Source organism: Panicum hallii, chromosome 2, assembly GCF_002211085.1.
Source record: "Panicum hallii strain FIL2 chromosome 2, PHallii_v3.1, whole genome shotgun sequence".
NCBI lineage: Eukaryota > Viridiplantae > Streptophyta > Magnoliopsida > Poales > Poaceae > Panicum > Panicum hallii.
In genome coordinates, this window is record NC_038043.1 from 9,000,841 (window position 1) to 9,143,226 (window position 142,386).

Genomic DNA, 142,386 nt, shown 5'->3' on the forward strand with positions numbered 1-142,386 from the left:
CCCGACCATTCAAAAATGCTCATTTTTTATGGTTTATACAAAATTATGTACTCCATCGCTAAACAATAATTGATATTTTAAGTTGTGTTCATTTCATTAAGTTTGTTGGGTACGAATATGATACAAATAGACTTTATTTTGCAGGAATACAAATAGACTTATTTTAAGTAGTTTCACATAAATATTTTTTCCATTTTTTATAAAATCTTACGTAAAAAAGCATTAGCCAAACTTGTGTGTTCTAAGACCAGGTCCATATCCAAAATGTCACTTATGAATAAGAAGTTGGGTGGTCAACTTGGGCCAGGAAATTAAAGTAGGCATCTCTCAGAGAGCATAGTTTATCCAACGTTACTGCAACTATACTTTTATATTTATTTGTTGTTTTGATGAGGAACGTACGAGAGATGCGCCTTAGTACGTTGAGCAGTAAACAAAAATATTCCCGTGAAGTGCAAGAAAGAAAACCTCGGCCCTCTGTTTCTAACTGAGTAACTAGTACTTGATTATAGCCTTGAACTCATATGATTGGTCAAGATGTTTACTCATCATGTGCATACTCAAGTCCTAAGATTTATAAGGAGAGAGGAGGAGGAGTTTCATAGAATAAGAGAAGTTTCATTTCTACGACACTTCTCTAATTTGGTTACCAAATTCTCAATTTGATAACTATGCACTAAGACTATTAGCCTCAGTTGGGGAGGGTCATAAGCCGGAGAGCTCACCTGATAACCGTTTTGATCATCGTCTCTCCCTGATATTATCCTGATGCCACTGTTGACCCGTCGAACTCTCGTACTACGGCACCTCATCTGAGATCATTAGTACGGTGGCTCATCATAGTTCGTCGCCACAAATCAGAGCTTGCATTGCACCTCCACGTGATCGGCTGGTTCGGTCAAACAGCCTGATCAAGTATCAAAAAAAAAACAGCCGTGATTGATCTGTTGCCTGCCATGTGTTTCCTGCTTCTAGGATGTGCGCCAGGCAGTTTCGTCAACCTACATCTTCTCTTCATTAAAAAAAAAGGATTAAGGATTCAGGCTTGAAGGACAAAAAAAAAATCTCGACACTGCCACCAGCAACATACCAGGCCTTTTTCCTCACTCTGATTAGCATACCAGTTGTATTCTAATCCTACATAATAACTTTGTTTTCTAATTGCCTAGTTGTCGTTTTCTTCAACTTTGCACTATTGCCGTTCCTAGCTATATGAATAGATCGAAGATGCCCTCGCTAGCTCAGTCAACAAGAACTAACACCAAGCTTGAACAGAACATACATACATGTAATATATATATGTTACTGATTGGCACTTGTGTGTGTCATTTAGAAAGATGTTCCTGTCAGGGACAAGTTCTTTGGCCGGAAGTGCCAACGCGGGAAGGAGCCCAAGGCTCGAGCTAGTAGCTAGAGATAGATTTGTTTTCAGATAATTATTTAAGAAGTAGGAGTTGGAGTCGGAATAGGAGTTTGAACCGGTTAGGATTAGGGGTGTGTTTGGATGCGGACATATATATGCCGGCGGCTTTTAAAGAGGCCGGCAGATTATTATAAGGGCAAGCAAGAATTAAGTAGACGAGCTTTTCTTAGAGCCTCCTGCGTGAGGGCGGGATCTCATCTGCTACCCTGCTAATCCTGCCATCCGATCAGCAAGTAATACAGGCATAGCAGTTCCTCAATTTAATACTCCCTAATGATTAAGCCTGACAATCTTTCAAGCTCCCTAATGATTGAGCTTGACCATTTCCAAGCTTAATTTTATAATGTTATGTATGTACTCCCTCCGTCCTGAAATATATAAGATATTGAAGAGTTTAAATTTTGTATCTAAATATAAGTCATTCTACGGTATTTTGGAAACTAATTAGTCCCGGCCAGCTATAAAATTAGAAAAATGGCAACCAAACAAAACATTAAATAGGGGTATATACGTTATTTTTTCATCTTCTTAATCTATCATGAAAATCCTAATGAAAATACTAGGAAGCTCTGTATTAAAGGATGGAGCTATGAAGAATGTTGTCTGGCTACATACTCTCTTTTCGGTAACATTCTCCGATGTACTTTGCATTAAAACCCTTGTTGTAACATCTGATACTTTTTGTGATGTTAATTAGTGCAGATATCTCAAAAAAAAAACATTCCGTGATTGTTTGAATTCACTTATAGTTAGGACAAACCTAAGACAAACTTTGCTCATGTTTCAGCCTGGATTCAAATTTAATATAGACAATAGTCTATTTAAGTCTAGAACATGATGCATAATTGATTCGGGTTCTATTTGAACTTTCAAGTGAAGTTTGAGCTTGAATCTATCTATTTCTATAAAAAAGATAAAAACCTATATCTGACTTCCTAAACCTAATCTGGGCCGAAACTCACCTAACCTGGGCCGAAACTTACCTAACCTACCCACCAGACCGAACTGGGCTTAGCCTAACCTGCCCAAAATTCCACCGGACCAAACTGGGCCGAAACCCAGTCCAGCCCAGCGCCACCGCCAGACCACCTCTCCCTCTCTCACAGTCGAAATTCTTGTGTTTCCTGTCTCCTCTGTTTTCGGGCCAGGGGAAGGTGCCACGATCTCCATGGAATAAACCTCCATTCTTCAATCAGACATGTTAAAAATTTTCAAAATGAGCTGAGCTGAACGAGTTTCACGCAAAAGTCAGAAGAATGACACAAATTCACAAATTTCATTTTGTTCCGCTAGCAAACGGACAAAAAACAATTGCAATCCAAAATATGAATTACTGGCGCTTTTAAATTGGGATGGAGAGCTGGCTCTGCAGTGGATAGAGGTTATATATTTATCTTTCAGGAGGGGATGCCTGTAGCTGAGCGTCCATTTAGAATCCAATGATATGGAGCACATGCATGCGAGGCATCAAAATCTCAAGTTTAGTGATGGGAGGAATTCTCTTATCAAATTTCCTTTCACGAGAAACCTATATTCGGCAGGAAACATAGGAACTATTCCGTATTACAGATGTACAGTAATCAGAAAAACTCTATACCTACCTATACATGTAACCTCACTCAGTGTTGACTGGGTGAACGACATTCCTCTACTTTGTGTCATTACCTAACAGGACTTTACCTTGTGCTTTCTATGGTGAAAACACCACTTTTATCATCTCTGCATCACGACCTTCTCATCAGCTGTCCATTTTTCAGGTAAAAAGGATATCCATCCCAATGGAAGCAGTGCAGCCAAACTCTGCAGCAAAATACCCAATGGCAAGGTTGAATAGTCCACAGAAGACACCCCAATTAGAGTGGACAATCCAACGCCGAATACTCCACTTAGTATTGCTGAAAACACCAGTCCAGATGTGAAGAAGGCGAACAGAGAACCTTCGCAGCCAGGTGGGCACAGACTTGACAGCAAAACAGAGAATGGCAGGACCTTGAACTGAGCAATTGCTTCAGCAAGAGCTGAGAAACAAAGCACGTGGATCTCATTTGGTATCCCTAGCATAAGGTTTATTTGTTTCACGAGGACCAAATCCGACAGAACTGCCACGGCATATAGCATCTGAACTCCAGCGATAAGGTGCCTCAAAGGGATTCTCTTAAGATATCGGTTGTAGAGGACAGTTAGAGATAGAACCATGACTTGTCCCACGACTTTTGATAGACCGATAATTGATGGATCAAGCTTCAGATACTGTGTCTGAAAGCAGAACATCGTTCCAGAAAGAATAGGCACAACAGCAAATGATGTCATGATCCATGCAAGAGGGTAGAAGATCCTCTCCTCGCTGATTGCCATCATCAAGTTTGAGAATTGCTTGCGAAGATTTGCTGCCAACGAGCTTGTGACAAGACGACTTCTGGTGTTTCGTGGAGTACTTGGCAATGTCTCTTTTGTACCAAGGGACAGTGCTAGTTGGAAACCAAGAAGGACTGAGAATGCCGTGAACATGATCTTTGGTTCCTGTGTTTTCAGCAGAACATAACCACCAGACAAGTTCCCTAGTAGAGATCCTGCAGCCAGGGCTATGAATGCGTATGACTGTAATACACCAGCCTTCTGAGTTCTACTGAACTCCGTGACAACAGCATCACTTACAACTTCTGTGACAGATGCTCCAAGATTCCCAACGAGAATACAGGCCATCTGAGTCGGAAATGTGTCGCCTGTGACTGGAATGATTGCAAGTGTTCCCCAAGCAATAAGCTGCAGTAATGCTGAACGTATCCAAAGTTAGTTCAAGTTAATTGAGTAACATATTGTTTTGACACTCAATCACTTCAATAATACAAACTATAAAATCAACAAAAACATAATGGCCTAAATATTTTTTTCTATTATGATTACCACAGAATGACTTTGACCTGATTATATTATACTACATGATTTTTTTTGTTGGAGAGCTCCTAAAGCAGATGGCTTGCACTTTCTTAATATGTGCATATATTAATTGTACTACTCATTAATTTGTCAAAAATGGAAGGGAGAAAGATAAAACAAATGAAGGACATGTCCCAGAAGTATAGGAAACGTGAGCAAAAATTTATAACTATATTTCACTAGGATTCTCATCTTATATGCTGGGAGATGCATCTCAAGAAGCTGTCGATATCATAGCGTCGCAAGGACGATATTGTGGTGCACAAATGCCAAATGAGTTGGGTAACGCTGATGGGACAGCCTAGGTAAATATAAGGTTAGTTTCAGTGATTGGTGGTCCTGAAGATACAGTCCCCCTGCATATTCTCATAGGCACCACAGAATAAGGGGGACATTATGGGAATACCAGCTTACTAAAGCTCTAATTGTGTGACTAGTAGTCTAGTAGTGCAAGTAAATTGCACGTCTCTACATCAAGATTCAAGTACCACAGAATAAGGGTAATCTGTTGGATTAACCAACTTGGCAAGGCTTGAAATGTGTGACCAGCAACAAAATCGAGGAACCTGTCAGCAAGGAAAGTGTACTGCTCGATCCTAAGGGCGCACATGTCCCTTTCTAAGACGCATCTTTTACTGAATAGGTGCAACAGCAAGCAAAGGTGCTGGGCAGGATACCATTGCCAATGGAACAAGGCACCTATTTTCATGTGCCAATGCAATAGCAGTAGCTTGCCAGTGCCTTTTCATGTTCTTCATCTGGTAATCAGATGATTACAACCACAGCCACATTGTACTGACAAATTGACTGCAGTTGTTGGGCTCCATTGACCAGGGCGTCTCCAATTGCCGAAAGAGAAATGAAATGTCCCTTTCAATGTGCTCAGCGGCTCAAATTTTTTCATAACTAATTGGTTAAATTGATTCCTATTTCATCATGACACATCGAATGGAATTTTGATTATGACGCAAGGTGAAGACACGAGGAAAGCAAATGTATATCCTCCCACGAGGCCACGACACTGAGTTAATTCCGAACTTTGACAATTGCAGTTTCTTCTTTGTCAATTGAGATCTTTCACCAGGACGGACATGCAGATAATTCCATTGAAATCATAGAGAACTCAAAAGAGTGAACACAAGAACCCATCAGTAGCATAAAGATGGCAGAATTCTCGGCAGGGCACCCACGTCGCTGGAGCCGCAGGAACACGAGGACCGAAAATTGACTGAAAGCAGATGAACAGCAGAATGGGGAAAAAGAAAGGCGCATCAGCTGTAGCGTACCTCCAATGGAGATGTATGGGAGGCGGTGCGCGCGTCCGATGTAGACGGCGTCGGAGAGGACCCCGAAGAGCGGCTTGGCGACGAGCGGTAGGTTCCCTGCGTTCTGCACGAGCTGCAGCGCGACGGGGCTGAGGCTGAGCCCGCGGGCGAGGTGGAAGTTGAGCGCCAGCCACGGGAAGCAGCGGAACCCCTGCACCCAGTAGCCAACCCCGCACACCCACCACAGCCGGCGCATCTCCCGCAGCCGCCCGCGCCGCTCCGCCGCGGGCGTCGGGCGCACCGCGGGCGCCGGGGCCGCCGGCGCGGTCTCCGGCGGCTTCAGGGCCGGCGCGGCGGGCGCGGCGGGCGAGGCCGAGGCGGCGGAGGCGTCGTGGAGCCTGGCGACCCGGCGCCGCTGCCGCCGCTCCTCGGGCGTCGCCGGCGTCCGGAGGCATAGCGCCACGCCGGGGCCCCGCGCGTTCCTGCATGAGGCGGCGGCGGCGCCGGGCCGCTCGGGCGGGTGCCGGCGGTGGAGATGGTGGAGGTGGCGGTGCGGCGCGCACGGCGAGAGGCAGAGCATTCTGCTGGCTCCCGTACGTGGTCCGGCCGGGCGGGCGGAGTGGGAATGCGGAGGCGACGAGCGCGGAGGGGGCGTGCGGTGGCGAGGTTAAGGTGGTGGCGCCGTGCGGCTGGGCTTTCGAGGAGGAAGTGGAAGAAGCGCGGGGCGCGGGGGGCGGGCGGGAGAGGCGGAGACACTTCTGGAAGCGCAGAACGGCCGCGCTGCTTCGGTGGTTTCGTCCCGGGGTGCCGGTGCCCGTGCCCTGCCTGTCACCAGTGTGGTGCCATGCTTCCGGCGCTGGGTCCCGGGGATGCCGCCATGCCCGGCTCGTAACTTGGCGCCACGCTATCTTATTCTTACCTCCGAAATGTTACGACTTTACTGCACTAACTGAACAGCTACACCAAAAAAAGATTTTTAAAAAGAGTTTACAATCAGGTGTCAAAGTATACGCTTGTTTTGGCAAACAATAGACTTTAGTTGCATTTGGTACCATCATATTTTATTTTAAAAAAAAACTGAAGGAAAAAACCAATAGACCCTCGCATGCATGTACATCTGGCATTCACGGTATAAGTTTACATAAAGTAAATTACATCCATCGTTCAACCAACTTGACAGATCATTCAGTGAGCATTTGTTATGGGCTGTATAATAAATGTTTATTTGCAGTTTTTATCATCGTATACAGGTACATTATCTTTGGACGTTAAACTCGATCAAATAATATGCTATGTCTTTTGCCAAGATGTTATACGAAGTTGAGAAATTTACGGGTTGTTGGACTAATCTGCAACCACCTGCCAAATTGTTATATAGTGGGTGTAATTTACACTTTTACATATCCAGTTAAATTGGTTTTCTCATCGCCATTGTCATATGTGTACTATTTGCCGGGATGTGCAGTACGGAACTGTGGACGGATCCTATGTTAGTTAGATATTTTTCTATGCTCCTAGATATTTTCCAATTAGACAGGTCACTAACTTTCGAGAAAGAGAGAAATGATGAAGTGCACTTCTAAATGATGTATTCGGTTGGACCGTTGGATTGATTTGCTTAAACATGGTTTTATGTGCAGTGTGAATTGTTTTTGCAATTCAGTGGCCTTTTTGCATTTGCAAACTTGATTTTCTTACAATTTGATAAAAAAAATGATCTTGTTGTACAAATGGAACCCCGCCGCGATCGAACGGAATGGATGAGAGGCTTGTGGGGTGAGCTATACGTTGTACTAAATGGATACTAAATGGAATGGGTTCTGCTTTCATGATGTTTCTTAAGTGCGTATCTCGAAACTTCATGGATAACTAGTTGTTCAGCTTCCGCCAGGGATAGAGCTTATTTAGGTCATGTTTGGTTAGGAAGAACTAAACTTTAAACTTTAGTCCCATCATATAAAAAAATCTTGCTATTTAGAAGTATTAAATAATATCTATTTAAAAAACTTTTTACATAGACGTGTGCTAATTTGCGAGATAAATTTAATAAACCTAATTAATCCATGATTTGCAACAATGGTTACAGTAACCATCCGCTAATCATACATTAATATACCTTATTAGATTCATCTCATGAATTTACCTAGGGATTATGCAATTAGTTTTGTAAGTAGATTTTATTTAATATTTTTTTATACGATAGAGTTAAAATTTAGTACTCATGAATCAAAACATCCCCTTACGGCCAAAAGAAGCCATTTTGCGCGCGCGTAGCGCTCTCTCTCCATTGACGAATGTTGTAGCAGGTATTAGACCTGATTGCTAGTTAGCTTTAAAACTGGCCTCTCCTCCTCTTAAATTTGGGTTCCAGCTCCACAAATTTGCGATGAATTTACGCCTTCCGAATTCTACCGCCGTCGCAGGAATTCTTCATGACCGCTATTCGAGCATTTGGCCGCTTTCGTGCGGGAAGAAAGAAAAGAAAGGAGCGTTGGTGAGGAGAAAGACGGGACGGCACACCTGCACACACGAGGTTTCTTCTCGTCCCTTTGGATTGGCCCGTCGCGCTTGCTTTCTTGCGCCCGCCAGAGACCAGACCATCGGCGAGCGTGAGCTCTCTCCGCTCCGTCCATGAGGGCCGGGGTGCGGTCGTGGGGTCCCGAGTCCCCGACGTGGACCCGGATGTGGGCCATCATGCCGGATGTGGGCCAGCGTGCGTTGTGCGCCGCGAGAAGGATCCGGCCCTTTGTCCGCTACCCCTAGAACAGTAGTACCCGATGCCGTTCCGTCGCCTGGTCCTTTTCCGTTCCCGTGGCATGTGGGCCCCCGCATGCCACGCGTCAGACGACGAGCGGCGCAGGAGTGAGCGAGAAGACGGCAGGGAAAGGAATAATAGTGGTTCAAAAATTACAGACCTGAACGGCCACTTGTAGCTGTAGGTAGGACTACTGCTGGGACGGATTGAATTTTACAGTTTGGTTCGTTCAAAGAAAAATTTACAATTTGATGAGCTGCTGTTCGATCGAGTGTTTTAAAAGGAGCGGCCATTGAATTTTCCTCAGGTACGGTCCACATCTTTCTCCCAACTCCGTCTCATCTTCTCCTTCTCATTCTCCAGTAACTTTGTGAAGAAGCATCCGGTGGCATAACCACTACCTCAACTCCCTTGCTCCACCCTCTATATATATCATGGTTCGGTCTCGTGCGCACCACCCTAACACCATCGAACCGTTACCGTGACATGTCTCCTCTTAGATCTTTGTAACTGATTGTACGCATTTTACTATCTCGCGCGCTGGCACAGACATCACGTCTTCTCTTATAGCTTCACTCTAAGCCCAAATATCAAAGGCATCTCAAGGGGGAAAAAAATAATATTTCACACTTAAATATAAACACAAAGGACTCAAGTATTCATTAGGTTTCGCACTACTTGAGTATCCGCATAGGGCATAAAAGGGGATACTTTACCAACCGTTTTCTATTCATGAGTATCCAACAAAATTACTCACTCCGACCTAAATTATATATTATTTTAATTTTTTCTGAGTACGTAGCTTTTAATATTCACTTAGATATATATTATGTTTAGATATATAATAAAAGGTATGTATTTCAGCTCATTCTCGTTGTCAAATACAACAAGAAAAGACAAAAGCTTTTGCTGATGTTTTTTCTTCCAGCTTGCACTTCAGAACTTTACAGGTAAAAATAACTGGCCGTTCAATTTCATCCAAGGATTTATGCATGCCCAATTTTAGCTGCTAGCTACCTTCCTGATCGATTTGGAGGTTGTGTGGAAGGAATAGGTCCGTCCGCGAGGAGATGACATGCCCGGAGTGCTTCTTTGGCCCGTCGCGGGTTTTCTGCACTCTCCGCTGGGCGCATGGGCTGCTGGCTGGTCCTTGCCTTGCCCCACACGTGTCAGGTGATGGGAGGGCACGGGAGTGAGCTGCGCTGCGCCGTCGGGATGGGTTTTGGCAGCACGCAAGATGGGCCCGGGAGAAGACATTCATCTTTTTTTTTTTCCTTTGAACTGAACATGGGTATTCATTTTGAACAGGTACTTCCATTGACAGCCGGCTCGTTATCTGCCTTGCTCTCTGTAGTAAACGGGCCGGCCCTCCTTTTTGACCAATGCAAGTTGACACTTGACGGAGACGCGAGCCGCCGAATAGCGGTATGTATACGTTCAAAAAAGGCGATAGCTGCATGAGTTCAACAAGGTACTCCCTCTGTTCCACTCCTGCCTTTCAAGAAGTCAAACAATTTCAAATTTGATCAAATTTCTCTAAAATATTATTAATATTTATATTACAAAATAAATATTATTAGATTAATTATGTTGTACTAAATATATTTTAAGATATAAATGCTACTAATTTTATGTATAAATTTGGTTAAATTTGAAACTGTTTCACTTCTCGATAAACGAGAGTTGTATTATTTTCGGAATGGAGTTTTTTTTCAAACGGAGGGAGTAGCTGGTAACCTCAGCTGACTTCTTCCAGACACGTGAAAACCTGACATTTAAGCAACACTACACTGGTTTGAGAGATTACGGAGAGCGGTCCATGTTGGAATATTAGGCCCGGCCCGTACGTGCTGTTGTATGAGCCATTGGGCTGTAACTTATAGGACCAAACATTTCATACAAAAAAGTCAGTAGGGTGTGAGAAGAGAAAGAGTCTAGGGTTTATTAGTACCTTACTATTCTAGGGTGGTGAGAACCAAGATAGAAAGGAGCTCTTGTATGAGTCCCAAATTATAAAACATACACTAGAGAATACATGTACGCACGCATATCGCATGCTATTCTAGGGATTATTCTTTTTTTGCTGGTTATCTATTTTAGTTCCACAGCACCAACACCTGGACTGCCATGTCAACCTTGGAGCGGGATAATCATGTCCGTATACTTGCGATGTGCATAGGCTCCGTCGGTTTCACATCAAGAGATACCAGGGGTGGTTCCTGGATATCAGGCAGATCAAAACATGGGTTGTTGAGGACCTTCCCTCTATAAAAGAGGCGTCCTGTTGACGAGGGAGAACTCGCAACCTCCTCCGTCCACTCCGCTGTGCGCGCCGCCCCTCCATTAGTTGTACAGTGGATCGAGGGAGAAGGGTATCTCCGAACCAACGCCGGTGATGTTGAGGCCTGCACAGGTGTCGGCGATCAGGTTTCCAGCAAACATCCTCGCGGCCGCTCGTCACTGCTTCCTCTCCGACGACTTCATCGACATCTGCATCGACTTCATCGTCCAGTCATCTCCTCTCTCTCGTGTGACGCTTTGTAAGTATAATTACTCATTTGTTTCTCCACATGCCATGAGGAACATTTGGATATGTTCTACCGTTGTGTTCCTAGCATGTGTAGGATTAGTTGACCGCTCAAATGAATCTGTAGTACTAGCATGCCTTTGTGTTCTTGCTAGTAGTAATTTCGAGTTGAGTTGCAGCATCACTGAATTCTCCGGAATGGTGAAGTTGTATGTGGCCGCGGTAATGAGCACAGGTCTGAACTTGTTTTCATTGTTGCTTCCCAGCTCTCTACTGTTTCAGACTGAAAGGAAAATAGACAAGGATCCACTAGATTCCACATTAATTTGAGTGTGTATAAAAAGACCCAAGACTTCATGAATCAAACACACACACATAAGACTTCATGCCAGGTATGTAGAGCTTAATCAATTAACTTGATCTTTGCAATATGAACGTATATCTCAGGCAACCACAAGGTCAGTTTACTTACATTTAGTATCAAGAAAGAATGCCTTTTATTTTTACTGATAGTTAGATGCTTCCATGCACCTGACTAACAAAACAAAACCACTAGAATGTGCCAAATTTACATGATCAGGTCATCATCAGCTTGAATTCACGGATGGGAGGCATCGACTGGTGGGTTTTGCTGTTATTTTTGTCTCGAGCCATTACTGAAACATACTCATCATCGCTCTTGCACAACTTACCACTGCCTGACTGCCACATTTTCTGAATATAACAGAGTGATACTTTATCCCTGCTGGTGCTTAAAGTAAAACTACTATATTTGATTACCGCCTCTATATGTACCAGGGGTTTACTGCATAAAACAAGTGTAATATTTTTCAAAATTTAAATATATTATAAGTCCATTTGTACATATCTGATATTTCTTTTGTTATTTCAGCTATTAATTGACTACAACGGGAAGGGTAAATAGAAGGTGCACACAATAACATTTGACTATGAGACCATCTATTTATCTGTTGAAATCTGTCACTTTTCTAACCATTGGATTATCAGATTAAAATACAATGGTTTAGATCCATCTGTCTACAATAGAAAAAGTGAAAAAATTGGAAAAGTTTATTTGTCTAATTGGAACATTTTATTTCTTACTGCTAGAACATTTTTCTCAGACCAGAACATGAAATTTTGCTAGAAAATCTATCACCCCTGATTTGTTAGAACTTTTTATTTCTACCCCTAAGACATTGTATTTCACTTCTGAAACCTTTTTCTCCTTGGAGCAACTCCAGCAATAGCTCCTTAGCAATAGCTCCTACTTCAAGGTGCCCACTATTTGAGTAGGGGCTTTCCCTACTTTCTGGGGCTCTATTTATTGCATCCAAATCCAACAAGAGTCCCTACTTCTCAGCCCCTATTTTTTTCTTTCCTATTTCAACATACTGTCTATGTATATCTTTCATTTTACATCACAATTCAAATGCAAATATTTCAGAAGCATATAGCAATGAACCATATTGAAACTCATGATTTCAGACATAATAGTTCAAATTTGAGTTCAAAAATTTTGAAACAAAAAATATCATCTTTCATGCGATGGAGACAACCAGGAAGGGAAGATAGATGACCAGCAAGGCAATATTCATACACATATTTGACAGGACAACCAGCATGGCAAAATAGATAAACAACTCTCAACTTTGTTTGCTAAAAACATGCAAATACCATATTCATTTACTCCTTGTATAGGATCATAGAACTTATAAAAGACTACTTGAACAATGTAATTTCAGACTTAGTAAATAGTAATCACAGAATAATTGGATTATGTAATCCAGATGCCACTTGAAGCTGTTGGTTCCCTTTTCCAAACTACTGGCAGGAGCAAACAAATGAGCGAAAAACTAACCCAACATAAATTAAATTGCTGCTCCCTCAACATCACCTCCACTACCACCACTAGAAGCAGCAAACCCACCACCAAACCTAGCACTGAAGGCAGCCATCTTTTGTGCTGCGATTTGTGCCCTCATTGCCAACACATATCTCCAAGGTACTCACATCACAGAACATGATTTTCTGTTCTTGTTCCCACATCAATTTTTCCTTTTCCAATGATATCTTTTCCTGGTGAATCATCTTTGCCTCCTTCCACCTGTCCTCCTTCAGTTTTTTCTCCTCTCACCTGATTTCCCTCAAGTTTCTTCTCCTCCTTGTCCAATATCAACTCTTCAATAGCTTCTTTGTATGGTCCTGCGTCACCTCCACTCTTCAACCTCTCCTTTGCTTGCTTTCTTCCAATTGGCCTCTTCTTTTGATTTGGTTCTGTTGAATAACTCCTGCCACTATCATCTCCACCTTCTCCTTCAGTAGCTCCATTGGAAGACATGTTACTTTGTGACCTTTTGTTGTTCTCTATTGTTTGGAACTTTTGACAATGCCTCACCTTAAGCCAACAGTGAAGGAATTAGAATGACTTTTTCAGTGGCCCCTTTGCAAATATTGTCTATGCTTGAAGAATCTACAGCAAAGTTAAGTGTTAGTACAAATGAATGCAAGAATACCAATAGTGAACAATACACAAGCAAACTTACATGCTCCTTGTATGGGATGCCACTTGGATGGAGAAGCTCAATCTCATCGTAGTATCTTTGAAACTTTTGGCATTCTTTGTGAATGGTACTCCAACGGTGCTCAAGTGAGTTGGCGTTCCTATCGGACTCAAAGGTCTTGTTGGCATGGTAATGGTCTGCAATCCTCTTCCAATATGCTCACCCTGGCTGCTCATTAGCAATAATAGGATCAGTACTGATATTTTCCGATGACATGCACAGCTGGATGTCCTCTTCATGATTGTAGTTGCCTTCTCTTTTCGGAACTGCTTTTGCAACAATGGTTTGGGTCCCGGGGTCATCAAGTGGCCATTGAAAGCCACTTGATACGGAGATTGCATTCACATAGTTTCATCAGATATCATATTGGTCCAGGGTCCGCCTCCACTAGCCATTGCAATCTCATCAGATGGAGCTATTGGCTGTAAAGAATAAGAAAAATCTGAATTTCGTACAGCTATGAATTTAATTGATAGAAAAATATCAAGCCATAGTCCTTAGTACAGCAACACAAACAATGAGATGAATCAGTACAGTATTGAGCACTTGCACCCTTTAATAGAATGGGTGGTCTACGGGTTTGACTATGCAGTTATCAAATAACATTGCTGAACTTACAAATTTGTCTAGTTCTAATCTGCAATTAAGCAGCATCTGCAAGTAAGCAGAAATGCAGATATAGCAATTTGATTGAAGAGTACAAGGACAGATACTCCTTTTAGATGCAAATTGCCAAGATAACATTGCCAAGATAACACTGAAACAAAGGATTGAGTATGGTGCCAAATGCAGTCATATTAACTATGGTTCAATCAGACTGAGTATATCATGCATTTTAGCTGCTAATTAATGCAGTCATATAACTATGGTTGAATCAGACTAAGTATATCATGCATTTTAGCTGCTAATTAATAGAACAAAGTCTAGTATCTAACTGCAATTATCAAGTACAGAAAATTTCGGTTGAATGCATCATATTTTGTACAAAGAAAAGTAAGTCTGGGAACAAAAAGCATCACAATTTCATTCACAAGTATAATTCATAGTCACAAGTGTCATTCATAAATCTCACAGTGCAAATTGCAATGAAAAAAGAGAAGGAAAAAAAACCTTATCTTGCAGGATGTGGCTATCGATGTCGGGCCACTTGCGGTGCCGTTGATGGCGGTGTGACTGACGTGGAAGAGACTACGGCGTGGCGAGGTTGAGGTCAGGTTGCTGGTGCCGATGGGCAGTGAAGTAACACGGAAGGTCCAAGACCTCGTGGGTCCAAGTGGCGCGGGAGGGGCGACCCTTGCAAGCTGCAAGCCACATATGAAACATGTCACAATTGGCTGCATTGAATAAAATGTCCAAATGTAGAGATAAAATAGATACTATGTAATGTTGTAGGTTCATATGTGGGAGACACACAAAAGTAGAGGCAAAACATGTCACAATTGCCCCAGGTCATCTCAGATGATAATAGTACAAAGACAAGAAAATGCAAGAGATAGAGAAAATGCAGTGTAAACTGGTGAATGGAAGATGTGCTTTGAGGATCAATCTAATCAGGCAATAGGTGTACAAGATCTCAGTTAGGATATAACCCATTTAGTTGACTGCAACTAAATGGCAACTAAATCGTAGTTAGGATATGACCCATTCTGTTTCGTTCCTAGTTTAATCTTCACAATTGAACTAGATAGCTACCTAAGGGGGAAAAATGAGCTAGGTAACTATCCGCCACTATCCTCTAAAGAGAAAAAGATTGAAACTGTTTTTGGTTAATATTAATTACACTCAAAAACTTTTGCTTGACATGTTCAGTTGGGTGTGAAAACACAGTTATCGTGGTCTTGTAAAGCAGTTACCGAAAGTGGGTGATTTGATTCAAAAAGTGATAATCTAATTGGAAAAGATGCATCATGCATGCCATGAGACTGAAATGTAGGCATCAACGATAACTGATAAATGCTATATCCATCATGCAGTGAAGATGTACATGAAGCTTGATAGAGAAAAGGCATGTTTTCGTTATGAACCCAAAAGAAAATTATTTCTCTTATCCTAAAACAATAAGTTCCCTCACAAGGAACGGTCACTTCTCAGTAACAGTCGTTCAATGCCTAACTCAATCCCAGGATGGAGCCTCAAGATGCTATATAGTACATGACTATTAAAATTTCACATGTAACTTAGACTCGATTTATAATGTTTCTGTAATTGAATTATGTGGAAGAATCAGAATGAAACTACACAACTCTGCTCTATTAACTTGGATATACTAGCAAAAAATGAAAAACTGAACTGAAGCACACTATATCTCTTCTATTTAACTTGTATAAATTTCGTGCTGGGTCTATGAACCCAGATTTTATCCTTTCAAGATGAATCTAGGTACAAGAACTTAGTCTTACAGCCACATTGAAAAGAAAAAAAGAAGAAAAAAAGCTTACCTTGCAAGATGTGGCCGTCGGCGTCGGGCCTCTTGCGGTGTTGTCGATGGTGGCCTGCCTGCCCGGCATCGGCCCGACGTGGACGTACACAGCGGAGGGGTACTCGCTGGCAATGATGAGGCGGCGCGGCGAGGTCGAGGCCGGATCGTCGATGCCGATGGGTGGCGATGTAGCGTGGGCATCCTCGGACCCGATGGATCGAGGTGGTGCGGGAGAGGCAGCCCTCTTCCTCATTGGTGGGCGGCGCAGTGAGGTTGGGTCGGTGGTGGACGACACGGTGAGGTCTAGGATTCCGACGAGGGAGGAGTTGGCAGCAGAGGGGAGCGGTGGAGGGGAACGGCGGAGGGGAGCGCACAAGGGCCGCCGCGCGGAAGGGAGGAAGGGCCGCCGCGCGGGCGGGAGGGAGGGGAAGCGGCGCGGGAGGGTGCGCCGTCGCGCGGGAGGTCGGGGAAATCGCGAGTAGGGGCCTCGGGGCTTGAATACTGCTGGAGTTACGTGGGCTGGAATAGGAATTTTGTTGGACGAGCGGACCCTTCTCCAACCGTGCCCTCTAAACGGTTCTCTGCCCTATATATATATATATATATATATATAGAAGATTCCGTTCTCTATTGCTCCAGCAGCGTTCTCTAAATGATTCTCTAAAATAGAGAACGCTACAGATTTCCTCTGTATATAGAGATTCTCTCTCCTCTTCTCTATTTTTCTTTACATTTTAAACACTGAATTAAATAAAAATAAAATATGTCCATAGCATTTGAGGTATGATAAATACATACGTACAAAAATTTGGAACAAAATACGTTTCTAATATAGGGTTTAATGTATAGAGAACGAGATTTAGAGAACGTTGTTGGAGAGAAATAAGATATAGAGGAGAGAATCTTGTAGAGAATTCTGCAAATGAAGGATATAGAGAACGACGGTTGGAGATAGGCTAAGTCTATATTTTAAATTTGGAGATTGAAATAAAAAATCATACTCCAGCGAATTTTCTATGAGCTCTCCAAATCTCTCCATCCACCATCTATTTCTGGAGCGTCTCTCCAAATCTCTCTATCCACCCTCTATTTCTGGAGGGTCTGTAGAGAGTTCCCTGTTCACTGATAAATAAATTCTATCCGAAAAGGGTAGGATTTAGAGACCATCACGAGTTGAGGTTAAAAAACTAGCATAAAAAAATAAAAAAATAGAGAACCTTACATAAGTAAAGAAGTAGATGATCTGATTTAAGAGTCGTTGTTGGAGATACTCTTCGTTACTGCAAATTTGAAATTTTTTTACAATAAATATGTCGGCAGATAAATAGATTTCTCTACTTGTGTTAACTTTTGGTTTGTTACACCACACAGCACTTCTCATTGCCACAGGCGGAGCTACGCGTCGGCCAACCTGCGCCACGACCCCCCTTCCCTCACGCTAGTTTCACAGCATCTCTGGGACTCTGACCGCCAGTCCGCCATGGCTACTCTGAAGATCCGGTCTGAGCAGAAAGCAGGGAGGAAGAAGACCCCAAACCATTATGGGCCTATTGGGCTCTCTCTATTTTTGTTGGCCGCTCATTTAATTCTGTTGATAGGCCGGCGGGCAATAGCCCAAAAATTTTCTCATCTTCAGCCCGGCATGGCATGACTCTAGTCGCTATTGCTCTGAAATGAAGGTCAGGCGTGCACCAGCATAGTTGCAATGCACTAGTATGAATTGAAGGTAGCCCTCTCAGAAATGAACAGAAAATTGGAGCAAATGCAGGCAGCAGACAACCCTGAAAATAAATCTAGAATCAGAAACGAAGTTCCATTCCATCAACCTTGCCACATTTTAGCAGGAGCTAACTAGTTGGCCCCTCCACTCCACGCGCAGCCTTGAGAAGGTCGGTGAGCACCGCGGGGCAGCTTTCCTCCAGGTGCCTGTACCCCTCCGTCTCCAAGACGGCGTCGAGGTACCCAGCGACGAACTCCACGCACCTCGCCTTGAGCCGCCAGCAGCGGTGCTGCTCCGCCAGCACCAGCGTGGTCGCCGCCGTGTCGACGGTGATGCCGTCGGACAGCTTCCACTCGCAGATCAGCTTCAGCCTGTCGAGCCCGTACCTGTCCGCGCCGGCGAGCAGGTGCTGCGCCATCGACGCCGCCTCTTCCTCCCCCTCTAGCCGGTCGAGCTCCGGCACGGTGTCGGTGTAGACGAAGCCGAGCAGGGCCCCGAAGACCGCGGGTTCTATGTCCTTGACCTCGATCTCGACGCGCCGGGAGGAGGACCCCTCCCTCATGCCCCCGAACAGCTGGGCCATGAATACCGGCGACCTCGCGGCGAGGACGGCCCTGTGCGCGGCGAACGGCTGGCCGGACACGAGGAACGTGACGTCCGCGCCCGTCCCCTCCCGCAGGAGCTCGCGCAGGTGCCGGAGCAGGTCCGGGGACGGCACGGCCGCCTCCCGGCGGGGATCGTCGGCGGCCGTCGCCGTCTGCGGCGGGACTTCCCGGAGCACAGCGATGGCGCACTGCACCGTGTAGGCGTCGTCTGCGAGGTAGCCGGAGGCTTCCAGGTCCTCCCTCGCCGTGAGCACGGCGGGGCTGGAGTAATCCCCCGGGCGCTGGAACTTGTGCGCCACGCTCTTCTCCTCGGACGGGCCCAGCCTACCGGCCGGGTCGACAAGGCGGCAGCTGAGCTTGGCCTTGACGTCGCCCCCGCGAGGTTCGGAGCGCAGGACGAGCTTGAGGGTCACCGGCCGGTGGCGGCCGGCCCAGTGGTCCTTGGGGCGCAGGTGGATCTCCCAGAAGTGGCCGCCGACGATCCATCTGCTGGACTTGATGAACTCGCCGTCGCCCATGGCCGTGGTCACCGAATGGCCCTCCACCTTGAGCAGGAGGTCCTTCGAGCGCGCGACCTCGGTGAGGTTCGGCATGGTGATTGGATGACTGGACCTAGATGCTGAGTACAGTGAAACTTGAAGCGTTGGCCGGACTCCAATTTATGGAGTGGCGGCAGGGTTAGTTGGGGTGTTGTGACGGCTCGGGTGGAGCGTTCGCACGCCATTCGAGATGAAGCGAAGTTCCGATGCATGTTGACCAGCACCTCGTGATAAAACGATGTACAACTAGCTCCTGACCTTCCAACTTCAAAAAAAAAAACTCTATTGGGTGGGATAATGATAGCCTCGACCGTTTTTTATTAAAAGAAAGCAACCGGCTTCCCGGTTGAAAAAACTCACGAACCCTAGCCATGCCAGTTAGGAGAATTTTTTAACCTAAGCCTTAAATTCGTTTCCACGGAAAATCAAGTCCAGAACCTAAGGAGTGCTACTAGAGTCATCTAATCAAATCATCTAGAGACCCGTTTGCCTCACCTTCCAACTTCCATGATATGTTCTTAATTTTGGATCCTTATATGTTTCTACGTGAATCCTTCAGTTGTAGGTGAATGAGATAGATTTTATTTTAGTACTTCAATTAAAGCATTCTAAAATTTAAAAATTCCAATTTGATCAGGATTCAAAATAACATGTGAATTCGATCTGAATCCCGAAGGCAGGTAACCTGGTAATAATAAAAATAAATCCATGGTTGTGACTCAAAGTGGCATATGACCATTTCCATATCGCAACAATGCAGTAAGAGAAGGACGCGATAAGATATAGCACCCTCACTGGCGGAACACAATGGGAGCCAAACTGGGCTCCGGCCCCCTTCCAATGGGAATTTTCTCTTGCATACCTCCATGTATGCATGCATACATGCAAGGATGTTCTCTACTTCTTAGTTTTTCTCAATCTTTTCGCATAGCTGTTTTAAATTGGCCCCCTCTTTTCTTGAGGTCACGTTCCGCCACTCCACCCTGGTTTGGATGCTCTTCGCCTGTTTATGAGAACCAATCAAGTAATAGCTATAGCTTCAATCCTCACCAGGATTTCACATTCGCCATGTTCCATGGAGATATTAGGAGAACCACAATTTGGGTTTCCAAAAGCTCTGGACATAGTTCAGTGGGAGCTTAATGCTCTTTACGAACAGCCACACAATTTTGCCCCCCCCGTCTTAAGAATGAAGCACATCTCATCAACAACTCGCTAAGAGTGGTTTTGCCATAACTAAAATTATATTACAACATGCTGCCTACTTGATCACATGAACAATGTTTGTGTACGTGCTCCCCTTGAAGAATTTCATAGTGGAAAAAAATAACGTTGGGACAAAAAGTAGCTGGGATTCTGTTATTTTTTTAGGGGAGTAACTGGGATTCTTATTCACAAACAAGACTAAAAATCAATCGGATGCCAATTCCATTAGAATACAACGGGAGCATCCGGATGCATATGCAAGGAAAGAGTGATACAGCGGCGCTTTCCAATGAACAAATGAATCAAAACAACGCGAACAAATGATATTATTCTGCAGCACGCCGAGTGGTCACTGCAAGTACGTGCAATTGAATGTTGTCGTCGTCGTCGCCGCCGCCGCCGCCGCGGCGGTCCATGCGTGTCGTAGTCATCCTAGTTTACGACGCGGCAGTTCCTCCTGACCTCGCCGTTGGCGGCGGTCTTGACCTCGATGGCGGCCATCTTCACCATCGCCCTGGCGAACTTCCTCTCCCACCTCCCGCGGACGGCCGCGTTCTCGACCACCTTCCTGGCCGTCTCCGTGGACGTGAGCAGGGCCGCGTCGGATTTGAAGAGCACCTTGCGCCGCAGCACGTTATTGTAGTACTGGTTGTCGAGCCTGTTGGGGGTGAAGATGTCCTGCACCACCGTGGGGTCGTTGTTGAAGTTGGGGTTCGCCGGGCACCGCCTCCTGAGGACGGCGGCGAGGCCTGCGTCCATGTCGGACGGCGGCGTGCCGATGCGGTCGGAGAAGGACGAGCAGTGGGAGCGCCCGATGGTGTGGGACCCCGAGAGCACGACGAGGTCGTCGACGTCGAGGCCCTTGGTCCGGAAGCTGTCGACGAGCTCGGAGAGGTTGAAGGACGGCGGCGGCAGGAAGGCGAGCGTCTCGTTCTCGAGCGAGACGCGGCCGTCGAGGCGGCCTCCCGGGAGCGTGTAGTTGACCTTGTGGTCGCTGAGGAAGAAGGCGGCGTCGCGGCCGGCGAACTGGACGACGTCGGCGCAGGAGACCTTGCCGGGGCAGACCCGCTCGAGCGCCGCCTTGGCCACGTCGATCACCTCGAAGCCGCGCAGGCTGGGGAAGTTGGGCGGGCCCAGCTTCTCCGGCCGCGGGTTCGCCGGCGTCGGGTCGAGCAGCACGGACGCGTCACAGCCCTGCAACGACAACAACAATGGCGGCCATTGTTAGCTACATGCAGGCAGCACGTACCATGGCATGGAAACTGAAGAGAAACACGTGCCTGGACGAAGCAGTCATGGAAGGCGAGACGGATGAGGCCGGCGCCGATGCCGGGGTTCTGGCGGATGGCCTTGCCGACGACTTTCCGGACGATGAACTCCGCCGGGGGGCACCGCCGGTTGTAGTAGCCGTACTTGAGCCCGTGGCTGGACGTCGCGGCCAGGAGCAGCACGCATGACACCAAGATCGCCGCCACTCTAGCCATCTCGGCCGTTTGCTCTGAGAGGCTGCTGCTGCTGCTGCTGCTGCTGCAGGGAGCTCGAGTGCTTCCCATCCTTTGCTCTGCACGTCTATTTGTACTGCACCCGGCCAGAAGCAGTCAGACGGACAGACAGGTCGGTTGGTCTCACGATTCTTTAATCCGGAGTGTGGCATGTTCTCTCCAGCCCGAGGATGCTTTTTCTGGACAAGAACATGTGCTTACATGCAGGAACAACTCAGCATCCGAGCGCTGACTCTGTGGTGGCTCATGTGGGCTTCTCAAATATAGACTAATGTATTTGCAATTGGTGAAGGATGTTCTCCTCTGCCACATTCCGGACAATAATTCCCGTCAGACAAGTCTGTTCCTTCTAGAGCATACCAAGTCTATAACACCCTCCACCTTATATACTCTCTCCATCCTGAAATATAAGGTATTGAAGTATTTAAAATTTATATCCAAACATAAAGCATCGTAGGATTTTTCATAAATATTAAAGGCTCTTAGCTGCATAGTTACCTTTTCTATTCCTTCCTCCCCTGCTTAATCTTAGGAACAACTTTAATTATGATTGGTAAACGAAGAGCTCTCGGAGGGTACATGCATCTTTTATTCTCTCACTTAATTTATCTTAGAATTTCTAGAATTCCTTATATTATAGGACAGGGAAGTTTTATTTCACTCTTTCTAAAAGTATCGCATCATTCAAGAAGATACGAGTTGATGAATGAAACATGACCTCCAATGAGTAATTTCATTTCATGGTTTCATAGGCTAGCTCAATTCAAATTTTAACAGATTTAGTAATCTTGCAAATAGCATACTCCCTCCATCCTATAAATAGTGCAATTCTAGTTTTTTTCAAGATAAATTAGTGGTGGCGTGAAAGGACTCTCATGCCCTCATTTGTTGGCTATATGCAGTTAGTGTTGGTACGCAAATCAAATCTGACCAGTAGACAGATAGTTGAGATCTAATTTCTAAAATTGCACTCTTTGTGGGATTTTTGTTCAAACATTACCATTGCATTTTTCATGGGACAGAAGGAGTACATCCAGTTTCATCATAATGAAAACTCCTTCCCTCTCTTCTTCATATTACCTTACCACATCATCATAGATGCTTATGTGACCGTATTTAATGTGCATGTCTCTGAAATTTGCATCAGGAATGGCCTAAGAGCCCATGTGGATCTAAGATGGGACCCACCTCCTAAATCGAAATGAAAAAAAAACCCTTCATCATATATGCACGCTGCTCCTTCCTGTGTTCATGTGCTGCAGTAGAGCCAATGCCGACCCCATCACCTCATTCTCCATCCACAATGCAACTCATTAGAACGATGAGCACGACTCCTCCCACTTCTATGGTTCCGCCTTCCACTCCGGTGGATTTTTGCTACTCGGTGAGGCCAGGTCCGGTCCTAAGCTTTTTGGGCTAAATGCCCCCTTCAAACCTGTTCTTGTTATGCATGAGGTCGGAGTTAGGGCCTTAAGATCTCCTCTATTTCTCACTTCGTCTCAAGCCAAATTCTTTGAGTTGATTGGTCACATGCACATAAGCTCAACATCCATGTATGTGTCCATTTGGATAGGCAGAGCGAGGGCAGCTTCTTCCAAGGCCGGAGCCAATAAGGTCATGAACTATTTATTATATTGATGCCCGTTTCCCCTGCCTCCCTCCATTTGTTTATAATTTTAGGGCGTTTACAGTAGATAGAATCACCTATGTAAAAAAGATATGCCACGTAGGATTTTAGAGATTTTAAAGGCGTCGCGTCTACGGCTCGCTCATGTGGACATCTCATGTCGCACCGTTCTCCTAATTAGAGTATTTGCATGTTCAACGCGTACCTAGTGGACGATGGGTGATTGAGAGGTTCTGTTTTAAATAGGAAGTCGGACACACTTGGGACAATAATTCCCAACGGATAAGTGGGTCCTGCATCAAGGTCAAATCCGTTCGGTTGGTTGATCACATGCGTGCAAGCTCAGATCCATACACGTCCGATTGGACGGCCAGAGGGGCGGCTTCTTCCGAGGAGCCAGTTGGCCAGCTTGGTAGGAAGAAGCAGCATGGAGTCGAAATACATGCACGGCTACGGGCTACCTCACATGCTAAAATAGTTAATAAGCATTAGGGTGCAAAATTGGTGATTCTTGGTGCACCTCCAACCCTTTTTAATTCAAATATTTATACTGCTAATGAGGTCCTATATTTTGGAGAAGTAGTAAAAATATTTAAACTATGAAGGTGCAACCGAGGATCATTAATTCACACCCCTAATAAGCATCCATCTCTACTCAATTCACTTTTAGTATCACACTAATACATGTAGTGTAAAGTAGTGTGACTCAAATCATGTTTATGCAAATATTTATGCATACTCCCTCCGTCCTGTAATATAAGATATTCTAGCAATTCTAAGATATATTAAGGGAGAGAACAAAAGATGCATTACCTTCTGAAAGATCTTTGTTTACCTGCCATAATTAAAGTTTTTCCTAAAATTAAGCAAGGAGGAAGCAGTAGAAAAGGTAACCATGCAGCTAAAAGCTAAGAAAAATTAAACATTTCCTTTAATACTTATCCAAAAGTTCTAAAATATCTTGCTTTGGGTAATTTTTGAACCCTCTAATGCCTTACATTTTAGGACCGGGGTAGTAAGAGATACATAATGACCTAACTGATTTCAGTAAATACAAAATCTAAAGTAGGATAGAGATGGGAAAATTTTGATTGATATTAATTTTTGCTTGAAATTTTTCGCGCTAAATTTCTATATTTTTGTCCTCAAAATTTTGGCCCCAAAGTTTGCTGTTTCATTTCTTCCTACACTTTATTGTTTCAATATTTCTGAATTAATGTTTTTTCTGATTTTTTGTTTCAAATTTTTTATATAAAGTTGTTATATATTTCTTTGTATATATTTATTATATATTGTTACATAATTATTTTTATTTTCATTCGGTAATTGGGTAGGTAGGGGTTTGGAAGAGATAACCGTGCCACGTGGAAGGGAATGATGGAACTACGAAAGGAGAAATGGGAAAGGAGTGAAAGACAGGTTGTCTGGAACTGACAAGTGGCAGGCTTCCCAAGTCACAATAGTAGATTAACACTTTATTTAAAGGTGTTTGGATATAGGGACTAATTTTAGTTCGGGTCACATCAAATGTTTGGATCAGATATTTGGATGCCAATTAGGAGAATTAAATGTGAGCTAAATATAAAACTAATTGTATAAATAGAACTAATTCACATGACGAATCTATTAAACTTAATTAATCCATCATTTGCATATGTTTATTGTAGCACGACGTTGCTAAATTATGAACTAATTAGGCTTAATGGATTCATCTCACGAATTAGTCTCCATTTATGCAGTTGATTTTATAATTAACCTATATTTAATATTTCTAATTGGCATAATATTTCTAATTGTCATCCAAACATCCGATATAACGTGAATAAACTTTAGTCGGGAAACAAACGTGGGAAACTTTACCAGAGCTCCCCACAAGATGATTGGTCCTAGGATTTCTTACCTGTACTACTATTTCCCACAGTTTTTACGAATGAGCATTTTCCCTCATGGCCTCCTCTCCCACTCACAAACGCTTACTATGACAGCTCCAAGTAGTCTTGAAGAAGGCCAGAGTCTCAAGATAACAGTGCCGCCAAGCCGAGCCATCAGCAACAGCAATCACCGGTCGTGTAGGTTGGCATGTTCTTAAGAGGGGCCCGTGCAATTTAATCTTTATTGCGATCATCTCGCATGAAGAGTTGCAATTTCTGCCTTTCATCTCTCATGCAATTTCAAGGGCCTAATTTGCAACTGAGTTGTTGGTCATATAACTCTAGTTTACCTGATGCTGCAAAGCATCCATATCCCTTCAGTAATAAGTAGTTCAGATCAGAGCGATTCTCGATCTTAAAGGACAAGCACAGGCACAGCACACCACGCCAACACTAATTCACATTTCAACGAGCAACTACCGTGCGAGATAACCAGCACAGGAAATCAAAGGTAGCAACGATATCATGCCGCAGACGGAAAATCATCTCTTCGTCCAAACATGGCAAATTCCTTAAACCTACAGAGTTGGTAAATAAGGGAAAAGAAAACTTCAATCCTACTACATACCATTGTACCGCGCCAATATCAAGCAGCGAACCCAGGTGGCCACAAATGGCAGGGGCAACTTCATCTATGCTTTATCCGATTGGGAACGCTGCAAAACGAACATCCAAAATACTCTCAAATACACACAGAATGTGCTGATAGCCTGATTCCGAGATGGCTTGTGCCGAAAGGACCCCATCGCATGCGACTTGGCCTCAGCTTGCAGGTTCGGGGGCTGGCTCTGACACGGCAGGTGCGGGTCTTTGTTGGAGGAGAGGAGAAAGCGCCTTCACAACGATGCTCATGTTGGGCCTGAACTCTGCTTCGTATTGCACGCATAGAGCTGCCACAGCAGCGAGCTGCAGGTGAATCAAAGAAGTTACGTCAATAATTGCATGCTCATTAGGAAGTAGGATGCCTAAACTGAATGTAAAATATTACTCATAGAGACATGTGTCTGAGGGGGCGAAAGGGTCACCTTAGCAACTCCCTTTGGAGGATATTCTCCCTTCAACCTGGGATCTACACATTGCTTGACCTTGTCTTCACTTAATCTTGGAGTAGCCTGAGAGTAAATATTGCACATAAAACAAGTCAGACATGAATACTTAACTACCTTTTCTGACTGGGGTATTCTCACCAATTTCTAACCAAATACTTCTCACCTTTCAGTTTAGTTTTATCTGAGTAAACCCATTTCCGAAGTAACATCTAACTAACTACGCTATTGTGGAGAAACCATTTCAGGAGGGAAATAGCACTATCCAGTCCTGGCTATCTAATTAATTACTACCACGATTTTAAATTATGAAAATCAAACAACTTGCTACTCCACCTCATATCCATCCCAGCATTGTAAGCATTGCTATCAACGGCCAAATTTATCTCAATCATTCATATCTTGTAAATGGCGCATCACTTTCTCGCACCCAAATTTTTTCTACATTTTATGCTTCAATTACACCAGTTGATACATAGAGCACTTGACAAGGGGGTAAAGATATTATACTGAACAACACATAAGTAATCATTCTTCAACAGCCAGTTAGCAAAATGACTTACCCAAGTGACTAAACTTTGTTGTCCCCGAGGCATTGTGTGATCTACTGGTTTCCTTCCAGTCAAAAGTTCTAAAAGGACTACACCAAAGCTGTAGACATCGCTTTTCTGTGTCAGCTGGCCAGTCATAGCATATCTGTACCAAATAGCGCCGAATTTAGAAAGGCAGCAAGAAAAGCAGGGCTTTTAAAATTTCTTAAATTCATGCAAAGAATAAAAATACTATTTTTCACTGCAATGTTGCAACAGAAATCAATGATGTTGCTAGATTTATTTACTGAACCCTACCAATACTTGACTAAATAGTTACAAAGCATGGAGTAATGAAGACTGAAAACATACCAACCAATGTAGTCAAGCAAAAATAAAAATCAAGGGCAAAAATAAATGAAACTTTGGTATTTAAACACCTCTAACGAACAGAATTTTCCCTACCACGCACAGAAAGGAAATTCACGATTTAATCACAAAGTGTGCTACTTCTATGTCACCGTCCTAGATAGCAAAAGAAAGTGAAATGATACATGAATGATGCATAGCCCATATTTTATTGGGCATGCTATTGAAATCAAGAAAATGCAACGAAGTATGTGGGAGCCTTTAGCTCCAAAATTTCTTCGAGAAATTATGTGAGTGAATCCTGTCATGATAACATCGCATATAGGGAAAACAGCCACAACAATTGAAGATCAAGTGGGGATGCCATAAAGGTTGTTGACCAGGTTTAAGTAGATTGTTGACCAGTAAAATGACACTAATTTAATTTGCAGGTGAAGTTTTGCAAAGGCTCCAAAAATGCAGTAAATGCAGTTCCTTTTATAAGTGGAAGTTAGAATACATTCTCTTGACACATTGGTGTTGTTATTCAACATTCTTAAAATGAAATATTCACTCGAGCACGTATCCTGAAGGTTTGGGGGGCAAAACTAGAAGGTAGCTGGGTAGAATGTAGATACTTTTTGAAATATTGTTGATAAAAGTGAGACTACAGGCCCGGACATTAGCAGAAGTTCAGGTTCAATACTTGATCCCACATGAAATTCAATATTTGCTGTCAGTTCAAGAAAAACTAATCTGACTGCTCATTCTAATAAATTACCATTGCTGCAGTGAGTATATACCCAGTGTAGAAAAACAATCTCTATGGTGGTACCATAGAAGCAACCATTGTATACAGATGAACGTTCAAATAACTTCATAGCTGTGTCAACATATAATGAGATACCCAATTTATAAGAGTGAAATTGATGCTAACATATAATGGGAAATCACTACTGAAAACTGTAAAGGCTTAGACAAAATAACCTAGATATAGTCATTGCTTCAATAATATATTCGAGGTGTGAGTAGTTTTTTGATATGTAGTCATAAGCGATTTACAAGACACATATAGACAGCTAAGATCTGTCATAACATTCCAAATAAGACTGGTTCCAAAAATGGTAAGGTATAAATCCTTAGAGAAATGCTCCGATAGACCCTTTTGAAGTAACTAGCACACATCTCAAAGCAAATTAATTAACTAACTAAATCATAATTATTAAATTATTTTGAAGTCTTTTGACCTTCCCGGGCCCGGCCCCCTACCCAGCACAACCCATGCCCACCGAAATACTGATTGAATTGAGAAAGGACGTGCCCTGCCATTTCATTTCCTGGTGGCACATTCGATCCTTCGGTGTGAGCAGTGAAGCCACGGAACTGTGCCAGTGGCCGATCTCACTGGAGCCACAGAAGGACAGCTGCAGCCGTAGATGTGGTAAGAGGAAGTTCTTGCAGTGAGCTCAGCCACCGCAGAGCTCCGTGCTGATGTTGCCCACACCTAAGGAATACATCGCCTGGAAATGAAATTAAACAGCACCTCCATTCTTGACCCAATCAGATTCCGTTGGGCATGCGTTGGGCTCGGTAGGGGCGGTAAGGGCTGGGCTGTTCCTAAACCCAAGACTAAAATAATTAATTTAATTGTTTTTACTTTGAGATGTGTTCTAGTTTTTAAAAGGGTTACTGGAGCAAAAATCAGATCTTTATACTAGCAAGTGCAAGTCTTACAAGTACAGATGACAAGTAGGCAAGTATAAGTCAATGTGCAATTATGTACACAGATGACAACTGGGGAAAACAAAAAAAGGTGGCCCTAGGTTTTTGTTTGTAGCTACGTACATAAATGATCGTGAGGGACAAAAGTGACCTTAGGTTTACTAGCATGTAATACAGTTACACAAACATTCACCTTGACTTGATTCATAGCACCAGGTATGGGTTACATATTATATTTAGTAGGAAAAAAAATCCTTGTAACCACAGTAAACATCAATAATTTTCTGTTCAACAGAATGAAGAGTACTGGTTAGGGCAGCAATTTATCTTTGGATGGACGCTGTATATCATGGGTTTGCAATATGATTTTTTTTAAGAAAAAGATGTCCCTTCATCTGCTGGTGTGCGTGTGTGCTTCTCAACTGCCATAGAATGACTTTGAACCATGATAACTTATGTAACAGAACTAGCTGACTTCTCGTCAATAGCAATCAACCAGATGAGCATGGGAAAATATAATACCAATAATATGAACATAAATTACCAATTCAATCACTAAATAAAATCATTAAGGCAACAGTTGATATATGAATTAGTTCAAACAAATGCTACCATACTATAGTTAGTTCAAGATATATGAATTACGACAACCATAACTGAGCTGAAAAAACTACAGTTGAGTAACATTATCGAAAAAATAGATGTGCTATGCAGCAAAGCATTATTATTAACTAGGGTATAGAAGATTACTCTGGTGCATGATATCCAAAAGTTCCCAATACACGAGTTGAATGGAGGCGAGCTGCCATATCTGGTGCTTGGTTCAAAAGATTGAAGTCCGCAACTTTTGCCTTGAAATCCTCAAACAGCAGTACATTGCTTGATCTAATGTCCCGATGGATGATTGAGGGCTGAACCTTTTCGTGCAGATATTCTATACCTTTTGCAGCCTCAATAGCAATTTTGACCCTCTGCATCCAGTCAAGCACAGGTCCAGGCTGTGCACCCTGGACACCTTTTCTTCCTGTTGTATAAAGGAATATGATGCAGGTCCATTACAGATGAGCATGACATCCTAAAGAATATACGTTATATACATGTGGCATGAAAAGGATACCAGATGCTTAACACCTTACCGTGCAAAACATCATGAAGAGAACCCATGGTTGCAAATTCATATGCCAGTATGCGGTAATTTCCCTCCACACAGTAACCCAACATCTCAACAAGATTTTCATGTTTTAGCTTTGATGCCAGTGAGACCTGCGACACAGAAACATACAAACATTTTTTTTTCATGCTTTCCCTTCTGATATTATCATCTAGTTATGAGGAATATGAACAGAAAAGGCAAGAAGCTTAATGTCCTGTGGGCACTCACCTGTTTCAAGAACTCATCATTAGGTTCATTTTCAGATGCATCAAGTTTTTTAACTGCTGCTTGCCTCCCATCATCCAAAGTGGCATGGTATACTCGTCCGTAAGAACCTTCACCAATCAGAGCACTGGAGCCAAAATTATCAGTCTTTTCTTTCAGGTCATCCAATGACAATTCAGGGACATCAATTGTAGGAGGGGAAATCTCTGGCTCAGGTTGACTAACAGGAGGCTTTGAAGACTTCTGTTTCGCTGAAAAGATAAAAAAACTAAATCAGCAAAGAATCAACATGTAAATGATGTGGATAATGCATCAGGACCTTAACATGTAGCAGAACACCTTGGAAACATCCTTTTAAATAGAGTACCAAGGGAGTCACATATGAGACAAGAAATATAACACTTTGGAAAACAAGGAAGTCATAAAAGACATGTATTATGAGTAGTGTGTGAATTTGGGCCCTTAAAAAAGAAAGGGTTCATTTGCGTATAGCCCAAAGGTCAAAAGTAGCGTGGATGACATAAAAACAAGGAATGATGCCCCAAAACTTCTTCGCCTACCTACCTAAACAATGGTGTATACATTATATGAGAGTGCAAAAATTTAATACAGGAAATCTTAAAATATTTGGAGTGCATACATTTGATATGAGAACAACCATTATGGTAATTTGATGTGCATAAATTTGATTTTTATATAAAAACATCATGATGATATTCTTGCATAATCATGTTGCTAACTAGTGACCACAGTAATAACTGAATCTACCTTATCTGTATGTGCATCCAGCAACAATCTGAATCATATTAAAAACTCGAAACTTTTGGTGAATGGACAGAAGACTGCTTTCAGCTACTATTCAAACTTAATATGAGTGACTAGGTTCATTGTCGCACTGGATTTTACACTATGTGATAGACAAGGAAACAAAAACAGGGATCAAAAGTAAGTAACGTACGGTCTATCTTATTGCTCTGAGCTTTGGATTGCTCCTTGTCACGGCCATCTTCCTCGTCGTCAAAGTGGCAGTTACAACATAACCACTGCCTCATATCGCCGTCCCGTCACCTCTGACCCCTTCAGCACATGCATCAAAACACAGAAGAGCATTAGCCATAAATAGTAACTTCAGAAATAAGGCATTCCCTCGTACACAGGCTGCAATCAATCTGCCAATGGGTACCAGCGTACAACACCCATCCCCCACCCGTCCTTTACTCAACACACCAAGTAGCATGTAGGCCTTACCTCTTCGATGTGTGAACTAACAAATTTGTTCACATAAACAGGACGCTTATAGTACAGCTGCTCTGAAAATAACTTGAATAAAGCAAGTACCGTTTTATTTCTCTTTTAGGGGGGCTCGGGGCTATCCATTTCAGATATTATTGAGGCGAGTGAGTGCAGGAACGCGGGTCGCTTTCAGCCAGCCTTTTCCAGAAGCGCGTGGAGAGGAGCACATCCTGGAACCTGATAGGAGATATTCTAAGAAAAATTCCTCTACCGGGCGACCCAGTACCCACACTATCGCCAGGCGGCGGTCTTCGGGGTCTCCATCCACCCCCAAAGCAATCGGAGAAGGGAAACTACTCCGCCACGCAGCAACCAAGCAAGCAAATCCAGCAACCCGGAAGGGGATTGGATTGGTCTGGAGTGGACTCGAGGAGCATCCGCCCCGATTAAGGAAGATTCGGATTCCACGGGTCACAGCAAGGGAAGAGATAACAATCCTCTGGAACCACTAATCCCAACCAAAGCAAGCAATCAACCCGAGAAACAAGCTCGTTAGGGCTTCCTTACCGGCGAGGGCGAGACCAACCGGCCCGGTCGGAGGGACGGATCCTTCCCTTCCGCGCCGGCCCCCGCGACGGCGGCGGAGGAGGATGGAGCAGGAGGGCGGGGTGGCGCTGCCGATGCGGGCTCGAGTGAACTGGGGGGTGGAGGGCCGGGGGCGTGTTGGGCGGAAGAAAGAGGGGGAAGGGTGCGACCGCGGTGTGAACCGGCGGGACCACCGCAGACCAGACAAGCGGGCGAGCCGACCGGAACTCAAGTTCCCCTGTTTTTTATATCTTTGGACGGCGGGGGAGGAGCAGGAGCCGTCGATCGGCGGCCTTGCAGCCGCGGGCGGTGGGAAAGGGCGAGGCTTCGATAAAATAACTACAAATATGGAAAAGGGCGAGGCTCCTTAACCTCAAGGATAGTGGAGAAATTTACGCCGTTGACACATAAAAGAAATGGCTTCCCAGTTTTGACATTCAAAACGTTGACTTCGATAAAATAACTCTACAAAAACGTTTCGAGACCAATATTTCGAGTGTCAAAACAACCTCACGTTTGTAGAGTCATTTTATCGAAGCCAACGATTCAAGTGTCAAAACTGCAAAGTCGTTTCTTTCACATGTCGGCATCGCAAATTTCTCATAATAGTGTACACATTTTCTATGCACTTTTGAGCCTAAAAAATCGGCTTTGATATCAGGCAACAAGCATGTAAACAGCGTCGGAGATCTTAGGTAGAGCTGACACAGTGGATGGTGAGGTGGTAGGGTTAGGAATACCTATGGTGGTGAGTGGTGGAGGATCACGTTTCTGTATTTTACCGTCAAACTCATCGAGGGATACCCCGAGGTGGTAGGTTTTTGGTAGGGTATCTCTGAGATCTGGAACTCGAAAGTGTAAGGAACACAAAGATTTAGACAGGTTCGGACCGCAAGGAGCGTAATACCTTACGTCCTGTGTGATGGTTTGTATTGCTTTAGATGTGGATTGGTGGATGTTTCGGAGGGGGTCCCCGCCCGCCCTTATATAGTTTTGGGAGATAGAGTTACATGGAAATCCTAATCCGATATTACAAGTCTTATCTGAGTACTACTCGGGTACTTTTCTTATATTCCGACTAATCCTTCTCCGTATGAGTAGTTACAACATATGGGGGTGTGGACCATATCCTAACCTTTATCCTAGAATATGTACGCCATGTGCGCATTCTCGTGGCCCCGGATCTGACAAGCCTCCGAGCTCTTCGTAATCGAGTACTGCAGGCTTCCGAGTACTTCTGAAGGCGTCTTCGAGTTCTCCGAACTCTATCTTGAAGGTATCTTCCGAATACTTTCTTAGCTGCTTCGAGGCTATGAGGTGCTCATGCCCCGAGTAGTCTTCTTTTATAGGGATGCAATGGAACTCGCACTCCATATGGAGTAGCCTATGAGCCTTAGGTTGAATCGAAAAATCAGGCTAATGGTGAAATTAGTCTTGAATTTTCTCTCCTTATCTTCCAACAGGTTTGAAAAATAAGTCGATGATGGCACGTGTCTCACAGCCCCGAGTCTTGAATCCAAATCCTAAGATTTGGAAAAAAAGATCAAAAGGTCATGGCATGCATTGTAGAAAAATTAAAAATTTGACTTAGATGGTTAAAATGGACAAATTGGTTCAGAAATTTGTAACCCTCTTTTTGAATGAAATCAAAAAAATGATTAAACAAATAACTTCCCTAAAGGAGCTCTAAATTACCGCTCAAATCAAATCTAATCCCAAGAAAATCTCTTTAGCTTCCGCATAGTGATACGATGAATTGTTGACACATAGTGTAGAAATTTAAGTTGTTGATACGTGAAACAAATGGTTTTCTTGTTTTAACGTTCCAAACATTGGCTTCGATAAAATAACTCTACGAACATAGGAAAGGGCGAGGCTCCTTAACCTCAAGGATAGTGGAGAAATTTGCACTGTTGACACATGAAAAAATGGCTTCCTAGTTTTGACATTCAAAACGTTGATTTCGATAAAATAACTCTACAAAGACATTTCGAGGCCAATATTTCGAGTGTCAAAACAACCTCACGTTTGTAGAGTCATTTTATCGAAGCCAACGTTTCAAGTGTCAAAACTGCAAAGTCGTTTCTTTCACATGTCAACATCGCAAATTTCTCATAATAGTGTACACATTTTCTATGCACTTTTGAGCCTAAAAAATGGCTTTGATGTCCGGCAACAAGCATGTAAACAGCATCGCCGATCTTCGGTAGAGCTCACACGGTGGATGGTAAGATGGTAGGATTAGGAATACCTATGGTGGTGAGTGGTGGAGGATCACAATTCGGTGTTTTACCGCCAAATCTACCGAGAGATATCTCGAGGTGGTAGGTTTTTGGTGGGGTGTCTCTGAGATCTGAAACTTGAAGGTGCAAGGAACACAAAGATTTAAACATGTTCGGACGGCAAGGAGCGTAATACCTTACGTCCTGTATGGTGGTTCGTATTGTTTTAGATGTGGATTGGTGAATGTTTCGGAGGGTCCCTACCCGCCCTTATATAATCTGGGGGAATAGGGTTACATGTAAATCCTAACCTGATACTAGATTAGGAGTCTTACCTGAGTACTACTCGGGTAGTTTTCTCGTGTTCCGACTAGTTCTACTCCTGTATGAGTAGTTACGACAAATAGGAATGTAGGCCATGTCCCAACCCTTATCCTAAAATATATACGCCATGTGCACAGTCATGTGGCCCCGGGTCTAACAAGCCTCCGAGCTCTTCGTAGTCGAGTACTGCAGGCTTCCGAGTACTTCTGAAGGCGTCTTCGAGTTCTCCGAACTCCATCTTGAAGGTATCTTCCGAATACTTCCTTAGCTGCTTCAAAGCTATAAGGTGCTCATGCCCCAAATAGTCTTCTTTTATAGGGGTGCAGTGGAACTCGCACTCTATATGGAGTAGTGTAACACCCTAATATAATTTTCCCTAATTTTAATAAATTTATTATGGCTCAAATGAAATTTCCAGGCTTTTCTTTAATTTTTGTGGCATTTAAAGCAATTTATAACGCAAGAAAATAAAATTTATTATAGGGTCAACTTACTTGTGCATTCATGCTGGTGCATTGTTTTATTTGTGTTGGGTTTGAATTCAAATTTATTTGAATTCAAATAATTTTTGTTTGAATGTTTGAGTATAGAAAAGAAAAGGAAAAGAAGAAGGAGAGAAAACAACCCAAACCCTTGGCCCAGCCCAGCTCCCTTTTCCCCTCCTCTCTCCCGCATGGGCCAACCGAGGCCCAGCACCCCTCCCCTCTTCCCTCCCCGCGTGGGCCGCGCCCCAGCCCACTTCACCCGAGGCCCAGCCACCCCACACACTCCCTCTCCTTCTCTCGCTGCCACCCCGGGCCCGCTTGTCGGCGCCAGCTCCCCGCTCGCGCGCCGCGCCCTCCCTCTCTCCTTGCTCTCTGGCAGCTTGGCCCCGCGTGTCAGCGCCTTCCCTCCCCCTTTCTCCTTTCTTCCCCGGCGTAACGTCCCCCTCCGAGATCTCCGGCGAGCTCCCCTGCTCCGGGCCCGCACGCCCAGGTAGCGCCGCCGCCCTACAAGTAGCAGTCCCACGCCCCTCTGAGCCCTAACCCTAGTCCCCGCCGCCGTTACCGACGCCCGGCACCGCAGCCGCCCCGCTCCGCCGCTCAGCGCCTCTGCTCCGCCGCGAACCCGCTGCCCCGCCGCGCCTCAGCCCCGGCCAAGGCCCGCGGTAGCTTCGCCTCGCCACCCAGGAGCTCCCCGAGCCCAGCAACTGGGCCCTACGCCTCTTCACCGAGGATAATTCACGACGGAGCTACCTCTGGTGAGCCGCCCCGCTGCCCCGATTCATCGCCGCCGGCGTTCCTTGGTCCCTCTTAACCCACGCAGCACCTTTGCAGGGTCTCCACGCGTCGATCCCCGGTGATCAGAAGGCCGGGAACCCTCGGCAGCCACTCCTCCCACGAATCCCGATCGTCTCCGCCGCTTGTCCGCCGTCGAGGTCACCACGCCGCTGCGTTTCAGCCGGCCCCAAGCTTCGGTGAGCACCACATCAACACCCTGAAGTTTATGCGCTGGTTGTCGTGGCTTTTGGCCGGCCGTAGCCTTAGGAACGCGTACACGCCGGCGTTGCCCGTCGTGCCGAGCCGCCCTCACCGCCGTTATGCCCTAACCATGCCTTAATCCATCACCACAAGTATCCAGATGAGTTCGCCGTGCCGAGCCCTCACTCCTGGACCAAGCCCGCCCGAGAATCGTGCCCGGACGGCCAAGATTGGTCAAGTCCGGTGTGTTTCAGCCGTGCACCACCGCGGGGAGTTCATCTCCGGCGACCTGCACCGCCGCTGGCGCGCCCGCGTAGTCCTAGCCGCCCGATCCGTGTTGGACGCGTAAGATTAGAAGCCGCGTACCCCTTTGCTCCGCACCGCTGGATCCAGATCCAACGACCCCAAACAGAGCGTACCGGTTCGCGGATCAGATTAGATCCGAGCCGTCGGTTTCAAATCCAGCGAATGAGATTAGATCTAGATCCAGATTAGATCCGAGCCGCCAGATCTCGATCCAACGGCTCTAATCAGAGCATACCGCTTCGGCCTGTCCTTTTTGCTAAAGAGCCCTCGGGTTTTTTCTGAAATCAACCCGCAGTACACCTGTAGTTCAAAAATAATTACGGTTAGATCCTGTTCTATGCTTTTAGGCCCCTGAGCTTCCTGGAATTAGTGCCCGCAGTCCGTACCTCGTGTTTTCGCGTGCTAGCCCCTATGTCTACCCTTTATTTACGTTTAGGTCCCTGGTTTTTTTCCAGAACCCCCTGTAGTCCAGTTTTTCTCGCAGATAGGTCCCTGGATCTTGTTTCAAGCGTAGATTTCGCATCTTAGCTCCGTTTTAGGTGTTCTTTATGTCCACGCGATCATTGTAACGCGTAGAATAGTTCTAGGTTAGTTTGGTGTACAGTTCTATTGTATTGGTATACTGTTTTCTTATAGTTTGCTATGGTTGTGCATGTGTGTATGTGTGGACTATGCTTGATGATCGTGAGTAGACGCGGAGCCTTTGGACCAGTACCAGGGGCCGCCATCTTCTGAGCAGTTTGAGCAGCAGCAGGAGTGTTTCAAGGAAGGAAAGTATAACATGAACGTCCTATCACTTTTAAATACAATTTCATACTGCATTTTAATTCTATATGCCTATAAGGACTTTCCTAGCCACTTTATATCCTATACATATGTCCTTTGGGTTGCATTTTGGTTAGTTGTGCTAGGTTGCTGCGCTATAACAAACTTGGTCCTTTTTCATTAAATTTGATTAACGGTCTTATGCAACTTAATCCTGAGCGTGGCCCTCTGTGCTGTGTGCTTGAGTGGCTCACGTCTCCGCAAAAGATGTTTTTGTTAGAAACATGGTTTAGGGGGCCAGCACGGTGCTTAGTGCTTGGTTGGCTACTCTCCATAAGGACCGGTTCATAGAGCGATAACCTGGGACAACCGCGCAACCACAAGACTGGAATGGGACGGTCTTGACTTACTAATTAGGTCGTGTTGGTTCGGGAGTAACTTACCTGCGTGGGCAAGAGGGGTGGTAAGCTTCAATGGTCCCTGCTCCTCCAGCTTGGTCTGTGCTGTGTGTCTTGTACCCCCGGAGGTGGGCCCCATCGTTGCTGATCCAGAATCCTTAGCGGTTACACCTTACCAACGTGATCCTTTGTAACGGTCTCGTAGTGTGCTTGCTAGCCATCTCACCTAAGGAAGTGTGATGAACAACTAGCGTAGCTCACGACTTGTGGGTAAAGTTGTGCAACATCTCGAGAGTGTAAAACTGATATATCAGCTGCGCTCACAGTCATGAGCGGCCCAGATCCTCCTTTTGATTACTGGGGTTATCAACCTTTGATTAGGGAGATTTCCCCGGGTGGTTTTGGTTTGGATGGTTCTCACTAGTTCTGAATTAATATTGATTAATTTCTTATGCAATTTGGGTTTATGGTAATTCATCCACTTATAGTAAATAGTTTTAATAAAATTTGCCAAGACTAAAAGCTAATGCAGTTGAGTCAGCTAGCCTAGAGCCTCATAGTTTGTGTTATACTTGTTGAGTACGAGTTTGTACTCACACTTGCCTCTCTACTCTTCTGTTCTATTTCGGATATCTTCGACTGCTGCTCAGTGCCCGGCAACGTGGAGGACTGCGTCAGCGGCTTCGACGACTTCTAGGCGTTTGTCTCCCAGTCGACGTCCCTGTGGCGCCCAGCTCTTCATGTACTTCATTTTACGCTTCCGCAACTCTTGAACCGATTCTTGATTCGGTTGTAATAAAATAATTCATTTACGATTTATATTAATGTTATTCGTGATATGTGTTGTGATATCTTGATGATTCTGTTGTATATATGCGTGACTTGATCCTGGCGCATATACGATTGCTCGATTTATGTTCTTTATAAATCGGGTGTGACAAGTAGCCCTGAGTCTTAGGTTGAATCGAAGAATCAAGCTAATGGTCAAATTAGTCTTAAAATTTCTCTCCTTATCTTCCAATAGGTTTGAAAAATAAGTCGATGATGACACATGTCTCGGAGCCCCCGAGTCTTGAATCTAAATCCTAGGATTTGGAAAAAAGATCAAAAGGTCGTGGTATGCATTGTAGAAAAAATTAAAAGTTTGACTTAGATGGTTAAAATGAACAAATTGGTTGAGAAATTTGTAACCCCTTTTTGATGAAATCCAAAAAAATGGTTAAACAAATAACTTCCCCAAGGAGCGCTAAAATACCGCTCAAATCAAATGTTATCCCGAAAAAATCTCTTCAGCTTTCGCACAGTGATACAACAAGTTGTTTCGTGCATCCAGCCCCGAGCATGGGAGCTAGATGAGTCGCCGAAGGTATGCCAAGTAGCCTTGTTGCGTCCAGCCTTCGAGCATGGAAGCTGTACGAGTCGCCAAAGGTACGCCGAGTAGTCGGCGGCTTCAGCCCCCGAGCCTGGGGATTGTCCGAGTCGTTGCTGAATCTTGAACTGTAAAAAGATATGACAAACATTGCGTAGTCCAAGTTTGGAACTCATATATTTTAAGGATGCAAGGTGTATATGTGTGTAAATCTCCTTTCCTTTAGCAAAACACCGAGTAGGACTTCGTGCAGCCCCTTGCCTTTAGTTGCTAAGCACCTAACCCTGCTAACCACTGCTCAGGGAGAGAGCTAGCCACCTAACCCTGCTAACCACTGCTCAGGGAGAGAGCGGCTTGCCACAGCTACAATGTAGGTAGTGCACAGAATGAGTCGAGGTTTCACGATTTGGGACTTGAGCTGCACGAGTTAACTCGGGAATTCCTAGAGGAACATGAGGTTAGGCAAGGATTCGAAAGTCAGGGTTCTCGGCGTTGACCCTCCCGAACGGCTTTGTAGTGAGCCATGGTGAGAAAACAGATTGCGCGCGCAGCGCCCCAAGCATGGGGCAACCCGACTGCTTCTGTGGTGGGCGGATCAGCTAGGCAGTCGGGAGCATGGTTGATATGGTCGGAAGTAGTCGCATAGACTAAAGAATATAGCCATGGAGATTGGGAGTGTTTAGTTGATACATATTTATCAAAAAATGGCTTAGCTTGATTCGCAGATGATTGTCGACGAGCGATCGCCGATAGCGCCGCGATGGTTTGTTGAAGAAGCCCGACTAGTCCGGATCGATTCCGACCAGTTACTGACGGTATGAGATCCGTCCCCGACTAATTTTCTAGTCAAGATGAGTAGTTGAAATAGTCGTCGGGTCGCCAATCATCCTTGCGAAAATTGAACTAGTTGTAACTTGATCCTTGCTCCTAGCTTCCGTATGCGTTAGTAAACGCGTGCGTCTTCTTGAGTAGCAAGAGCAATAGATCTTCTTATGGTCTTTGTGTACATGTAGCTAAACTCCAAAGGGTAGCTTAATACGGAGAGTACTCGAATTGAGTTTCCTCGATCCGTGTACGAGCACTTGATGGAATATGATTGGCCTTCATCGGTTCAGTATAGGATTCGGCGTCGGGAAGCAATTAGCTTAGGATTGCATCGTCAGCTCTTGCATGTTGGTGTCTTCGACTCGGAGACAGTGGCAACAAACAGACGACCGCAGATATTTGCGCGTAACTGCTCCGCATGCGACCGGAACTTCTTGTTGCCCCCGTTTTTTTTTCAGACAATGACCACGGTGAATTTGCTGGTGATGCACGCTGTTCCAGTCTCGACGAGTTGATCCGTTGCCTGGAGCGGATTAAATTTGATGAACGGGTCCTTCAAACTCGCCCGATGATCCCAACGATAACCTCTATCTGATGCGTCAGCTGTCGGTGTTTTACTGCTAAATCCATTAAGGATACTCCGAGGTGGTAGGTTTTAGGTGGGATGTCGCCGAGATATGGAACTCGAAGGTGCAAGAAACACAAAAATTTAGACAGGTTTGGATCGCAAGGAGCGTAATCCTCTACGTCCTGTGTGGTGGTTTGTATTGTCTTAGATATGGATTGGTGGTTGTTTTAAAGGAGGTCTGTGCCCGCCCTTATATATTTCAGAGGATACAGTTACATAGAAATTCAAACCTAATAATAGCTTAGGAGTTCTACCCGAGTACTACTCGGGTAGTTTTCTTCTGTTCCAGTTCTACTCTTGTACGAGTAGTTACAAGAGATGCGGGGTGTGGATCATGTACCAACCTTTAACTATAATATGTACGCCATGCACGCAGTCCTGTATCTCCGAGTCTGACACACGAGATGGATGATATGGAAGTAGAGCCGGATTATTATGGCTAGGTTGGTTGCCATAGCTTCAGTGGAAGGTTGAAGAAGATGTGCAGATCGTCGGATGCTGTTCAAACGGCTGAAGGCGGCGATAGAAACAAAAAGAAAACGGCAACTAACGGATAGTATCACCTTTTGAAATTATGTTTTATTTTAGCTTTGTGGAAATAAAATAATGTTAGGAATATAAATAGAATATGAGTCATTTCTTTAATCATGAAACAAAATTTATAGAATTTTTTAAAGATTCTTTCTTTCTTTTTTTGCGAGGAAAAACAAACAGACAATACTAAGGTTCTTTCGTTTATAAAAGAAAACTCATTTCCAAATTAGCTTGCACCTCCCTCCATCACATGTAGCCGATCCCCATGGCGACTGGCGACGCGAGCCTGGCTGTGTCTTTCCTGCTCCTCCTGCTCGCCGCGGCGCGGGGAGAATCTCCTTCGGGTTCGATGCGGTTTGACGCCTCGGCGAGCCCGTTGGTCTCCGCTGGCCGTGCCGGCTAACAGATGACTAGACCAGTAGACTGTCAGGCCCAGAAGGCGCGTACGCCGTCGGATCTGCGGTCTCCTGGATCCAGCACCATACAAAATTGAATGTAGCCTTTTTCCCTTTTCAAAAAAATGTTGCCTTTTATTTGAAAATGGAAAAGGTTGGAAGTTTTTTTAAAAAAAATCTAGTTTAGTCGATCATAGAGTATAACAGTTTAAGGTTGTGTCTAGTTCAATGTTGACAGAACATGTTGTGGCGTTGTGCCAACTACTGCAAAGCTGATTTAAAGGGAATCGGAGGTTTGTCGTTTGGTGTTTCAATTTCTTTAAGCCCATTTTGGTATTTGTCTAACAGCTTTCTAAATATTTCTAATAAAAACTATGCCATACTGGAAACCTCGTTCAGAGTCTGGGCAAAAAGCACTGAGATACTTTTCAGCATACTACCAATAATTGGACTGAAAATGTTTTGACCTTGTTGGTACATCATCTTTTCTTGCATTGTGATCAAATGCCACACACTAAGCTTAGACCTTATAATTAGACAACATATCAGTCTGGCATAGGACTGAGGGGCATTGGGAAAACGTCTCCTAGCAATAAAAGAATGAATCGTACGTGATGGAGACTCAAAACCGTCTGGCATAGGACTGAGGGGCATTTGGAAAACGTCTCCTAGCTTGAGCTATTTCGTGCATTGAATGCTACACGCAACTCGCCTCCATGCATTTCCTGGCGTCTCAGGCTGCCTCCAACGGGCAGCTATATTGGCCAGCCATTTCACGATTTACCTACCCCTGCATTTTACCTGCCTCCAACAAAGCAGGCAAAATAGTTGTGGCTGTTGGTCCAATTTATTTTCGCGTCAATGAGCCGAAGCGCCGACGCAGATCTTGTCGAGCTGCGTCCACCGCCCGCTGATTCCCTCGCGAGGCCCCAGGTGACGGTTGTGTGCGGGATAAATGCCTCGCGTGGCCAAGGCCAGCCAAATTGCCGGTTCTCTCTTCCCATGTATTTTGCCTGGGCTGTATCACTAGCCCATTGGAACGTCTACGGTACCGATTGGCCAGCCAAACTGGCTTTGCCTGTCCCGATACCTAGCCTATTGGAGCCAGCCTCAAGCCATTGATGTCTCCCTCGGCTCCGCAGTTCCTCACCATCTCACGCCTGCATCCAGCCCCCACATCGCTGCTGTGTCCTACATACACTTGCACTGTGTGGCATTTCCACTCAAAAGAGTCAAATATTTGGTTTCCATATAGATCATTTAAACAGATCTAAGATACAGTCGAAAACAGGCATCAGGTTCATTCCTTTTAGATTTATCTGTAAGTTCTTAAATTAAACTGATGTGTCATCCCGATCAGACAGCTATTACCATCCCTTTTCATCCATTATTCATCGAGATGTTAAGATGTATCTTTGACATATTTAGATAGGGAATTTCACCAAGATGGTGCTGAGGAAGAACCCTATTGAAGAGATGGGGTACAAGAAACAACAGCAACACGATCGAAGTATCACTCTAGATATAGATTGCCAAATGGGCCGGGCCCAGTGGGCGGTACTAAGCCAGCATGAAAAAAACACAACCCTAACCCAACACGGCCCATTAGGAATAGTGTCATGCCGACCCGACCCGATCCATAGTGTCGTGTCTACGCCGCAACCTCAGCACGTAGTGTCGGTCCGGACACAACACGATTTAAGGCTTGGCACGATTGGGCCCATGTAAGAGCCCATCCGCCACTCTCTTCCTCTCTCTCTCTCTCTCTCCCTTCTCTCCCCCCTTCCCCTCTCTCGATCTCTCCCTGCCGCCCCTTCCCTTCCCCTACCGATGGAGGAGAAGCGGCGGAGGCCGGTGGCCTGCAAGCGGCGGGGGATGGCTGGCGTGCGAGCGGCGGGGGAGGACCGACGCATGTGGAGGACGGCGACGTGGGCGCAGCGGAGGCCAGCGGCTGGCTTGCGCGCCGGTGTTGGCGCGCCGGTGGCCGGCTCCCGCTCGGAGGTCGTGCTCGATGGGCTGGCCCAGCGCGGTTAAGCGACCTTCGTGCCGTGCCTGGCCCGCTGGCTTAACCCATGAACTGGCACGGCACGACACGGTCAACTTAGCGTGCCTAACTGGGCTGTGCCTAAACCGGGTCCGGGCCGTTTCGGGCCGTGCCGCTCACTTGGCCATCTATAACTCCATATGGGCAACAAAATGAGATATCTAAAATCTGTTAGAATAGGTTGAGAATTTCAGATTTAAGGATTCCATAAAAATAATGGCTCTCTGAAGTTCAGACTTAGAAAACTGTTTCGTAGATAAATCAGTACCCCACGCCATCGTACTTTAGCATGTATCTCTGGAGCTGCCCACCATCTCCCATGAATTTGAGTGCTCATCACATATAGTGGATGAGCTTGGGATGGAAGGAGCACCTATCTTGAGGCAAGGAAAAAAAACTGCATTTCAAGTTGCAAAGATATACACAATGTTCTTTCTCGATCTTAATTGGTTGGAACGGGCGGCTTCGGAGAAATGGATCCAGATAAATGGATAGTGTATGCAGAGGTTCCGTCAGTAAGCTTGATTTTGGGTCCCGAGTTGAGACTAAAAGCAGGACCTCGATAAGGTTATTGGTTAGCCGATCACAGATTGAGGCCTGGGACTTGCAATGTACCAAGTCCAAGCTAAACTACATTTTGATGCCAGAATTCTATTTACAGGGAGTAGACCTTTTGGGACTAATGACACAGCATTTTTGGAGGGACCAAGGATGCCGCAACGCATGCGAATGAGGGAGCATAATGAGAAGAGAGCAAAGTGTGGGACTGACATGTCAAATCCCCTGTGTTTACTGCTAGGCTGTCTACTGGAATGAGAAGCAGCGTTGCACCGTCCTTGATCGTGGCGTTGCTCATCCGCCCAAGATTCAAAATAGGGTGTGTTCGTTTCCTGGTGCCTAAATTTTAGAGGGATCACATCAAAGAGAATCTTATCATTTAGAAGTATTAAATAAAGTCTAATTATAAAACTAATTGCAGAACCCCAGTGCTAATTCGCGAGACGAATCTAATGAGGTATATTAGTCCATGATTAGCGGATGATTACTGTAGCATCACTGTGGCAGATTATGGATTAATTAGGCTCATTAAATTTGTCTCGCGAATTAGCACCCAGCTGAGCAAAAAGTTTTATAAATAGATTTTATTTAATACTTCTAAATAGCAAGATTCTCTTTGATGTGATGGGTCTAAAATTTAGAGGGTAGGAAACGAACAGGCGCATAGTCAAGATATGAACTATTGTCCTGCTAGTGAAACTTAGGGTGTGTTCGTTTTCTGGAGTCTAAAGTTTAGAGGTGTCACATCAAAGAGAATCTTATTATTTAGAAGTATTAAATAAAGTCTAATTACAAAACTAATTGCAGAACCCCAAGCCTAATTCGCGAGACGAATCTAATGAGGTATATTAGTCCATGATTAGCGGATGATTACTGTAGCATCACTGTGGCAAATTATGGATTAATTAGGCTCATTAAATTTGTCTCGCGAATTAGCACCCATCTATGCAAAAAGTTTTATAAACAGATTTTATTTAATACATTAAGATTCTCTTTGATGTGACGGGTCTAAACTTTAGAGGGGAGAAAACGAACGCACCCTCAGCCGTCAATCTGACGGTGCTGGGCATGCCTAGTTCACAAGAAACGTAGACGAATGGGCGACAACGATCAGGAAAAAGACAGCGATAGGAAGGAGTTTGGCAACAACATTAGGTCCACACTCGTAGTTTCATTTTCTAAGACCATCTCCAAAAACCTAGCCAAAACTTACTCTCCATATTTTCATTTAACTATTCATTTGGTTAAAATTTCTTCTCTATATTTTGGTACACTTCAACATTCTAGCCAAATCTTCTATCTATATACCCTGCTTCCTCCTGTTTGCCTGTGTTGGGTTCGTCTGCTCATCGTCGTCTGCGGTGCCTGTCTGCCCATCCGTTGGAAGCTGGTCAGCGCCGCCGCTCGTCCCCACACGCCGGCGGTCGCTCATCCTCGACCACATGCCTGGTGGCCGCTCGCCCCTCTCCACGCGCCCGTCCTGCTGCTCCATGCCGCCGGTGGACGAGCAGCAGCTGGTGGAGCTCGATTTGAAGCGCCGGAGGTCGATTCGCGGCCGGTGGAGATCGATTCACGGTGCCGGAGGTTGATGTGCGGCCAGCGGAGCTTGATTTGCGGCGTCAGATATCGATTAATTCGTAGTGCGATGCTCAACTCCAGCGGGCCGACGAGCGGGGCTCCGGCGGTGGCAGGATCCAGCGCGCGGGGCTCCAACGGGGCGCCGGGCGCGAGCGGAGGGCGCGCGGGAGCGGCTCGGTACATTTGCGTAGCGAAGAGGAGTGGATACCTAGCGGGATAGCGAGGAGAGGAAGTTGGAGAGGCAGGATCCAGTTTTTACCTTAGTTTTACTATTTTATTTTATAGAGGCTCTTGAAGATTCTCTAAGCTATATTCTGCCTCGAACTTAGGCAATGTGTAACAACAATTCACGGGTTAATGGCACAAAAGAAACAATTCACGGGTTAATCAATGGCCAACCAGCACTAACATATTCCGATCCACATGTTAAACTAATCATGAACCATTGATCACTTATATTCATTCTCTAGAAATTAAAATACGTATAAATCACAAAAAGTAAGATATTTGATAGATTTAAAAATTGAATCATTCTGTAACAACTCATTTGCACCTCACTTTTTATCCTAATGCACCCATTGCTGTCTTTTTTCATTGTAAAGTTTGGTTAAACATGTACATATGTATACGACCTTGTTAAAGTTTCTTCTAAAAGTGTTTGAAAAAGGTAGTAAAAAGAGAGTAAGTTTGATACACAGGCCATGCATGGTACTAATAAAGTGCGGAAACATGTAAAAGTTTCCTGAGTGAGTTTGTCGAAGATAATTATCTTTGAACCTATAGCTTTATGTATTCCCTTACCATTGCAATTTCCTAAGCTTATGCATTATGAGAATGACAGCGTCCGAGCATGTCACATGGTTTTATTTGATAACAGGGGTAAAATATTTTAGTTCTGAACAAAATTTTATAAAACATATAAGGAAAACAATATACGTTGCATATATGTATAGCCGTACGTCAAGGTCATTGAGCTATCGGTTGGCATGCACTTGCCACATCCAAAGACCAGAATGGCCCTTGGTAGTATCTATGGACACACACACACACACACACATATATATAACTACAGATCAAGCATATAATTATTAGCCCACCATAAAAATTTCACCGTAATTGGATTTTCTATTTTAAGATTTTTTGATTTACTATGATTTTTTAAATATTTAGCCAAAATAAATATAAAATAAAAAGAGAAAAACCACCGAGAGAAACCAGACAGGGAGGTCATGTGTCCGGTATCGCGAGTCTAAAGAATCCAGATGGACGATTTTAAAAATCGTCTAGGGAAGAAATGTGGATTTGTCCCAAGTTCAGGGAGATAAAAATAATTTTTTCCTATTATTAATGGGACAACAACTGAAGTCAAGAGGTAGTAGATGGCCGGGCCGGCATGCTGCCCCTCTGGGCTGCTACACGGATGGGACGCGCACAGGCACAGGCTATGAGACGGCCCCATGAACCTGTGTTTTTTTTTTCATTTATTTTGCCAACTAATTCGGCTCTTCTATAATATAAGGAAGCTCTCCCATCTTTTTTCTTGGACTTGCGGTTCAGACATGTTCCATCTTACAATATTTTTGTTTTCCTTTGATCATTTTTCCACTATCTACACCTTGAATTATTTCTAAGACCTTAATCAGTTAATCCCTCCACTAAGGGATTGAGAGGATTTTAACTTGTCGGGAATTTAAATTTTTCCATCTGATTTAATTCTCTACAATTTCCTTCAAACTAAACAAACCACGAACCTAAGAACTGAACCAGCCGAGCTGCGTTGGAGCTAAGCTTACTGCCCCCGCGTGGCCCGCTCGGGCGGACCCCCGGCACCTCGCTCCGCCGCTCGACATTCATTACTTAAGACGGAGTCTGTTGCGTAAGAGATAGAAGACAAGTATTCTAAGTCCAACATCAAGTTTCTAAGTAAATGAAAGATGAAATGGCCTGAAGATGAAGAAAGACAACGCAAGATCGACGCATGGATGAAAAAGAAGAATGAAGCTTAGTCTTCTATTTTTTTTTCCCTTTCTCTTAGAGTCTTCTTTCTTGTGTTTTTAAGCTCCTCATTGTTGAGGATTAGAGTCTAATAGCTCTTTGTAACCTTTGGCTGTATATATCCACAATGTGGATATGGAAGGCCGGATTTTATCCTTAATCTAAAAAAACTGAACCTGCCGGTGCGTTCCCACATTGCTTGGTATCTGAAAAAAGGGACTTATGCTATATAACTTAGGAATAAGAAGCATAAGGCCTCCTCCAATGGCTAGCTCTAAGCCAGCTTATAGAATTTTTTAATCAATGAACAGGGTGCGCTAGTGTGCTTCCCTTCTCGCCTATCTCGCACGCTCGCCGATGAATTCCCCTCTCATACGCACGCTCGCCTAAGCCCCTGCCGGCACAGTGCCGAGCTCCTCGTTGCTGGCTTAGGCTATCTCCAGCGAGCCGCTGTAAACGGTTCGGTTCTGCAAAGACGGAGGATACTGTAGCAAGCTAACGCTCCATCGGTGTTCTCCAACGCGTGCGGTAAAATAGGGTAAACGGTCTGCATCCCGCACAGAGGGAGGCAGGAGCGGCGTCCTCCATCGCCCTCGCCCTCTAGCGCATCTCCCGCGCTCGAGGCGGCTCCCGCGCGCGGGGCGGCAGGCCGCGGGAGGGGCGGCGCGCGGGCCGGCGCAGGACGGCCGGCGGGACGGCGTGCGGGGCGGCGGCGCTGTGGGGCGGCGCGAGAGGGGCGGAGGAGGGGCGGCGGGGCGCGGCAGGGGCGGAGGAGGGGCGGAGCAGGGGCGGAGGAGGGGCGGAGGAGGGGCGGCGGGCGCGGCAGGGGCGGAGGAGGGGCGGCGGGCGCGGAGGAGGGGCGGCGGCGGGGCGCGGGCGGAGGAGCGGCGGCGGGGTGCGGGCGGAGGGGCGCGGGCGGGAGCGGCGGCGGGGCGCGGGCGGAGGAGGGGCGGCGGGCGCGGAGGAGGGGCGGCGGCGAGGTGCGGAGGAGCGGCGGAGGGGCGCGGGCGCGGAGGAGCGAAGGAGGGGCGCGGGCGGAGGAGGGGTGCGGGCGGCGGGGCGCGGGTGGAGGAGGGGCGGCGGGCGCGGCGGAGGGGCGGCGGCGAGGCGCGGAGGAGCGGCGGCGGGCCGCGGGCGGAGGGGCGCGGGTGGAGGCAGAGGGGCGCGGGTGGAGGAGGCAGAGGGGCGCGGGCGGAGGCGGCAGAGGGGCGCGGGAGGCATGGCGGTTGCGGCTTGGGGAAAGGGAAGTTGGAAGAAAGGATAGAAAATTGAGATTGTGGGGTATAGAAGATGGAAATAGAGGATGTTGTTGGAGTTAAGTTTGGTATAGAGAATGAAGTTGATATGGAGGATGGATATAGGGGATAGGATTTGGAGGATATCGCTGGAGATAGCCTTAGGCCAGTCCCAACCCAGAAACCACCACCCAGTTTCTATAGTTGCCAAATCAGCAAGACACTGCCTATTGGAACTGCACTACACAATGCATGATTTCTTTATATGGACCCTGTAATAAATTATATATATTTTCTTCTCTCCTCACTCTATCTCTCGTCCACATCCTAATTTTGTGCATCTCCAACCCAAACGGCGACGGTGGCAAGCTGGCGGGCAGCCATGGGGCTGTAGGTGCCGGCAGCGAGCTTGCGTAGATGGCGGTCGCGACAGGATGCCGGCAGCAACGGCGAGCTCGAGCGGGCAGCTGTGGCCGGGGGCTCCAACTCGATGCCGAGCTCTCGCATGGCGGGAGGAAGGGGGTCCTTAATTTCATTTGGTAGCCTGCTGGCTCGAGGGTGCTCGTGAGTTTGGGTTGCCTATAAATTGGTTGATTTGTGGTAGTTGGGCAGTTCACGGCTGGATTTTGTGCTCTCGCTTTGTTTGGTTGTGCGAGGCCAAAGGCGGTGCGCCGGGCAAGGCTGCAGTGGACCACGAACAGAGCTAGGCCGTGACTGAGGAGGCGGTAGACGCACGCAGTGGGGTGAGGCCATGGTCGGCAAGCACAGACGGGGCCGACGAGTGCGGTGGGCGATGCGCACGGCTAGGGCAACGAGTTTGGTGGTGGCGCGCACGACCAGGTCACTGTAGGGCGGCGGGCCATGATGGTGGGCGGCGAGCAGCGGAGGCCACGCCACAAGTGTGGTGGGCATTGCGGGTCCTAGAAAAAGCGTGGGAAGGCTTAGCGGGTACCCTGGTGGTGGCGCCGCGGAAGGTCCTCACGCTCCGGTGGATACCTCCGGGGGTGGCCAGCGTTTCACGGGGGCGAGCGTGGGGGGTGCCGAGGAAGACGTGGCGCATGCGAACCCGGGGTTGCGGACGGTGGTCGAGGAGCCGCCACTGCTCGTCAAGGAGGGATTAGGGACAGGCGTGCCCAATTCGCTTCTCGAGGTTGAGGCGCCGCCGCCCCATCAGGCCGACACGTCCTCCGCGGGGCGGACAAATGAGGAGATGGTGCAGGAGGAGCGGTCGCCCAGGAGGAGGCCTAGGCTGTCGGTGGTGAGGCGGGCGGGGCCGTCTTGGCGGGCGTGATTTCACAAGAGGTGCCCGCCACCTTGGTGTTGACGGGATCAGCCGACCTCAGCCATGGCGGGAGGGCCTCGCCGCCCTTGGCTTAGACGGGCGGCGATCTGCATGCGCGGGGTGGCGCCCGGGACTCGTGGGACCTGCTACGGCGATAGTTTCTCTTGATGACGAGATGGAGGATGTGGGGTGGCAAGGCGTCTCAGAAGCCTTGTCCACCACGCTGGGCGCTTTGCGTGACGTTGTCGTCCCGACCTGCCAGGTACGGCACATCGGCATTCTCGATCCTCACCCTTCCCGGGCACTTCTGACATGTTTCTTCTTCGTAGTTCCTCATGACTCGCAACCAGGATCGTCGGGCCAAAGAGGTGTGACGGTGCGAGGAGCTGGCAGAGCAGCTCGCTGCGGCCCGCCAGGAGGTGGCCGATGCCCGAGCCAAGGAGCTTGTAGATGCCGAGGCGTTCGAGCGGCTACGAGGGGAGCAAGATTTGTTGGTTGGTACAGTGAAAGAGCTTCGCGGCGAACTCGTGGCGATCGACCAAGAGAGCGATGCTGTTGTGCGCCTGTCCGAGGAGCTGGCGTGGGCCGCTCTGTGGAATCTCGCGGGTAAGATCCTTCTCCTCTTCCCCACGGATTGTCGGTTTCTCAAGCGCGGCGTGTTTGATTTTCCTTCTGTAACACCCTAATTTTGAAATTAGAAACTTAATTAAATTTTGCTAGAATTCTCTTAGGACCATAAGGTTTTATCTTCTCATTTTGATTTTAGAGCATTTATCATGAATTAATGGCAATTTAACAAACTATAAAAAGAAATAAAAGGAACTATAGGATTTGTGCATTTCATGCCCATTGCATTGTTTTATTGTTTATCTTTCATTTGAATTTAAATTTTAATTTCAAATTCAAATGCATTAATGTATTTTTTCCTCTTATTTCCTAGTTGGGCCCGGCCCACTCTCCTTTTTCTTTTTCCTCTCTCATTTTTCCCTTGCGGCCTAGCCCAGCCGGCCCTCCTTTCCCTTCCGCACGGCCTAGTCAAGCGGCCTTTCTTCTCCCCTTTCTTTCTCTCCGCGCAGCCCAGCAACCTTTCCTCCCGGCCCAATCAGCCTGCATGCCGGCCGTTCTTTCCCTTCTCCTCTTTCTTCTGCTGATAGCCGGGGCCCACCCACCAGGGTTGTCCCCGACCTTGAGCCAGACTCAGGCTCAAGGCCGAGTCCGCCCTGGCGTCGCCTCACCCATGCGCCGCCTCGGGCCCGCACGCCCAGGCGTTCAGCCACCTCTATTTAAGGACTTGACCCGTGCCCTAGCTATCCCGAAGCCGCAGCCGCCGCCGCCTCCTGCCGTGAAGCCCTAGAACCCCGAGCTTCGCCGCCGCACGCCATTGACGAGCTTCAGCTGCACGTCGCGCTGCCGCTCCGCTGTTCCTTCTCCTCCGCCAGCCGCCACAGGAGCACCGCAGTGGGGTAAGGGTACTCGCACGCCGCCTCTCTCCCTCTCCCTTGCTTCCCCGCGCCCGCACGGCCTCGCCGATGATCCCAAGCCACCGCTCGCCGCCGCTCCAGCCGATTCCGCCGCCTCCAAAGCCTCTAGATATGTTACCTGTGACGCCCGCTATCTCTCAGTGCAAACCACACTCGAAATCGAGGCTGGGAGCGTGTATACGCGTTTCCCCGGTGATCTGCCAGCGCTCGCCGCCGCACAGAACCTCCGCCGGCGCTTCCCGCCACCGCTCCCGCGCCGCCCCGCATTCCAGCCGTCGGATTTAGATCCAACGGGTTAGATCTAATCTAACCCGAGTCAACAGATCCAAGTACCGGTCAAACTGAGGCTGTTTTGCATGTTAGCCCCTGAGTTTTGTAGAAATCAACCCGCAGTCCACGGTAGTTCAAAAGTATTCACGAATAGATCCTATTTCTTCTATTTAGGCCCCTGACTTATTCAAAAATAGAACTCGCAGTCCTAGATCCTTCTGCTTTACAATCTAACCCCTAGGTCTAAGGATTAATTATAGTCTAGCCCTCTGTTTCTTTGGTCAGAGCCCTTTTAGTTTTAAATCTTCTACAAATAAGCCCCTAGAATCATATTTTAGCCCTAACTTCTCCGTTTTAACTCCGTTTTCATCGATTCTTGCGCTCACGCGATCCTTACGATATATGCAGTAGCTTTATTACATTATTTTGCTCTGTTTCTATTGATTGGTGTACTATTTTTTATTTATTGTGTTTTTTCTTGTATGTACTTGTGTGGTACGATAGACAGTACGCAGTTCGAGGGTCCGCAAGAGCCGAGCTTTGAAGACGTTCCTGAGCAGCAGCAGTTCGTTGATGAAGGCAAATGGTCCTTGATCATATTCTCATCCTAATAACATTTTAAATACACACATTTACTTTATATGCATGCGTGTGTCTAGAATATGATGGATCCCAAACTAAGGATGTGCCTAGTTTCTTTTGAATTTCCTTGATTAAACCTATGATTACTATATTTATGTTGTAGCTACGCTAGTTACTTTACTTAGATTTTAGTTGGATAACCTGGAAATCAGGTTACACTGTTTACACATGTTATGGAATACTCTATTGATGATAATTAGGATCATTGTATTAATTGGAACATGGAGAACCACTCAGAAAAACAGTGCAACCACAATATTACATGGCTCTGATCTTGGCTAATTAATTAGAAACTTTAGCATATGATAATCTTACCGAAAGGGCAAGAGGGGTTGTATCGTCGGGGTATAGCTCGGTCCTCTTGAGGCATATTGATATATGTGGTCCTTGACTAAGGCATTATCTCATTAGAGAGGGTTATGACCGCTTTGACTTGAAACCTTAGCGGATTGTCATAAATTAGGGAATCTTTATAAAGGCATCGTAGTGAATCTCTGCCACTCACTTTGGAAGTGTTTAAGGTCCTTGTAAACCCGGGCACGAAGAGAAACACGAATTGTGGGTAAAGTGTACGACCTCTACAGAGTAAAAACTGATATACCAGCCGTGCTCACGATTAAGAGCGGATTGGACACTCACATGATAATTAAACTTTAAGATGATCTAAAGCGATGTTCTTTGTTTATTTGTGATGATGCTTATCTACTACTGATATTTGTTTAAGTGATTGGTATATACTTACACTTAGTTAAGCTTGCTTTATAAAACTTGATCAACTAAAAATGCTTATCGCAGTCAAACCATATCAGCTTTTTCGTAATTATAGCATTGCATGTCACATAATTTATTCCACTTGCTGAGTACCAACCATAAGTGCACTCACACTTGCTTTATTAAAAACAATGCTGCTCAGCATAAGATAATTGTTCTGAATTCCCTGAAGATTTTGAGGAATACTAGGCGTATGACTTCCAGTCATCTGCCTGTGAAGTCGAAGTCCGCTGCGAGTTAGTTACGTTTATTTATTCATTTAAGATTAAGACCGTTGGTCCTGTAATAAAGTATTATTATACTCTATTTCGTTAATGCATTGTTTCGGGTATTCACTTGTGACGTCTATTGTATGTGCAGAACTTGATCCTAGCGCATATATGGGATACATTCGACTACCTTTCCTAAACCGAGTGTGACAGAAGTGGTATCAGAGCAGTGATGACTGTAAGACGTTAGCCTAGTTAGTAATGGTCATATGAATTTTAAGACTAATCTTGCTTAGTAGCCTAGCTTCTGCTTGTTCGCTTTGGAAACTGCTTATTTCTTGATAATAATACTAATATTACTTCCTTGACTTCATGCTTGCCTCTCAAGTGTGTTGATATTTTTTTTAAAATGCAATCTTGCTTTAAGGTCACCTATAGCATGTTTCTAAATATCCTCTATCTTGTGCTGATCCCACTTTTGCTACAGATGGCCAGAAATAAGCAGACCACCCGCAAGAGCACCCGTGGGCTGCCGCATTCGATCCATCATCCGCAGGAAGTGTCTCACCAGGAGGGGTCCGAGCAGACGGAGCCCAAGTATGTGATACTCGAGGATGATGATGACTACTACTACGATCATCCTGACGGAGGCTGGGTGGATACTAACACTGAGGAAGAGCCCATGGAGTTGCCGGAGGACCACCTTGGGGTCTCAAGTGGCAGCAATGAGGATCCTGCACGAGGAGACGGTGCCGATCCAGGTGCCGCAGGCGGAGATGAGGATGATGACGGTGACGACGACTCAGGTGCACCCGATGGTAGTGACGATGACCTAGATGATGATCCAAATCCAGCTGTCGCCGCAAGCCCACGGCCACCAGAGCCCGACTATGAGAAGCAGATACAGCACTTGGACTTTGCTGAAGGTCCATTGCCCGCGCTTCTCTAGAGGGCCATGCAGAGAATTGTCTTCCCGCTGATGCCACGCTATGAAGCTCACTTGTTCAAGAATGCCCAGCAGGAGGAGGAGTGGTTGGTGGCAGTGGTGATCAGTGTTCCGGATGAGAGACATGGTAGCCGGGTGGAGTACTCCAAGCACATTGATGAGGTACCCCGGAGGACCTTGGATGCAGGGACTAATGAAGCCGCCAGGAGAGCGCTCTACTATCTCTGCCACGCTTACAGGGATGAACTTCAAGGTACTGAGTTTCAGCAGTTTCCACGGCGCAAGAGGGGAGCCACCCGTGCGCGGATTCCTGCCCCGTCCCCTGGGGAAGGAAACCTGCTCATGGACACTACGCAGGAGTTGGTCGCCGCTCTCAGCACAGACTTGGATGCTGCCGGAGCAGAGATTCAGGAGGTCAAGAGAAAGCTGATGAAGACTATCAGGGAGAAGGCGATAATGGAGGCTCGGTTGAGAGGAGATTATTAGTTACCCCCAGAATACGATAGCGATGAGCCTAGTGAGTACCTGCCAGACTCACTTCCTCGCAAGCGCGTCCACTACAGAGAGCCCGGCTACCGCACCCGATATCGATAGAGAGGATAGTCTAGGAGTTAAGATAGGAGTATTTTTTTTAGATAGAAGTTTTTCTAAGAGTCTTTTATAATTGCTAGTTCAAAACGGCCATGATAGTGTGTTTAATTTAGATTAATGTGAAAGTGTGCTTGGTTTTGTAAAAACAATGTGATTTGGATCTTTGTAATGATTGCGATAAATTGTGGAGTAAGGACCACAATTATATCAAGTTATTAATACAAATAGATAGTTTAGTAAAAGCTTGGGGTTATCTATCTTCTTTACTATCTTTATCTTATCCTTGCTCATACCCTTTTTCCATGATTAATTTTATAAGTCTCATTTTTCTAACCGATCAGATGGTGAACACCAGATCCGGGTTAGGAGTTGATCAGCCTGCAGTGCCGTGACAGGGAACGAGCAACAACACCAACCCCGATCCTCAACCAAGTCAACCACACCAGAAGCCACCTGGGCCATGACGCCCGAGGTTGTGTGAACAAACTTTTAAGCTTTTGGATTTCGGACGGGAAGGGCCGTTGACGAGGAAAGTTAAAGACGCCCGGCTCTTCCTAATATTGAGGCGATGGGACACGAGATGCGAACGAGAGGACTCTAATCACGCTGGTGAGCAGAGGCACTATAGCCGCTAGGGTGTGGGTTTCCTGCAGTCCGACCAACTTTACTCAAAGTGCACTCTTTCGTGACTTGTATCTTCTCACCCCAACCGTAGGAACGGGTTGGGTGCAAAGAGTTTTGAGTAGGTATTGCCTCAATAGCCCCCGAGTGAGGCCCGACCCCCTGCCGTGGCTGGGGTCGGGCATCGCTAAAGAGCGGCAGAGTGAAAAGAGAACTTTTCATAGCAGAGCTCGACAACTTAACATGAAAATTCACATAGCTTGGAAATACTAAGGTTAAAAGCAACGTAGTTGTTCGATGTCCCAAGCGTTGGTGAACACTTCACCATCCGGGGTCTGCAACTTGTAGGAGCCTGGCCGGAGCACCTCGGCGATGATGAAGGGCCCCTCCCAGGGCAGGGAGAGCTTGTGACGATTTTTGTTGCTCTGGATGAGCCGTAGCACCAAGTCTCTGATGTTAAATGCCTGATTCCGAACTCGGCGGCCGTGGTACCATCGCAGTGCTTCCTGGTATTTGGCTGATCAGAGGAGGGCAACATCGCGTGCTTCATCGAGCTGGTCCATCGCGTGTTCGAGGGATGCCTCTGCCCCTTGCTCGTCGGACACCCTAACTCTCAGCGCTCCATAGTCTAGGTCGGTCGGGAGGACCGCCTCGGAACTGTAGACCATGAAGAAAGGGGTGAAACCGGTTGCTCGGCTAGGAGTCATCCTGAGGCTCCAGAGATCTGCAGGGAGCTCGGCAACCCACCGCCTGGCGAACTTCTTCAATCGATTGAAGATCCTGGGCTTGAGTCCCTGCAAAATCATGCCATTCGTGCGTTCAACCTGCCCGTTCATGCGGGGGTGCACCACGGCGGCCCAGTCGACGTGGATGTGGTAATCATTGCAGTATTTAGGGAATTTCTTCCCTGTAAACTGCATACCATTATCCGTGATGATGGAGTTTGGGACTCCAAAGCGGCAGATGATGTCGAGGGAAAATTCCACGGCCTGCTCGGATCCAATCATCACGATCGGCTGAGCCTCAATCCACTTCGTGAACTTGTCAACGGCGACAAGATTGTGCGTGTAGCCCCCGGGTGCTTTCTTGAGGGGCCCGACTAGATCGAGCCCTAGACCGAGAATAACCACATGATAGGGATCATCTGGAGTGCTCGCGCCGGTAGGTAAGTTTGCCAAGCGTAATATTGACACCCTTCGCAGGTGCGCATGATCCGCTCAGCGACCGCCACTGCGGTCGGCCAGTAGAAGCCTTGCCGGAATGCATTTCCGACTAAGGTCCTATGCGCGGCGTGGTGCCCGCAGACCTCAACATGGATATCCTTCAGCAGCTGCTTCCCATGTTCGGTCGGGATACAACGCTGCAGGATCTTGGTGTGACTCCGCTTGTAGAGCTCCTCCTCGATGATGATGGAGGACTTAGCACGGCGTGCAAGCCGTCGGGCCTCCATCTTGTCAATCGAGAGCACCTCGCGCAGGAGGTAGTCTAGATAAGGTGCCCTCCAATCTGCTAGAAGGCTGGGCCCCATCGCTGGTCCCAAGTCAAGCTCGATGACCTCGTGATTGCGCAAGGTTGGCGGTTGGCGAGCCCTCGAGTCCGAGGCAAGCGGTTCGACCCCGACTTGTTCCGGCTCCTTGTAACGGATTGAGGGCTTGTACTGATTACTAGCAAAGATGCTGGACGAGATGGGCTGACAGCTTGATGGCATTTTTGCCAATGTGTCAGCTGCTTCATTGAGCCGCCTTGGGATGTGGTTAAGTTCGAGACCATCGAACTTGTCCTCCAACCGACGGACCTCTTGGCAGTATGCAGCCATCTTGGGGTTGAGGCAGCTCAACTCTTTCATGACTGGATCAACTAAAGTCGTCAGATGCCCAGCTCGATGGTGATGCGGAGGCCGTTGATGAGCACTTCGTACTCAGCCACATTATTTGAAGCAGAAAAATGAACACGGACCACATACCTCATGCGCATGCCAAGGGGAGAGACAAAGACAAAACCCAAGCTGGCTCCTTCCTTCACCAACGATTCGTCAAAGTACATCATCCAATATTCCTCGTTGATGGCTGCCGGGGGCATCTGAGTCTCGGTCCACTCTACGATGAAATGGGCGAGTACTTGGGACTTGATGGCTGTTCGCGGGGCGTATGAGATCCTCTGACCCATCAACTCAAGGGCCCATCTCAAAATCCTCCCGGTGGCGTCCGGTTGCGAACAACCTCACCAAGAGGGAAGGACGTGACCACCACACTGGTGTGACTCGAAGTAATGGAGCAGCTTCCTTTTGGTGATCAGGACGGCGTGCAGGAGCTTCTGGACCTGGGGGTAGCAAGTCTTGGCATCGGCCAAGATTTTGCTTACGAAGTATACAGGGTGTTGCACCTTGAGGGTATGCCCCTGCTCCTCCCGCTCCACGACTATAGTGGCGCTGACCACCTACATCATCGCTGCAATGTTGAGTAGTAGTGGCTCTCCGTCGATCGGCGGGACCAAGATTGAGGCCTTCATCAGAAGGGCCTTAAGCTTGTCGAGCACCTCCTGAGCCTCGGTGGTCCACGCAAAACGGCCGGTCCTCCTCAGAAGCTGGTAAAGGAGAAGGCCTCATTCACCGAGGCGCGAGATAAAATGACTGAGTGCTGCGAGGCACCCTGTAACCCGCTGAACTCCCTTGAGGTTCTGAATCAGGCCCATCTTCGTGATCATCGCAATCTTCTCCGAGTTGGCCTTGATGCCGCGCTTGGAAACGATGAAAGAGCAGCATTCCCCTAGGGACCCCAAAAATGCATTTCTCGGGGTTGAGTCTGATGCTATTCGCTCAGAGTCTGATGAAGGTTTGCTCTAGGTCGGCCACCAGCTGGTCGACCCGTTGGGACTTGACCATGATGTCATCTACGTACGCCTCGACGGTTCACCCGATGAGGCTGCCAAAATACCTGATCATGCAGCGCTGATACGTAGCCCCCACAATCTTCAGACCGAATGGCATGGTGACATAATAGTACGATCTGAAGGGGGTAATGAAGGAAGTTGCGAGCTGGTCGGACTTCTTCATCACGATTTGATGGTACCCAAAGTATGCATCGAGGAAGCAGAGGGTTTCGCACCTTGAGGTTGAGTCAACTACCTTGTCTATGCAGGGCAAAGGAAATGGATCATTTTGGCATGCTTTGTTGAGGCTCGTGTGGTCGACACATATCCTCCATTTCCTGCTTTTCTTTCATATAAGAACATGATTAGCTACCACTCGGGGTGATACACTTCCGGGATGAATCCGGCCGCCAAAAGCCTTGCAATCTCCTCTTCAATGGCCTTGCACTTCTCCTCGTTGAAGTGGTGCAGACAATGCATGGCCGGCTTGGAGCCTGGCCTAATCTTCAAGGCATGCTCGGCGACTTCCCTCGGTGTGCCCGGCATATCTGAGAGCTTTTCCACGCAAAGATATCTTTATTGGGGCAGATGAAGTTGACGAACGCGCTTTCCTATTTCGGGGAGAGCGCTGTGCCGATTGGCACCCTCTTGTCCCTCGAGTTGTCGAGGTCGATGAGGATGTCTTTGATGCCCTCCGTGGACTCGAAGGATCCGGAGCTCCGCTTGGAGTCGGGGGCCTCCTCTGCGGTTTCTTCCCGGATGACTGCGAGTTCCTCGGAGGCGACGACTGCCGAGGTGAGCTCGCAGCTCTCATCCTCGCACTGGTAGGCATGCTGGAAAGAGGAGCCAACGGTAATAACCCCATGCGGGCCTAGCATCTTGAGCTTGGGGTACGTGTAGTTGGGGACGGCCATGAAGTTCACGTAGCACGGACGCCCGAAGATGGCGTGGTAGGATCTGTGAAATCCAACCACCTCAAATGTGAGGGTCTCCATCATGTAGTTGGTTGGATCCCCGAATGTTACGGGTAGGTTGATTTGCCCAAGTGGTATCACCTGCTTTCCCGGCATGATGCCGTGGAGTGGCGCTTCGGACGGCTGAATGCGCAACCGGTTGATGCCCATGGCATCCAGGGTCTGGGCGTACATGATGTTGAGGCCGCTACCCCCGTCCATCAAGACCTTGGTGAGGCGCTTCATGATGACGATCGGATCGACCATGAGCGGGCACCTCCCTGGCTGCGGTACGCTGCTTGGGTGGATAGATCGGTCGAAACTGATAGCCGACTCCGACCACCGGAGAAACGAAGGCATTGCCGGTTCAGCTGTGTTGACCTTCCGACATGTAAGCTTCTGACGGCGCTTGGACTTGTAAGCCATCGGCCCGCCAAATATCATGAGGCAGCCGTCGGTGTCGAGGAAGCCGTCATCCTTCCCCTCGGTGTCGCCCTCTGTCGGCTCGGGCTTCTTCTTGTGCTCCCCCTTCCTGGAACCTCCCGACAGGTACTTCTTCATGAGGGCGCAGTCGTTATATAGGTGCTTGACAGGGAAGGCGTGATTCAGGCACGGCTTCTACAACATCTTCTCGAAATGATCGGGGGTCTCCCCAGCGGCTCTCTGACCTCCCTTATAGTCGGTGGTAGCTACGAGGGAACCCTCGTTGTTCCTCTTGTTCTTCTTCTTCCCTTGACGGTTTGAGGCGCCCTCGCTGGCGCTCTCGTTGCGCTTCGCCTTGCCCTTGGCATGGTCAAAGATCGCCCCAATTGCCTCCTCACCCGAGGCGTGCCTTGTTGCGATGTCAAGGAGTTCCTTAGTGGTTTGCGGGCTCTTGCATCCCAGCTTATGGACCAGGGACTCGCAGGTGGTCCTAGACAGGAATGCCCCGACAAGACGGGCGGCGTGAGCCCCCGGCGCATTTTACGGCTTGACCTCCGGTGCGGTGGACGACCGGGGCTCGTGATAATAGCCTGTCCTATTCCAGAGGTCATGTCGAGGCACGTCCTTACCTGCCCCCACACTAGAGGTTCGACCCCCGGCATGACCTGTCATTCTATGAGACCCTGAGGGCTCCAAATCTTTGCAGCGGGTACGATCGAATCTATTCCCTCGGGGTCCGGCGAGGCCGAGCCCGTGCCCTCAGGGTCGGGCGAGGCGGGGCTTCTCTCACAGGGGTCGGGTGAGGCCGCGCTCGCATCCTTGGGGTCGGGCGAGGTGGTTCGTGCCCTTCTTCTAGGCTTGGTATTGGACCGTCGGTGCCCCTCCTCTTGGTGGGCCGTCCATGGCCATGCGACAGCCTTGATTAGGCTGAGCCGCATATTGCGGGAGTGCTAACCCGTAATTAGCTTCCCAAGGAACATACTTGAAACGAACCGGATTCCCGTATCGAGGAATCCGACTCCCTGTATCGTCGTGATAGTCCCTGGATCAAGCGCTATCACATACAGAACTCATTTCAGGCATAATATCACAGTCATACCCATTAAGAGGTCAATCACGGGTTTAGTTATTACATAAATCCAGCGGATCTGTAGTACGGAATTTTATTACAAGCCTTTCGGCTAAATCGAACAAGCAGGAAACGCATAGCGGTAGCTAGGTCTTCGGCCGTCCTCCGTCTCCGGGTTCCACCTCCACAGGCGACTTGAGCGTAGCTCGGGCCTCAGTCGTACCATCCGTCGTCGTTGGGGTCGAATTCTGGGTCGGATCCTGCATCGTACCAGGCTATCCCCAAGGAATGGGATAGGTTCACGTCACCATCCGTATGCAAGCTTTATGTGGTCTACACTACGGATATAGCAGAGTTCAAGGGTAAAGCTGGGGGTTTCCCTATACATGCAATATAATATATATAAGAATACACATCTCCTTTCATTCCTGACTCGGGCCCTTCCGGCATTCCGGACTCCCGGTCACACACACCTTTCAACACCACCAAGTCGATGCGAGGACTCCCTCTCCTCGCATCTCAACTGCCCCCTGGCAGGACAATATTCTAGAGGGAGGTAGAAATCATGAGTAACACTAACTAATAAGAGCAACAGAGGAGTAGGGGTGTCCATAACCGAGGACGCGGCTATACGTATAGTTTTCACCCTGCAGGGGTTGTACACCTGGACCCACTCGAATCGACACTAGCCGGAGATCAGCCGACTAGTATACGAAACACCGGTCTACGAAACGGAAATAGGAGCCACGGCACCATCCGGCTTTCCCGGGTCTTGGGCGCATCCTCCCGCGAGAGGTCGCCCCGGGACTGTGAAGCCTCCCATGCGTCTCGGGGAACGTGAGGTCAGCACCTCCTTCCCCTGCACCGATACTCGATCCTCCTACCGGCTTGGTGCCGCGCTTGCTAAGTCCGGACCGGGCCCACCCGCATAATGGGTAAGTGGTGTGCACGCTTACAAAGTCCCACAAGTCATGGTTACTCTCACCCGGTCCTTATCTGCCGGAGCGGGCATCTTCGTCACACGCGTATCCACCACGGTGGTCCGCAACTGCACCCTTAACGGGTGCCCCAAACACCTCACACGAAAACAAAACTGTACCCGCCACAGGTACTCCGTAGGGTGTGCCAAGATACACACCCCAAGCCCTCGATCCACGATCGAGTTAGGTCGCCCACTCCCGGCTAAGCCCTAATCACCAACTCCTGATGGGAACCTCTTCACACACACCAAGACTATCCACCCATATCCCACACAAACACATTCAAGGGTTTACAAGGCGTTTCATATAATGAACGAATAAGATAGGTTGACAAGGAGTTGGGTTCGTAAAGAGGCCATGCAGGTTTATCTCGATATATATATATATATATACACATACAGCAATAGCATATCTACAAGCAAATGCCTAATAGGAGTTCAATTCGTAGATGGGCGTGAACCTGGCGTCTCCTCGAAGTCCTCCTGAGTCTCCGGGTAGTCCTGGTCGTCGGTCAGCTCCTCGCGGACGGGTCCTATTCGTAAATACGAGTAAGAGTAGGGTCCAAAGTGCAAAAGTGCACAAAAGGTTGCAAATAAGATCCAAATCATCACAAAACCTACTCTAACAGGTGGTTCATGATTTTAGAAGAATTATGAAACTGGTTTCATAATTTTCGGAGGTCCGGATAATTTATTATGAATTTTCTAAGGAAAACCTATTTTCTGAAATTAATAAAAGGGTTTTAGAAAAGAAAAGCCTGAAAACAGGGACACGTGGCAGCACCAGGGTGTGCCACGTGGCATGCTGACGTCAGCATGACGTCAGCAGTGGGCCCTGCTGACGTCAGCGTTGACCGGTCAACGTTGACCGGTCAACGGTCAATGGTCAAGGGGGCTGTGGTCAGCGGGCCCCACCGGTCAGCCTCAGCACGAGGCTGACAGGTGGGCCCCTCGGGTCAGACCGGAAAAGAAAAAGGAAAGGGGTTTTGGTCTGGCTCGGTTTTGGGCCAAAAGAGGTGATGGGCCGGCTCGAGGCCCATCGGCTCGGCTTGACTCGGCTCGGATCCTTCCGCGGGCCGGCTTCCTTTCCTCCGTGGGCTGGCGGCCTTCTCCCTTTCCTCCTCCTCTGGCTGGGCTGACCCTTCGTCTTCTCCTCCTCGCGGGCCGGCGGCGTCGGTTCCTCTTCCATCTTGCTGACAGGTGGGTCCCTCGCGTCAGTCTCCGTGGGATTCGGTGCGGCATCGGCTGGATCCAGTGCGGCGGCTGTGGTTGTGTGCGTGCATGCGCGGGAGCCGCGAGTGTGTGCGTGTGGCGCCCGAGGGGTGTTCGAGGAAAGGTCCCAAAGGCTGTGTCGCGACGCGAACGCGACGTCGCGTTCACGTCGCGGGGGTGGACGCGCACGGCGGAGCCGTGGCGCGGGCGTGGCGAAGCTGGGGCCAAGGCAGTGGGCACGGCTTGTGTGTGCGTGAGGTGCGCGCGCACGCACGCGGGTTCTGGTTTTCCAGAGCCGCGGCGTGGCCGTGCCGTGCGCGAAGCACCGGCGGCCCGGGTCCGCGGCACGACGCGGCGGCGAGGGGCGACGGCGGTAGCGGGGGAATAAGCGGCGCGTCGGGCTCCTGCAAGAAGAAGTGGCAGGGCGGCCGGAGGGACAGGGGGCCCTACGGTTTCTACAGAGGGCTCATCGGCGGCTCCAAGGCTCTCGCCGGCAGCACAGGGGAAAAGAAGGGGCAGCGGCGGTGATCCTCACCGGAGGGGCTGAAAGGGGAACGGCTGGTGCGGTGGCGGGTCGAGGCCGGCGGGTCGTAGCCGTGCAGGGAGATCCGCGGCGTCGATGTCGTCGTACGGGTCGCCGGCTCGGTGTCGTCCTCGGGCTCCTCTGCGCGCGGCTCTTCTCCTTCTCCTCCTCCGCTCCTCTCTCTTCTCCTCGGGCTACGGCGGCGGGAAGGAAGCTAGGGTTTCTAGGGTTTGGGCAAACGGCCTCGGGTTTATAGGGGGGGCGCTAGGGTCCGGGGCGGCTGCGGCCGAGGGTCCTCGGCGGCCGGGCCGGGACGCGTGGCGCCCCTGCGGTGGCTGCGGCGCGGGGGTAGGGTCTCGGCTCGCGGCGCGGGCTGTCAGGAAAAAGGGGCGCGCGGCGGTTGCGGTGCCATGTCGTGGAGCGGAGACAGGAGCGCGCGGGGGTGACGCAGGCGAGCGCGGGCGCGGGGAAAAGGAGGCGGCCGTTTCGCTATCCTGTCACGAGGCGGGCGACGCGGCGGAGGCGAGCGGGAGCCGGGAGCGGGGTCGCGGGCGTCGGGAGGAAGGGGAAAGCTGACGGGTGGGTCCCGCCCGTCAGCTGCCCCGGGTGGAAGGGGTGAGGCGTCGCGACGGTTCGCGGCGCCGGACTGGGCCGGGGTGCTGGGCCGGCTTGCGTGGGCTGACGCGCGTGGGAGAAGAAAAGAGAAGGGAAGGAAGGTGGGCTGGCCGGTGCTGCGTGGGTGATGGGCTGGTGGGCTTGTGGCCCACGGGGGTATTAGGGTTTAGAGGTTTAGATTTGAATTTGAATGCCCATTCCAAATTCAAATCTCACACAAAGAAATCAAACAAATTCGAAAATTCAATTCAAATAAGATGCAATAGCCATTCAAATCAAATCCACTCACAAAATTTTTTGAAATCCCCAAATTTTGTTAAACAATCTCCATAATTTCTAACATGGGATGTTACAATACTTTCGGGGGGTCCATGATATTCGCCCCCGACACGGTGTGAAGCTGGAGATATTTTGAAGCAAAAAAAATTAAATTTTCTTGGTATTGGACCGTCGGTGCCCCTCCTCTTGGTGGGCCGTCCGTGGCCATGCGACAGCCTTGATTAGGCTGAGCCGCATATTGCGGGAGTGCTAATCCGTAATTAGCTTTCCAAGGAACATACTTTCGGGGGGTCCGTGATATTCGCCCCCGACACGGTGTGAAGCTGGAGATATTTTGAAGCAAAAAAATTAAATTTTCTAAACGGATTATTCAAATCAAATTCCGCTGCACCACTATATACACTAAGATCTTCAAAAATTATATCACACTTAACTATATTCAGATGTAATTTTTCTTAGCATTTTTTTAAAATCTGGAGCAATTTGTTTGGAAAGCCATAACAATTGTTCCAGCTTTCATAATGAAATTGTTCCATCTTTACAATTAAATTGTTCTACCTTTATAAATAAATTATTCTACCTTTACAATTAAATGGTTCTACCTCCATAATGGTGCCATTAGTTTTTAATTTGGATAATCGATTTGAAAAGTATTTTTTTGTTTGAATTTGTCTTGCACGAAATTAATGGCATGTAGTCGCTTGCATCATACCACTGCTTTCTCCTATTGCTTCTATGCACCGTGCATCCCAGTGGAAAGAAAAAAAGAATGAATTACACAAAAGGAAAAAAAAACAGGTCATGGTCAGCACCTACTGGCTAGCATCAATCATGGTGTCGCAAGGAGCTCCTGGGACGCGAACGGTCACTGAGGCAACGTGGGCCAGAAAAGAATACAGGAGCCGAAAAATAACAGAAACAGCTGAGCCTGCTCTTTTGTGATGGTGCAAATCCCAGTCGCGCGCAGGACACATTGGCCGTACATGTAGTGGGGCAGCTGAGCAGCTGAAGACTGCTGCCCTACAACTAATAAGGCACGCACCACCCCGGGCAGATCCAGGGTTTAGAGCATGGATATTCAAAATTTTCAAAGGATTTTTCTTTGACAACCGAAAGTTTAGATTCGCAACACATAATTAAGTACCAACACCATAAAATTGATCATATCCTAAAATTGTTCAACAAATAGATAATTGATGCAACAAATTACACGAAAATGTCAAATTGGCAATATCTGGAATATATGGAGGAAAAATGTAAATTGATAACTGATAAAACGAAGAAGGGAGAGCAGGAGAGGGATGGAGTCGTGAGTCGTTGATGACGCACACCCATAGCCGGAGGGTGCATGCGGTAATGCTCGATATCATGGTGCTGTGGCCGCGCCCGTGCTCCCGAACATGGTAGCAACTGTTGCTCTCGGGCGCTGACCCACCGCGACGGAGCTCCTGCGGGCAGCAACCCTTCACTGCGCGTGCTGCCACCGGCCACCCTCCACAGCTCCACCGCCACGCTTGCTGCCAGCAAGCGCCAGCCGCCGGCCGCCTAGGGTTTGGATTGTGGAGGATTGCATGAATGACAAACTTCGTCGGGTTCTGCAGACTGCTGTGGTCGAGGCGTCGAGCCGTCGAGGAGGCGTCAAGCTAGGTCCTGGCGCCTGGCTTGAACCATGCGCACAGTTGGGCCGTTTGTCCATTTGGGCTATTGGGTAGGGAGTGGGGGAGGGGGGCTATAATATTTTGGGCCGAAAGAGTGAAGGGGCAAGTATGTACGTCAGCTATTCGTTATCAAATTCTATTTTTAATACATATACAAGGTATACACAATCTGTAATTCTTTTAGTAAAAAATAATAGGGATTCAGTTGAATACCCCTTGAATCAAACTAGGTCCGCCCCTAATTCCGCCCCGCGGCCCCTCGGTCCTATTGACAAAAGACGGCGCGTGCAACAAACTAAATGTATCTTCAACATGCTATTTGGTTGAGTCCTTCAGTAGTCCCTGCTACATATAAGGAACCCAGACTCGATTCCTGTCTCGCGTCATGTTTCTACCTGTGATATCCTTCCTGGCGATACAAAGCCCAATGGGCTAAGCTCGACCTCGATAACAAGGCATAGAGCCGTCGAGAGATACTAAAAGAAAGTGAGCTTGGCTTGGGAATGAGTAGCACCGGGAAATCTTGTCCTGCAGCCATACGAGCTCTGATAGTTAGGTCCTTAATCCTCGTCGTTGGATTTGGCCACGCTGCGAAACGTCCCCCGCCGGTCGACGCGGCCATCGGTCGATTTGGCCACTCTGTTGGTTGAGATGGCCGCTTAACGCCTATCTCTCGTAGTACTGCTAGGCATCCTCGTCGGTCGATGTTGATCCCCTAGGGTTTGGATTTTGGTGAGTGCGACCGAGGGAGCACGCTCCAAGCTCGGACGCATGAGAGGAGAGGGCGAGAGCCGAGAGACGGGAGATTTTTCTTCGCTGAGGATTTTGTTGGACGGCGCACGGACGAGAGACCCGTGGGCTGCGTATGGGCAAGCTAACTTGGTGGGCTGCCACTACACCAATCCGGATTTACTTGGTGGTCTGGATTTTTCTTGGCAGTCACGATTGAGCAGCCAAGGAATATAACGTTTCCTTGGCGGTGACAAATTGCCAAAAAAATATAATTTCTTGCCTATTTTTATGAGCCGTAAAAAAAATGTGTTTTCTCTTAGCTGTCTTCATGAACCGTCAAGGAAGCGGTGCTTTTTCTTGGCTGTTTGGCCAAGCCATTAAGAAAACGCTACTTTTCCTTGGCTGTTTGGCCGAGCTGCCAAGAAAACGGTAGGTTTGTTTGGCTGTTTCGCCGAGCCGCCAAGAAAATGATGCATCCTTGACTATTTTTATAAGCTGTCAGGTAAATTTTAGTATATTCTAAATTACCTAGCAAATTGCAATACAATCAATACACATATCATTCATTATGCTTATAAAACTAGGGTGAGATATTTGTGGAATATGGTGTATATCTAGTATGTTTGTTGTACATTAGGATGCAATGATAAGTTAACTATAGGTGTTTGAATTTTTGTTAAAATAAAGCACCCTTAAATAGTACACATGGCTTAATTATATATCTTGCAAATTTTCATCCGATATCTTTGTGATTGTTCTCCATGTCGATACAAGAACTTCCAAGTGCACATATAATCATGTAGTCCTTATATTTATATGACATGCATTTGCATATACATACCAAAACTCTTTTACAGTTGTTCACCAATTTAGCAAGGTAACGTTTACTCCTCTACATGATGTAACACTTACATGTGCTATCCTCTCTCCTTGCTCGCCAACCTCAAGTTCGTATGCATCTCCTCTACTCCTCCACCCTCCGTCCCATGCGTGTCACCGCCTCCACCCTCTGGTCCCACTGCCACCACCGCCGTCGCATCTCCTCGCATCTGAACATTGATTTAGGTGGGGTGAAGGGTCTCCCCGACTAGCCTACTTTCGGTGCTTAGTGTTCACAAGCACTTGGAAGGTTTTGGTGTCCTCCTCGAGGAGCATGCGGCGCACACGACGGGAACAAGGGTGATATTTGTGGCATGATATCCCATGGTAATCTTTCTAGTGCAGAAAGGCTCTATAGTCCCGGTTGAGAAATCTCTATTATCCCGGTTTCCCAACCGGGACCGCCAATCTGGGACAGAAGGCATGTGCCTTTCACTACTCCAGATACCCCCTTCACCGCCGGTTGAAAAGCGGCATCATCGCCGGTTCGGCCGGGCATTGGATTAGGATCGACGGTAATGGCAAGAGCGATCACCACCGGCTCCTCACCTGGTGGTGTTGCCAATTTCACAATAAAAAATAAAAATAAAAACCAACACAACAGGCCCACGTGCCGCCGCCGCCGCAGCCGAGCCCCACTCGCCGCAGCCGTTGCCCCGCACGTTCCGCTGCCTTTGCATCCGAGCCCCGCGTGCCGTCGCTCCGTTGCTGCCGCGAAGCCTTCGCACCGCCGCTGCTCCAGCTCCTCGCGCCGCATGCCACTGCCCGCGCTGCCCCGTGCTCCTCGCGCCCTTTGCTATACGTTCCTCTCTCTCTCTCTATATATATGTATATGTATATGTATATATAAATTATTTAGTGGGATTCACAACTAAAATGCAATAAAGTGAAACATAGATATATACATATACATACAAAGTGTAACACACACATATATATATGTATATATAAATATATGCATATAAAGTGCAACAAAGTTTTATATAGCATCTATACTATATTTACTATTTGTATGAAGATTGTGTCTATCAGAGTGGAATTCACCATCTTTGTTGATGACCTACTCATAAATAAATCCTACCAGAGCTTCTTGAATCGCCAAACTCTTTCCTGTGGAAGGAGCTGATCCCGCATCCTATCAATCTAAAAAAAATGAAAAAATACTAATTATGATAATTTTCAAAATTAGTTGAAACACTGTGAAATGTTATTTATTACTTACTTTTGCTTGCCAAGAAATATACATCTTGTAAGGACCTACTAGACCATGATTAAACTCGCAAACATAGTATATGCATAAATTATTGCCTTATGCCTGCTTCAAACACTTTAAGAGAAAAAAAAGTCATCGGGCATCCATATGAATATATAATAAAATATTGAGACGTGCAAAGTAGCATCTAGTACGTCCCGAAAAGTCTATCATCAATTTAAGTTCGCCGCTTCTGAAATTACCTGGATGTTTTTCACGTAACTTTTTTCAAACCACGCGCATATCAAGAACGAATAAATATATTTATCACATGATTTCAAAGTAATAGTGATTGAGGCGGTATGATCGGAATTACCTTTTCAACATGTCGGTCATGCTTTTATAATCTTTTGGATCTTTCCTCAATGAGTCCATAACTATCGCTAAGCTCATATCAGGAATTATCGTAATTAGTATCCAATAATTTTTGCAAAATTATATAGAGCCACTTCTTGTTAGGTTTAGAAAAAATTCAGTTATACAAAATTAAAATGGTTGCATAGCAGAAAACACTCACCGAATGTAAGAAAATATTATATTATGCTTGTAATGCACGATATTTTCTAGCGCTCTATTTTTTACATTGAACTCCAGCAAAACCCCCCTACTTCTCAGCCCCTGCTTATTTTTTCTCTTGCATTTTATCATTTGTACATGTACAAGATACATATATATATATATATATATATATATATATATATATGTGGGAATTTAGGACCGGAGACTAGCAGCATCTTCAGTTGTGCAGAAGCTCTAGCACAAGTCCACCCACAACTACTAGCTTTTGGCAATTGAGAAACGAAATAAAAACATCATTTTGGATCAGACGAAGAAGACCATCCTGGTGACGTACTGCAGCTCATGCTCATCGGGGCACGGGTATGCAGAGAGGCTCGAGCAGCTCTGTGCGGCAATGGAGTATGGCCATATGCTTCTCAATCTGCGGCTGTGCCTCGACTGCGGCGCGGGCAGTGGAGGTAGTGCAGGGATGCGTCGAGCGGCTCGAGCTCGTGTGGGAAAGGACGCCTGCGAGGGGGGCAGCTCACGGCGGCGGCTGCTTTTGGCTTCAGTTTTGGCGACGAGGAGCTCGGGCAGCTGCGGACTGGAGGGCGGCCGTCGGCTTGTTCTGCGCGCCGGAGTGGTTGATGGAACGGCGGCACTCGCAGGGGAAGGAGCGGAACGGGCGGACGCGGAGAGGAAAGTGTTAATCTTGGGGATCGGGTACCAGGTTGATTAGATCAGGAGAAATCATGTGATACTAACTAGCCGAGCGTGAGAGAAAGAGAGAGGGAAAACGGGCACGGGGTTATATCTTCGTGCCCTTGCGTCGTGGGCGATGCATACGTGCCCGCCATGGTCGGGCGGCGATGGTGCTCGCGGCGGCCGAGGCTCTGGTCGTGGGCGCGGGCACGGGGTCGAGGTCGTGGCGTGGACGGTGGCCGGCGGTGGAGCTTCCCGTCGCTACTGCGCCTCCTTAAGATCGGTTAGGGTTCACGGTGTCGGTGGTGTGGCGGCGGCGACTATCCTCGTGTCGTGTGCCACTGGCCCCCACCTTTCTTTCTATAGTGCAGCGCGACGGGGGCCCACCAGCTAGGAACGAGCTGGGGCGCCCCCGATCAGGGCGCGGGTGCGAGGAGGCCCATCGGGCCCGTTGGGGTCCGATGGTCTCCGGGGATCAAACTAACAGTCTCCTCCTTTGATCTCACCCTGTACCTTTCTTTTTCTTTTTCTCATTTCATCATGGATTTATGCATAGAGCATGCCTCATCGTCACGGTCATCTGCCGATAGATTTAGCAGCTACAATATACGCTTCCGTTCTGAAATAGATTCTTTAACCTTTTGGGCTCTTATAGTCCGAAGATCACAGGCTATACCTTAGCCCCATGCCGGCTACGTGTTCCTCGAACACGTTGGGTGGTAAGCCTTTCGTTAGCGGATCCGCAAGCATTTTTACTGTACTTATATACTCGAGATTTATAATCTGATCTCGGACTTTATCTTTCACAACATAATAATACTTTGTATCAATGTATTTGGCAGCACCACTTGTCTTATTGTTGTGTGCATACATTACTGTGGGCTCATTATCGCAGTACAACTTTGATGGTCTAGATATGTCATCGACCATTTTCAGACCGGGTATAAACTTCTTTAGCCACTTCACCTGCCCCGTAGCCTCGTAACATGCAACAAACTTGGCATACATTGTGGATAATGTAGTGACGGTTTGTTTACAACTTTTCCACGATATTTCTCCCCCGGCAAGGGTGAACACATATCCTGACGTGGATTTTCTGTCATCTCCTGCATAATCGGAGTCTGAGCATCCTACGATACGCAGAGATTCTGTTTTTCTGTATGTTAACATGAGGCCTTTGGTTCCTTGCAAATAGCGTAGAATTTTCTTTATTAACTTCCAATGTTCTAGTCCTGGATTACTCTGGAATCTGCCAAGCAACCCGGTAACGTAAGCTATATCAGGACATGTGTACACTTGTGCATACTGTAAGCTTCCCACAGCTGAAGCATATGGTACCATTTTCATTTGATCAATTTCATATTGATTCTTGGGACATTGAAATTCCTATATCTGTCGCCCTTAACTATAGGTGCAGGTGAGGCACTGTACTTATGCATATTAAATTTCTTTAGAACCTTTTCTATATATGTCTTTTGAGACAGTACTAATACCCCTTTCAATCTGTCTCGATGAATCTCGATTCCTAGAACGAATCTTGCTTCACAAAGATCTTTCATTTCGAAATGTGAGGATAAAAACTTTTTCGTTTCTAGTAGCAGACTGACGTCACTACTTGCCAGTAGGATGTCATCCACAAACAGGAATAGGAAGATATACTTTCCATTCTTGAACTTTGCGTAAACGCAATTGTCCTCAATATTTTCTTTGAACTCGAACTCTTTTATTTTTTTATCGAACTTCAAGTACCACTGTCTTGAAGCTTGTTTTAGCCCATAAATTAATTTCTTTAGATGGCATCCCAATTTTTCTTTACCTTCCATGACAAAACCTTTCGGCTGTGCTATGTAGACGGTTTCATCTAGGTTCCCGTTCAGGAATGCTGTCTTCACATCCATCTGATGTAATTCTAGATCATAATATGCCACAAAGGCCATTATAATTCTGAAAGAATCTTTACATGAGACTGGAGAGAAAGTCTCATTGTAATCAATTCCTTCTCTTTGTGTGTATCCTTTTGCCACGAGTCGTGCTTTAAATTTATCTATATTCCCTTGGGAGTCATATTTGGTTTTGTAGACCCATTTGCAGCCTACTGTTTTGGCTCCATTAGGAATTTCCTCTAAGTCCCACACTTCGTTGGTACTCATCGATTTTATTTCATCTTTCATGGCATCAAACCATTTAGACGAGTATTCACTTCTAATGGCTTCTTCAAATGAAGTGGGATCATTCTCCATTTGAATTTCTTCGCTATTATAGACTTCATAGTCGTCAGGAATATCGGGCTTCCTTGTTCTTTGAGGTCTCCCATGGGCCTGAGCCTGTGGTGCTGCATCAGTTTGGGGCTTCTGTTGCTCCTCTCCATGTGTGGCAATAGGCTCGTCATGAACCTGATGAATAAGTTCCACGTCCTCATTCACTGTTACCACAGGAGGAGCCACTGCAGGTGTTGGTATCGCCGTGACTTGCACTGGCGGTGCAATTTTAGTGGGCAGCGAGAAGAAAGATTCCTGAATCACGGGATTGGGTGTATACACCCGCTTCTCCTCAAGATCAATCTTCCAAGCTGTGCCGCTCCCCCGGATCATTTGATCTTCAAGGAAAACTGCGTGTCTCGTTTCTACAAATTTTGTGGATCTGTCTGGACAGTAGAAACGAAAACCTTTTGACCTTTCTGGATAGCCAATGAAATGGCAAGATACTATTTTGGAATCTAGTTTCGCAATGGTCGGGTTAAAAACTTTTGCCTCAGCAGGACTCCCCCACACCCGCAGGTGATTCACTGAGGGTACTCTGCCTGTCCACATTTCATATGGCGTTTTCGGCACCGATTTACTTGGAACTCTGTTGAGAATATGAATGGCGGCTTTTAAAGCCTCCATCCATAAACTCACTGGCAACGTAGAGCAGCTGATCATGCTTCGCACCATATTCATCAGGGTACGATTACGTCATTCAGCCACTCCGTTCTGCTGAGTTTCGCCCGACATCGAGTACTGGGGCACTATGCCTTGCTCCATCAGGAACTTCACAAAAGGTCCTGAAACTTGGCCATATGGGGTATGTCGACCGTAGTATTCCCCTCCACGATCGGATCTTACGATTTTAATCTTTAAATCGTGTTGATTTTCTACTTCAGCCTTAAATATTTTAAATTTATCCAAAGCTTCAGATCTTTCTTTAATTGGAGAAATGTATCCATAACGGGAATAATCATCTGTGAACATTATGAACGAGTCATAACCATCCACACTCTTTACATTGAACGGACCACAGATGTCTGTGTGAATTATCTCTAATACACCTGTGCTCCTCTTAGCATTTTTCTGTATTTTCTTTACGAATTTTCCTTTTATGCATTCAATGCATTGTTCTAAGTTAGAGAACTCTAATGGAGGAAGAATTTCATTTTTAACCAATCTCTCTATTCTCCCTCTCGAAATATGGCCTAAACGACAGTGCCATAATTTCGACGACGCATCTTGATTTCTTTTCCGTTTTCTATTTGCGAGTGTAGACGAGAATACATTTACGTTGTTATCGCATACGGAATTCACACTTTCACGCAACGATATCAAATAAAGATCATTTCTTCTGAATGCAATGGAAATAACTGTATCATTACATTCTATCAAACACCTGCCATCTCCAAATAGACAGGTATAACCATCTTTGTCCAGGCAAGACACACTAATTAAGTTTCTCTGTAAAGAAGGTACATATAAAACATCTCTAAGAATTATATTAAAGCCAGTGTCTAGTTCTAAATGAACATCTCCCACTGCTTCAACATCTACCTGGGCTCCGTTGGCAACTTTAATTTGCCTTTCGCTTCTTTGAGTGGTTCTCGTTGAACGGAATCTCTGCATTGAATTTGCAACATGAATAGTTGCTCCTGAATCAATCCACCAAGTGGTTTTTGAATATTCTATATACAAGGATTCATTTACGAATGAAATAATGTTCTCACCTCTCTTTTCCATGATCATCTTTAAGTATCTGTGACAGTTTTTCTTGTAGTGACCCCTTTCTTTGCAATAGAGACACTGGTTCTTCTCTACTAGAACCTATCCTTCTTGAGGTCTGTATTGATGAGAGCTTTTGCCTTTAGAAGAGGATGAAGAGGAGGATGAAAAATTGCCTTTGAAATTGGCATTCTTCTTCTTGTTCACATAGTTTAAAGATCCGCCAGTGGCAGATTTTATCCTTTTCTCCTCCTGAACACACATCGCAATGGTCTTTTCTATATCCCAAGTATGTGGTTGGGTGTTATAATTGATAACAAAAATATCAAATTCTTTGGGCAACGAAGCAAAAACCAAATGGACAATGTGATCCTCCTTAAAGGCAAGGTCCAATGACTTAAGCTTATTGTTCTGGTTGACCATGCGATGAATGTGTTCTCTGATGCCACCTCCATTGTATCTTTCTGAAACCAGTTGTTTAATTAAGTGGGTTGCATAAGTCTTTGAAGAACCAGTGTACTATTTCTTTAATTTCTCAAGATACTCTGTTACAGTAGCACAATCTGGGATCGAGCCCATAATGGCAGGCTCAATCGTGTTCTTTACCACTACCAAGCACTTCTTGTTGGCAGGGAGCCATTTAGCATAAAGCCTCTCATAATCTGCTCTTTCTTTCTTATAAGAAAGCTCTGTTTGCTTCCAAGAAGCATCTGTGTCTGTGTCCTTCCTCACAGGGATCACAAGCTCTGTGGGAGTCGGTGTAGCCAAAACCCAATCCAGTTCACTCATGATGAAATACAGGTACAGCTTTCTGTACCATTCATGGTAATTGTCTCCCTTTAAGATAGGAATATCATTGATGGAAATCATCATTGATAACCCTCCTGAAAAAATATTCATGAGTGGTGTAAACATTAAAATAAATTCAAATATATTGTTGCATATTTTAAAACGACGTTGGTCAGAATTTAAAACATGCAATAAGCTTTTGTATGAAGTCTAAAACACCGTTGGGCAGAATTAGAGGTAATACATGAAAATTATCTATCAAAAAGATTAAGGCATAATTTCTTTTTGTATTAAATCTAAAATACCGTTGGGCATAAATAGAAATAATACATGAAAAATTATTTATCAAAATAATACCATAGGAATTGCAATATTGTCATTGTTAATGTTGGTCAAAAAATAACAATATTACAATTCAAAAAAATTATCTATTTGCCTTGAGAATTTAAATTCTCCCGTTGGTTCAAATTTAAATGACAAGACAAATAAACATTAAAAATTGGATCTATTTAATCTTTGCAGCGGAAAACTTAAATTCTATCAAAATTATGTCTAATTTTGTCTTTTATAAGCAGTGCATCAAAGTTCAATCAAATTAGAATTTGAAATACATCAAATTCAATGAAATTCTATTGAAAAAACACTTCTGAAATTGAAAAAAGATGCACTGTGCTTTCTATTTGAAACAGCCCAGCCGGCCCACACTTTTCGCGAGGCCTAGCATCAGCACAGGGCCACACGCGCGCAGTAGCCCACGGGCGCGCGCGGCGGCCCAGTGGCAGCGGCCCGTCATGGGCCGGCCTGCGCGCCCTTGCGCTCCCCTGCGCGAGCGCTCGCGGGCGCGGGCGAGGCAACATGGGCCTGGGCCTTCATTTCCCCATCCTGCCCGGGCCAAAAGAAGCCCAGTGATGCGCGGCTCAACCTCGACCATCAGATCGCGATCGACGGCTGCGCGTGGATCTCGGCGGAACAAAAAACCCCTCGCGTCTCGCCCTCGCTAACCCTAGCTCATTCTCTCCCCCCGACCCCCCGGCGCCTCCTTCAGCCCCACCCGAGCACGCGAGTGAGCGGCGGCCGGCGGCGACCGAGCGGCGTAGCGTGCGGCGCCACGGTGAGCCCCCTCGCCAGCGCGCGCGCCCACCGCAAGGTGTGCGTGCCGCCATCGAGCGGCATCACCGTGGTGCACAGATCCACGGCACGGTGAGCGGCCCGGCGGCGGCTCACGCGGCCTCTGTCCGCGCGAGGCCCAAGGCCTCGCGGGATCGGGTCGATGCGCCAGCGTCCCGAGCGCATCAACAGTAGACGGCGCAAGAAGAGGTGAGCCCTTCCTTAGGGCGCCGTCCCATTTCTTTGTTAGCTAGGGTTAGGGTTAGGGTTTTTGTGGGCTTTGATCTAGGATTTTTTCGGGGTGTTCTGTGGGTTCTTTCTATGGGTTCTTCCAATCTTACATCAACGCGAGTAGTGTAAGGCGTCTGATACCATTGTTAATCTTGGGGATCGGCTACCACGTTGATTAGATCAGGAGAAACCATGTGATACTAACAAGCCGAGCGTGAGAGAAAGAGAGAGGGGGAAAAGGGGCACGGGGTTATACCTTCGTGCCCTTGCGTCGCGGGTGATGCAGACGTGCCCGCCATGGTCGGGCGGCGCTGGTGCTCGCGGCGGCCGAGGCTCTGGTCGCGGGCGCGGGCACGGGTTCGAGGTCGTGGCGTGGACGGTGGCCGGCGGTGGAGCTTCCCGCCGCTACTACGCCTCCTTAAGATCGGTTAGGGTTCACGGTGTCGGTGGTGTGGCGGCGGCGACTATCCTCGTGTCGTGTGCCACTGGCCCCCACCTTTCTTTCTATAGTGCAGCGTGACGGGGGCCCACCAGCTAGGAACGAGCTGGGGCGCCCCCGATCAGGGCGCGGGTGCGAGGAGGCCCATCGGGCCCGTTGGGGTCCGATGGTCTCCGGGGATCAAACTAACAGAAAGGACCGAGTAGGGGCCTCTACGGACCCATGGGAGAAGGGGCTCGGGTTTGGGAAGTAGGGGCCTCCTAGGAGTAAGGACCTGGGCAGGGGCTCTGATGGAGTGGATTTTTCGCTCTCGTTTCCTACTTTATGAGTAGGTGCTTCAGTAGAGGTTTTGCTCGATATGCTCTTATGCTGGAGAACTCTAACTGAATATAAGTAGAAGATGTTCATAATAATGTTAGCTATGGAGGCTGCAGTCTACCAATCTGATGATTTGTAACTTTTGAGGTAGTGACATAGTCGCTTAGCACCTGAGACAAGTTTTGTATAGAGTGGAAGTTCCGGCTTTGTTTGCATAGTTGAGATGTGATGTTGCTTCTCTCACATTGTCATGAGTCCATGACTGTAAATGCCATAGAAACAGCAGCTCGTACTATCCCAAAATCACTTTAGTGGACGGCAAATTTCACTTGTGTACAGATCGTAGGGGATGGTGGTCACCCTGATAATTGGACCACCAATAACAATGTGAAAGCTATAAAGGCTTGCCAAATCGCTAGGTTCATATGTCTGATCACAGTACCTCTCACACAGACATTACAACATTGTCATTTCTCCATCAGTCACGATTTTCTTTTGCTAGCAGCAGGTAATCAACCATTCTTCAGGAAATATGAAAAGAAATTCTGGCATTGGGGATGGAAAAATGAGGTCTTGAAGGATGAAAAGTTAAGTGACAATATAATTGTAATAATCTTTTTGTGAAAAGTATTACATGTAACAAAATGGCATGACTTCAACTCTATAACCATAAACTAAAGCACATGGTGCTCCTAGTCTTGGAAAGCACGTGCCTGAATTCCATAGCAAAAGACGCAGGTAGAACTGAAAGGAAAACAAAAAGGAAGGATGTTAGTTTAAATTAGTTTGTAAGTTAATACCTAGTTAGACCAACCATACTTTCCTTCATTAAATCATTCAACCAGTAAAAGGGAAATGACCTTTCAATTACTAGATGGGTTCTACAGATACTAAAATGCCTAACACTTGAAAATGATCAACAGACTAGTAGCAGTGTTGTTTGAGGGAATTCAATTTGGACAGAAAAAATGCTACAAATTCTGGAGAAACTATTACAAATTAGTATGCCTAGTTGTTTTTGTAAAACTGAAAGCCTACAATTACCACCTACTTATGAAAGTAATATCTCTTCTATCTGCAAACTTATTCAGCCCATGAATGAGTTGGCTCAACTATTAAGCTATCTGTCTATATTACTTTATTTATGCCCCTCCAAACATCTGGGCATATCTCCACAAAGCAGATCATAATTTATCCACATTTTCTCATCATATTCCAATATAATCAAATTAGCAGATGTGTTCACATTTGTGCAAATCTGCATTGACTGCATATCTATTTGAATAGCAACAGGTACACCACAAATTGATTTGTTCGGGTCTAATACATGTCAATGGAATATTACCATACAAATTGATGTCACAAGAGTCATATTGATATAGCACAAGAAATTGAAGCCAGGAAGGTACATATAATCATATCAATGGATCCAGGACTCACCTTGGTGGTCTTCTAAGCCTTGCCGGCGCAACGTAGGCGATTCCCTGCTGCTAGGCGCTGGGGTTCCACGCCACCCAGGGACTGCTTCGCGCTGGAGAGCTCCTGGGCAGAAGAAGCCTCGCCGCCGTACCCTAGGCCGCGAGCGCCTGGGTCCCGAGCCTCTGCTGCGCGGCGTCGACGCACTGCTGTCCAGCGCCGGGTGATTGCGCAACGAGACCCTGGCCTGCGGCAACTCAGATCGGCGGATGGGCGGTCGAGGAAGGGGGTTGTGCTCAGGCCGCCGCGGTTGGGAAGAGCCGCGCCGCCGGCCGTCGCGGGTCGGGGATGAGATGCGAACAGGCATCGATGGTCAAACCGGTCAAAGAGATTTGTGCTGAGGACAAATGACTAAACTGCCCCTGATTAAAATAAAACACGTGCTGTTAAAATCAACGATCCAGATATTTTTGGCGGGGAGGAACCGCTGGTTCCTCTCAAGCACCGTAACAAACCTCAGATAGTATATATCTCAAGCAACTTTTTTATCTATAAACAATGAGGTTTGTTACAGTGCTTGGGAGGAACTCGAGGTTCCTCCTTCATCAAGTATTCTCAGCCGTTGACTGTAAAAAGAGAGGATTTTTATTAACCAAGGGTAGTATAGTAATCTTCCTCTGCTGATTACTAAGATGTCACACCGTTCAGTTCAGCGAGAGCAGATCGAAGAACTTCATACTTGGCCTGGCCTGCGGAGAGGATTCACCATCCAGCTGGCTGTGCAGGGAGTCGCCGGTGCCGGCCAGCATATCGGTCCGCCTGCCCTGCGGTGGGGCTTCAACGTCTGGCTGTGCAGGTAGCCGCCGCCGGCGGCGGCAGGCAAATCCCTCCTCCGCCTGGCTTGTGGAGGGGCTTCAACATCCGGTTGCGCCGGGAGTCGCCGGCGGCAGCCGGCCATCCAGTCCGGCGAGACAATGGATCCCGCAGCCCTCATCCACAAGCAATGGCGCGTCGTCACGTCACACGTTGACGCCACGCAGCTGGGGCTCGTTGACGCCACACAGTGAGTACCCAGACAATTGACACCGTGTAGAAATGGAAACGGAGCTTGTTCTCTTGCAACTTGCAAGAAGTTCATTGCTGAACCGAAGTAGCAAAAATATGGTACAGAGGAGGATGGAAGTGGGCAGCTGAAATTGGATGAGATGCTACTGCTTTTGCTCCACTCTAATCCTCAAATGCTCACCAGAGTGAAGATATTGAACAAAAGAAAGGAGATGAAAAGAGCGTAGAGCAGAGGCGCTCTTGACCAAAACAGCTACTACTGGTACTGAGCTCGACGAGACCTTCCTTCTTGGTGGTCTCCTTCCTTCCCTAATCTTGTAACCGATGAAGCGCACCAGCCTCCCCACCGTGCTCTTCTCAGCGCTGCCGCCGCAGCCGTCGCCGCTGTTGCAGACACCCTCGCTGACCACCGATGTGTCATCCTCGTCGTTGTCCATACTGCTGTCCCCCTCTTCCTCCTCGTTGTCGCCGTCCCTCGTACTCGCCCAGGTGGTCCCTCTCGCCGTCGCAGCTTGGGTGGAGGTGGTGGTTCGCGCTGGCATCCGCCACCCCGGTGTCGGCGGCGTCTCGACCACGGCATCTGCGGCGGGAAGGACCGTTGCACGGAGGGCGCTCGCTTCCTCCCCGTCCTCGATGGCATCGACGATGTGGTGGATAAGTTAGCGGTTGGCATGGGGGCCGTGGAAGCACGACGGAGCCCACCGTAGTGAGGAGTGCCGGCCAGGAGCCACGCCGCCGGCGAGAGGCCATTCTTTTCTGATGGTGGATCGAGTCGCTGATATCTGTTGCTGTGAAAATACAAATCTACCCTTTCAATTAAATTCGCAATCGGTTCCGGGCCCACAATTTAGGTTCTTCCAAATAGGTTCCTTTTAACTTTTAACCATTAGATCTATACTCATGGACGGCTGTTATTTTTTCCAAGCACTGTAAAAATCCTCATAAACAATTGGTATATCCAGTGAAACCAAATAGCCTTATTATATGATAAAATACATGTAAAAGTTCACAACTTATTTTGCTACGTAATGTTAACAGGCCATAACATGTAGGTTGGACAACTATCCCCAGATGATGGCCAAAATACCAAACCTTACAAACCATAAGAGTTTTTGGCTACAAGCAGAGACAAAAACAAGCTAAGAATACAGAAGCATGTAGAACAGCAGAAATTTGAGAAACAATACCATTGTATCGCTATTATATTTTCTTTAAGGATGTGGCGATGACTGCAAACTTGGTCTTCTCCTCTTCAAGGTGCTTAGCAACAAGGCATCTGAACTCCACGAACAATGCATCAAGTATGGCTTCTCCAAAATAGCTTACAATCAAGGACTTTAGCACTGATCTAATGCACTTGGCAACATTCAAGCTACTGCGGGTACTGTCGTGAACATCACAACCTTCTGAATCATCAAAAGGATCCCAGTTTGCCTCAAATAGGGTGATCTGGTCCATGTTGAAAATCTTGCTTTGCATGACTACTTCCTTCACTTCAGCAACTGATGGCCCATAGACAGGTAGATGGAAGGATTCTAGCTTTGCCTTTTCCACAAGGCCCTATATGATCAAAGTTTATTTAACTTCATAATTTATTTCGTAAAGTTAAAAGGAAGGTTAGGATTGGAACCATAATTTTACATACAGTTACCTTAAGAACAAGAGATTGAAGTGATCTTGCAACCAATCCAAAAAGTTGATTAAGGTCTCCATTGTATACATCCTCATCCTTCCTCCCAAGAAATACAAGAACCATTTTCCCTCCATACACAAGTTCTTCATGGCGCAGCTTTAGGAAGAGGGAGAAGTCCTTGTGGAACTGCTCTTGGAATTGTTTCACCTCGTCAGGTGTTGTGGTATTAGTGATGTAAATGTTATCTTCATTTAAATAAGTTTCTCTCGATGCATCTATTCCCTTAGGTACCTACATACACGTCATTTGATAATATCACTTAAATAAGTTCTTCACTATACACATATTAGAACACGCACATATTGGAAAATATGGCACATGCATAAATACCATCTTGTAAGGATGAGACAAAACACCTGGGAGCGCCAGTGAAGGCAGTATGAGGAGTGGAAGAGATGTACACTTTGACGAGGAAAAAGCCTGTTGTAATAGGATTCTGGCAACCCAGAAACGTAGTAGAAAGGTGGTGCATGTCCAGGTTGATCTGCTATATTTGACTTTTTAAACTTTTCGAGTGCCCGGAAGAGTTCGTTGAAGTCATTGCCTGGAAGGTCATTCAGGAAGAACTGAAGTTCCACAGGATCACCTTCACTAGTCTTACACTGGTCGGCTATGACGCGAATCACATCGGAGATAAAGAGCAATGTGTTTGGTCCTGAAGAGCATCCTAGGTCGACAATGACCATGGTTTTGGGTAGTAGAGCCGTGTATACTTCTATTATTGCACTCCGAATGATGGGCTTAGTCTCACGTATAACAATTTCCTGTGGCATGGAGCAACAAAATCATAGTTCTTAGAATAACATAATGGACAAGTCGCAGCTCACATTTCATGGATGAGTTCCTAATAAACAATTGCAGATGATTATAATGCTGGTAGGGATCAACTATAAATGTTGCATATGTCATGCATCATTGCTTATAAATTTGGTACAAGTACATGCAACATGACAAATAATGAAATTACATAAAGGAATAGTTGCATTCTAGAAAGGGGAGAATAATAATCACTTGACGCCTAGAATTCTTTGAGTAGCTCCAGTCTCCTTCCCCTTCGGCCATATGAAAATCGTGTTCTACATTCACCATTGCAATAAGAGCTATAGGATCAGATTTTGCATGGCTTTTTCGGTCTGCTACCAGAAAATTTGCACAACACACCTGAATACTCCTCCAGGTACCCTTTTATAATACTCCTCTAGAGAAAGGTACCGTTACGTGGAGCTCATTCGTCCCTTAGCTTCTTATCTAAATAAAGTTAGGAACACGTCCACTCAGGAAAAATGAAGATTGGTACCACATGAGGAATCAAGCCATTGATAGCTCCAACGTAAGGCCATAGTTTCCTCTCATACTGTTCATTACTAGACCTATGACCACGCATCAAAGATAATGCAGAGCAAGGAAAAGGAAAAGGACAGTGCAATATCAAATAAAATCATTCCCTTTTTAAGGTCTTAATTTCCTCTCCCGGTCTCTACCTATCTTCCTTTTACCTAGAGCTCTAGCACGCTGGCACCCCGTCCTCTCATCAGAGATAAGCAGTCTATACCAAATCCAAAAGTATGAGACAAAATAGAACTGTTCCATGAGGGGATCCAGCGGTGCCTTTGAGCAGCAACCTAGTTCTAGCCAAACCTAGAGTCAGAAGTTTTTTAAAGAAAAATTAAATGAGAGACTGTTCTTGTACCATAATTATTTTAAAAACTGCATGGTGAAGGTGATCAAAAAATCCTGCTTAGTCTGAATGACACGTTGTTTCCTCTCTTTCTAAATTAATTACATGTTTGAGAGCAAACCATCACAAACTGTTATAATTTAAGTTTCTTGGAGACAAATTTACTCATAAGATATTTCATATTTGTAGACCAATATTCATAAAAAGATATATATTAACAGCTGTAGCCTAGCCAGTATGTCCAGACATGTAACAGAAACACGTGATTTGATTTTCTGAGAGAAGATAAAATGTGCAAAGAAATCCAGCAAACTTGTTCAGGAGGGTCCAAAATTGGAGCCTTGGACAGACTTCAAATACATAGAGCTGCACCTATCAACACATATGGAGAGTCTCTATTCAGTGACATTTCAGTAGGAGACCGCAGAGGAAGTTAGTGGTTCCTGAGCTGTGCCTTGTGACCAAGGACAGTGACATATTCTGACAGCACAGTGCTTCGGAGTGAGTGGCATCAGGGAAACGAAAGATGCTTGCTCCTTTGTTTACGCCAAGTACATGCTACATGATTGCATCTGAAGTCTCAACTCCATCTATGGGAGGTTAGCTGCTAGTGGTGGGCATACTGAATCGGACATGTACGAGCCTGAGGCGGCTGGCATACAACTAGTAAGTGATGATAGGGCATGAGGCGTACGCATGAGCAATGAATCGAAATGCTTGTGTGAGTTTAGTTGGATTATTTCTGTATTTTGTTCAAGCTCCTGTGTTTTCGCCTCTAGTTAGTTGAGCTCGGTTTGTTTCAGACGAGCACGTATGTGTTTAGCAATAAGCTCGGGCACGAATGCAAGCAGAGCGGGAGTCAGGAACTTGACGCCGTGCTGCATTCACGTGGGGTGGCCACGTTCGTTTTCTTTCCGCACTTGCAGTTGTTCGTGCGCTCCTTGATCTCATGGGATGGCACGAGAATAGTCCATACTTGAACATGGTGCGCATGCAGCAGAGCAATAAAGCCCGTCGTCCCTTTGTACACTTTATATAATCGTACAATAGAGTCTAGAAAAGTCGCAGCATTTGCGGCACCAGAACTACATGTTTGAGTGTGTTCTTGGGTGTGCATCCTGGAGTTCGCCGACGGCAGGTTTATCTGTGCCGTGAATTCCATCAATTGGCATGAGAGTCAGTTACGTTCCAGCAAGATGGCGATGTTGGCACTAACCAGAGGGGTGTCTCGCGTCTGCCCAAGCGCGAGAGGCAACCAATTCCTACAGGCAGTACCTCGGGCTGAACCAGATTTTGATGTCCATCGAGACTGTAACCGTCAGGGCCAATTCCGACACCATCCACAATGGTGGCAAGCTGTACCTGATTGTGGAGGTGTGTCAATCGCGCTGGAAGAAGCGCGAGCAGGAGACGGAGGCGGCAGCACGCCTTTAAGCTGAGATGCCCGTGGGGCTAGGACCTTGTGATGAGTGATTGAACAAGACAGTGTGCGTGTGACGTTTCTCTTGGTTGGTGTCGTTGCAGGTGATAGATGGAGACTGAACATGCGGCGACGTGTGAAGAATGAAGATATGATGCCACGCCGATGGACTGAGAGCGGTGAAGGGTGGATCAAGACTTGCGTTCGAGGGATTTGAGATCGTGCGGTGTATGTCTACTGTACCTGACGACACAGCGAGAGAACGTTGGTGGACGGTTTCTTGGTTAAGCCACAAAACCAAGATTCCGGACGTTCGTTGCGGCGGACGTGGCCGAAGACGGGGACAATTGTCGATCGCGAGAAGATTCCGGATCGTCGTGCGGCGAGATCACGGGACGCCATGGTGCTAGATGGAAGGATCGCGGACATCGAGATTGTTTGCCGTGGAGGATGATATTGCGTGATACGCGCCGATTACGTTAATTTGATTTACGTAATGGCAAATTTGTAATTTAGGTAGTGCCACCCTATGGGTTATAAATATGTGGCACCTAGGATTGAGGGGTATGCGTTTTTAGGGTTTTTGGTGTTTGCTACAGTAGCCGCCGTGAACAGTTCCGCCTGCTTTTGATGGAACCGATTACCCGTACTGGAAGGCTCGCATGAGTGCCTTTCTCAAGGGGAAAGGGATTGCGATTTGGAATATTACAATTGATACGACTTATGTGATTCCAGCTGATCCCTCAAATGCAGCTCACGCTACAAAATATGAAAACAATAACAAAGCTGTAGATTTTCTCTTTGCTGCTTTGAGCAAATCTGAATTTGATCGTGTTTCTGACAAACAAGTTGCTCATGAGATTTGGTCTACTCTACAAAATTTTCATGAGGGCACCAACGCAGTGAAGATCCGGTTATTTGAAACTTACAGGCGCGAATATGATAATTTTATGCAATCGTCTGGTGAGTCTATCGAAAATCTTTTCGCTCGATTTTTGAGTCTTGTCAACAAAATGAAAGCCAACATAACGGTTATGCCGTATGATGATCATGCAAGGGCTCTCAAATTGTTGCATGCACTCGACTTGGATGTTTGGGGCACAAAAGTGGAAGCGATAGTTGAGTCTACTAATTATGAGACTCTTACAACTGATGAGCTTTTCAGTAAGCTTAAATCCAAAGAGATCGACATCCAATTTCGGAAAAAGCTTAACAATCCCACAGCTGGTTCTTCTTCAAATATTCCAATGGCTTTGGTTTCTGGGAGTACTAACACTAATGCTAATCTTTCATCTACTCCTAGTTTTGCTTTGTCCTCCTTGTGTCATATTGCAGATGATGAGTTGGAGGTACTTGATGATGATCAGCTTGTTTTGCTCACCAACAAGTTCAAGCGGGTATATGAAAACAGGCGAAATAGAAGGCGTTCAGAAGAACGCTTCAACTGTGGTGAGCGTGGACACTTCATTGCTGATTGTCCAAGCAAGGTGAAGGCACCGGAGCATGGCAACAGCTACAGGCGCCAGGAACAATCAAGGGACAGGAAAAACAAGAGTGATAGGCGTGGGAGAAAAAAGGGACAACAGAAGTTTACTGACAAGCAAATCAAGAAGGCTGCACATGTTCTCTTTTCTTCACTGGGTAGCTTTGATTCAGATGCCTCCTACAACTCTAGTGATTCGGAGTCCGAAGATGAGAAGCCCAAAAAGACCAATGATGGAGGACTCTGTTTTCTTGCTGACATCAAGGGAGGCATGTGCACTATGGCTTTAAATGAGGGTGATGCATATGACTGCAGCAACGACTCTTCTGATAATGAGGTACAAAATTCTGCTGAAGAAGAAATTGAAGAGTTGACTAAACTTGTTGATAAACAAAATAAAATTCTAGCAAGACTTAAGGCTGATCATGATAGAATATCTGCTGAATTAAAAATACTAAAAGATGCTACACCTGCTGCTGTAGAATGTGAGGAATGTTCTATTCATATGGTTTCTATTTCTGAATTGCAATCTAAGCATGCTGTTTTAGTTGATAAATTTGATTGTGCTAAGATTGAATTGGAAGAACTTCGCTCTCGTTCTGTTTTACTTGGTGCTTGTGCTACTTGTCCAATTTTGCAAACTGAGTTGAATGTTGCTAAATGCCATATTGTTCAGTTGGAAAAACACACTTGTCCTGTCTTACCTGAGTGTTTGACTTGTCCTACTTTTGTTGCTGAAATTTCCATCTTAAAGAAGGACAATGCTGCTTTAGAAGAAGAAAACACTCATTTGAGAACAATCCTTGGTTGGTGTTCTGTGCGTGAGCCCCAGATTGGTATGACTATTGCACAAATTAAAAGGGGTGAACATTTTGGTGTTGGTTATGATTTGAAGCGTACTTTTGGTAAAAAGAATAAAGATGGTGAGAACAATGGGCCTACTCCCAGTGAGAAGAGTCCACCGGTCTCACCTGAAGGTTTTGTGGTAGAACCTCCCAAGTCTGTTCCTAAAAAGCAGGTTTGGAGGGTTAAACCCAAACACTTCAAAAGCTTGAATAACACATGGCCACCAACTTGTGAACATTTGGATAACCTTACGCCTGATTTTTCTGGTTCCACTTCTAAGGCTAAGGTTGTCGTTGCTCCTACTCAAAATATTTACCATTGTGATTTTTGTGATCGTGATGGTCATTTGGCGGAGTTTTGCTTCCGTAGGAAGCGTGCTGAACGACGTGATCGGTACCCTGCACATGGTGCCTATGATCATAGTGACTCTAGACGTGCGCCAGTTGTTCGCTTTTCTGGTTTTCGCTCACGTAATAGTGCCCCTGCGTCATATAGGAATGACATGCCACGTTTTCCCCCTCGTGGGCATCGTCGTTCTTTCGAGAGATTTGATTTTGCTAATGCTTCTTTTGAGCAAATGGCCCAGCACTGGTTTTCATTGCATTATCCTAACCCCAGTATTGAGTCATTAGCTCACTCTCGTGTTCGTTATTGATTGCAGGATGGAGGCGAGGAGAACATATGGATAATGGACTCTGGTTGTTCGCGTCACATGACCGGAGATGATAGATGGTTCTCCAGCCTCACCCCCGCGAGCGGTAAAGAATACATTACATTCGGGGACAATAGTAAAGGAAAAGTGATGGCACATGGCTGTATCAAGGTAACCAATAAATTTATGCTAAAGGACGTCGCGAAGGTACGGAACTTACATTATAACTTGCTTTCTGTCTCACAACTTCTTGATGATGGTTTTGAAGTGCGTTTTAAGAAAGGCAATTCGCGAGTTCTAGATTCTATCGGTAACCTTGTTTGTCAAATCTCCCCCTTTGGACGAATTTTCATGGTTGATTTCTCTAAATCTTTTGGACAAGCTCGTTGTTTGGTTGCTCATGGTTCTCTCCCCATTTGGAAGTGGCACCGTCGTTTGGGTCACTTGAGCTTTGATTTACTATGCCGTTTGAGTTCGATGGGTTTGATAGATGGTTTACCGAAACTCAAGTTTGAGAAAGATTTGGTTTGTGCTCCTTGCAAACATGGCAAAATGATTGCGGCTTCTCATGCACCTGTGACTCAGGTGATGACAGAACGACCGGGTGAGTTGTTACATATGGACACTGTAGGTCCAGCCCGTGTTCGTTCTGCTGGTGGGAAGTGGTATGTGCTCGTCATTGTGGATGATTTTTCTCGTTATTCATGGGTGTTCTTTTTGGAATCCAAGGATGAGGCTTTTCAATTTATTCATGATCTTGTTCTAAAGCTGAAAAATGAGTTATCCAATAATGTCGTTAGAGCAATTCGCAGTGATAATGGCACAGAATTCAAGAATGCTCGAATGAAAGCTTTTTGTTCAGAACAGGGTCTTGATCATCAGTTTTCCTCACCGTATGTCCCCCCTCAGAATGGTGTTGTTGAAAGGAAAAATCGAACGCTTGTTGAGATGGCTAGGACAATGCTTGATGAACATAAAACCCCTAGACGTTTTTGGGCTGAGGCGATCAATACCGCTTGCTATGTTGCTAATTGTATTTTTCTGAGAGCTTTTCTGGGGAAAACATCTTATGAGTTGAGATATGGTCGTTGTCCAAAAGTTTCTCATTTTCGCGTATTTGGTTGTAAATGCTTTATTCTGAAAAAAGGAAATTTGGACAAATTTGAATCACGTTCTTCTGATGGGTTGTTCTTGGGGTATGCTTTGCAAGGGCGAGCTTACCGGGTTCTTAATCTTGATACTAATCGCATCGAGGAGACATGTGAGGTCACCTTCGACGAGACGATGCCTTGTTTCTCTTCTGCTTTTGAGTGTGCAGGTGATGATGAGATTGGACAAAGCATTTTTGAAGATGAGGTTGATGGACTTGACGATGATGATGATGCAACAGAGGATCTAGCTGTGCTCGAGGCAACTCCCATTTAGACGCCTAGTAGCACGATAGACGATGGGCCTTCAGAGCTTTTCACATCCACAGCAGATCCTGCAGCTATACCTACTGTTGATCATGAACCAGCTACAATTGAGGGGGAGGCAACTTCTGTTAGAACAGCACCTCGACATATTCAGTGTCGCCATCCACCTCAACAAATGATAGGTAACTTGAATGAGCGCACGACAAGGTATAAATCTAGAAATCAATGTGTCCTTGCGCATTCTGCATTTGTTGCCTCTTTTGAACCCCGTGATGTTGGACATGCGCTGTCTGATTCTAATTGGGTCAATGCCATGCATGAGGAGTTAGAAAATTTTGAACGGAATCAGGTTTGGGTTTTGGTTGATCCACCTTTTTCTTGCAAACCAATTGGTACTAAATGGGTTTTTAAGAACAAACAAGGGGAAGATGGTCTTGTTGTCAGAAACAAAGCTAGATTGGTGGCTCAGGGTTTCTGTCAAAAGGAGGGTATTGATTATGGTGAAACTTTTGCTCCTGTTGCTCGTTTAGAAGCTATTCGCATTTTGCTTGCTTTTGCTGCTTCACGTGGTTTTAAGCTTTATCAAATGGACGTGAAGAGTGCCTTTTTGAATGGGTATATAGAAGAGGAAGTTTATGTTAAACAACCCCCTGGTTTTGAACATCCTAAATTTCCTAATCATGTTTTCAAGTTACAAAAGGCTTTATATGGGTTGAAGCAAGCACCTCGTGCTTGGTATGCTAGACTGAAAACTTTTCTACTTGAAAATGGGTTCTGTTGATAAAACTTTATTTCTCCTCAGACAAGGCAATGATTCTCTAATAGTTCAGATATACGTGGATGATATCATTTTTGGTGGTTCGTCTCATTTTCTTGTTGCAAAGTTTGCAGAATCAATGAGTAAGGAGTTTGAGATGTCTATGATGGGTGAGTTGACCTTTTTCCTAGGATTGCAAATTAAACAAACACAGGAAGGGACATTTGTGCATCAGGGAAAATATACAATGGATGTCCTGAAGAAGTTCGACATGGCTGATGCTAAGCCAATTTCAACGCCCATTCCGACTAGCGCAGCTTTGGATGCTGATGAAGATGGAGAATCCGTGGATCAGAAGGAATATAGAAGCATGATTGGGTCGCTTTTGTACTTGACTGCGACGAGACCGGATATACACTTTGTTGTGTGTCTGTGCGCTCGTTTTCAGGCGTCTCCCAGGACCTCTCATCGTCAGGCGGTGAAGCGCATAATGAGGTACCTTCGTTTCACTCCTGAATTTGGCCTTTGGTACTCTGCTTCTTCGACGCTTAGTTTGTGTGGTTATTCAGATGCTGATTTTGCTGGGTGTCGTTTGGATAGAAAATCTACATCGGGTACTTGTCAGTTTTTGGGTTCTTCTCTTGTTTCTTGGTCCTCTAGAAAACAATCCAATGTTGCTCAATCTACTACAGAGGCCGAGTATGTTGCTGCTGCTAGTTGTTGTTCTCAGCTTTTATGGATGATAGCTACCCTTCGCGATTTTGGTTTGTTGTTTTCTCATGTTCCTCTCTTGTGTGATAGCACCAGTGCCATTAGTGTTGCTAAGAATCCTGTGCTGCATTCTAAAATGAAACATATTGATGTTCGTTATCATTTTCTAAGAGATCATGTTGAAAAGGGTGATATTGAGCTTAAGCATGTTGATACTAGTCAGCAGTTGGCTGATATTTTAACTAAACCACTCGATCAAGCCACGTTTGCACGTTTGCGTGGTGAGTTTGGTGTGTGTTATCCTTTCTAGTATCAATGTTTTTGTCGCTTCGGTTACATATGCCTTATACTTGTTTCAGCGAATTTGTGATAAATGCCTTTGGAGAGGTTGTGATGCTTTGGGTGACCATATTTTGTTTTGAAAACAGCACACAGATACTTCATGATTTTATCAGGCTTGTTTACATGTTCTTGTTCTAGTATCTGGCTGAATACTCGACATATATCTTGCTCACGGTTCGGTTTTGGCTCCTTTCAATGGGTCAAAGACCGGTTCGTCACTGTGAATGTAGCTTCTTTTGGGCCTATGAAAGAACAAATGCTCTTTGTGTCGCAAAGACACACATGAACCGGGCACTCTATAGTCGAGGGGCTGTCAAAAGATCCCAGATCAGCAGGGACAACAAAAGAAAAATGGGTTCAGTATTCAGCATATAACATTGGGAACAATATATATATATATATATATATATATATATATATATATATATATATATATGATGCTGAGATTTGGGTTTGTATATACAGACTTGTGCTTTAGGCATGGCAGCCTAAGTTGGTTACTCACAGCTTGCCCCAGTCGCAGGTGTTGTGTGTGCCACGGGTTTGTCTTTCATGGCATAGACCTGATTCAAGCATTTGCAGTGAACTTTGATTGGAAGCTTTGTTACCCGTCGTGTGAGCTTGCTATATGTCTTGTCTTCAGCTTGATACTGCCTTTGAATTTGTTTGCATGGTCTGACTAATTGGTTTTCAAAAGGTTCTAATTTAAATTTCTATGGTCATTGCATTGTGTTGCTGCTTTTCTGAATGGCTGGTTTTGCTGGTTCGCTGGTATAAGTATTTGATATATGTCTCTGAAGCTTCTATATGTGCCGTCCCCTCATGTATCTTTTACTTGATGGAGTGCTTTGTCAACAAGGGGGAGAATGAGTGACACAAATTCATTTTGCAGGGGGAGTTAATTTTTCTTGCTGAGATTATGCTTTTGAAATGTTGCTGAGTCTCAGGGGGAGGTTGAGTTTGAGCATTTTGACAGGGGGAGTTTGTCAGCTTTGGAGCTTTTCAGTTACTCTTGTATTTGTCTTGATTGTGTCGAGCCTAGCTTTTGTTGCTAGCCCATGTCTTTGGGGATCAAGTTTGTTAGATTGTTTTTTTTCTTTCTTCTTTTACTCTATTTTTGTTTGAATAAATTTGTGTGGTGTGGTGTTGTCAATGCACTCATCAAGGGGGAGATTGAGATGCCCGTGGGGCTAGGACCTTGTGATGAGTGATTGAACAAGACAGTGTGCGTGTGACGTTTCTCTTGGTTGGTGTCGTTGCAGGTGATAGGTGGAGACTGAACATGCGGCGACGTGTGAAGAATGAAGATATGATGCCACGCCGATGGACTGAGAGCGGTGAAGGGTGGATCAAGACTTGCGTTCGAGGGATTTGAGATCGTGCGGTGTATGTCTACTGTACCTGACGACACAGCGAGAGAACGTTGGTGGACGGTTTCTTGGTTAAGCCACAAAACCAAGATTCCGGACGTTCGTTGCGGCGGACGTGGCCGAAGACGGGGACAATTGTCGATCGCGAGAAGATTCCGGATCGTCGTGCGGCGAGATCACGGGACGCCATGGTGCTAGATGGAAGGATCGCGGACATCGAGATTGTTTGCCGTGGAGGATGATATTGCGTGATACGCGCCGATTACGTTAATTTGATTTACGTAATGGCAAATTTGTAATTTAGGTAGTGCCACCCTATGGGTTATAAATATGTGGCACCTAGGATCGAGGGGTATGCGTTTTTAGGGTTTTTGGTGTTTGCTACAGTAGCCGCCGTGAACAGTTCCGCCGTGAACAGTTCCGCGCTACAGTAGCCGCCTCCCTGAAGCTCTTCTTGCGTGCACTCCTCTCTCCAGTCTAGCCTAGGGTTTAATTCCTAGTGAGGGATTTCTGTTGATCTCTCTAATCAAGAGAGGGAGGACGATCGGGCGGAGGCTAGATGCAATTTTGTAAGAACAAGTACTTGGTTTAATACTTTATCATTAAGTATTGTTCTTCGTTTCATTGCATCGTGCTTATTTGTTCTTCGTCAGGTTTATCGTCGGTTTCAATCTAGGTTTTCTTGATCCGCATTTTATACTTAATTTCCTTGCATAATATTTTGGGAATAGCTTTCTAGTGATCTTGTGAACCTATGTTTCGAGTTTCCTCGCGTTTGGATCTAATTTGCTAAAGTTCTTGAAATTTGGGAGTTTGATCTGTTTGCTTCCGTGCGAAATTATTTTGAGTTGCTTCCATTCACCCCCCTCTGGTCGCATTTTCCGGTCCTACATAAGCGGCAATAGCTACGGCGGGAGCCCTTACTTAGGGAGGTCTGGGCCGGGCCGTGAGGTCCCTCATGATGCTTGCAATAGCTACGGTAAGACTGGCCATTGGGCTAGCGGATGCTGAAACAAGCCTAAGAAGGGAGAGGTCCACGTCACGCAGGCTGAAGACGCCCATGATCCTCCTCGCACATGAAAGTATGCACAGTCGGCTACAATCTAGCTCCACCGGCTCCGGTGCTCCCAAATTCAATTTGAGCTAATTTTCTTGGTGCCACAAAAACTCTAGTCTATTCCTTTGCTACCATAAAATTTTAGAAATTTCTCTCCGTGCCATAGAAACTTTGGTTTATACTTTCAGTACCGTTCTGTTCCTTTTTTCCATCCATGTGCTGTTAACCGAGGTGTCGAAAGACGGATTTATCCCTAGTCTCACATGTCAGTGCCTGTCTTACTCTCCTGTCTTCAATTCTTTCTTCGTATGGCCCTCTGGCACATCGACTACGCTGTGCCCTCTCGCCGCCGCGACGGCGTCGTCTCGCGCGCAAAGGACGCCAACAACACGCTCCCGGGCTCCACCTTCTCCGGTGCGCACTCCGTCGGCGCCCGCACTACCCGTCGTTCAAGGACCGCCTCGCCGCTACGCCCCGCGTCGAGATCGACGCCAGGTACCAGGCAGCGGCGGCGGCACGTGACGGGGGCCGCAGCGACACGGGGCTGCATAACTTGGCCGCAGCCGGCTTCCGTGACGCCTGCTCGCGGCCCCGCCATGAATCCTTCCTGGCAGGTCGCAGAACCCCGTCGCGACAATGCACAAGCTGGGGGCGCCAGCGGGATGCGCGCCGCGTCGCTCGAGATGGGCTGTGCTGCTGAAGAGGTGAGGGGGGCACGCCGGCACGGCCTTGTCCCCGGTCACCGGCCACAGCTGGTCCCGGACGGAGCGCGGGGCGGGGTCCGTCCTCCTCGCAGCGCAGGGTGCTCGCGCAGTCGCCGGTCACGCACCGCCCGTCCGGCGGTGAGGGCGACGACCACCAGGAGGAGGAAGATGGCTGGCTTGGAGCCGGCCACCGGAGGCCCCATTGGTGCTGCACACGGTGGTTGCTTTGCTTCTGTACGAATTGTGTGTGCTAGTAGAGCGAGGGGCTTAGAACTAGGCCAGCAATCAGCTCTTCCTCCCCCTCCCTCCTCCCTCCAATCGGCAGCCACTAAATCCAAGCGGCCCGCAGCGATCTATCTCCCTGCACAATTCAGCAAAACATCTCCTCCCTTCCCTGTTCTTCTTCTTCACCGAAGCCTTAATCCATGTCCACAGGAGCTGCATCACATGTGCCGCAAGTGTGAGCAGCCGTACGCACCGGTGGGAGGAGACGAGTGCAGAGCTCCATCAGACCACCTCCTCCAGGGCGGGGCGGCGCGGGAGCGGGAGAGCACGAGTCTGCGCGCCATTGGAGATCCGCTCCCGCCTCCGGCCTCCCTAGTCCCTACGCAGCTACGAATCTCGCTCCGGCGTGGAGACGGTGGAGCTCGGCAGATTCCACACGAGAGGGAGAGCGAGGAGGGGGAGGAGAGCGAGAGCAGATACGTGTGTTAGGAATAAACCACGCCTTGGTCCGTGCCGGGGTGTTCCAGTCGCATCGCGTGCATCGCGTGATGAGTTTGTTAGCGTAGGCTAGCTGCGAGTTGGTCAGTTGGTTAGTTTGTGTGCGTGTATGTGCAGGTTAGTCATTGGCGTTGATCGCAAGCGTGCTGGCCATGACTCAGCGGCAAGCTCGGACGACGCGCGGCTCTCGCGGAAGAGTGAACGGCTCACGTTGAGAGGAGGCCGGGTCTCGAGGAGCTCGTGTGGACGTGCACATGAGGATGTGTAGGAGTCAGTTGCTTAGCCGCTGCGGGTAGTTGGGTTAGGGGGTAAATTCATCTTTTCACACCTCAGTTAACAACACATGGATGGAAAAGTGAACGGAATGGTACTGAAGGTATAATAAACCAAAATTTCTATGGTACTGAGAGGAATTCCTAAAATTTTATGACAATGAAGGAATAGGCTAGAGTTTTTGTGGCAGTGAGGGAATTGGCTCGTTCAATTCTGCCACCGATGCATCTTGACGGGGCCAGGGTGTTCATACAACTTGGGCACAATGAGGAACATAAAAATCGGAGATAGATCCTCGACACGGGCGCTACCAACAATAAGACCGGGTCGAGATCCGTCTTCGCCGAGCTTGGCACAAGTATTGTTGCATTGGGATGGTTGCATAGTCGGTGTTGACATTCAACTACAACACATTTTTACCCCCACTTATCTGCAATATTGGCATGAAAAATAGCATTATCATTGATCGTACTTGATAATCAGGTCATTGCATTGGCATATGGTTTGTGTTTTGGAGAATGTTCTATTTTTGCAGAAAAATAATCCTAAATGAAACCCAAAACCAAAGAATGAGCTCCCAAAAGATGACGACCAAAAGACCCAAATGGGACCAGGCCGATTGGTCTAGCCTTGATTTCCATCATCTGGTGCTAGGATTCGACATACGTGCATTCTAAAAGATTTGGGAGCAAAGTATGCAAGAATTGGGCAAGTTATTTTTGGGATCAAGACGAAGTAGTCAGCGTAAATGCATGGTTTATCTTGATCCATTCTTATCCTGAAGATATCGATGAGCTATGCCCACATGCAAATCATAAAAGGCATATATAGAAGATTAGGAGATTACTTGGTGAAGAGGGAGGCGAAGAGGGACGATCCCAGAAGGCAAAAAGAAAGACCAGGCCGATCGACCTGGAGCATTCCATTGCATCCAACACTTACCTTCTGGACGATGGCCTCCTTATAGTATAAATAGTCACCCCTCCATCGATCATGGCATCCAACCAATCCATTTGACAGAAAAAAGCAGGAGGAGCTTGTGGAAGTCAAGTAAGTGTGACTCTATTTGCAGTGTCCCAACAAACTTTTGAGGAAATCAATGGCTCCTAGACGACCATCTCACCACTAATTAAGCACAAATGAAGCAACATATTCCCTACAATTATGGTGTATTGAGTTGCATGCATCAACCAATTCAATCCAAAAGTTTAAGCAATAGGAAAAGAAGGAAAATTCACTTGTACTCAACACTCCGCCACACGTGCAGTCTCCCTCAGACCTCAAATGTGGAAATTGAAGTTGTCTACAATTATTTTATATAATCACGCCCGTAAGGATTCAAAATCGAGACCACTGTCCCTGATACCATATTGAGTTGCATGCACCAACGAATTCAACCTAAAAGTTTAATCTAATTTGGAAGGAGGGCAATTTACTTATACTCCAACATGGTCAACTTGCATGTGGAAAATTTTTGTGCTAGTATCCCCATTGAAGAGTCACAACAGACGCGATCTTACCACCTCTATATAGTCCTTTTCAGGGAGGCAAGCGATTCCGAAACATATAAGCTTCATCATACTATAGGGTTTTTCGTCATAGCCCGGCCCTTAGATTTCTAAGGTAAAATTTGAGGCTCTTTACCATCCCTATCCGTATGCGAGAGCGAGCACTAGTCTACTCTCATAGCACGCTCTCACATTCACAGGCTAATTGAAGTTGGATGCAGATGGTACCGTTTGTGGTGCTGAGCCGTGCGACAGGGAAAGGCAATCAAGTATGATAATTTGAGCAGCAGATGCACATGGTTTGAGTACACCCATCAAAGGTGTGTTGAGGTATGGTCATACATTCTACAGGTGAAAAGGCGACCAGCAAAGTGGAGCTCCTTCAGTTTAATTTGCAATCTTCGATGAAGCGGGCCCATAAGCCTCCTATATGGTCATAATTTTATTTCCTTCGCTCAATATATGAAGTTGAAATGTCTGCAAATGAGGGACGGTCCAATAATGGCACCACGCCACACCTTGTGGAGCTCCCGGACAGCATGGTGGAATCATAGACCATGTTGAACCAGTCATTGCCATCCACGACTTTAATGGTTAAGGATAAATGTCTTAAGCTAATGCTAATGCTCTGTCAAATCGAAGCAGGGCCAGGCTGTAAAACTACAACAAGAATTAACTGCTGATTAGTAGGAGTGTAACGGAAATCAGCACATAATTGATAACATTCCCAAAATCTTTTGCTTCGATCGAGATTAACCATTTTCTGTAGAGACAGGAGGTCATCCTACTGGTGAGCCTGCGTGATCTGATCGTCCATGACTAGGTAGGCCTGGTAGGGGTAGCCTGCTGTGGGATCGTTAGCGCTGGACCAAAAGCTGGCTATAGCTTTTAAAAGCTGGATTCCACGGTCCAGCCGTCTAGATGGATCCAAAACTAATAAGCCCGACTACAAGGTCCAAATTGCAGCTCCATATATTCAGAGAGCAAAGGAAGCTGCAGATAAACAACCCAAGCTCTAGGGCTACATCTTATTGAGATGGCGTGAGCAACCTCTTAGCGTCGTGTTTCGACTACTTTAAAACCGTGGATCGACTACCACGTGATAGAGTCGGGAGAAATCGGGTAGATCTAAAACAAGTCGAGTGCGAGAGAGATGGAGAGGAGAAGGAGCACGGGAGTTATACCGTCATGGCCTTGCATCGCGGGAGTTGCAGAGGGGCCCGCCATCGTCGCGGGCAGCGGTGATGCTTGCGGTAGTCGATCTTCGGGTCGCGACCGAGGGGACGGGGATGAGATGGCGGTGTTGACGACGGCCGTAGGTGGGTCTTCCCGCGGCTGCTGCGCTTCCACTAGATCGGCTAGGGTTTGGACTGTCGGTGGGGTGGCGGCGGCGGCGAACCTCGTGTCACTTGCTGCTGGCCCCCACCTTCCTTATATAGCGCAGTGCGACGGGGCCCACCAGCTACGAGCGAGCTGGGGCGCCCCCGATCAGGGCGCGGGTGAGAGGAGGCCCATCGGGCCCGTTGGGGTCCGAAGGTCTCTAGGAGATCAATCCAACAGTCTCCCCCTTGATCTCACCCTGTACTTTTCTTTTCCTTTCCATTTACTTTTTCTCGTTTCGTCATAGATTTATGCATAGAGCATGCCTCGTCATCACGATCAACTGCCGATAGATTTAGCAGCTATAATACACGCTTCCATTCAAAAACGGATTCTTTAACCTTTTGGGCCCTTGTAGTCCGAAAATCACAAGCTATCCCTTAGCCCCATGCCGGCTATGTGTTTCTTGAATACGCTGGGTGGTAAGCCTTTTGTTAACGGATCCGCAAGCATCTTTACTACGCTTATATACTCGAGATTTATAATCTGATCTCGGACTTTATCTTTCACAACATAATACTTTATATCAATGTGTTTGGCAGCACCACTTGTCTTATTGTTATGTGCATACATTACTGCGGGCTCATTGTCGCAGTACAACTTTAGTGGTCTAGATATGCATCAACCATTCTCAGACCGGGTATAAACTTCTTAAGCCAGTTCACCTGCCCCGTAGCCTCATAACACGCAACAAACTCGGCATACATTGTGGACGATGTAGTGACGGTTTGTTTGCAACTTTTTCACGATATTGCTCCCCTTGCGAGGGTGAACACATACCCAGACGTGGATTTTCTGTCATCTACTGCATAATCGGAGTCTGAATATCCTACGATATGCAGGGATTCTATTTTTCTGTATGTCAACATGAGGCCTTTTGTTCCTTGCAGATAGCGCAGAACTTTCTTTACTAATTTCTAATATTCTGATCCTGGATTACTCTGAAATCTGCCAAGCAACCCGGTAACATAAGCTATATCAGGGCGTGTGCACACTTGTGTATACTGTAAGCTTCCCACAGCTGAAGCATATGGTACCGTCTTTATCTGATCGATTTCATATTGATTCTTGGGATATTGAAATTCCCCATATCTGTCGCCCTTAACTATAGGTGCAGGTGAGGCACTGCATTTATGCATAATAAATTTCTTTAGAACCTTTTCTATATATATCTTTTGAGACAGTCCTAATACCCCTTTCACTCTGTCTCGATGAATTTCGATTTCTAAAATGAATCTTGCTTCACCAAGATCTTTCATATCAAAATATGAGGACAAGAAGCTTTTCGTTTCTAGTAGCAGACTGACATCACTACTTGCCAGTAGGATGTCATCCACATACAGGATTAGAAAGATATACTTCCTATTTTTGAACTTTGCGTAAACGCAATTGTCCTCAATATTTTCTTTAAATCCGAACTCTTTTATTGTTTTATCAAACTTCAAGTACCACTATCTTGAAACTTGCTTTAGCCCATAAATAGATTTCTTTAGGCGGCATCCCAACTTTTTTTTACCTTTCATGATAAAACCTTTCGGCTGTGCCATATAGATGGTTTCATCCAGATCCTCATTTAGGAATGCTATCTTCACATCCATCTGATGCAATTCTATATCATAATGAGCTATAAGGGCCATTATAATCCTGAAAGAATCTTTACATGAGACTGGAGAAAAGGTTTCATTATAATCAATCCCTTCTCTTTGTGTGTATCCTTTTGCCACGAGTCGTGCTTTAAATTTATCTATATTCTCTTGGGAGTCATATTTGGTTTTGTAGACCTATTTGCAGCCTACTGTCTGGGCTCCTTTAGGAATTTCCTCTAAATCCCAAACTTCGTTGGTACTCATCGATTTGATTTCATCTTTCATGGCATCAAGCCATTTCGACGAGTATTCACTTCTCATTGCTTCTTCAAATGAAGTGGGATCATCCTCCATTTGAACTTCTTCGCTATTATAGACTTCATAGTCGTCAGGAATAGCGGACTTCCTTGTTCTTTGAGGTCTTCCATAAGCCTGAGCCTGCGGTACTTCGTCTGTTTGGGGCTGCTGTTGCTCCCCTTCTTGTGTGGCGACAGTTTCTTCAGGAGCCTGATGGATAGGTTCCACATCCTCATTCATTGTTACCACAGGTGGAGCCACTGCAGGTGTTGGCATCGCAGTGACTTGCACTGGCGGTGCAGTTACGGCGGGTAGTGAGAATAAAGGTTCCTGAATCACGGGATTGGGTGTATACACCCGCTTCTCCTCAAGATCAATCTTCCTAACTGTGCCACTCCCCCGGATCATTTCATCTTCAAGGAAGACTGCGTGTCTCGTTTCTACAAATTTTGTGGATCTGTCTGGGCAGTAGAAACGAAAACCCTTTAACCTTTTTGGATAGCCACTGAAATGGCAAGGTACTGTTTTAGGATCTAGTTTCGCAATAGTCGGGTTAAATACTTTTGCCTCAGCAGGACTCCCCCCACACCCGCAGGTGATTCATTGAGAGTACTCTTCCTGTCCACATCTTATACGGTGTTTCCGGCACCGATTTGCTAGAACTCTGTTGAGAATATGAATGGCGGTTTTTAAAGCCTCCATCCATAAACTCACTGGCAATGTAGAATAGCTAATCATGCTTCGCACCATATCCATCAAGGTACGATTACGTCTTTCAGCCACTCCGTTCTGCTGAGGTTCACCCGGCATTGAGTACCGGGCAACTATGCCTTGCTTCATCAGGAATTTTGTGAAAGGTCCTGGAACTTGGCCATATGGGGTATGTCGACCATAGTATTCCCCTCCACGATCGGATCTTACGATTTTGATCTTTAAATCATGTTGATTTTCTACTTCAGCCTTTAATATTTTAAATTTATCCAAAGCTTCAGATCTTTTTTTAATCGGGTAAATATATCCATAGCGGGAGTAATCATCTGTGAATGTTATGAACGAGTCATAACCATCCACACTTTTAACATTGAACGGACCACAGATGTCTATGTGAATTATTTCTAATACACCTATGCTCCTTTTGGCATTTTTCTTTATTTTCTTTACGAATTTACCTTTTATGCATTCAATGCATTGTTCTAAGTCAGAGAACTCTAACGGAGGAAGAATCTCATTTTAACTAATCTTTCTATTCTCCCCTCGAAATATGGCCTAAATGACAGTGCCATAATTTCGACGATGCATCATGAGTTCTTTTCCGTTTTCTATTCACGAGTGTAGACGAGAATACATTTGCGTTGTTATCGCATACAGAATTCAGACTTTCACATAACGATATCAAATAAAGATTATTTCTTCTGAATGCAATGGAAATGACTGTATCATTACATTCTATTAAACACTTGCCATCTCCAAAAAGACATATAACCATCTTTGTTCAGGCACGACACACTAACTAAGTTCCTCTGTAAAGAAGGTACATATAAAACATCTCTTAGAATTATGATAAAGCCAGTGTCGAGTTCCAAGTGAATATCACCCACTGCTTCAACATCGGCCTGGGCTCCGTTGGCAACTTTAATTTGCCTCTCGCTTCTTTAAGTGGTTCTCGTCGAACGGAATCTCTGCAATGAATTTGCAACATAAATAGTTTCTCCTGAATCAATCCACCAAGTGGTTTTTGAATATTCTATATATAAGGATTCATTTACAAACGAAATAATGTTCTCACCTCTCTTTTCCATGATCCTCTTTAAGTATCGGTGATAATTTTTCTTGTAATGTCCCCTTTCTTTGCAGTAGAGACACTGGTCCTTCTCTACTAGAACCTGTCCTTCTTGAGGTCTGTGTTGATGAGAGCTTTTTCCCTTTAGAGGAGGAAGAAAAATTGCCTTTGAAGTTGGCATTCTTTTTCTTTTTCACATAGTTTAAAGATCCGCTAGTGGCGGATTTTATCCTCTCCTCCTCCTGAATACACATCGCAATGGTCTTTTCTATATCCCAAGTATGAGGTTGGGTGTTATAGTTGACAACAAAAGTGTCAAACTCTTTAGGCAACGAAGCAAAAACCAAATGGACAATGTGATCCTCCTTGAAGGCAAGGTCCAATGACTTAAGCTTGTTGTTCTGGTTGACCATACGATGAATGTGCTCTCTGATGCCACCTCCATTGTATCTTTCTGAAACCAGTTGTTTGATCAACTGGGTTGCATAAGTCTTTGAAGAACCAGTGTACTGGTTCTTTAACTTCTCAAGATACTCTTTGACAGTGGCACAATCTGGTATTGAGCCCATAATGGCAGGCTCAATAGTGTTCTTTATCACTGCCAAGCATTTCTTGTTGGCAGAGAACCATTTAGTATAAAGCCTCTCATAATCTGCTTTTGCTTTCTTATAAGAAAGCTTTGTTTGCTTCCAAGAAGCATCTGTATCTGTGTCCTCCCTCACAGGAATCATAGGCTCTGTAGGAGTTGGTGTAGCTAGAACCCAATCCAGTTCACCCATAATAAAATACAGGTCTAGTTTTCTATACCATTCATGGTAATTATCTCCCTTTAAGATAGTAATATCATTGATGAAAAACATCATTGATAACCCTCCTGAAAAATATTCATGAGTGGTGAGAACATTAAAATAAATTCGAATATATTGTTGCATATTTTAAAACGACGTTGGTCAGAATTTAAAATATGCAATAACCTTTTGTATTAAGTCTAAAAACACCGTTGGGCAGAATTAGAGTTAATACATGAAAAATATCTATCAAAAAGATTATAGCATAATTACTTTTGTATTAAGTCTAAAACACCGTTGGGCATAATTAGAATTAATACATGAAAAATATCTATCAAAAAGATAATACCATAGTAATTGCAATATTGTCATTGTCAACGTTGGTCAGAAAATAATAATATTACAATTCAAAATAATCTAGTTGTCTTGAAATTTTAAATCCTCCCGTTGGTTCAAATTTAAATAACAAGACAAGCAAACAATAGAAAATTAATCTATTTAATCTTTGCAGCGGAAAAATTAAAATCTATCAAAACATATGTCTAATTTTATCTTTTAGAAGCATTGCATAAAGTTCAATCAAATTTGAATTTGAAATGCATCAAATTCATTGAAATTCTATTGCAAATGACTTCTGAAAAATTGAAAACCGATGCACAGTGCTTCCTTTGAATCCAGCCCACCCAGCCTTTCTTTTGCGCGGCGGCCCAGCGGGGGGACCGGCCCGTGCGCGTGCGGCGGCCCAGGGGCAATGGCCCGTTAGGGGCCGGCCTGCGCGCCGGCGCTTGCGCTCACGGCCGCGCGCGAAACAACCTGGGCTCGGGCCGCCAATTCCCCATCCCGCCTGGGCCGAAAGAAGCGTGATAGTGCATGGGACGATCTCGACCGTTGAACCAAGATCGACGGTCGCGCGCGCATCTCGGCCGAACAAAAACCCCAACGGCCACCGCGTGCTGTAACCCTAGCTCATTTCCACTCCCAGCGCCTTCGTCTTCTCCACCCGAGCGAGTGAGGGCAGCGGCGGCCGGCGGTGTACCGGCGCCATGGTGAGCCCCCTCGCCGGTGCGCGCGTCCACCTCAAGGTGAGCGCGCCGCCGTCGAGCGGCATCACCATGGTGCCCAGATCCAGCGCGCGATGAGCGGCACGGTGGCGGCTCGCGCGGCCTCTGTCCGCGCTTGGCCCACGGCCTTGCGAGGTCGGGTCGACATGCCGGCGTCCCGAGCGCGTCGGCAATGGATGGCGCAAGGAGAGAAGAGGTAAGTCCTCCCCTTGACCGTCGTCCCCTTTTCTGTTTTAGCTAGGGTTAGGGTTTCTGTTGTTCTGATCTAGGGTTTCTGTGGGTTCTCCCAATCTCACATCAACGCGAGTAGGATTAGGCGACTAATACAATTGTTAGTGTCGTGTTTTGACTACTTTAACCGTGGATCGACTACCACGTGATAGAGTCGGGAGAAATCGGGTAGATCTAAAACAAGTCGAGTGCGAGAGAGATGGAGAGGAGACCAAACTAAATCTCCTCGTGCAGCTCGAGAGGAGTTTGGAACTTTGGATTTGAGAATTAATGCTATGTGGTGGATGGACGGCAGCATTGAGGAATTATGATTTTCCTTGAACCATAAAATAGTATGTGTTTCCGTCCTCCAAGTCTCCAACCATACCTTGATCTGGAGAGTATGGGGGCCGGCCGGGGATTAAGTTTACTAGTATAGCATTAGCAGTAGCGATATTCCCGCATCGTGATCAAGTCTCCGTTTTGAAGCCATGCGCACCTGTGCGGCGACCGTGACACGGCACCTACTAGTCGCCGCAGCGGCGGCCATGGCACTGCTGCCGGAGATCTTGCCAGCTGAAGCAGCGATGGACCAGGTCCCGATTGGGATGCCCAACTGCCCGACCAGCTGCGGCAACGTGAGTGTACCGTACCCGTTTGGCATCAGCTCTAGGTGCTACCTTCCGGCGTTCAGCCTCACCTATGAAACGAGCCACACGCCGCCGCGGCTCCTCCTCGGTGACGGCACCCTCCAGGTCACTGACATCTTCGTCAACAATTCTACCTTACGCACCCATGGTCCAGAAATATCTGTGAGAGGGTCTATCGCGACGGGTGAGATAGCCAACGGCACGTGGGGCGGTCAAGGGTGGGGCCTCGCTGACGGCGGGCCCTACGTCCTGTCGGCGGGGCACAACGAGTTCATCATCACGGGCTGCCGCCTCTTTGCCGAGTTGCTAGTCGCTGGAAGTGACTGTTAGTAGCAGAATTTTCACTCTCATTGAGAGTGAAATGACACTAGGAATTGGGAATTTTCTGGGTTTATTTCTCAATCTCTACCACAATGCCATACCCTCCAAGGGGTTGAAAATACATACTTATAGCTGCCAGCCAGCCAAGAATATGCTAGATGCTGTCCTAGATGCTAACTGCTGTCCTAAAAGCAGTCAAGATGCTGCTGTCCTAGCTGCTCTAAAAGCAGTCCAAGATGCTGAGAAAACCACCCTGCCCACAAACACCAAGTACAGAGACTTATTCCCATCATTGTCTCCCTAAGTCTTGTGCGTCGTCTTGTGGGAAATCTGGACCATCCCGGTCTTGGAGCAGAGCACCAGGAACCTGATCCTTCCAAGAGGCGTGGTGAGCAGGTCTGCAAGCTGGTCCTTGGTGTTGATGTAGCCTACCTTGATGCTTCCTTCCTCCAAACAGCCTCGGATGAAGTGGTACCTCACCCGGATATGCTTGCTCCGGTCATGGAAAACGGGGTTCTTTGCCAGGGCCAGAGCGGACTTGCTGTCCACTTGGAGATCCATCGCTCTAGCATCTCTGCCGAGGAGATCACCGAGCAGTCGAGCGAGCCAGATCGCCTGAGTCGAAGAGGTGGAGGCCTTGATGTACTTGGCCTCACAGCTGGATAGAGCTACCACCTACTGCTTGATCGACTGCCAGCTGACGAGGCACTTGCCAAGGAACAAGAGAATCCCACTGGTGCCCTTGCTGGTGTCGATATCGCCGGTGTGGTTGCTGTCACTGTACCCGACGAAGTGTGCCACTTCGGGGCACCTTGGGTAGTAGAGGCCATGGTCGAGAGTCCCTGCAACATAGCGGATGATCCTCTTCACAGCCTGCTGGTGCTCCGTCGTTGGTCGCTGCATGAACCAACTAACGTAGCCGACGGAGAACGCCAAGTCCGGCCGTGTGTGGGCGAGGTAGCGAAGGCTCCCAACAAGATGCCGGTACTGGGTAGCGTCCACCTCCTCTGCCCTGCTATCACGGCTCAGCTTCAGCCTCTTCTCCATTGGAGTGAGAACTGGGTTGCAGTCAGTGAGCCCGTCTGGCTCAACGATGCGCTTGGTGTAGGCGGTCTGCTGAAGTGTGATCCCGGAGTTGTTCTGGTGCACCTCGATCCCCAGGTAGAAGGAGAGAGGCCCCAAGTCACTCATCTGGAAGGTGGCCTTCATCTCTTCCTTGAACGCCGCCACCTCCGCATCCTTAGTGCCGGTGATCACCAAGTCATCGACGTAGACGCCCACCAGCATGACATTTCCTCCATTGCCCCGCCGGTAGATGGCCGCCTCATGCGGGCTTTGCTCGAAGCCCATCCTCCTGAGCGTGGAATCCAACTTGGCATTCCATGCCCTTGGTGCCTGCCGCAAGCCATAGAGGTCCTTGCGCAGGCGCAACACCTTGCCCTCCTTGCCGAGGATCGCGAATCCCGGCGGCTGGTGCACGTAGACCTCCTCCTTCAAGTCACCGTTAAGGAACGCTGATGTGACGTCCATGTGGTGGACATGCCAGCCCTCCTAGGCAGCCAGCGCAAGGAGGAGTCGCACAGACTCCATCCGTGCCACGGGAGCGAAGGCATCGACAAAGTCGATCCCCTCCCGCTGCAAGAAACCTCGTGCCACCAAGCGAGCCTTGTGCTTGATGATGGCACCAACTTCATCCCTCTTCAGCTTGAACACCCACTTAAGGGTGATCGCACGGTGACCACAAGGGAGATCTGTAAGCTCCCAGGCGTGGTTCTTCTCAACCGCATCCATCTCCGCCTTCATCGCGGCACGCCATGCCGCTTCTTTCTCGGCCTCTGTGAAAGACCGAGGCTCGCCGTTGTCGCACGCAAGGTGCAACTGCCCCTCCAGGTCATGAGGCACTAGTCCCGGCACTGGCTGGTCACCGAGAAGGTCCTCCATCGTACGGTACCGCAACGGCTCGTCGTCGTAGCACGCATTGATGCGCTCCTGATCGTGAGAGAGCGGGGTAGCGAACTCCACCGGGCTAGGCTCGACGTGAGCTAGTGCTGGAGTAGACATGCCCGGAGAAGTGGCTGTCGGTGCTGGAGTGCATGACATCACCGACTGAGGTGGAGCTGATGAGGAACTCGTCGTAACTGGAGTCATGGCTGGAGAGCGTGGTGTCGCCGGCTGTGGTGGAGTTGGCGAAGGCGACCTCGTCGCAGCCTGAGTCCTGGCGGAAGAGCGTGGTGTTGGTGGAGTAGAAGGCGCCGGGGACGGTGAAGGCTCGGGGACTGGGGTAGGCATGCTCATCGAAGAGGAGCTGCCTACTCCCCCAGGTCCCTCGAAGTGGAAGTACTCGACAGTGAAGTCGTTGTACGTCGGAGTCGAGCCGTCGTCCACCGCCTTGTCCCATGCCCATCCTCGGCCTTCGTTGAACAAAATGTCGCGCGCGGTGCGTGCACGCTGTGTCTTCGGGTCGAGGATGCAGTAGGCCTTTGAGCCCTCCGTGTAGCCGACGAACACTCCCATAGTGCTCCTGTCATCGAGCTTGCTGATGTGGCCAAGCTCCTTGGCGAACGTGAGGCAGCCAAAGACCCGCAGGTGGGAGACCGCCGGCTTGCGCCCATGCCAAACCTCGTATGGCATCCTGCCGTCGAGTGCTTTGGTAGGCGAGCGGTTGAGGATGTAGATAGCCGTCACCACGGCCTCTCCCCAGAACATAGCCAGCAATCCCCTCTGCTTGAGGAGGGCCCGGGCCATCCCCACAACCGTCTGGTTGCGCCACTCGATGACGCCGTTCTGCTGCGGGGTGTACGGCGTGGAGTAGTGGCGCTGAATGCCCTCTTCAGCGTAGTACGATGCGAATTCAGCCGCCATGAATTCGCCGCCATTGTCGCTGCACAACACGCGCCGCTTGCGGCCGCACTCTGCCTCCGCTGTAGCCTGCGTGCGCCTTATGGCGTCCGCAGCCTCTCCCTTGCTGCCGAGGACCATCACCCACATGTAGGGGTAGTGGTCGTCGACGAGCAGCAGTGTGACATTCAGGTACTTAGGATTAAAATATACTAGATTCTAGTATAAAGTATGTATGTTTGATCTTGTGTATGTGTGTTAAAAACTTTAATGTAAAGGCAAAAGGGTATTTTTGTAATTCTGGGAAATATAGGTCCTTCGGTGCAAAAAAGGTGAGAATGGTAGGTAAAATCAAAATGTGTAAAGGGTTATTTTGCAAGAAGCAAGTACTTACTTTTAAACCTTGGTGAGAAGTGAAACTACCATAAGGATTCAATTGGAGTGTAGAATTTAAATAGGATTTCTCTCAAGTTTAAAATTTTGCCAAGTTTTAAATTAGATTCAAATCCTCAACTCTTTTGAAATTGAACCTTAAAGCAAAGTTGTAGATATCTCTAACCTCTACACTTTTGCTTTTGGGCACATTTTCATTTGAGCTATGGTTTGAAAGTTGTTTTGACTTTACAGTGGAGTCCCTGCATTTTTTGGAAAATCGCAGATCAGTCCTTGTCTTCAACCTCGAGCCCCTCCCCCTCCCCTACCTCGCGCCCGTGACCCCGCCGCCCTCGCCGGCCATTTTCTCGAGCTCCAGCTGCCCCGCGCCGCTCTTCTCCGCGCCATGTGCCCCTCCAGCACCGCACCCACCGCTTCCCGGCCTCTGCTGGCCCTCTCCCTGCCCCTCCACGTCGCGCCGCCGCCGCCCGAGCCGCCACGCGCACCGCCGAGCTTGCCAGCAGCTGCTTCACGCGTGTTGTGTCTCCCCTGGTCTTAAAGCTTGCCCAGGAGTCCCTCTTGACTTCGTTTACTCATTCCACCGCGCCTCATCATCTCTCTTTCCTTCCTCCGCTTGAGTACTCTCGTCGGAGCTCCGCCGCTGCCTCGGCTCGCCATCGACAGCTGCCTCTGCCGCCTCCCACCCTCGATCCAGTGCTCCAGTAGCACCGCCGCCACCCACTGATTCTCAGAAACCCACCCAATTTCACTCTCCCGCACTAGAGCAGCCGTACCACCGCTCCGGTGAGCTCAAGCTCCGCCGCCGCTTGATCTTACCATCGTCCTGACGCTCCGCCACCTCTCAACCCCTGCCAGCACACCACCAGCACCACATCACCCAGAGAAAGCTTTCTAGCTACTTCCCCACCTCTCTCCTGCCCTCCGGCCACCGGAACGCCATCGCCGCCCCTCGGAGCCCTGCCGCCCGCCCCTGTTCGCTGTCGACTCGCCGTCTCAGCCCCTCTCTTCCCCAACACCGGCCACCCCGTGACCGCCGTGAGCTCCTCAACCTTTTCCCCCACTTTCCCCTCGCCGCCGGTGAGCCCCCTCATCGGAATTCAATCGCCGTCGATTGGTTTCTCTGTAAAACCCGGCCAAGGACCTAATTGCAAGGATTCAAATCTTTCCAGGGGCCTTTTTGTGGAAAATCAGTACCCCCTATTTCAAATCAGCCAATTTTGAAAATCCATAGGAATTTGTAGAAAAATCTAAAAATTGCCAAACCAGTTTTGTTGTACTCCGGAAGTTTAGCTCTACAACTTTGGTTATTAAAGTCTGGTTTGAAACCAAACTCGTTTTGAGTTATTTTAAAGTTTAGCAAAAGGGTATCTTATGTGTAACTTTTGCATGCTAACTCTATTACTTGTGATTTTTGGTGTGTAGCCTGTTTAGCGTATGAGTGAGCTTGTGTGCAAATTTTACTTGCAGTACTAGACCATAGCTTGAACTTACTTAAACTTATGCAAATTAAGCTTGAAATGATTTCAATTTATTCAAGTATGTTACTAAGGTTTTCATGCTTAGATCTTTTTACCACGTGATGTTCTATAATTGAGTAGTTCATATTAAAGCTTTCAATAATTTATGGTACTGTTTTGTCTAAAGTTTGAATTTAAATTTGAAATTTGAACATAATTCAAATGCTTTAGTTTCTGTTTTTAGAAAATTATGAAAAATTCATAGTAAGCTCATCTGCTAGAAGTAAGCTTACCCACAAAAATTCAAGGCCATAGCCTTACTGGATTTCAAAATAAAAATCAAACTTATTAACCTAATTCACTTAATATAATTAATTATGATAATTGAATTAAGATACCAATATTAAAGTTGAATTCAAATTTCTTGTGTTATGAAGTTGTGTTTATTCATTGTTAGATTGCAACTTTATCGTGAAGTGAAATTCTTAACTCAAGAACCACCTAATTCAAATCATTGTATATCATGTAGAGTCAACAACACTCGACAACGGAGACTACGAACTAGTCCCGGAACACGTGCAAGGGTTTTCTTAAGACCAAGTGAACGTCGTCGAAGGTTTAACTGAAGTCCCAAACCAAGGTTCGGAAATTTTCGACAACCCTAACCCCAGCCCCGCTCGAGAAGGCAAGCCCCGATGCATAACCCAGTATTTTAAATTATTACACTTATACAGTTTTATACTTATATATCTATATTATGCATTAAGTCTAGGAGTTGAAATGGAACCCTAGATGCATGAATTCTAGGAACCTATGTATGGTGCCTGAGTCTTTATCGAATAGATGTTTTGCTAATAGGACCGACAGAAGTCGAGTGATATAGGAGTTGAATGTTTACTATTCTGCCATCACTATAAGGATGATGGACGGGGTCATGTGCGGTATCATGACTTGGAAGGTTACCCCATCTGTGTTGATAAAAGTTGATATCGTCGCAGTGTGTGGTAGTTGTGGTTAAGCATTGAAAGTACTAGCCACATGCCGCGAAATATGGAAAGCGGTAAGCCTAGTAACCAATCGGCCCGAGGAGTGGACATACCTCCCACCACTCGTAATTTGGTTTTTCGCACACGCACCGACGTGCGGGAATACGTTCCGCACAGCGGACAGGAGTATGGTCATGTAGTCGCGCTACAGATGTACGTCCTGCACATTGGATGTGCGTATGGTCCTACAGTCGCTTGTGGTGGCTCTGATCCATGAGTCGGAATGAAAGGCAAACGGTTGCTTCGGAATGATCATTGGATGTTCCAAGCATGTGAGTTAGGATCCCTTGCACATTGGATGAAAGGCAAACTCGATTCAGAATCGTCCGTTTCTCGCGGAGATTAAGACTGCTTGTTCCTTCTGGCACATAGAGTAAGAACAGTAACTATTGTTGGAATAATCTTGATGGATGCTAATCTCTACCTTGCTTGTCTAGAATAGGTGCTTATCTAGAATGGTTAATGCAACTTGAAGCTGAAAGCTAAAATATGAAAATTAGATCATACTCTTTGTTGCTTTTTAGCTGAAACTAAACCCAGAACCATTACAAGCCTTCATAAGTCTAGTTACATGGCAAAATATACCATAAAACGGGTAAGTCTTGCTGAGTATTAGCATACTCAGTCTTGTTAGTCTGTCTTTCAGGTATGGCCTGTGTGAACCAAACGGATAGTCCAGCCTAGCCATCCTCTGTTCCGTTTGGCTGGTCCGTGGAGTGGGATCCGTCCCCGGCTTGCAGTGACCCTCTGGAATGACGCCATGTTTCGGGCTGAGCGTGGTATCAACTTTCGCAACATGTGTAGTCGCGTGTTAATTTCTTCCGCTATGACTCTAAACAAGCTTGTATAGCTTGTGGTTTAAAATAATATTTGTATACGTTTACTTTAAGTTCAAAACAGATTGTAATAAGGTTTAATATTTCTGTAAATTAAAAGTTAGCGAGTTGTGGTGTAATTGTAAACTCGCCTTCGTGCGAGGTAAAATTACCTCGATCCTGTGTAACCGTGGTTGAATCGGGCGGTGACCCGACAGACCAATGGGTTGTTCTGTTTGAAGTGCATTGAGTCAGTATCGCCTATATAGTGATGACTATCGTACTTGAGCCGGAATAATTCAAACGGATTGGTTCTGCCACAGCTGGTATCAGAGCTGTAGGTTTACTCCTACAATCGGCACTAAAACTACAGCAGTTCTCAAAAATCTTTTCAGGATAAAATTCGGCTTAACAAGAGAATTTGCAAAGTGCGTCGGATTCGTTAAGGTTGGTGCTTAGATTGTAAAGTCCTACGGGTTTATATGGGAGTAATTAGGTGGCTACTAGTATGTACATGTGTATAGTTCAGCTCTAACTTGTAGCACTACTTTCTGTCAAAACTTATTTTCGAGTACAACCAACTCTAGATATCTACTCGTATTGTCTGTCCTCAATGTTGAGACAAGAAGGTAAGAAGGTAAGGATTCTCAGCCAATTGGGGGAGATTGGCCTTCCCGTCGGTGATGCGAACCGAACGCTGTTTCTCAAGCAGTGGCTTATTTGAGATGCTGTCAATATATCAACGATTAGTTGATCATATTGGGAGTGTATGGTTCGGCACAGGGTATGGTGATCGCTGTTCATACCCCTATTTTCTACGGTACCCCCATGCATATGTTGCAGATGTAACGTATGCTAATGTCGTCCTTACGGCGGAAATTGTACGGATGCTGTTTCTATAGTGAACAGTACTGTTTGTGGATGCTTTCATGTCGTGTTGCCATGAAAGGTTCATGTTATATAAATATGGTCTTCTGCAGGTACACTAACCACTAATAAGAGGTTAAGACGGATAGGACTTATCGACTCGTTATTAGAGAGAGACGTAAATATTGTGCCACCGAAATTAACCACGTAAGTCCAAAGATATTGGGCAATTATTTTGGTTGTGGGGTCGAATAGTACGTGCATGCATAATCCATCATCAAGCAAAGTAAGTGCATTAAATGTGTTGTTCTTTTAAGGACGTATAGAGTGTTGTCTATCTCTAGTGTGGTTTCAATAGGATTCTTGTGGCAGCCTTAGTTTAGTTTTCGGCATCCTTCAAAATCTCACCATTTGAATTCTTGCTTCAGATGGAGGCTCCTTCAAATATCTTTTGGGATCACATAGGGCATCTCCATACCAATGCCTTGCACTGGGAGGGTTTTTCCCGTCTCTTATGGGAGTCACTTATGTTATTCTTCTACACCGAGCCCCCACAATATGATGGAGTGGAATATAGGGAGGAAGGTGTTCCTCAGTGCAGAGTTAAGATGACCATTCCTCAGCACCCTTTTCGCTCTTAGTGGCAGCCCATCGAGGTCGATGTGGTTGGCTATCGTCTCATCGACACCATTGAGACTGCAGCTCTTGAGGCCATCCACACTTTTTGCAACCAGCATCCCGCAGAAGTTGCCAGGCATCCTATCGGCCTATTCCCTGCAATAGATTCCAGTGATCCCGAGTGGAATTTCCGAATAGCTCATTATGGCCACATGCTGGGAGATTTAGCCGAAGAAACGCTCCATGGTACCATCAGGTTCATAAATGCCCAGCACCACTATCAGATCTTGCTACGCCGCAGTATGAGTATGCTGACCGGTATAGCTCAAGGTCACTACAGAAATGCTGATCGATGGGTCACTCAGATAGAAGAGCTTCAAGCATTGGTCACGGAAAAGGAGGAAATTATCGCAGAGCGAGATGAGACCATTATTGTCCATCGGGAGGATCAGATCAATGAGAGTGATGCAATAATCACTCAACGTAACATGATTATCGAGTTCCTCCAGGAGCAAGTCCACAACCTTATCCTTGCGGTTGACGATGCCCTCGCTCATATCAACGAACTTCAGCAGCAGCCAGCACCTCCTGCTATACCTGAAGCACTTGAAGGCGAAGAAGAAGAACCGAAAGAAATCGAAGGAGTTTCTAATCTCGACTCCGAGCACGGAAACCCAGTGCCTAACCCTCAGCCAGATCACTCCTCTTCCGGTAGCCAGTCCTCCGTAGGCGACCTCGATGATTTCTAGGCTATCCAAATCATCGATCTTTCAGATGTAACTAGTGTAGAATGTTGTGACATAGGTAGTGAGTAGTCTACCTGGACCCAGGGCCACTTGCTGTAATATATGTGGCATATGTACGTATGACTTGACCATAGCAATCGGACCACCCTGATATAATATTTTAAGGACAACCTGTGTCTGCCTTGTAATCTAAGCCTTGTGATCCGTTGTTTTGTTTCAATATCCTTGCACCTGGAATATGTTGGTTAAACAGAATATGTGAATTACATATCTGTTCAGCGGCGGTATATCTTCTGAAAATGGGAGCAAGAACATGTTGTTAATTATGGACATCTCCTTTATTTCAGATGGTTGGAGCTACACGTGGAACCCCGGAAGGTTTCCGGCTAGACCAAGCTAGCGGTTCCCAACAACCACCGCTAGCAACGTCAAATCTAGCGAAAGTTATGGCACGATAAACGGAACTCCTTAACCAGCTAGTACAGGCTCAGATGAACCAATTTCATCACCCAACCCAAGGCCGTGATGAACATCCATCGGCTGGTTACCAAGACTTTCTCAGCACTCAGCCCCCATTATTCCATAAAGCAGATGAGCCCCTCGATGCTGACGCATGGCTCCGCACTATAGAGTCCAAGTTCACATTGTTATCTGCACCATGCTCAGACGCGAACAAGGCACTATTTGCAGCTCAACAACTTCGCGGCACTGCCCGCATATGGTGGGACCATTATTATGCCATGCAACCGGCAGGACATGTTGTCACATGGGACGAATTCCGGACCGCTTTTAGAGCTCACCACATTCCAGAGGGACTCATTGAGCGAAAGCTCAATGAATTTTTGATTTTGACCCAGGGAACCCGCACTGTCATGCAGTATGCACAGGCTTTCAATCACCTGTGCCAGTATGCGGGCTATCATGCGGACACTGACGCCCATAAACGGGATCGTTTCCGTCGAGGCCTAAACACAAAGCTTAAGGAACGGCTGAACCTGGTAAGGGCCGACAACTTTAACGAACTGGTCAATATGGCCATTACTCAAGAGGATTGTATCTCAGCGCACCGGGCAGAAAAGAAACGGAAGATACCCACGGGACCCTCAAATGCGCAATCGCCAAGGTATCGGTTGGTCCAGAACACCGCTACCTGAGCCCCATTTCGAAATAATCTACCAGGCAGATGGGTAGCCAGGCCTCCCCAGCAGGCTCGATTCCATCGGCCGCCGACACCACAACCCCAGCAGCAACAGCAGCAAGGCCCGAGGCCGAGCTTTCCGCCGTCCAATCAAGGAAACAACAACAATCATTGTTTCAACTGCGACAGCTCATCCCATTTCATCAGGGATTGTCCTCAACCCAGAAAATCTTTCCAAGGGCAAACATCCAGCCCGACCAACAAGGGCAAGGGCAAGAAGCAAGTGGTACAAGTCCGTCAGCGGAGGGTGAACTTCACAACTCTCTCCGAACTCCTCGAAGGTGCGCCAATAATGACGGGTACTTTCTCTATAAACCATTAACCCGTGATTATACTTTTTGATTCTGGTGCAACGCATAGTTTTATCAGGTCAAAATGTGGAACAAAAGTAGGTCTGGATTTCTATCCTACTAAAGGCACCTATATGATAGCAACTCCTGGCGGTAAAATTGCATCAAATCAAATTTATAGTGAAGCGTCCCCCCATCAGGGAAGACTTAAAAGTGTTACTTTATCAGTCTCAGGAGGCTGATAACACTTTTGTTACATCAGATGGTACATCACCGTACAACTCTTTGCGGTAATGGGCAGTGAAGCGCCACTATCGTGAGGATTACAACGAAAACCCACACTACTACACTGGCTACGAAAAGAGAGTCATCAGAGTCTTGCGCCATGCGGAACTCCGGTGGTGGCCCTGACCATAGGCAAGACTGGGTGCAGGACGAAACCCTACTCGATGTCTTCGGGGTTGTAGTCTGGATCTTCCACTGTAAAAGTAAGAATGGGGTGAGTACGAACGTACTCAGCAAGTCCAATCACACCCACGGAGGGGGTTATAAACAGAAATCCATGCACAGGACAATCTAGGGATAAGGTTAGGGTTTATTTGTGGAAAACTCGGTTATATGCAAAGGTTCATTTAAAAACATTTTCAAAACAAGTTTTCAAATACCAAGAAGCACATGATGTTGGTCCACACAGGATCCAAGTTTTAAGCTGCTACCGGACTTCCCGTCCACCGCAGCACACGGCACAACTGCCGGACGCTTTCCAACCAACTCACACCAGCCCAACCATTCCCTGAAAGAAACACTAGTTATGTGACCACACCGTAACTTGCCCAATACTGTGGGCACGGCTATTCGAATAGATTTTTAACTCTGCAGAGGTGTGCAACTTTACCCACAGGTGGGGTACCACAGCACGATCACCTTAGTGTCGGTGCAGATCCCAACAAAGCCATTACCCACCTTAGCTAGACCTGACTAGCCACCACAGGATCCATCAAGGGGTCATTCGACCTATCACCGAGGTTTAACCGGGGCATAAGTCACACAGAGCTTATCCCTTCCCTTGATCACCCGTTGCTCTCAGCTCTCCTGATGGCTATCAGACTAACTAGTGGGGTTTATGCTAAGCCGTTGCCCGTACAACGGTCAAGTGATTTGCACGACAGGAAGCTAGGTGAGATGACACATCAACTCGGTCCTTAGGGGTGACAGGATGGATACCTCCCTTCCTCGCTCAACCACACAGGTACGAGCATACCAACGGCAAATCACACAGAAGTGCCATCCATCCCGTCTGACTCATCTTTCAAAACCACACTTTATCCCTACCCACTCACACACACACTTTCTTTATAAAACCAGGAGGGAGGGTCAAGGTATGGTTATCACAAACAAGGGTGGCTATCCTACCATGTTTTCAGTAAGCAAAACCATGCAATTTTATAAAACAGGCCACTGGGTTGTGTTTGTAAAAAAACTAGGACAGAAACATGCATCAAAGGGCGGAATTGAACTTGCCATCATCAAACCCTTGCGGGAGGTCCTGATCGAAGCACTGTCCCTCGGGTTCGGGGTCGCAGAACTGGTCCTCGTTCGCTTGGTCACAGTCAGGACCTTCCTCGTTCACTCCGTGCCCTACGACGCAAACAAACAGGCATACAATCAAGCGAAAGAACTAAAAACTTTTATCGTTGGGTTTGAATTGGAAATAATTTAGTTATGGGGATGGGGGTAATATTTTTCGGTGGTTTCTTAATGGCATGGTTAGAACTATACCAGAAAGGGTGTGGTAAAGTTTCGGGTCGATCGGAGATCGTTTGGCGCATAAAATGACGAGCTAAAGGGGGTTCAGGGGTTAAACGGGGGTCTAAGGGCTTATTCGTAATTATCCGGAGGGAGTAAGGACCTCTTTGCGAACCCTAGAAATACTCAGGGCATACTAAAGGATGTCAAGTATACTTGGGTTTATGTAATGGAGGGGGTTTGGTTTGAAATGCTAGAAAGAATAGGGTTTCTTTTGCAAAAGATAGTAAATAGGGGGGGTCCTCATTTTAGGAAAAAGGAAAAAGGCCAGGGGCCTTGTGGCAATTTGCCACCTTCTTCCTCCTCCCCCACGGGAAACAGGGGAGGGGGTGGGAGCGCTCGGCGCCGGCCGATTCTGGCGGCCCAGAGCTCGACGGCGGCTCGGGGTTGGGGAAAAAGGGAGAGGGGGAGGAGGGGATTTGATTCCCGTCCTCACCTCGGGCCGGGGCGGCATGAGCAGGCCGGTCGACGGGAGCGGGCGGCGGCGGCTCTGGAAGTTTGGCGCGGCGGCGCTGGAAGCTCGGGGGGGCGGCGGGTGGTTGCGGTGGAGGTTGTGGGGGAAAGAGGGGCGGGGCGGGGGCCTATTTATAGGCGGGTTGAGGCGGTGGGGAGGCCGGGGTAGGTGGAGGCCGGCGAGCGGCGCAGAGCGCCATTAATGGTGCTCGGCCGTTTGCTTTCGTCGCGACGCAGCGTGCGGCCAGGGCGTGGGCGTCGAGATGTCGTCGAGCACGTGGGGAGGGACGCGGTGCGAGTACGGGGGCGCCGGCGCGAGCGGCGAGGGCGGGGCGCCAGCGGCGGACGGCGCGGCGTGCTTGTGCGGCCTTGGGGCGTGCGCGCGGGGAGCAAGGACGCGTGTGTGTGCGAGCAGTGGCGGCGGGTGACACGGCGGCTCGGGGTGAAGCGTGTACTGCCGGCCGGCGTGCGCGGCGAGCGACGGGCGGCACGGCGGGCGGCGCGGTCACGCGATGCACGCGCGGGGCGCGCACGTGGGCGCGGGCGGCCGAGCACAGGGGTGACGGCGCTCGAGGGAAGGGGGGGCAGCCGGTGCCTGGCGCGGCAGGGAGCGGCCAGGGGCGCGCGTGCGGGCGCCAAGCAGGAGGGAGGAGGGGAAAAGAAGAAAGAAAAGGAAGAAAGAGAAGAAAGAGAGAGAAAAGGGGAAAAGAAAAGAAATGGGAGGGAGAGAAAAAGGGCAAAAGAAGAAGGAGAGGGAGAGAGAGAGTCGTGTCGGCGCCGATCGCGGAGGCGACCGCGGCCGGTCGGCCACGCGCGCGCGTCATCCGTGCGCTGCGCGAGGAGAAAAGAATCGCGCCGGCGCTGATCGCGGAAAGGCGGTTGCGCGTGGTCGTCGGCCCCCGAGCGGTGCGGGATGGGATAGCAGCGAGGAAAAAGAGGGTACGGTCATTGGAAAAGGGGTTGGGGCTAGGGTTTTGACGACGAACAGTTTTTAAACGAAGCACTCTAGCGCGTGATTTAATTTGGTGGATTTTCAGGGCGTCACATATAGAAAGGTGCCAATTCAGTTGGGTAGCAATCTGATAAAAATAGATTTACTGTTATTGGATCTAGAAGGAATGGATGTTCTCCTAGGCATGGATTGCATGACTAGGCATCAAGTGTCATTAGATATCTCTTCCTGAGTCGTGGAGATAGATTCACCCGATCATGAAACTACTATTTTCTATCTTCCACAACGGGAATGCAACAACTCTTGTGCCTATGCTGTGGAAGGGATCAAGTTAAAGGACATCCCTATTGTTTGCGAATACCTAGATATTTTTCCAGATGATTTGCGTGGAATGCCCCCGGATAGGGATATTGAGTTTGTCATAGAACTACAACCTGGCACAGCCCCCATCTCTAAGAGACCCTATCGTATGCCACCTAATGAGCTGGCAGAGTTTGTCATAGAACTACCCTAAGGATTCAATTGGAGTGTAGAATTTAAATAGGCTTTCTCTGAAGTTTAAAATTTTGCCAAGTTTTAAATTAGATTCAAATCCTTAACTCTTTTGAAACTGAACCTTAAAGGAAAGTTGTAGATATCGCTAAGCTCTACACTTTTGCTTTTGGGCACATTTTCATTTGAGCTATGGTTTGAAAGTTGTTTTGGCTTTATAGTGGAGTCCCTGCATTTTTGGAAAATCGCAGATCAGTTCTTGTCTTCAACCTCCAGCCCCTCCCCCTGCTCTGCCTCGCGCCCGTGACCCCGCCGCCCTCACCAGCCGTTTTCCCGAGCTCCAGCTGCCCCGCGCCGCTCTTCTCCGCGCCACGTGCCCCTCCAGCACCGCACCCACCGCTTCCCGGCCTCTGCTGGCCCTCTCTCAGGCCTCCATGGCAGTCTTCTTCTGTGTGAGCGAGAACTGCATCTCGGGCGGGACTGCAGCAATGAGGGCATCCATCGCCCGTCGATCCTCGTCGAAGTCGACGTCGCCGTAGTAGACCGCCTCCCACAAGTGCCGCACCTGGAGCCTGATCCTCATGATCGCGGCCCACTCGACGTAGTTGGTCTTGGTGAGTGTAGGCCACCCACCATTCCTGACGATGGCCTGGACCCCGTAATGGCCTTGGCGCCGGTCTGGGGAGAGGGAGTTGCGCCGCCTGTGAAGGGCGCGCTCTCCATCGAGCCAGTCGTGTCGTCGGTCAAGGACCATCTCAGCCTCCAACTGAGCAACCCTCTCCCGCAACAGCTGGGCCTCCAATGCGCGGCCATCAAGTGCGCCTCCACCCGGAGTGCCGCCGCCGTGCGCGCCTCCACCCGGAGCGCTGCCGGCGTGCACGCCTCCGGGAGCACCGCCGCCATGCAAGCCTCCTCCAGGGGCGCCGCCGGCACGCTGGCCTCCTCCAGGAGCGCCGCTATAGGCGTGGTCGGCTACCCACCGCGCCGCATGCTCTCGAGGTGCATCCATGGCCAGCAGCTCCAGGTCTGCGTCGGCGCTGTCATCAGCACAGACGGAGCTGCTGGCGTTGCTGCGCAGAGCATCGGCCTCTGCTGCCGCTGCACGTGCTGCAGCCGCCGCTGCTTCCGCCTCCACCTCCGCTCTGGCTGCAGCCAGCTCCGCTGCTGCCAGCCTCGACGCCCTTGCCGCTGCGGCAGCAGTCTCTGCCGCTGCCCGCTCGCGCTCCTCCGCTGCAGCGAGTTCGGCCTCCTGATGGCGCCGCACGTTCGAGGCGACCGAGTGCTGAGAGTGTCCTGTGGACATGGCGCGCTGCTGGGGGGCTGCTGCTGCTGCGTGGAGTGGATCCTCTATCAGACAAGCTGCTGCTTGTCTGTACAGAGGAAGGGAGTTGAGCAGGAGCAGCCGGAACTGCTGTTGCTGCTTCTGCTGCCGGCTGGGGCTGCTGCGAGGCTATCGAAGGGATGAGCAGGAGATGCTTAGGCTACAGGATAGTACGGCTCTGATACCAGCTGTTAGTAGCAGAATTTTCACTCTCATTGAGAGTGAAGATGACCCTAGGAATTGGGAATTTTCTAGGTTTATTTCTCAAACTCTACCACAATACCATACCCTCCAAGGGGTTGGAGATACATGCTTATAGGCTGCTAGCCAGCCAAGAATATGCTAGATGCTGTTCTGGATACTAACTGCTGTCCTAAAAGCAGTCAAGATGCTGCTGTCCTAGCTGTTCTAAAAGTAGGATGCTGAGAAAACCACTCTGCCCGCAAAGACCAAATACAACCTGCCCACAAAGACCAATTACATAGACTTATTCGCATCAGTGACTTGGTCGTCAACAGCTGCAGCTCAGTCTGCTCGGAAAACCCGGCGGCGGAGCTTCCAATCATGCGGACTAACGGCCGTTGCAAGAAGTGCTCCGGCATCGGGTGCTGCCAGGCAGGCATCCCCATCGGCAGAACGTCCTACGACGTGAGGTTGGCGTTGGCTGCCAACTTGGTAAGAGCGAATAATCCCTATCTAGTCCCGGCTTTCTCCGTCCGGCAGAACGTCCTACGACGTGAGGTTGGCGTTGGCTGCCAACTTGGTAAGAGCGAATAATCGCTATCTAGTCCCGGCTTTCTCCGTCCTCATCGCCGAGGAAGGGTGGTTTGATGCCAATACTGCCTTCAACGTCAAGGCAGAGTCCGGTGCTGTGAGGACGACGGTGCCGGTGCTGCTGGCATGGACGGTTGGTTCCGGCACCAGTGGGAACGCGACATGCCTTGGCGATTCGAGCAACACGGCGGTGTGCCACAGCAGTTACAGCACCTGCATAAGGAGCAATCCTTATCCAGACACATATTTCACTATCTCCAACGGCAGCAGCGGCTACTACACCTGCAAATGCTGGGATGGTTACCAGGGCAACCCTTATCTTGCTGGTGGATGCCAAGGTAAATCTGTAGCTGAAGTATGTATGTTTCCATTGTTGCCAGCTGCATATACGATTGACGATTGACCTTTCGCATACAATCGCTTGTTAGATATCGACGAGTGCACGCTTCCGGATAAATGCTATGGGGGCAGTTGTACAAATTTACCTGGCAACTATTCATGCCAATGTTCACAAGGAACCAGTGGAAATCCATACATCCCAAATGGACGCGTAAAATCGCATACGACATCGCATGCAGGAGGTAATTAACCCCTTTAATCAATTTCTCAATTACCCCGTCAATCCAAAAATATATATATCCTCATGCATATTGATAACAATTACCACCCGGATTCTTGATCGGTTGCTATGTAAATTTCAGCATTGCTCAAAGCTTGGCATGGGTTTGTTTCAAGTTTGCATATCAAATGAAGGGAAATGATTCTTTATAAGAAAAATAAATCCTTCTAGTATCTTGTACCACCTATCACTTTATTAACATATGGCACTAATTAATGTCCTTCCATAATCTTATGCTCCAATAAGAGCACCTATGCAGAAAACAAGTTACACAAAAAAATTGTGTATATAACTCGTGTGGAAGAAGACTAGCATCATATCACAAGAAAAATATGATCCTAGTGATAAAGACAAATCAATGTTGTCCTTTAGTTTTGACGATCTGAAAATTAATAATTCTGTGTACGCACATGTTTCTAGCCCTAATCGTCGGCCTTGGAGTTGGAAGTGGTGGAGCGCTTCTTTTCCTAGTCTTAGGGAACACGTTTCTAGTCCATAAAGTCAAGGCACGAAGGAAGGAAAAGCAACGACAAAGATTTTTCAAGCAAAATCGTGGGCAGCTGCTACAACGATTGATAAGTCAAAGGGCAGACATATATGAAAGAATGATCATATCTTTGGAGGAGATAGAGAAAGCCACAAACAACTTTGACAAAGCTTGTGAGCTCGGCAACGGAGGGCATGGCACTGTCTATAAAGAAATTTTATCAAGCCTACATGTTGTGGCAATCAAAAGGTCAAAGATTGTGATACAAAAAGAAATTGATGAGTTCATTAATGGTTGCAATCCTTTCTCAAATAAATCACACTAATGTTGTCAAACTGCATGGATGTTGTCTTGAGACAGAAGTTCCACTGCTTATTTATGAGTTCATCTCCAATGGCACACTTTACAATAATCTTCATGTTGAAGCTGTGGTGTCACTATCATGGACAAATAGGTTGAGAATTGCAGTTGAAGTTGCTAGAGCTCTCACATATCTTCACTCATTTGTTTCAATGCCAGTAATTCATAGGGATATCAAGTCTCCAAATATTTTACTTGATGAGAATTTGATCGTGAAACTGTTAGACTTTGGAGCTTCAAGATACATTCCTATCAACGAAACTAGGGTGCACACAGCTGTGCAAGGAACATTAGGATATTTGGATCCAATGTACCACAGCACCGGACACCTTACCAAGAAGAGCGATGTGTATAGTTTCGGCATGCTTCTTATAGAGTTGCTTACAAGGAAGAAATCTGTTTCCTATAGGTCCAATGAAGGTTATAGCCTTGTAGTACACTTTGTTACTCTACTATCACAAGGGAACTCCTTCCATCACATATTGGATCCACAGGTTCTCAGGGAGGGAGGTGGAGAAGTTGTTGATGTTGCTTTATTGGCAGCACTGTGTGTGAAGTTCATAGGTGACGAACGGCCAACGATGCGACACGTGGAGATGGCACTCGAAGGCATTCATGCGGCAAGAGAAGATGTTTCCAGCAACATGACGGACGATGCATCCGAGGAGATCGGCTTTTATTCGGGTGTGTGATCCATCTGTTGGACCTCACCGGCGAGGTTGTGACAGAGCCGCACGCCGCCGCGCTGGGTCCTCTCAAGGACGGCAAATTCCAGGTCGTGGACATCAGCCTCCACAACTCCAATGACGTGCGTGTGGTCTAAGCTGCCGGTTTAAACTTAGGCTCTGTTTGCTTCACTTCACCAAATTCAACTTCACTTCACGAATCTGTAGCCAAACACCCTCAGCTTCACCAGCTCAGCTTCACCAAAAAACATGAAGTTGGCTCCAACTTCACGAAATCTATGAAGCAGCCAAAAGGGTACTTCACGAGTAGCCGTTTTAAACTCCCTCGTGAAGTTGAAGGAAAATTACCCACCAATGCCACTGATTACACACCTGAAACGTTATTTTTTCTATCCCACCCGCGCCCCCCTCCTCTTCCTCCCTCTGTCCGGCTCCCATCCCTCTGTTTCCTCCCATCCCGAAACCCTAGCGCGGGTGGCATGGCAACGGGCGGCGCGAGCGGCGCGGGCCCCGGCGCGAGCGGCGCGGTCGGCGTGGCGGGCGCGGCGGGCCACCGCGCGGGCGGCGCAGCGGGCCACGGCGCGGGCGCGGGCGGCGCGTGCTCGGGCGCGGTGGCCGCGGGCGGCGCATGCGCGGTGGCTGCGGGCGGCGCGTGCGCGGGGGCGGTGGCCGCGGGCGGCGCGGGCGCGGGCGCGGGCGCGGTGGGATAGAAAAACTCGTATGTGTATGCCCATCGTCGATTCTATCTCGTCTGCCGCTACCGGTGCTCCATCGTTGCTGCTTCCGTCGCCACGTGCTCGATTCCGCCACCACCTGCTCGATTTCGCCGCTCCAAGCAGCGCATCGAGCTCGGCCATGGAGCTGCGCGGGCCTACCCCGAGCGCCACCCGATCTCGGCCATGGAGCCCCACGGGCCTGCCCCCAGACAGCGCGCTGAGCTTGGCCATGGACCCTTCCGCAAGCGTCGGCCGAGCTCGGCCATGGAGCAACCGGCCGCGGGAGAGATGCATCTGGGGGAGACGGAGAGAGACAGAGAGATGCGTTGACGGTGGGAGAGAGAAGGGGAGAGGGAGAAAGAGAGAGATGTGTTGACGGGAGAGGGAGGGGGAAAGAGAGATGCGAGATATATGCGTTGGATGTTTTTCCTGATGCATCAGCAACGGTTATTTTTTAAAGTTGGATGTAGTATAAGTAGTAGATCATTGAGACTTGATATGTAATGGAATTATTTTGGAATATTTGTACTTTATTATCTATTTATAATGTACTGTTATTTCTTAATTAGGCGTTTAGATGGAAAATCATAAGAGAAATCCTCTCATACATCGTTCAAGGGCATAAGGGACTTTTCCAATCCGAATCTCTTTTTTCTGAAGCTGAAGTTGGTCTGGTAGCCAAACACTTTCAAAACTCTGCAACTTCAAAGCTGAGCTGCTCTGCTGTGAAGTTCATGAAGCTGAGCTGCGATTTGTGAAGCAGAGCAGTCCCAAACAGACCCTTAAACATCAACCATTGTTGCCACATGGCACTGGCGACTTCAACGAGCTTGTTGTGGGGTGGTCGATGCTTCTGAAAATAAGGCTACGAATGCAACCCTTACCTCCTCAATGGATGATGCCAATGTTTGCACTGTCTAATCACAGATCCTCAAGAAGCCATCATGTTATTAGAAAGATGTATCCTTCCATTATTATGTGGACTTAAGGCTGGGATTGTTTTTCATAAAATTTTTCCTTTCCTCCGTGTGCAAAGATTGTTCACATTTATCTCCGTGTATCTGATCTGAAATTACCCTACACGTACGTGTGATTAAACAAGGACAGAATGATGTTTTTTTCAGGTATATTAAGAAACATTGCACGACCACGTAGCAGCACATGAGGGTTTTGATGGAAAACGTTTCATTTAAAGAAACTGAATGATTTGTGTTCTTCACCTAGTAGGATGAGTCCATTAAAGCTGGCACGGCCGGGTTGGCGGCTAGTATATCGTGTATATGTAACTATGTCCATATATCTTGCTCACTAGTTGCTTCAATTATCCTTTGCTTTTGTGATGTGCAGCCACTTCCTTGCTACTTAACCTCGTGTTCTTCCTAGACTTCTCTTCAGAGCTACTATACTTAACCCTCTTAGGTTCACTTCAGTACTATACTTAACCCTATGGCAACTGAAGAACTCTTGTGACGCATGCCAATGTCACATGCATTTGGAATGAGCGGCATCAAGAGAACACCTGTCACCTCTCTGCGTAGGGGGTCTGGCAGCGGCTTCTTCACTCGTGCTTAACTTCTGCTGTCTTCTTCTAGAGCCCATGCCGTGACGAAGAACGCGCACGCGAATTAAACATGAAGACAAGATACCAATAACAACATGGTCGGAGTGAAGAAGATCATGCTTAATATAGCATGTAAAGAGAAACCTAAAATTCTATAAGAATGCTTGGGTTGACAATTTTAGCCCATAAACATAATGGCTCATGTTGCTTCCTCTCTTTCTATAAATTTCATGCGGGAGAGCTAACCATCGCAAATTATTGTAGTATAAAGTTAACTTTGTAGAATCCAATTGGAGGCTGCACATATATAAAGCTGCACCGACCAACACATATACGATTCAGTCCTCTACTTTTCCTAAATCAGATGCTATTCACCCCTAGGGAGAGTAGTGCATTCAGTGAAATTTTCTGAGTTGGAGGCTTATGATCGAGCTGTGACACCAGCTTATATATCCTCTCTTCTACGGTGCTAGTTAGTTTAAATCCCGCATCCTGACAATGAACCATACACAGGACATGATGAGAACTAACACAGACACAAATGCTTAGGAATGAGTGGCATCAGGGAAACCGATAATGCTTGTTTTTTGGTTCGGCCAAGTACATATACTACATGCTTGCATCTCATGTCTGAACGCCATCTAGGATTTAGGGAGCGGCAAGTGGTGCACCAGTGTGCAGACGTGCAGTGCGCATACACACTCCTCCAACCTGCTGACTTGGCTCGGCTAACCCAACGAGTACTCCCTCCGTTCCAAAATATAGTTCGTTTGGCCTTTTTAGATTCATAAAATTTGCTATGCATCTAGATATAGATACAATGTATGTCTAGGTGCGTATCAAAATCTATAAACCTAAAAAAGCCAAAATAAACTATATTTTGAAACGAAGAGAGTATGCTGGAATATTCATCTACGAGCCCTGATGCTGCTGGCATAAGATCTCTGAAATTTAGTGCAACCATCATTGCCTCGAGTTGCAGCTTTCTTCTTCCACAAATTTCTTGTTTGTTTATAAAGTTTTCCACATGCCACAAAGACCACGGATAATTCCATAGGTATGAGGTACAGAGTGCATGTGGCGCCCATGCGATTGTTTGTCGGTGACATTACTATTTCGGAAGTTGAGCAGCTAGCACAGGATTTATATGAGCTTGATGATCCAGCCAAGCTTGTTCGATCCTTATGAGTACCTCTAAAGTTTCTAGAAATTGCTCCTATTCCAAGGGCCGACATTTTGAAACCCTGTCGTCTAAATGGACCGGCCCTAGAAACATACAAAAGGCCTACATACTCAAATTTTAAGGACGCGTGGCGCAGGTTGCAGGGCCAGAGTACAAATGAAGTATCTGTGCGTCCTGCTCTCATTTATAAGTTCCCCACGTGTGCAAAATTGAAAATGCCCCTTGCCCGAAATTGAAAATAGAATTTGCACAAAATTGACATTGTCCCTTGCACAAAGCCGCAAACGTACCACAAACATGATGGAAGACACATGTACCCTGCGAGGAAATCTTATCCGATCTTAAAAGTGTTATTTGCAAAGCATTTTAGAATAAAATAATCATATTTTAGGTTGCAGAAGTATTCTGACTTTTTTACAGAGCTTGGTTGTGCCAACTGCCAAGTAGACGACAAGTTATTTGGCGTTTTTGAACTTCCATGGACATGCTATGTCAACTGCCATCTTAAAAGGCGTTTTTAACTTGTGATATCCTTTCTTGCGATCCAATGCACAGCAGGTTAAGCTATACCTTTGATAATAAGGCTATCTCCAGCGATATCCTCTAAATTCCATTCCCTATTTCCATTCTCCATATCAACTTCATTCTCTATACCAATTTTTACTCCAACAACATCCTCTATCAACATCCTCTATACCCCACAATCTCAATTTTCTATCCTATCTTCCAACTACCCTTTCCCCAACCCCCAACCGCCGTGCCTCCCGCGCCCCTCCGCCCGCGCCTCCGCCTCCGCCCGCCGCCCTCCCCCTCCGCCTCCGCCCTCCCGCCGCCCGCCCCTCCTCGGGCCCTCCTCCCCCCTCCTCCTCCGCCCCCCTCCTCCTCCGCCCCGCCCTTCCTCCTCCGACCCCCCTCCTCCTGCTGCCCGCCCCTCCACAGCCCCTCCTCCGCCCCTCCGCCGCCCCTCCTCCTCCGCCCCCCCTCCTCCTCCTCCGCCCGCTCCTCCGCTCCTCCGCCCCCTCCTCCGCCTCCCGCCCCTCCTCGGCCCCTCCTCCCCCCCTCCTCCTCCGACCCCCCTCCTCCTCCGTCCGCCCATCCTCCTCCTCCGCCGCCCGCTCCTCCGCCCCTCCTCCGCCTCCCTCCTCCTCCGCCTCCCGCCCCTCCTCGGCCCCTCCTCCTCCGCCCCCCTCCTCCTCCGCCCCGCCCCTCCTCCTCCGACCCCCCCTCCTCCTCCGCCTGCCCATCCTCCTCCGCCGCCGCCCGCTCCTCCGCGCCCCTCCTTCGCCCCTGCCGCGCGCCGTCCCGCCGCCTCGCCCCGCCCCGCCGGCCGCTCCTCCGCCCTGCCGCGCGCCGTCCCGCGCGCCGTCCCTCCCGCGGCCGTCCGCCCGCCCGTCCGCCGCGGCCGCCGCCCGTCTGCCCTCCCGCCCGCCCGCCGCGCCTCCTCCCGCTGGCCGCCCGTCCGCCCGCGCCTCCGCCCGCCCGCCGCCCGCGCCTCCGCCTCCGCCTCCGCCCGCCGCCTCCGCCAGCCCGCGCCTCCGCCCCTCCGCCGCCCCTCCTCCGCCCCTCCGCCGCCCCTGCCCCGCGCGCCCCGCCGCCCCGCGCGCCCCTGCCCCGCGGCCGCTCCTCCGCACACCGCCGGCGCCCCTCCGCGCACCGCCTCGCGCCCCGCCTCCGCCCGCCGCCCCTGCCGCGACCTGCAGCGCCGCCCGCCGTCCGCGCCCCGCGCGCGGGACCCGCCTCGCTCGTCGTGATCTGCTCGGGATGGAGGACGGCGCTTGTGGCCGCCTCTGTGCGGGACGCACCGCTCGTCCCCATTTTACCGGACGCTATGGAGGCTACCGCTGGAGAGTGACAGGAGCTACAGTATCCTGTAATTTGGAGAACAGATCCTTTTGGAGCACACCGTTGTAGATAGCCTAAGGCATGGAGCCGTGAGAGAGAGACTAGAACAAGGGAGCTTGGCTTGTCAATGAGAAGCACAGGGAAATCGATCGTGTTCTGCATCCAGGATGGTTCCTTGAGCCAGATCTTTGAACTGGGCACATGGATAGCTGTCGAGGGTTGGTGCCTGAAAAAACAGAGTGGTCAATCGAGTGGGTGACTCGCCTTCCATCTCGTCCAAACCAGGCAGCTGCGTCTTCTCCTGATGGAATTGCCGAGGAATCAGCTTGCGCGGCAACTAACTTGCGCAAACACACACACACACACACACAGAGTTGAGAGCGCTTTGGAATGGATACACCCCAGAAGATTTTCAGGAGACGTACGCTCTTTTTCTCTTTATCAACTCAAAACAACACATGCCAAGTACACGGCTTATATAGCCCAGCTTACATGCATACGGGAGCAGCTACTGTCCCAGTCTCACGCCCACGCTTACAAGTATCCACAGCTTCCGAGCCTCCGACTCATGTGAGCAGAGCACTCTGATCCGGCCCAACTTGTTCCTTATGTACCTCTGAAAGTCTAAAGAGATTGAAAAGTGGTTCATTTGCTCGACAACAGTCGAGAATGAGAAGCATCAGAGAAGGGTGTCTCAATTGAACTTGAGTGATTCGTGTTACCTCGCTGTAGGGGGCAGCAGAAGATCCCCAACAGACAGAGAATCGGCATCAACTATTACTTGATCACATCAGAATGAAGATGAGATAGCCATTTAGCAAATAGAAGTTAACATGATCAACTGCAATTTGGCAAACGTCCCCGGGCATTAACTTTTTTGTTGTCGCAGAGAAATTCAAGGTGAAACATTTTTTTCTTTAGAGAAAAAGGTGAAACAAGTTTCAGGTGCTAAATACTTTAATTGTTGCATGACTAAAAAAAATCGTGGGTAAGAAATTTGTTCAGAGCTGGGGGGTTCGAACGTACTTCTACACCTACTGAAAATGGAATGGCACCAATTTCACATTGTACATCTTACCCTAAACATCTTACCCTAAACACTGAATGGGGAGCCACATATGTTGCGTGAGAAAGCTTTATCCTGTTTTAAAATTGTTTTCTGTCAAGGCATCTCAAAAGAAATTGATTAGTAGGCATCTCAAAATGAACTTTGATCGCGCATGTTAGTACCGGTTAACTTTTGGTCCAGTACTAAAATTGCTACGGAGCCATTTTCGTACCGGGTTCAAATTTAAAAGCCTCCGGAACCATTTTGGTACCGGGTACCAGTGCTAAGTTTTCTATCCGTGAGAAGGATATCCTGATGTATCCTCTTTCACGGAACATGTACCACATGGACATGCTCGCCACCACCAGCAACTAATAATACCTCTTCAAGGCCGTCCGGTCATCTCCTTTAGTAGTCATTGCTATAAGGATACAGTCCAATATTCATACAGTCCAACACACTAAGCTAGACCTTAGACGATCGACTTGTCAAGGATTGGAGCCGTGGAGACTCAAAAGAGTGTCCTCAGGAATGAGTAGCATAAGGAATTCATGTTCTGCAGCCTGACCAGCTCCGCCATTTTGGATAGGATCCTAATCTTCATGCTGTCAAAATTCAGGAGCAAGGTTATCAGTATTTACAAGGCAAGACGCAGCCAGAAACAGCCTCTCCTTAGTTCCTTCTTGCATCTTCTGTTTGACGATATTTTGTAATGCACGTCTCTGAGCAATAGTAAGATGAACTCATGGGGCACCGTTCAAGGAGTAAAGGAGTTTCATCGTACAGGAAAATTCCTTTAGTTGGAGTGTATGCATGCATGCTCCCAAGATGTACGTACATGTATACATATTCCGCTGATCAGATTGCCAAGAGGGTCGTCGTCCTCCGATCCGGCCAGTAGAGAGGTGCTCCTGGCCCATGACGAGGAAGTCAAGTCAGCCCAACCCCACTGATGGTTTAAACTAAGCTTTTTGAGCTGATTGGTGATTAATTAGAACAAACCATCTATATAAATATGGGCTCGCATTAATATGTGTGCATGGTCCATGCAAACTGCTGCATATACTTGCATATGAACTAGTTAGCTTTCAAGAGTACACCAAGTATCGGACCCCTTGTATGAGTACACGTACAATATGATATCTGAGAACGTGTCATGCTTTCGGATATGACAATACTGCAAGACTTGTACGTGTTCTGGAAGGTTCCTAGTATGACAGTGCTGCAAGACTTGTACGCTAACGGGATAAGACGTATAGATGAGACCAATTTCAAGATTCAAACACGGCCGCGCAGTGAGTACGCCAATCTGTGATCTGCATCTGTCCATGCAAAAAGCAATTATAGATGACGAAGAGGGATTATGTGTGGTGCTATTGGTCAATTAATTATAGTCCTTTCCGATCGAGTATTTCACATTCACAGTACACAGTCTTACCTAGCGATGAAAATGCATGGAAACGGGCAGGAAAACATCTTACCCATTTCCGTTGCCATATTTTTTTTACCGGGAACGGAAGTGGAAACGGGATAGCCGGGCACGGGAACCGGGATAAACGGGTATCCGAAATTGGATAAATATGAGCGGAAATATGACGGAAACAGGTGGGAACCGAAAATTTACACTGGGATGACACGTTTCATTTCATGATTATAATACGTGACACATGCGTATTGCACCTACACACTACTGCATGTTACATATTTTCCTGCACAGCTAGTCTCGTGCAATGCCTCAAGCACAAGTGCACGCAAAGCAGCTAACGAGCGCGTAGCTCGGTGGTGGGATCGCTCCATGGAGCGCTCACCGCTCGTGTAACACCTCCAAAACCAAATATTACCAAGATGCCACCCAAAGGATAAAAACGTATATAACTAATAGAAATTTTGGTAGCATCTCCCCTGCAAAAAGGTGCATCGCAGAAGTAACAACATATAGAGATAAATATAAGCATGCTAGCTTGATATAACACCTTAAGCAATAGATGAAACAAAAAACTAAACTAATTAACATGAACCACATTGAAAATTTAAGGAAAACAATAAGGAGAAGCACCAACTTCTATTAAGATTATGATTGCAATATAAATTTTAATATTGATAATGATATAGAAGTGTGAGGTGTGCTGCTACTTTTCCGCCCTTCAAGCAAAGCCACTAAAGTACCTGGAAAGATAAAAGCGGGTCTGAGAGGTGAATCTAAACAAGTAAACTGCTTTAACAAGCCATTTAAACTACCAGTTCAATTGAGCATCAATTTAATCTCCCAATTAAAGGTAAACCAATGATAATCCATGAGATATAACAAACCAAATAAATACTTCATATGCAAGATAAATACCGATCACCACCAAACCTTGGAGAAGCATCGCTTCTCAGTGTTTCTCCCAAAGCCTGAATACAAGATAAATATGCCATAATCCAAAATCATAATGCATATACAATGCAAATGCCATATCTCCTGCCTTCATACCCAATAAGGTATGAAGCCGCATCGATAAACGATGTTGTACCGGTACGGTCGCGGCTAGAAGCCTCGAGATAACTCCATATGCCAATGCAATGAATGAGATGCAGTGCAAATACCATATATTATGATGAACCATCTACACCATCATAGTTTTTGCATATGAAAAATAAGCCTCATTCCATTAAGCCATCATGAACATCTCCAAGCCATAAATAGATTAACATATATATATATATATATATATATATATTCACATAGAACAACTAGTAAGCATAGAACATATATCAAATTGATTAAAGCATGATTAAATAGCTCACATAGTATTAGTTGTAGTTCTGAATTTGTAAGGTGGAGGTAGAATGAACAACAAGTTAAAGCTTGTAGCAAACAACCGCTATGTTTACTTGCCTTCAATGAAGGGATGACCGCTTTAGGCGCCATACGAATCATTACCACCTGCTTTGGCATCACAAGATCAGAATAACAACCTATTCCTAACAGATATGTACTATAGGTAAAAGTGCTCCTACTCTCGTCCTGACATCCGAGCAACAACCGCAAATAAAAACACCCAGCCAACTGCAGCAGTGTTGCTTCAACTTATTATATCTTTTAATCCACAAATACTATAGTAGAAAAGAAATACATTTATGCAATCTACAAAGTAACCCCGATAGATTTTGCAGAGAAACTTTTTTTTTATCATGCCTTTAAGAAGGCATAAACTACAAGTGAAAGCAGACTTTACAATCTACCCGAAAATCTGGACACCAAGCTTAACATTTTTATATCTCCAAAAAATTATATCCAAAAATGCTGACACTTCACCAGATTGTAGATCAATCCATTATCTACAACTTTGATATTATTCCAAGTTGCATCAGAGGTCATCAGGATGCCTAAAATCATGAGAGGTGAGGGAGAAGGGTGTCATTGAAGAAGAGAGGGGAGAAGACCAAGAGAGGTGGGAGAAGAGAGGGGAGAAGAGGTGCCACTTAAAGCGGGCCCCACGTGTCAGATGGTCCAACTCAACGTTTCTGTCCAGCTTAGCACACCATGTATGCAAAACTGCTATGCAAAAACCAACTGAGGGGGTTAGGTGAATGGTTTCGCAAAGTTGGAGGGGTTAGATTCCAGTTTTTAGTTTGGGGGTGATGTAGTCCAACCCAATAGTTGGGGGAGGGGGGGTTATGTAGACTTTGTCCCAACATACTCATTGTGCCCATACTTTGCATTGAAAGCCATCTTCTCAATCCTTATCTCTAATCCAAAGTTGATGGTAATTAGATTCCAACTCAATCTTACACGTTGGCACTGGGCATCAGTACAAAGCAAAAGGTACTTTCCTTGATCGTCTCTTCATTAAGTAACCTATGGTCCACAAGAAGCGCTTTTGAGCCATCCCTTTTCTCCAGCAAATAAATAGTACTAACCCACGGCGATGTGCTTAGATGAATAAACCCCTTAGCATGAAGGTTAATCTAGCTACATCTTAAAATACTCTTGCTATTTAGGAGCCAACGTATAATGTGCCTTATTAATAGGTTGTGTACCCAGAATCAACTTGATCTCAAGAATCGGCTCCCTCTCCGGAGGCAACTTGGGAAGCCCAGTAACCTACAGTAGGAGTATCCTTCATATGCAATGAAGCCTTGCGATTATAAACCATAGCAAAAATTATGCCAAATACTTCACATATCTAGTGTAGCTAATCTCATATCCAAATATCAATCGAAACAAACTACATATCCAGAATCCTTAATTCAACCTCTCCAGCAAAACATCCTAAAACATCTGCACATACATCCTTTACACTTACATTTTTAGGTGAAGAAACTAAGTTTAGTTCCTTAGTACCATTCAGTCCTTGAGAACAAATAGGAGTGGAAAGAATGGGACCTTTCTAAAATCCTAGAAGGATACACCAATGCAATGCCACAATTCCTCCAATCATCAAAGCTAGAATGTCTTAGAACTTCTTTCGAATTGAGCCTCATGGAAAAAACAAGAACCGCTAGGTCAACTACCACTACCTTTGTAGAGACCTATACAGGTATAGCATCATTTGTCATCCTATTATTCTATGCCTTCAAGGGATGTCCACACCATGCTCCTCAATTAGGGTTGTATTGAAACTTCATGTTTCTAAAGAAACAATCATGACATATTTGTGAAGGAAGCATGTCAAAAACTTAACCACCTTCAACCAACCTCCATATATGACTTAGCCACAAAGGCACAACCATAGTGAAACTATAAGCCATGATCCTCACCAGAACATTACTGGCACTATATTCGAAAACATGCAAATCAACTTATGTGGTTCAAGGAACAATTTCCACACTCGCACTATTAAATCTCCTGGACCACTGTGGTAGGTCAGATTAAAGCCAACCAGATCAACATCATAACCATAAAACACATAGACTACACAAATAGTGTTACAAAGCTTCTCCTACTTCAAGAGACATTTTAGCATCGAAACTAACACCAAGCGCAATACTACTCAACACTAAGTATTAAGAAAAAGTGACCAACATATGTTCCTTAGCAACAAGGTTGTAAGCGTCTCTAGGAACCTCTCAAAACTCCACCTAAGTCTTATTCTCATTATATCTTCAATACTAGCATAAAAGTAGAGATTGATTTGCATGAAAAGACCAACACCACACAAAGGGCAAACCAAAATAGCATTAATATCTGTAGGACAAAACACCTAATGATCCACTCATCTGATATGTCAAGAGCAAATATTTAGAATGCGCGGCATGGAGGCTAACCTATCCATCATTCAACCATTTCCTTTGAATATAGATGCCTAGGTCAACCTAACATGCAGGAAACGTCTCTTAGCAAAGCAGAGAAGGCTTTGTGGGGGCCCTGCACTCAACCCATCTGCAAAGCCAAATAATGCTCACTATCTATAAGAATTTCTAGAGTCCTACAGACCAAAGAAAACAACAAAAACCGCTACAACTTAGGAAAACATAACTACAAGAACTAAAAGTATCACTACAAATAAGATTAGCATATAAATCCCACAATAACGTAACAGCCATAACACAATAGGATGACAAGATATTTCAATATCATAAAAGAAAACCAATTCCAAACCTACAAGTGCAAGTATGTCAAATTTTAAAGTGATTCAAGTTTTTACAAAGTCTAGAACCGATAACCTAAGCTCTGATACCAACCGTAACACCCTAAAACCAAATATAACCAAGATGCCACTCAAAGGAAAAATATATATATAACTAATAGAAATTTTGGTAGCATCTCCCCTGCAAAAAGGTGCATCACAGAAGCAACAACATATATAGATAAATATAAGCACACTAGTATGATATAATACCTTAAGCAATAGATAAAACCACAAAAAAATTAAACCAGTCAACATGAACCACATTGCAAATTTGAGGAAAATAACAAGGAGAAGCACCAACTTCTGTTAAGATTATGATTGCAACATAAGTTTTAATATTGATAATGACATAGAAGTCTGACGTGTGCTGCTACTTTTCCACCCTTCAAGCCAAGCCACTCAAGTACCTGAAAAGATAAAAGCGGGTGTGAGATGTGATATCTCAGCAAGTAAACTGCTTTAACAAGCCATTTAAACTACAAGCTCAATTAAGCATCAATTTAATCTCCCAATTAAAGGTAAACCAATTATAATCCATGAGATATAACAAACCGTACAACATATATCAAATTGATTAAAGCATAATAAAATAGCTCACATAGTACTAGTTGTAGTTCTGAATTTTTAAGGTGGAGGTAGTATGAATAACAAGTTAAAGCTCGTAGCAAACAACTGCTACGTTTACTTGCCTTGCCTCCAATGAAGGGATTACCACTTTAGGCGCCACACGAATTATTACCACCTGCTCTGGCCTCACAAGATCAGAATAACAACCTATTTATAACAGATATGTACTATAGGTAAAAGTGCTCCTATTCCCATCCTGACATCCGAACAACAACCGCAAATAAAACACCCAGCCAACTACAGCAGTGGTTCTTCAACTTTTTGTATCTTTTAATCCACAAATACTATAGTAGAAAAGAAATACATTTATAGAATCTACAGAGTAACCCCGATAGATTTTACAGAAGGCATAAACTGCAAGTGAAAGCAGACTTTAGAATCTACCCAGGACACCAAGCTTAACATTTTTATATCTCCAAAAAATTATGTCCAAAAATGCTGACACTTCACCAGATTATAGATCAATCCATTATCTACAACTTTGATATTATTCCAAGTTGCATCAGAGGTCATCAGGATGCCTAAAATCATGACGAAACAGGACACCTGAACCTAAAAATCTATATCTGGAGTTTCACTTATCCACAAAATATAGAATTTACCAATATTGAAACATTATGAAAATCTCCACAACATACTCAAAGCTCGAGAGTCCCATTCTGACCCTGAGGTTTCCGAAATACTTATAGATCCAGTTCTGTCCAGAACCTCATCAGAACGCGACAGCTCACTTCAAAAAATCATATCTCTCCAACCACCAGGCCTAAAATCATGAAATTTAACCAGCTACTAGGTAATGGAGTCGTCTACAACTTTGTAGCTCATCAAAAGTTTTGATTCGGCCCCTAGGTTAACTAAATCACACCCGAAGGAAAGCTGCAGAAATTAAAGGTCTGAAACTCGAAGGCAAACAAGCAAACGATTTCCCTTTCCACTAATCCACTTAATCCCACGGCCAAACATCATGATGAGCTCCTAATTAGTGCAGGGAAGGCGCAAATCCAACTCACCTTGGTCTTCCCCAAACCCTAGGGCAGCGGGAAGAGAGGGGGAAGGACCAATCCACCTCGAAGATGCCCCTCTTCTTGCTCATCTTGTTGTCATCGTTCCATTTTGCTGGTTTCTCCCATAGATTTGCCGCCAACAGAGGGGGATTAGAGCAGGAAAGCCATGGGAGCAAGTAGGGAGGGAGGAAGAGAACGAGATGGAGATGGGGGCATTGGTCTAGAGACCAGAAGCGTGGAGGTAGGGTTTTGCTTGAAAGGTTAGGGAGAGATATGGGTTTAGGCCTGTCCTGTCAGGCCTAACAAGTCTCTTTTCTTTTTTTTTCCCTTGGTGTTACACTTCGGGTTCGAGCCCTGCTCATTCTATGCTCATTCTAGATTTTCGCACCGGGACTGCGTCCTATATTTATTAAGTCTGCAGCCTCTCACGCGTGGAGCCACAGAGGGAGTACGACGTACCTATTGTCTACGAAAGTTCCGGTGATCTCAAGAAGGACGCGGTCTTAGTTTCTGTGTAGAGTTGTAGGTCTTGTTGTGTGCATGGGGTGTGAGTGTGGCGTGCGGTCATGGTGGGGTTGGTGTGTGTGCGTACATGAACAGGTGCTATAGTTATACCAATTTAAGAGGCACTAAAAAAGTGCACACAAAGCAGCGCGCCTTCATTACCACAGGGTATTGCAGCCAATTGCAAATAAGCAAGCGAATAGCATGCTATAGCAGTATCAAAAATTATCATGAGAGCAGTTGACAGCCACTAACCCGAAAGCCAAAAACACAGGTCCGTAAACACTGCAGCCTTCTCAAAAAAAAAAAACACTGCAGACCCGTGCTGCATCAGGATCGTGAGCCTCCTGCTCAGAGAGGGCGACGGGCCGACGGCGTGACGATTTGCGGGCACCGGGCTGGGGTGGTAGTAGTAAATTGGAGGTGGGGATGAAGGAGATTAGGGAGTCTTGGGCCTGTTGGGCTGAGAGACCTGAAGGGTTGGTGGTATTTGGACCATTCCCTACTAACCGAAAACAGGATGAATACAGGTGTATCCTGAATGGAAAACGGGATCCCGCAAATACGGGTGGGATACACCCAGTGACGGACCCAGGAATTGAAATTAGGGTAGTTCTACCCAAAAATTTCAAAGCACAATCCAGTACATAATAACCAAATTTACATCAAAATAATTGAAAATGTCTCATAATACGTTCAATTCAACATATTAGTTTGGCACTCAAATAAATACAATATAAAGAGTTGCAATATCAATAAGATCTTACATAAATTGGAGTTTAAGTTGAACATGTACCACTGCCATCATCCACAAATGAAATTGAACCTGAATTGGTCTTGGAGTTGAACCTGTACAACTGCCTTCATCCATGACTGGAATCGGAATTGGCCAATTAATCACTTTACTAGTCTGGAGCAGAGAGAAAGAGTCGCAATACGAACCGGTGGTGATGGGCGGCGCCGCGGCGTGCCGGTGGCACGTGGCAGCCTGGCACCGCAGGCTGCGGGTGCACGGCGCGCCGGGCGGAGGGTGGATTCATCGGCCGTGCAAGGCGCAGCCGCGCTACGCGAATGGGGCGGCAGGATGGCGCAGCACCATTGCCCCATGGTGCGGGCGTCGGCCGTCGTGGTAATGCGATGGGCGGATGCCATTGTCCGGTCGATTGGACGTGGGATTGGGGTCGGGGTCGGGTGCGGCGACAGCCGACAGGCGGAGGCAGAGCAATGCGGCCGTCCGCCGTCTAGGGGTGGTGGGTAGGTGCGTCCGTCGGGCGTTAGGGTCAGTCGTGGAACAGGAACGATGGGCGTCGAGCGTGACTGCATAGGAGCTGGAACTGGGCTCAGTGTTCGCTTCATGGGCCGTTTCTTCGGTTTGGGCTACAAATGCTAAGTATTAAAAAAAATTGGCCAAATTTTAGGGTAGTCTTAGGCCTACCTCAACTATCCTTTGGGCCCGCCACTGGATACACCCTCACCTGATACCTGCCCGCTCCCGGCTACCCTCGTCCTATTTTTCCTTCTGTTTTCGTATCTTCCGTCCCGTTTCCATATAGGTAATAATATGGAATAAATATAGAAAAATGGACGGACGGAAATAGGATTTTTTCCATCCATTTTCATCCTTACTCTTACCCCCCCCCAACCCCCCCCCCCCCAACCCCAAACTTTTAGATGGAACCGATGGCCAGCAACGTAAAGTGTCCTGTACAAAGTAAAACTCCGAGTTTCAAGGGTTAATATAATTGTGACTACATATTTGCATGATCTGCCACGGTGGATGGAACGAAGGACTGATTTCTGTTATTTTTACTTCCAAGGTGCTTTGTTCCTTGGACCAATCGTGTTGGTTAATCATTAAGTTCTAAGCTAGATTTGGATCATCCATCACCAAGCATTTTTTTTTGACTTCAACCGTTCGAGAGCTCCAGTGGATTTCAGATTTTGCCGAACATGACATGTTCATGATGACTCGGTAAAACTAGTGAGCATTGATGTCCTCATCTTAATCACCTATGGCATTGTGCTTTCAGTGGTACGTGACATTCCCGACGCAGCGAGACGCCTGTGGTGACTTCGTCAGTTTTGAGGATTTGCGGCTCAATCTTCCTCGTAGGGGTAAGGTTTGCGTACGTGCGTTTATATAGGTGAGTGTGCATGCATTGTGAGTGTCTAAGTTGTACTGTGTAATCGCAAAAAAAAATCACCTACATAATTCACAGTTCATTGGTATTCCTCATTAATGAAATATAGGAAAGTGGAATTTGGATAGATGGATAGATTCTGTTGTATGTATATACACTTAAATTGACATGCTCAATCGAAATAGCATTTGGTTACCCTTTATTCACAATAGAATGGGGGGTGTAAATGCATGTACTTATTACCTATGCTACTAGAAATTAATTGAGGTGCACTTACTAAAACCTTGTATTTTCTATCATGGCTCCACCTCTTGTCCCATGGGATGGTAGTCATTAATTGTACTTAAAAGGGTGTATACATATAACCAATTGGTGCCCCTTTTGGCTCCATCGCTTCTTTAGCTTTCTGTCCGGTGCAATTGAACACATAGCTACATACATGTCCGCCCCAAGGCAAACGTGCCTGCTAGGAATGAGCAGCAGAGGGAAGCAATCAACCCACGTATGAAGCCCGCATGAAGCAAGACGATCGCCATGGCGAGAAAGGTTTTGCCAACGTGTGTCGCCTGCGCATCCTGCGTGAGAACGCAGGTGGTGCGCCTTCACGAGAGGGTGGGGGCTAGCAGGGGTGGAAGGGGGATGCGAGTGGAGTTTTGGGCGGCAGCGCGAGCCAAATGCCCTGCTGTGCGTGTGGGCTGGAGCGTGTGGGTCATGTATGCTTAGTTGGACTTGTAAGTTTGTTGCCTTGTGTGAATGTAATGGGCCATCGTAACGCTACGTACTGGGCTATTGTCAGCCTGCTGCTTGCGCTGATTTAGTTTGGCTCGCGAGCACTGGTGATACATGTGCACTCTGATCCCTAGCTGGTTCCTTGTGTAACTCCAAAAGTCACCAAAGACGAGGGATTCCTAGCTGTGAGAAACAGCTTGGTGCAAATGTGCAACTTAACATGAGAACAATTTCTAAGCTTAGCTGGAGTCATTTGTATTGCGGCACAACATACAAACAAGAACGAGATATCTGTTAATAAGCCAATAGAAGTTAGCACGACGTAGCTACTTTCTTTTGCCAGACCCTGATATTAACTTTTTGTTGGCCAAGATAAAATTCAGAAAAAAAGAAGGTTTTATTTAGAGGAAAAGGTGAAACAAGTCGAACACATGCTATAAATTAAAATGGCAACAATTTTAAATTTAACAGGAACGAAAGAAAATTTTGTAGTGAAACACGTTCTATGTTCGGGACTTGGAATTTACTCTAAACTTGATAAAATTTAGAAAAGTAAAATGCACCATAAGTCTCTAAACTTGTCCCGCTCTATCAATTAGATTCCTAAACTCTCAAAGTACACATTAGATCCCCAAACTGTTTAAAGGGGTCCATCTCGGGGCCCAAACACGCGCAAGCTTCCGACGCCGACGTGGCATGCCATGTGGCGCCACTCTAGTGAAGATATACAGGAAACCCCTCTAATTTCTTTCATGCTCTAGTCTATCTCTCTCGCCAAAAGCATCTCCTGCATCTCTTGGCCGCCCCAACGCTGCCACTCAATTGGCTCCACCGCGCCCCCTTCACTACCACCTCCCCCCCACACCCCACGCTCTCTCTGTGGTGGATCACCTCCTTGACACGAAGCATGCGTTTGCAATCGCGGTCCTCCACGACTTGCCCCACCGGTCTCCACGAGCACCGCCACCCCACGGCATGCATGGCCATGGAGCTAGAGGGGGTGAACGGTGGCTTGGCTGGGCAGGAACGGCACTAAGCTCCCGGCAAAAATGCTTCAAACATCTAGAGCCCGCCAAGCGCCAAACCCGGTTGCCCGGTCCGCCTCCTTGTTTTTTGCAGGTAAAAAGTATGCACAGATGACTCCTTTCGTTGAAAAATTCTTATGTTTCTCCTTCCAAAGTTCCCAAGAGACGGGAATCAGAATCGAAAGGATCACCTCCATCGGCACGTTTGCTTGAGACACTAGCCGACTGCTCCCACCATTGTGGCGTGCTCTGGCAGTCATCCCAAGCTGCCACGTCAAGCTGATTCAGTTTAAGCTCACTCATTTGAAGTGGTGCTCAAGGATCTCGTCTGGCTTCTCGCTCACGATAGCAGTTGTGGCCTTTGTGGGTACTATTAAGCACGTATCAGTCCTTTGGAACAATGTGATCATACTCATCTCCTCGCTGGTATACCCGTTGCAACTCTGCATGTCCCAAGACCTCCTATGCCGAACTGGGGCAGCGAGACTTGACAAATGATGAGGTTACTCTCCCCACAAATCATCCTCGTTCAAGATCGCATCTACATGTCCTTCACTTATCACGACGACAAGAGAAGCGGGCTATCTTATGATTTTTCACTCCACACGCATAAAACTAAGGTCATGTTTGTTTACTCATAGATTATATAATCTAGCTTAAATAATCCTCAATGGTCAACAAACATCTTAGATTATAATCTAGATTATATAATCCATATCCTAGATTAGGATAATCCTATAAGTTATGGAGGAGATGCTTATTTCAGATTATAAGCTAGATTATATAATCCTACAATTATAAGCTAGATTATATAATCTAGCAAGGTAACAAACGGGGCCTAAGTAGGCATGCAGGCCAACATCATGTTTGATCAGTTTAGTAATAGGAAGCTAGAAGAGAGGTTGTAGTGCTGTAAATATTTGCAGCTCAAATTGAAAAGGATGGGAGTTACACAGAAAGAGGAGCAGAGTAGAGAGGTACGGTGCACGAGTTGTCCATGATGGCAACACTACATGGTATTCTATAGGCTTATATAGAGTGGCTCGCATCAAAAACCAAAGATTGCGTGTATAGTTGAAATTTTGGTGTAATGATTTATTAATGTTGCAGAACAGAGGAGAAAACAAAGTATATCTTGAGTGCAGTATAAGGTGGGCGGCTACCACACCAAGATAAAGGAAGTAGTAAGAAATTAGGCTTTCTTTTTTTTTTTGTGTGTGTGTGTCTACATTGTATGTGGAGGTGCTGATCATTCCAAGTATCCAACACACAGAAAAGAGTGATGCATTGTTTAGAAACCATTTACAGACTCTACTTTCCTTGTTTCGTTCCAAACTTCCATCTCGACAAAACAATTCTAATTTCCAGATGAGACACATGAACTCAATGAATCATCCTTCCACTCGCAGGCACATCATCTACCTCCCACTCGCTCCTTGCTGCTACCATCGTTCGAACGCTAGGGTGGCTTTTGAAAGCGACAAGGTGAGAGAGCGGTTTCTTAGGTGGCGATGGTGGTCCGCTGCAAGATAAAGGAGAATTCCATTTACCTAGGACAACACGATCTCGTGGAGGCAGCTAAGAAATTCAATGGCTGAAACATATCGTCAGTCATGCCGGAACAAGCCTCTCGTCTTCAACAAGCCATTGCCCACGTACTGCCTCCACACAGCAACAGGCCTTGCACCTTGGGACATCCCGGTGCCTCCCTTGCCCAACCAACAACTTGATAAATGTACAAGTGCTCATGATCATCATCAAGGAATGGGAGGAGGTAGAAGCGAGAGATGCACAGCAGCACGAGGAGGAGAGCTCGCAGTATATATAAGTAAGGTTCTAGACAAGCCAAATGCAAAGGTCAAGAGAGAGGGGGAGGGAAGGAGAGAGGGGGGATGTGGAATGCGGAGAACTTTTTTGCATATTGGTACCATGGTGGCGGGTCACGTTCACTACCGGACGCGGCTGATTTGCCGAGTGCCCCGAGCACTCGGCAAAGACGTAAAGGCACTCGGCAAAAATTTTGCCGAGAGCCCCACTCGGCAAAGGGCTCCCGGGGAAGCCGGGGTCGGCAAAGGATACTTTGCCGAGAGCTTCTCCACGGGCTCTCGGCAAAATGTTTACCGAGAGCCAAAAGCGGCCCTCGGCAAAGAAAAGTAGCCGTCACGGCGCGCCACCGTGGACG

At 47.0% G+C, this 142,386-nt stretch overlaps 8 protein-coding genes, 1 long non-coding RNA gene and 1 pseudogene across 11 annotated transcripts; 4 read left to right on the forward strand and 6 right to left on the reverse strand.

Annotated features, from left to right (window-relative positions):
* Positions 1–2,956: 2,956 nt before the first annotated feature.
* LOC112883490 (probable folate-biopterin transporter 9, chloroplastic) lies at positions 2,957–6,535 on the reverse strand. The gene is made up of 2 exons (XM_025948796.1): positions 5,647–6,535; positions 2,957–4,197 (listed from the first exon to the last, which is right to left on the reverse strand). The coding sequence occupies exons 1-2, from the start codon at positions 6,203–6,205 to the stop codon at positions 3,137–3,139; spliced, it is 1,620 nt and encodes a 539-aa protein (XP_025804581.1). The 5' UTR covers positions 6,206–6,535; the 3' UTR covers positions 2,957–3,136.
* A 6,053-nt stretch (positions 6,536–12,588) lies between these two features.
* LOC112882156 lies at positions 12,589–16,307 on the reverse strand. Its single transcript, XR_003226614.1, has 4 exons — positions 15,910–16,307; positions 14,582–14,772; positions 13,454–13,858; positions 12,589–13,380 (listed from the first exon to the last, which is right to left on the reverse strand). It is a non-coding gene; the product is annotated as an uncharacterized LOC112882156 (long non-coding RNA).
* A 1,430-nt stretch (positions 16,308–17,737) lies between these two features.
* LOC112880855 (BTB/POZ and MATH domain-containing protein 2-like) lies at positions 17,738–18,808 on the reverse strand. The gene has a single exon (XM_025945595.1). The coding sequence runs from the start codon at positions 18,806–18,808 to the stop codon at positions 17,738–17,740; it is 1,071 nt and encodes a 356-aa protein (XP_025801380.1).
* Positions 18,809–20,086: 1,278 nt separating this feature from the next.
* Positions 20,087–21,501, reverse strand: LOC112881863 (peroxidase 2-like). The gene is made up of 2 exons (XM_025946762.1): positions 21,241–21,501; positions 20,087–21,154 (listed from the first exon to the last, which is right to left on the reverse strand). The coding sequence occupies exons 1-2, from the start codon at positions 21,442–21,444 to the stop codon at positions 20,393–20,395; spliced, it is 966 nt and encodes a 321-aa protein (XP_025802547.1). The 5' UTR covers positions 21,445–21,501; the 3' UTR covers positions 20,087–20,392.
* A 3,901-nt stretch (positions 21,502–25,402) lies between these two features.
* On the reverse strand, positions 25,403–32,078 carry LOC112880614 (PTI1-like tyrosine-protein kinase 1). 2 transcript variants are annotated; one of them, XM_025945333.1, is made up of 8 exons: positions 31,845–32,078; positions 31,003–31,121; positions 30,048–30,295; positions 29,803–29,929; positions 29,417–29,690; positions 26,630–26,762; positions 26,046–26,132; positions 25,403–25,926 (listed from the first exon to the last, which is right to left on the reverse strand). In XM_025945333.1, the coding sequence occupies exons 2-8, from the start codon at positions 31,094–31,096 to the stop codon at positions 25,783–25,785; spliced, it is 1,107 nt and encodes a 368-aa protein (XP_025801118.1). In that variant the 5' UTR covers positions 31,097–31,121; positions 31,845–32,078; the 3' UTR covers positions 25,403–25,782. The 2 variants fall into 2 exon arrangements, with proteins under 2 accessions (XP_025801118.1, XP_025801119.1); XM_025945334.1 differs by lacking the exon at positions 31,845–32,078 and adding an exon at positions 31,293–31,311 and having other exon boundaries at positions 25,696–25,926.
* A 21,562-nt stretch (positions 32,079–53,640) lies between these two features.
* On the forward strand, positions 53,641–54,102 carry LOC112880856 (nonsense-mediated mRNA decay protein 2-like). Its single transcript, XM_025945596.1, has one exon. It carries the CDS (start codon positions 53,641–53,643, stop codon positions 54,100–54,102), a length of 462 nt encoding a protein of 153 aa, XP_025801381.1.
* A 25,292-nt stretch (positions 54,103–79,394) lies between these two features.
* LOC112882088 (benzoate O-methyltransferase-like) lies at positions 79,395–82,130 on the reverse strand. Of its 2 annotated transcripts, XM_025947072.1 has the most exons (5): positions 81,991–82,130; positions 81,336–81,743; positions 80,938–81,210; positions 80,474–80,846; positions 79,395–80,074 (listed from the first exon to the last, which is right to left on the reverse strand). In XM_025947072.1, exons 1-4 carry the CDS (start codon positions 82,066–82,068, stop codon positions 80,487–80,489), a joined length of 1,119 nt encoding a protein of 372 aa, XP_025802857.1. In that variant the 5' UTR covers positions 82,069–82,130; the 3' UTR covers positions 79,395–80,074; positions 80,474–80,486. The 2 variants fall into 2 exon arrangements, with proteins under 2 accessions (XP_025802857.1, XP_025802856.1); XM_025947071.1 differs by lacking the exon at positions 79,395–80,074 and having other exon boundaries at positions 80,244–80,846.
* Positions 82,131–85,111: 2,981 nt separating this feature from the next.
* LOC112880857 lies at positions 85,112–88,483 on the forward strand. The gene is made up of 3 exons (XM_025945597.1): positions 85,112–86,578; positions 87,068–87,164; positions 88,206–88,483. Exons 1-3 carry the CDS (start codon positions 85,112–85,114, stop codon positions 88,481–88,483), a joined length of 1,842 nt encoding a protein of 613 aa, XP_025801382.1.
* A 15,085-nt stretch (positions 88,484–103,568) lies between these two features.
* Positions 103,569–104,000, forward strand: LOC112880859 (wall-associated receptor kinase 3-like). Its single transcript, XM_025945598.1, has one exon. It carries the CDS (start codon positions 103,569–103,571, stop codon positions 103,998–104,000), a length of 432 nt encoding a protein of 143 aa, XP_025801383.1.
* A 15,847-nt stretch (positions 104,001–119,847) lies between these two features.
* LOC112880860 lies at positions 119,848–122,215 on the forward strand (annotated as a pseudogene).
* Positions 122,216–142,386: the final 20,171 nt, after the last annotated feature.

Coding starts and splice junctions, on each gene's coding strand:
- LOC112883490 (XM_025948796.1), bottom strand. CDS start 6,205: ATGCTCTGCCTCTCGCCGTGCGCGCCGCACCGCCACCTCCACCATCTC. Junction 4,198..5,646: donor CCCATACATCTCCATTGGAG/GTACGCTACAGC, acceptor GGATACGTTCAG/CATTACTGCAGCTTATTGCT.
- LOC112880855 (XM_025945595.1), bottom strand. CDS start 18,808: ATGCCGAACCTCACCGAGGTCGCGCGCTCGAAGGACCTCCTGCTCAAG.
- LOC112881863 (XM_025946762.1), bottom strand. CDS start 21,444: ATGGCTAGAGTGGCGGCGATCTTGGTGTCATGCGTGCTGCTCCTGGCC. Junction 21,155..21,240: donor TCCATGACTGCTTCGTCCAG/GCACGTGTTTCT, acceptor TTGTCGTTGCAG/GGCTGTGACGCGTCCGTGCT.
- LOC112880614 (XM_025945333.1), bottom strand. CDS start 31,096: ATGAGGCAGTGGTTATGTTGTAACTGCCACTTTGACGACGAGGAAGAT. Junction 30,296..31,002: donor TCAGAGCAATAAGATAGACC/GTACGTTACTTA, acceptor TTATCTTTTCAG/CGAAACAGAAGTCTTCAAAG. Junction 26,763..29,416: donor TTTGGATATCATGCACCAGA/GTAATCTTCTAT, acceptor TATTTGGTACAG/ATATGCTATGACTGGCCAGC.
- LOC112880856 (XM_025945596.1), top strand. CDS start 53,641: ATGGCCAGAAATAAGCAGACCACCCGCAAGAGCACCCGTGGGCTGCCG.
- LOC112882088 (XM_025947072.1), bottom strand. CDS start 82,068: ATGGTGAATGTAGAACACGATTTTCATATGGCCGAAGGGGAAGGAGAC. Junction 81,744..81,990: donor CAAAGAATTCTAGGCGTCAA/GTGATTATTATT, acceptor TCCATGCCACAG/GAAATTGTTATACGTGAGAC. Junction 81,211..81,335: donor GCCTTCACTGGCGCTCCCAG/GTGTTTTGTCTC, acceptor ACGTGTATGTAG/GTACCTAAGGGAATAGATGC.
- LOC112880857 (XM_025945597.1), top strand. CDS start 85,112: ATGCCGTATGATGATCATGCAAGGGCTCTCAAATTGTTGCATGCACTC. Junction 86,579..87,067: donor AGTCTGTTCCTAAAAAGCAG/GTTTGGAGGGTT, acceptor TATTGATTGCAG/GATGGAGGCGAGGAGAACAT. Junction 87,165..88,205: donor CAGCCTCACCCCCGCGAGCG/GTAAAGAATACA, acceptor TTCTGAAAAAAG/GAAATTTGGACAAATTTGAA.
- LOC112880859 (XM_025945598.1), top strand. CDS start 103,569: ATGGCACTGCTGCCGGAGATCTTGCCAGCTGAAGCAGCGATGGACCAG.